Raw genomic sequence first — 117,451 nt, 5'->3', positions numbered from 1 at the left:
GGGAAGAGGGGGGGTACAGAGTGGCGCCAGGGCAGGGCAGGAGGTGGGTGGAGAGTGACGCCCCTTATAGGCACTCAGGGGAACCTGTAGGGGCCTCCAGACTCCCTAGGCTGACTCTTCTTCACCACTTCCAGCCTGGCCATGCCCACGGTTCACATTGGACTCAAGAGCCTGCTCACCTCAGCCTTGACTTGTGAGACAAGAGACAGATTCCCCAGGGGGACTCAGAGGAGCTGCTGCCCATCCCTCTATCTCCCTCCCCTCCCTCAACACTTCACTCACCGTAGAGGGCTTTGACTATTTCTGCAGCAGTCTGCCTTTCCCAGGGAGTCACAGGACCTCAGTTTCCCCTTCTGTAAAATTCTCTAATTGGAGGGAGGGAGCTGCAAAGGATACTGGGCTTTGGAGTCAGGGGACCCCAGGTTTGAATGCCAATCCTAGGTCTTCTCTGAGACTCAGTTAAACTCATCCGTGAAATTAAGGTGTGTGTTCCTCCTTCATTGCCAAAGAAGACCATGCCATCAGAGAAATAATGACATGACTTTCACTTGACTTTGTTTTTGATCGAGAGAGGGCTGTGCAGGTCACCAGCCTCAATTCTCCTCCAGAGCCATCTGAATCCAGTGACCAGATATTCAACAGGATGGCTGGCGATGACTCAGGATGAGGCAGCTGGGGTGAAGTGACTTGCCCAAGGTCACACAGTTAGTGAGTGTCAAGTGTGTGAGGTGATATTTGAACTCAGGTCCTCCTGACTCCTGCACTGGTGCTTTATCCACTGCACCACCTAGCTGCCCCATCCCGACTCTGATATACTTTATTCCATGGTACCCCCTGGCCTTGACCTTCTATGCTCTAACACCGACATTTGATGTTCTTAAGGTCTCTCACCTCTCTGACATTCTGTCAGGTATGTCTGTCCAGCCTTCTAGTGCCCTGTCTTGTAGCAAATGCGTCAAAGGACAAGGGTTCAAATTCTGCCTCTCATGTTACTCTGTGTGAACTTGGGTAAGTCACTTACCCCTTCTGGACCTCAATTTCTGCATCTGTAAAGTGGGAAGGGCAGAGCTCATTAGATGACTTCTATAGTCTTTTACAGTATTAGATCTGCTATGATTCTATGTGATCAGCAAAGGAGTTCACATTCCCCTTTCAAGGTAACAATCTGCAATTAACAAGGATCATTGGTTGTGGTACTCACACAATCCTTCAGAAGACCTGTGTTCAAATTCAGCTTCAGCCACTACTTAGCTATGCGACCCTGCGAGAGTCACTTAACCTCTGCCTGTCTCAGTTTCCTTATCTATAAAATGGGGATAATAATAGCATCTGTCTCCCAGGGTTATTTCTGAGATGTGATGTTTAAAAAGCTCATGACACATCATTTTATTAATCATGTTAGCAAGTAATTAATAAAAGGGATTAGTGACACTCTTGAATGCCAAAGATTATTTATGGAACCCACTCAATGCTTATATGCCCTTGGAAGAGTAGGTGTTCCTGAGGGTGGCAATTAATTCTGATTGGTTAACAAGCAATGAGAGAGGATGAATATTATGATGAAAGTAGGACCTATTCTTTTGAGGGGTTGGAGGACGTGACTTTGATCATGTCATTTACTTCCAAACCACCCCAAGATTTGGGCAATCTAATCAAAGAATTTACCCCCACCCAAACCTGAGTAGAACATAGTGGGCTGCCTCCCCAACTAGGGAGTCTGAACAAGACTGAGGAGGAAGTTAATCCAGTGTCATTATTAGCAAAGTCTTTGAGATGCTGGCTTAGCCTAGTAGAAAATGTTTGAGAGGAATAAATCTTGTGTCTCCTCAATATTAACAATTAGTTATTTAAAAATCATTTCTCTCAGAGGATCAAATAATACAATATTTATAAAGTGCTATGTAAAAATCTAGGGAAGCTAGGTGGTGCAGTTGATAGAGAGTCAGGAAGACCTGAGTTCAAATCCAGCCTCAGACACTTCCTAGCTGTGTGACAATGGGCAAGTGAATTCACCCTGTTTACCTCAGTTTCCTCATCTGTAAAATAAGCTGGAAAAGGAAATGGCAAACCACTTCAGCATATTTGCCAAGAAAACCCCAAATAAGATTATGAAGACATGACTGAAAAACCACAAAAATGCAAATTCTATCCTTCTCCTCATCATTGTTATCTAGAGAGTGTTCAGAGGAGAATAACTGGGATGAAGGAAAGGGGAATCTTTAGTCCGAAGAGAAGACATTTTTGTAGGGGAATGACAAAGAACATAACTTTTCAGATATTTGGAGGGATCTTTCCATTTGGAGGAAGGATTCTATTTGTTCTGTTTACACCCAGAGGTCAAAACCAAGAGTAAAAAGAGATTACAAAGAAACAAATTTTGGTTTGATATCAGGAGATGTTTCCTTGTAAAACTAACCCAGAGAGGAAAGCCCTGCCTGGGGAGAGAATAAGTTTCAGCAAAGGCTGGATGATCTCTGATTGGGAATATTGTACAGATGGTCCTTGCTAAGTTCTGTGTTGGACATGGGGGCCCTTCACCTCTAGATCTGTGGTCCTATGAATATTTATAACAGCATTGTTTGTGGTAGCAAAGAATTGGGGTGAGGGAGAGCAGAAATAGGTGCCCATCGATTGGGGGATGGTGAAACCAATTGCTGTATATGCATCTAATGGAATATTAGTTTACTGTAAGGAAATGACAAATGCGAAGATTCAGAGAAGCACAGGAAGATTTAAATGAACTGATACAAAATGAAATGAGCAGGAGTAGGAAAACAATATGTATAATGACACTTAGTAGGTGCTTAATGTGGATGGATGGGTTGATAATTACTCTAACAATACAAACAGAAAGAGCAAAATAAATTGAAATTGAATTCTAGGTAATTATAAAGATTAAACTTAGTAAGGAAGAGAGAAAAGAATTGAAGAAGTATATGCCTCTCCCTTCCTTGCAGAAATGGGCAGGGAGGGGGATTATTGCGTAGACTGGCGGACATGGTTGATGTATTGCTTGGCTTGGTTTGACCATTCTTTTTTCTCTTTTCATTAGACTGTGAGTTCCTTGAGAGCGGAGGCTGTCTTTTGCCTTTCTTTGTATCAGCAGCTCAGTACCTGGCACATAGTGGGTGCTTAATAAATGCATGTTGACTTTACTCTTCAAATCTTTGCCGGAAGGGGTGATTTTGAAATATTTTGAAATGAATGAGATATGGATACAAAAAGAATTATAAACAAAATAATGCTAATAACTCACATTTCTAACGAGCCCTTTAAATTCTACAAAGCTCATTTCCTACTAATAATAGCTGGAATTAAAAACACTTTAAGGTTTGCAAAGCACTTTACAAAAATGGATCCTTACAACAGTCCTGGAAGGGAGGTTATGTTAATTCCATTGTACAGATGAAGAAACTGACACAGGCAGAAATGAAGTGACTTGTTAAGTAAGTGTCAGAAGCTGGATTTGAGTTCAGGTCTATCTGACTCCAGATCTACCTGTCCATGTCCTTCAGTGCAGGAAGTACAAACTCCATTTTACTGAGGAGAACAGTAATGAAAATGATATGGTGGAGTTTGTCTTTTGATTCCACATCTAACTGTCTTACTACTGTATCACACAATGAAGTAATTTTTTTTTTTTTTGAATCTTGAAATGTGACCCATTCCTGACACATGGTTAGGGTAGGTACTGGAATCCCTGGCTTCCCTTGATATCTCTTTGGCTCCTCTAAGGGGAGGAGTCCATGAAGCAGATATCAGTCTGCCCTGTCGGTAGAGCTCCCATGACTCAGACTGTTCCCTGGATCTCAGCATAAAAGGCAACATTGTGAAGGCTATGTTTGCTGGAGGAGAGTCTGGAAAAGAGGGATGTGTGCTGGAGGAAATGATTTCACATTCTCAGGATGGCACACATAATGGTCTGCATGGGCCATCAGATTTAAAGCTGGGAAGGTCCTTAGAGGGCATCTAGCCCAGCATTCCCTTTCCATAGAGGAAGCAATTTGGGCCCAGAGAAAGGAAGGATCGAAAGAGGAACCATAGCAGAGAGGGCTGTACTTAACAAATAGGATTAATTCCATCTCAGGCTCTAACAAGCTGTATGACCCTGGGCAAGTCACTTAATCTAGCCTTGCTTCAGTCTTCTGTAAATGCGGATAAAAGTAGAAGACAATTCTCTAAGACTAGAATTTGCAGGGCAGGTAGTAGTCTGTATTGGGTAGGGGAGAGAGGTGCATTTTCTCATCTCTTTGTTACAAGGGATGATGAGTGCATTGGTTTATAAGGATGACCCAATGGGTAGGGAAGAGGTTTGGATTTGTTTGGAAAGGTAGTTGATGTAAAAACAAAAGATACCAATAATGTTTTAAAAAATCATATGGAAATGGGGGAATAAAAAAATTCCTATCTCCCTTCAAGACCCATTTCAAATGCTACTTGCTATAGGAAGCCTCTTCTGATTTCCCCTTTTTGAGGTTTATCCCCCCCAAAAATTACTTTGTATTTGGATAATGAGTAGAAAGTTTCTTGCAGTCAAGAAAACCTGAGTTCAAATCTTTATTCTGATACATTTGGCTGTGTGACCTTGGACAAGTCACTTTAGCTGTAAGTGCCACCAGGCAGCTTTCTACAATTGTAACTTGTAGAGAAGGTGTTGAGCAGCATTGGTGGAGAAATTGTCCCTCTCTGGCAGGTACCTTTAACAAGGAAATCACAGGCCTAGTCCATGTACCTCTATACTGTCCCCTCCATATTTCCTCCTAAGCAAATTTCATAAAGCATTTTGCAAACCTCAAAGTACAGAAATGTTATTGACTATTGTTATTATGGGATAGGGACCAGACTTAGTTTAGGGAAATCCCAGGTGAGGAAACTCCCTCTACTAATGCAGATTGCCATCTTCACCACAAAGTATAGTCTTAGGGGTCCTCAATTTTTTTTGTGTGCCATGAACCATCTTTTGAAATTTGAGAAAACCTATGGAACCTTTTCAGACTAACATTCTTAAATGTGTGAAATACATAGAATTACAAAGGAAAACCAATTGTCTTGAAATTTTTTGTTACTGAGTTTTTTCAGCCAGATCCAACTCTTTGTGACCTCATTTGGGGTTTTCTTGACAAAGATATTGGAGTGGTTTGCCATTTTTTTCTCCATCTCATTTTACAAATGAGGAAACTGAGGCAAATAGGGTGCCCAGAGTCACACAGCTACTAGATGTCTGCTGCTGGATTTGAACACAGTTCTTCCTGATTCCTGGTCTGGTGCTCTATCCCCTGTGCCACCTAGCTGCCACCAACTATATTGAAATATTATTAGCAAAAACAATTTTTTTTTGGTTTGAATACCCCAGGTTAAGAACCTGGTCTTAGAGTTTCCTAGACCATTGAGAAGGTAAATGACTTGCCTAAGGTCACAGAGTCAGTATGTTTCAATTGTGGGGCTTGAATTCAGATCTACTCTGGTTCCAGGGTTGGCTCTCTAGTAGAATGTGAACTTCCTCAGGGCAGGGATTGTTTCATTTTTGTGTCCTGGATACTTAGCATGGCACCTGACACATAGTAGGGACTTAATAAATACTTATTGATTATGATGCCAACGGCTGCTTCTGTATATAAGATAACCCTCCCTGTCTTTGCCCCACCCCAACCAGTACACATAATCTAGAGAACCCTAGTTTTAGAAGTTCTAGAGAGAAGATGCAGACCAGCCTGAAATCAAGATTCCATAGTCTCAAGAACATCCCTATGGACAGCAGAACATAGACACAATTTGTAAAATTTCCCCACCCATTGGGGTGATGTCAGAGGCTTCCCCTTCCAAGAGAGCTGCCTAGGGAAAGGAGTTTCTACCTTAATGAGTTTTCTACCTTGATATTCCACCTTCTTTTCACTTCTTCCTTCCCTTCATTTCCCAGTAGTAGAGGAGATGACTCAAGGCTTCAAACATTTGGTCCACACACCCTAAACCACATGTTAAAGGGCCATTCTTTTCTATACGTGCAGTGCCTCTCCTGTCCTATGGCCCAGTCCCAGGGCTCCATCCCAAGGTGGAAAAAGAACTTGTTCTGTCACATCTGACTCTTCATACCCCCAATGAGGTTTTCTTGGCAAAGACACTCTAAGGGGTTTGCCATTTCCTTCTCCAGCTCATTTAAATGATGAGGAAACTGAGGCAAATAGGATTAAGTGACTTGCCCAAGGTCACATGTCTAGTCTTTGAGGTCAGAGTTGAACTCAGGAAGATGAGTCTTCCTGGTTCCCAACCCACTGTCCTATCCATGGCAGCGCCACCTAGCTACCCCTGGAGATAAAGCAGCTTTGATTTGGGGGAATTTTTTCCTTCTATCAAATCAAAATAGATTCTTGGGCAACTTCTCCCCATGGCTCCTGGTTCTGCCCTCTGGGACAAAGCAGAACAAGACTGATCCGTCTTCAATGAGACAGACCTTCAAACACTTGGAGATAGTTACCATCCTAAAAATCAAAGTCCTACTAAGTGTCAGACATCATGCTAAGCATTGGTGATTCAAAAATGAAACAGTCCCCGCCCTGAAGGCACTCATATTCTATTATTATTATTTTTAGCATTATTATAATCTTCTCCAGGTTAAAAATATGCCCAGGTCCTGCTTTTGGATAGAATTCAAATCCTTTACCATCCTGCTCATCCTGCTGTGTACACTCTCCAGCTTATCAATCAATCATTCAACATTTATTAAGAGCCTATTATGTGAAAACCAAATTATCACTACCAAAAATGAAAAGATTAAATCTACCACCAGTAAAGATGAAATTAAAGAAATTATTAGGACCTATTTTGTCCAATTATATGCCAACAAATCTGACAATCTAAGTGAAATGAATGAATATTTACCAAAAAATATAAAGTACTCAGATTAATAGAATAGAAATAGAACATTTAAATGATCCTATCTTGAAAAAAGAAATAGAATAAGCCATAAATGAGCTTTCTAAGAAAAAAAATCCCAGGACCAGATGGATTTACAAATGAATTCTACTAAACATTTAAAGAACAATTAATCCCAATAGTATAGAAACTACTTGGGAAAATAAGCAAAGAAGGAGTCCTGCCAAATTCTTTTTGTGACACAAATATGGTGCTGATACCTAAACCAGGAAGAGCAGAAACAGGAAAAGAAAACTATAGACTAATTCCCTCATGAACACTGATGCAAAAATTTAAATTAAATACCAACAAGGGGATTACAGCAATATATCACAAAGATCATACACTATGACCTGATTGGATTTATACCAGGAATGCAGGGCTGGTTCAATATTAGGAAAACTATCTGCCTAATTGACCATATCAATAACAAAAACAACAAAAAAAATAATAGGTGCAGAAAAGACTTTTTGACAAAATATAACATTCATTCCTTTTAAAAACATTAGAGAGCATAGGAATACATGGTGTTCTCCTTAAAATGACAAGTAGCTTCTATCTAAAACCATCAGCAAGTGTCATCTGTAACAGAAATGAACTAGAAGCCTTCCCAATAAGATCAGAGCTGAAGCAAGGATGTCCATTATCACTACTATTATTCAATATACTATTAGAAATGCTAGCTACAGCAAAAAGAGAAGAAAAATAAATTGAAGGAATTAGACTAGACAATGAGGAAACAAAAGTATCACTCTTTGCAGATGATATGATGGTATAGTTGAAATAATTAACAGCTTCAGCAAAATTTCAGGATATAAAATGAATCCATATAAATCACCAGCATTTCTATATATCACCAACAAAATCCAGCAGCAAGAGATAGAGAAATTCCATTTTAAATCATTGTAGACAATATAAAATACTTGGGAGTCTACCTGCCAAGATACCAGGAACTATATGGACACAATCACAAAACACTTCACACAAATAAAGTCAGATCTAAACAACTGGAGAAATATTAATTTCTCATGAGTAGGCTGAGCCAATATAACAAAAATGCCAATTCTACTTAAATTAATTTATTTATTCAGTGCCATACCAATCAAATTATTGAAAAATTATGTTGTAGAGCTAGAAAAAATAATTTAAAAAATCATCTGAAAGAACAAAAGGTCAAGTATATTAAAGTAATTAATGAAAAAAAATGCTAAACAAAGAGGCCTAGCTATACCAAATCTCAAACTGTATTACAAAGCAGTAATCATCAAAACAGTCTTCTACTAGCTAAAAATTATAGAGGTAAACCAGTGGAATAGATTAAATACAGGATACACAGTAGTAAATGAACATAGTAATCTAGTGTTTGATAAGTACAAAGGTCCAAGCTTTAGAACAAGAACTCACTTTTTGACAAAAACTGCTGAGAAAACTGGAATGCAGTTTGGCAGAAACCAGGTATAGATTAACAGCTCACACAATTTACCAAGACAAGGTCAAAATGCGTTCGTGATTTAGACATAAAGGGTGATACCATAAGCAAATTAGGGGAGTGTAGAAAATTTTAACTTTCAGATCCATGGATAAGGGAAGAATTTTTGACCAAGCAAGAGATAGAGAGCATTACAGGATGTAAAATGGATGATTTTGATTACTATAAATTAAAACTTTTTTTGCACAAACAAAATCAATGCAGCCAGGAATAGAAGGAAAGCAGGAAACTGGGGGGAAGATACAGCAAGTTTCTCTGATAAAACTCTCATTTCTCCAATTATAGAGAACTGAGTCAAACTTATAAGAATAAAAGTCATTCTCCAATTGATAAATGGTCAGAGGATATGAACAGGTGGTTTTTGGAAGAAGATATCAAAGCTATCTATAGTCATATAAATTCTAATTACTATTGTTTAGAGAAATTCAAATTAAAACAACTCTGAGGTACCACCTCATACCTATCAGATTGGTGTAATTAGTATATATGGTATAAATGGTGTTATATTGGTAATATAACCAAAAATAAAAAAGGAAAATGACAAATATTAAAAGGGATGAGGAAAAATAGGGATATTCATGGAGTTGTGAACTGAAGAACAATTTGGAACTGTGGCCAAAGGGCTATAAAACTGTGAATACCTTTTGACCCAGTAATGTCACTACTAGTTCTGCATCCCAAAGAGATCAAATTTTTAAAAAGGACTTATATATTCAAAAATATTTACAGCAGCTCCTTTTGTGATAGCAAAGAATTAGAAATTGAGGGAGTGCCCATCAACTGGGAACTGGAAGAGCAAGTTGTGGTATCTGATAACGATGGAATACTATTGTGCTATAAGAAATGACAATCAGGATGCTTTCAGAAAAACCTAGGAAGACTTACATGAACTGATGCAGAATGAAGTGAGCAGAACCAGGAGAACATTTTACATTGTAACAGCAATATGACGATCAACTGTGAATGACTTAGCTCTTCTCAGTAATACAATGATTCAAGGCAATTCCAAAGGATTCGGGATGAAAACTGCTATCTACGTCCAGAGAAAGGACAGGTGGAGTCTGAATGCAGATTGAAACATATTTTCTTTATTATTCTTGGGGGTTTTTTTTGGCCTGTGTTTACTTTTGCAACATGGCTAATATGAAAATATGTTTTCCATGAGTGCACATGTATAACTATATCAAATTGTTTGCCTTCTGAAGGAGGGGGAGTGGAGGAGAAGGGAAAGAATTTGGAACTCAATATTTAGAAAAAACATGTTAAAAATTTACATGTAATTGAGAAAAAAATAAAAATGTTTATGTGCATATCTAGAAACATATTTTGGGGGGAAAGAGCCTACTGTGTGCCAGGAACTGTGCTAAGCACTGGGGATCCAAAAAGAAGTAGAAGGCACTCCCTGCCCTTATAGATCTTACAGTTTAATGTGGAGGAGGGGAGAGAGACAATATGCAAACAAACACATACGTAGCAAGCTCTATATATAAAAGGGAGAAGGCACTGGGGAAGGCTTCCTGTAGAAGGTGAGATTTTATTTGGGATTTAAGCCAGGAAGGTTAAGAAAGTAGGAGGGAGAACATTCCAGATGTAGGGGAGGGGCAGCCAAAGAGAATGCCCAGAGCTGAGAAATGGAGGGTCTTGTTGGTGGAACACCAAGGAGGCTAGTGGCAGCCTATCAGTTTCTTTTCAAAACTGTGGCCCCAGAACTGAACACAAGATTCCAGATGTGGCCTAACTGGGGCAGAGGACGGTGAGACTTAGTTCTGGACACTGCATCTCTTAATGTGTATTAAAATTATAAGGACCTTTGAAATGAGTGAGATCTGAGGTACGTTGCCTACTAGTCAGTAGATTGATTTGGAATTTAATGATGGAAATTGTAGAGGTGATATAGTCCAATATCCTCTTTTTACAGATGTGGAAACTGAGGCACAGGGAGGTTATGTGACTTGCCCAGGGTCACACAGCTAGTAAGTAACACAGTCAGAATTCAAATACAGATCTTTTGACTCCAATTCCAGCATTCCTTCACCTACAACTCATAACCTGTTTATTTTACAAAAGCAGAAATGGAGGCCTAGTAAGGCAAGGGATCTTGCTCAGGATCACGCAGCTTTGAAACCTGACCTACTGTTCAAGAACAGATCATAAATCTAGAGGTCAACTAGTCCAAGTCTCTCATTGTACTGGTGAGCAAACTGAGACTCTGAGAGCTTTGACTTGCCTAAGTTCAAAGAGGGAGTGATAACATCAGGATTTGAACCTATGACTGCATCCAGTGTTGCTTCCATGGTGCCATGGTTTGTCAAGGGGTAAGGAGTTGGAGGGGAAGGAGGAGGAAGGGGAGGAGGAAGAGAGAGAATTCTGTTGTCTGGTGGAGCCTTTGGACCCCTGTTCAGAATCATGTTCTTAATTGCACAAAATACATAGGAAACCAATTATGTTGAAATACAATTATGAAGCTGAGTAGGATGGTCCATGTCCTCAATTCCTGCTGCTAGGGGAGGCTAAGGTTATCAGATTACTCGAGCTTAGGGGTTCTGAACTGAAGTGAACCAAGGCTGATCCCAAGTCAAGCACCTTGGAGAGTGAGGAGCCACCCCACTGCCTCAGGAGGGGCAAACTGACCTAGGCTGAAAGCTGAGCAGGTCAAGATATCTGTGACAGTACACAGCAGGAGTTATATCCTGCACTTCCAGCCTTAGTGAGTCTCAAAACAACAACAAAAAAATTCAGTTATCACAAAGAACTTTCCTTAAAGTTCACCGACCCTAGGTTAAGAAGCCCTGGTAGACTACCCCTCTTATTTTACAAATGAGGAAGAGGGGACCAGGGATGTAAGTGGTTCAGCTCAGTCTAGCTCATCAAATTCTTCTCCAAAATCCCAGTAAATGGAACTGATGGACAATTTAATCCAAATCCCCTTTTTACAAAGTAGGAGCAAACTCATGTCCTGGGCAGTAGGTAGTGCAGTGCATAGAGTGCTAGGCCTGAAGTCAGGAAGACCTGAGTTCAAATGTGGCCCCAGACACTAGCTGTGTGACCCTGGGCAAGTCACTTAACCTTGTTTGCCTCAGTTTCCTCATGTATAAAATGGGCTAGAGAAGGAAATAGCAAACCATTGCAGTATCTTTGTCAACAAAATCCCCAATGGGATCATGAAGAGCTGGACATGATTGAAAAAGGACTGAATAACAAAAAACTTATGTCCAGAAAAGGGAAGTGACTGATAAGGCCCTAGTGGCAAAGCTGGGATTTGACCCTTGTTCTTTGAACGCTAAAGCCAATATTATGTCCATGCCTCCTTTGGTCCTGGTTAGAACTGTAAGCTTGTCAGAAGATGAGGAGAGGGTTAGATCTGGGCCTCTCAGGACAGAGCATCTCAAAACCAGCATGGCCACTTGGTGAAATTCAGTACAGAGAATGCAAAGAGGACTCCCAGCTCTTGTAAAGGCGGCTTTGCGAAGGAAGCTGTGAGACCATGCTAGTCTCTGACCGCATGTCTAATACCACAGTCCCTGACCCCCATTATCTCAACATTAGGTGGGGCTCAGTGTCCTCATCTGTAAAATGGGATGAGAAATGTCAACCAGTACCAATCTCCCTCTCCCACGTTAACATGCCACCTTTTCACAGAGGCGTTCTGGTAGAATGGAATGAGCTGCGGGTTTCGATTCAGAGGTTCTGGTTCTCCAGCTATCTGAAGTCCTTGGGAGAGTCATTTCACTTTGTGACTGTCACAATATGTGTTTAGGAGAAAGTACCATCTGACTCCCAGCTGGGACCAAACAGCATCCTTGGCAGTGACTCCTAGAGACAGCAAGATGGAACATCAGGGAATTGGCTTGGATGGTCTCCAGCTTGAAAGCTTATGAACTCATCCTGCTAGATTAGGGCAGTCCCATTTGTGACACTTCCTGGCTGACTTTGGGCATGTCACAGAAGTGTATGAAGATGCTGGAACCTTGGCAAAAAGAGTCTCAAGTCAGGAAGACCTGAGTTCAAATCTGGCCTCAAATTTAGTAGTGTGACCCTGGGCAAGTCACTTAACTTCTTTATTATTATAGCTAATATTATTACTACAGCTAACATTTATATAGCTCTTACGGTGCACTAAGCACTTTACAATGATAATTCCATTTGATTCTTAAACAATCCTGGGAGGTAGGTGCTACTATTATCCCCATTTTACAGATGAGGAGACTGAGGCAAACAGAAGTTAAGGGTCACACAGCTTGTCAGTGTGTGAGACTGGATTTGAACTCAGGACCTCCTGACTCTAGAGCTGCCGCTCTATCCACTGAGCCACCTAATTTCCTCAGTGAAGATGACAGTAGCACCTACCTTGTAGGGTGGTTGTGAGGATCAGTGAGTAAATATTTGTTAAAAGCCCTGAGCACTCATTTCTTTCCTTCCTCCTGGCACAGAGAATCCTGGAAACAGAAATTTAGAGATGAAAAGGTATTTGGAGCCCGTCTAGTCTAGCTGGTTTGGTTTACAGAGAAGGAAAGTGATGCCGAAACTAAGAGACTTGTCTAAGGTTCTACAGGTAACAAATGGCAGAGGTGAGACTTGAACCCAAGACCTCTGACTTCCAAATCTCCCTTACCCTCCCTCCCTCAGAAGGCTGCATGGAGATTACAATAGGGTTGTGTACTTTGCACACTGAAAAGTACCCCATCCATGTCAACAACTCTTCTTCTTCCCAGGTAGGGCCAGGACTTTCCACACTGGGGGCAGCCAAGGATGGGGACCAAGGACTTGTTTGGTATTAAAAGCCTTTGATGTTCAGTGTGGGACCAGAAACACCCGGGACCAGGCCTATAAATATCCTCAGTGCCACTCGTCCAGATGTTGTTAGTCTCTGCCATGGCAACCGCATAACAGGATGTGACTTCTGCTCCTAACAGGGAACAGTGAATGCGCTCCCTGACAGAAGTAACGTGGTGTTCCCTGCTGTGGGTTTGTCCCAAAGGGGCCACCCTATCCTCAAGCCTGACATCAAGTTATTTCCTTGGTGGGGAGGGGGTTGAGAAGTTGGGAGTTCAGTTTGGCCTCAGACATTTGCCCTGGGTTACTATTGTACCAGCTCACTGGGACCTGCCTTTTCTCTGCGGTCAGAACAGTGGCAGGGTTGGAGAGGGGGTGGGCATAGGGTATGTGTGTTGTGTGTGTATGTATGTATGTGTATATGTGTGTGTCTTCATGTGTATGTATGTGTGTGTTTGTGCATGTGTGCATGTATCTATGTATATGCCTTTGTGTATGTGTTTATGTGTGTTTATATATGAAATCCAGCTTCCCTTGTGTCATTGGGCAAATCATGGGACCTCTCCGAGGCAGCAATGATACACCAGAAACAACAGGAAGAAATACAGCCCCAGCTGAAAGACTTTAGAGTCAGAGGGTCTGGGTTCAAATCCTGAGTCTGCTGCCTGCTCTCCATGTGTCTTTGGCGAAGTCATTGAACTTTCCTGGGCCTTAGTTTCTTCATCTATAAAATGAAGGAGGAGGTCAGGGATAGACTTGGAGGCCTCTGAGATTATGAGACCATAGATTTAGAGCTGGAAGAGACTTTAGAGTCCATTAAGTTCAACCCTATCATTTATTTTACAGATGAGGAAACTGAGGTCTGGAGAGATGAAGTGACTTGGCTGGGGTCACATAACTGGTAAGTGTGAGAGTCAGGACATGAGTATGTACATTAGTGGAGGGAGTTTCCTTACTGGGAATTTTTTATAGCAATGAAAGTGGTCCAAAAGGTGGCAGTAATGTCCTTACCATCTGTGGTCCAGGATTGTGACAAGGAAAGAGATGTGGTGCTCCACATACTGCAAACCATCTAGCTCATGGTATTTATAACCAAAAAAGACCTTAGAGGTTGTCCAATCCAGCCCCTTGAATTCTTCAGACAAGGCAACTGAGGCACAGAGAGGCAGAGTAATTTACCTAAAGTCACATGGCAGAGTAGTGGGGTACTTGCATCACTCACTGAGGACCACAGAGATTGGAAAATCTTCTAGTGTTTGCTTAAAAAAACATGATGAAAGTCACCATCATAAGGAAAGATGGGCTGGTCCCATAAGCAGAGCAGGGGAGCATTGACAGGGGAGGCATGTTCTCTGCTTTAATCCATATCATGTTAAAAGAACTCAAAGACCCGCCCCGCCCTCATCCCTTCACACAGCACTCATGGAAGGAAGTGGACAAGATGTGGACACATTAGTCAGGCCATGAGTCTACTGTGACCTGCATAGTTCATGGGAGCAGCCCCACTGAGAAGATCAGAGATCTGAGGGTCAAGGTGCCATCATCTAGAGCCCCCTTTGATGTCTGGTCGTTCTGAAAGTAGCAATACTGACATCAATAAAGGAATCTCTTCTCTCCTTCAGGCGCATGAAGTGGACCTTGAAAGAAAAAATGATTTTAATGAAGGACTTTACTTTTCTCTTGGTGCTCAGTTGTTTTAGTCATAACCAACTCTCCTTGACACCATTTGGGGTTTTCTTAGCAAAGATCCTAGAGCACTTTCCCATTTCCTTCTCCAGTTTATTTTACAGATGAGGAAATTGAGACAAACAGGGTGAAGTGATTTGCCCAGGGCCTTACAGTTAGTAAGTGTCTGAGGCTGGATTTGAACTCAGGAAGATGAGTGTTCCTGACTCCATGCCCAGCGCATCTAGCTACTAGTGTTCATTCCCTTTGATTGGGAAGTACTGGAGCTTCTGCCCCAAATTTAGAGAATTAAAAGGGGCTCCTTTGGAAAATTTGCTTCCCTTTTTGAGGTTGCAGTTTTCTCCTCTCTAAAATTAGTGGAGTGAGCTGGATGGTCTCTCCTGGATATGACATTTTCAATTGTAAGTCCCCTCCCAGTTCTGTCATCCCCTGTCCTAAGGTTCCTCTCAGTTCTGACATCCCTTGCTCTAAGGTCCCTCCCAGCTCTGACATCCCCTGTCCTAAGGTCCCCCCCAGCTCTGACATTCCCTTTTCTAAGATCTCTTTCATGCCTTTATTTCTAAGTCCTAAGGTCCCTACAAAAGTTGGATGTGTTGGTCTGTCAGGGATCATCCATCTGAGCAGGCTACTCCAAACCTACAAGCCTCCCACAGGCCATTTTTTAGGTGCCAAATCTCCAAGCGCCCTCAGACAGAGCCTGCCCTTTGCCAGTGTAAACACAGCCACTGTCTTTACTTCAGCAGTTTACAGAAAGAACCATTTCAAGGCCCAAACTGGCCTCTTTACAAGGCCTGGAGAAGACATCCGAATGGTTTGCCTTTAAAGGCAGAATGCAGGGCCCAGGATGAAGGGGCCAATGCACATCGCAAAGGACTCAGGATATGGCCAGGCTTCAGGGCTTCACTGGTTCCTCCCATCTCCTTTTCTCTCCTCTTCCTGAGGGTGGGGTTGGGACCTTAGGACTCCAATCATTCTTTTTGAAGCAGGTGATAATGGTGGAGCCACCTCTGACCCTATCTCCTTCCTCTCAAACAGGCCTGGAAATGGGAGCAGGAACAAATGGGTAACTCCTGGGTTCAAGCAGTAGAGAAGGTAGCCCACCTTTCTGGAGGGGGCAACGAGTACGGAAAAGCAAGGAGGGTGAGAAAGCTGAGACACTATTCATCTATACTTCTAGCCCTAGAGCACAGGATGTCAGAGGTGGGAGGGAGCTTAGAACATGGAATGTCAGAGCTGGCAGGGAGCTTAGAACATGGAATGTCAGAGCTGGGAGGGGGCTTAGAACAGAGGATGTTGGATCTGGGAGGGGCCTTCAAACAGGGAATGTCAGGGCTGGAAGGGGCCTTAGAAAGGGGGATGTCAGAGCTGGGAAGCAGAGGTGAAAAGCAAGCAAATAAACTTGATGGCTGTAGAAACTTCCTACCAAAGAGAGTCGTCCCCCAATGGAATGTGCTCCTGTCTTAGGAGGCAGTGGAGGCCCCTGCCTGGAGGACTTTGAGAAGAGGCTGGATGACCATTTGTTGGAGTTATTTGGGGGGGGGGGCAATGAGATGAACTAGATCATCACTGATAATAAGTTTAGAGGTGGCAGAGTTGAGGGCAAGGAAAATCCCTTTAGTGGCTAAATGGAGCATGGATGGGATGGGATGGGAGGCAGGTAGACCCATCTTGGAGCTAGGGTCCCTTCCCCAGTCTCAACTCCCCAGTCATTATCCATTAGAGCATCCTTTGTAGATTTGGGGACCTGCCTCTGGATCGTGCTACAGCCCTCCTCCCCTCTGCCCCTCCAGCTACTGAAGCTAGGGGAAAGCAAGTTCTCATCTCCAAAGTCCTCAAGCTCCATCCAGTGGCTCAATAGATAAGGTTTCATCCATGGAAAGGGTACTAAGCATGACATCACCATCTGCTTTGCCACTGTACCCTAAGCACCATGGAAACTTTCCAACTGCTCTTCAGCCAAACCTTCCTCTATGAGTTGTTGTCTCTTCCTATTGGAATGGGAGCTGCCCATTCAGATCTCCAATTCAGCATCTCCAAAACTGTACTCACCCCTTTCTCCCCAAACCCTCCCCTCTTCCTAACTTCTGTATTACTATGGAGGGCATCCCTCCCTTTTCAGGTCCCTAGGCTGCAAACCTAGGGTCATCCTTGATGCCAACCCCTCCTCCTTTCTCACCTCCCAAAGACAATCATTGGTCAGGTCCTATCTTCACAACATCTTTTGAATTTGTCCACTTCTCTCCTCTGACAGTCAGTCAATAAACTTTTATTATTTATTAGGTGCTAGGCAGAATCCCTGGGGTTTATAAATGTTCTGCATTTCCTGAAGGGGACCAGTGGCATTGTGGGGCTATATCTTGACTGTGCCTTAATTGGATTTCAGTGAGGCAGGGCTGCACAAAGTCATCAGCCTCACCCTCTTCCTGAGTCATCAAAGTTCAGTGGCAGGACAAAAGTCTGAATGCCTGGTGATGGCCTGGGATGCAGTGAATGGCCTTGGTGTCTTTGATGTCTGACCAAACTCTAAGCACCCCAGCTTCATGGCTGGTGGAACAAATTCTTTTTATCTGCCCAGGAAATCATCACATTATTAGGGTAGACTTACCTCTGAATCACCAGTGGGTTTGAGGACTATCAGTTACCTTCAGCCTGGTTTAGTCCATCTACAGAGAAGGTTCTACTGGGGTGTGGTGACTGTCCATGCCACAGCTTCTTGGAATCACAGGTGAGAGTTGGGTGACAGGTGGCCACCAAAGGTAGATAAATGGCCTTCACACCAGAAGTGCTTATCCTCCCACAACACCCCATACCCCTGGGGGATACCAATACAAGTCGAACACAGATGCTCCCTACCTCAAGGAGCTGACAGTCTTAAGGGGAAGATAACCCATAAAGGCAGTTAATAAGGAATAAGGGGAAGGGCAAGGAGAAGGTGCCAAGTTGGTGTAATGGTAATTATGAGAGTTAAAGATCTTCCCCACCCATTAAGAAAAGTTTGATAAGGGGAGATTTGTTTTGTAGGAAGGCCCACATCTTTTGTTAATTTCTAACGAGGCACTGGGTCTTAAGGGTTGTGATGCCCTCTGGCTCTGAAAAGTGTATACTCTGAGGTGAGGTTTTACTTTGAGACTTACTCACTGGAAGTGTTTGTTTGGCCAGACACTCTGGGCAGTACTAAGGAGTCCCCCAGCTTTGAAAATCCAGATGTTGGTGCTTCTCTGTCTTTGGTAACTATGTATATATGTATGTATGTAATGGTCAGACAGTTGGATCTGTTGATCTGCAATGTATGTATTGCTTACGGTCAGATAGTTGGAAGCTTTGTCTGTTGGTCTTTCTTTGTATTTTCTCTGAAGTTCAGGGTGCTTTTTCCCCTGAACTACATGAATGATATATGTGCTTGATTAAAGTAGAAGGCTGACTCCTCAAAAGTTGCTTTCTTTTTAGAAAAGTAGATGTAAGAACCTATAGAGCAGGCCCTCCTGTGTATACCAGGGTCCTTGCTGTTTCACTTGGGAGCCAGATGGAGGGTTCCAAAGAAGTCCAGAAATGGTGTAGCTGGTGGGAAAAAGGGAGGACTCTGAATGACACCAAGTCTGGGATACAACTCTGTTACTTCCTGCCTGGATATAGCAAAAGCCATTGTGGACTACTATACCCAAACTGTGGGAGAAAATCATGAGCTCAGACACACTGGGCCTTGGCTGCAACATAGGGATGTCATTTTGGTCCTTTTTGAATAAAGGATAACCACCAACTGTTGCAGTAACCTTCTAGTTGGTCTCCCTGCCATGAATCTTTTCCCACTCTAGTTCATCCTCCACTCAGTCTGCAGAGTGATCTTCCTAATGTGCAGGTATACAGATGGTTAGGTGGTGCAGTGGATAGAGCTCAGACTCTGGAGGCAGGAGGATCGGAATTCAAATATGACCACACACACTTGATACTTACTAGTTGTATGACCCTGAGTAAGTCACTTAACTCCAGTTGCCTCATGCTCCCCCCCCAGAATAGAAAAAATCCTAATGTTAGGTCTCACCATATCATTATCCCCCTACTTAGTAATGACCAGTGGTTCTCTCATCTCCAGTATAAAATACAAAGTCCTTTGGTTTCCAAGACCCTTTGCAACGTGGCCTTCTCCTACCTGTCCCATCTTCTGGACCTTCCTCTGTTCCATATACTCTGTAGTCCAGTGATACTGGCCTCCTGGCTATTTATTCCTCAACTAAGACATTCCATTACCTACCTCTGCATTGTTCTCCATGTCTGAAATGTTCTCTCTCCTTCTCTTTCCCTCCTCCTCTCTCCCTTCTCCTGTTTCCTTCCCTCTGCCCCTCTCCCTTCTCTCTCCCTCTTCCTCTCTCCCTCCCTCTTTCTCCTCTTTTCTCCTTCCCTCCTCCCTCCTCTTCCTTTCCCTCCAAGCTTCCTTGGCTTCCACCCAGTCTCATCTCCAACCCCACCTTCTATAACAAGACTTTACCAGGCTCCTCCCACACTACCACTACCCTTCCCTCTGAGATTATCTACATTTTACCCATGTGTATTTTGTGTAATAGCTGGCTGCCTGTTCTCACCCTGATCAGACTGTTAGTTCCTGGAGGGGAGAACTGTAACCCCTTGATGATGCCTGGCACACAGAAAGGGCCTAATGCTTGTTGCCTTTATCTGACTTGCCTCTCGGGTCCTACATGGCACATTCTGGGTCAGCTGGATGCTTTTCCACTGACCACCTTAGCTCTCTACAGATTCTCTTCAAATGAAACAACGTCCTCCTGAGTTCCAGGTCCGGATGAAAATATCCCTGCCAGGCAGCTCTGTCTCATCTCTGAACACTCATAACATTTATATCTTACTGAGCTAAATGCAAAGTTATAAAAATGAAAAACAATTAGTACCTGCCCTTGTGGAGGAGGGAGTACCCAGAGAAGGAAGTCGAAAGGATAGAGTGAAGGGGACGAGATTCTTTAGAAAATTTTGAGAAGGAAGCTAGATCAAGCATTTATTAATAACTACTATGTGGTAGGGATTGTGCTAAGCATTCTGGGGATGCAAATCCAAGTAGAAAGGCAATCCTGCCCTCAAAGAGCTTGCCTTCCAAAGAGGAACAATGCTACTTACAGGAGAGAGATCATGATGTGGAGTAGGTTGGGAAGCTGCATGGTGGTCTGGTTCTGCTCCAGATAACGCAAAAGTTAACTTATCAGACCCTAGAGTCTCAGAGGCAGACAGAGCTGAAGTCCAAGGTCCTAGGTGGGAGAAAACTACCGTCTGAGAGTTGGGAGTTGGTGTGCAATGTGGAAGGCTGAAGAAGGCAAACCAAGACGTGATTCTTGGTTTCCCTTGATTCTAGGGATTCCGCACCCAGAGAAGACTCACGAATGGGCATAACAACTGTTTCCATTTAAAGGGTTAGCTTGAGAAAGAATTCTGCTTGGCCCCAGAGAGCATTGCTGGAAGCAATGGTGGGAACTGCTAAGTGGTAGATTTAGACTTCTCATAAGGAAATTGGACGGTAAGGTGGCGCCATAGTGCAGAGTGCCAGGTCCAGAGTCAGGAGGACCCGAATTCAAATCCAGCCTCAGACTCTTACTGGCTGTGTGACTCTGGGTGAGTCCCTTAACCCTGTCTGCCTCAGTTTCCTCATTTGTAAAATGAACTGAAGAAGGAAATGGCAAACCTCTCCAGTATCACTTCCAAAAAAACACCAAATGGAGTCATGAAGAATTGGACAGAACTGAACAACAACAAAGAAAATTTCCTAAGAATTACAAATATTCAAAAGAAGCATGAGAGCCTTGGGAGGTAGTGAGCATTACCTCACTGGACATCATCTTTAAGCTGAGGCTTTTTAGGGAGATATATTGCAGAAGGACACATTCACATTAGAGTAGATGGTCTCTGAGGTCACAGTCAGTTCCAACCACAAGAATCAACAACAATCAAACCTGGTGGTTTAGGGGCAAGAGTGCATGTAGGAGGAGAAGATGATGGTATACATCATGATGACTACATCTTAGACTTTCCTACTAGACTTAGGGCTCCCCAAGCAGCTCCCACAGACTGCATACCACACAGAGCACATTGTAGGCAGCTAAGTAAAAATTTGTTGAATGACTGCTGGTTGTGGCAGGAGCTTGAGAGGGTCTGGGCTCCCTGCTAGCAAAGATATAATTAGCAGTTCTGGTGCTTAGGGGTGAACGGCACTTAACATGTCCTCTAATTAACTTAAGCCAAATTTCGTTGGGCAGGTATGTGTTGTGGGGGAGGGGAGAGTCCTAAGACTTCAGGGACCCTTTGTGAGGAAAAGACACTGGATGTTGTCTTAATGGCAGGGGGAAGCGCATGCCAGGAAGACATTTGCTGGGGTGGGGATGGGGGAGACACTCGGGGGGAAGGGTACGGTTAGATTGGGAAGAGTTCCTCTGGGATATGGCCACCAGCTGGAGAAATCATCCTCTATCTAGCAGCTATTCATTTTAACAAATTATTCTTGCTTACTTTAGTGGCAAAGTTCAGCATGAAGTCCCTCCTAATAGTCCCTCATCTATGCAGTGCTTTCTGGAAATGTTGAATTCTCCAACATTCAGAGATGGAAATTTGGTATTACCAACTTATGACTATAAATACTCATATATAAATATCATATCAATATTTAATTATATAATATTAACATATAGCATATCATATAATATTAAAATATATTAATATTATAATATAATATTAATATATATAAATATTAATAAATACTCACATATAAACAACTCATGTATGTAATACAAAACATGCACAAATACACAGACCTTATGTTAATTTTTACCCAGTGAAGTATAAAAAGTGTTAGTATAACTCAAATTTTAGCACTCGGGGCAAAGATCCTGTTTACCCTACCCTAGTTACTGCACTGTCTACCAACTAATGGGTAGATAACCCAAGTTGCTAATAAGATGAGGAAGGGGACTTCATTCACAAGCTTCAATTTTGGTTCTGGTGCTGGGCTTGTGGTATTTTACCTCTCATCTTTCCTGGCACTTAAATGGAATTTATCAGTAACCCAGGGTAAAGAGTATTGCTAATAGCTGTTATTGGCAAGGGCTGGGGACCAGAGCATTGGTTTCCTGTCAGTCAGAGACTCCCTGCTGCCTGTGGGTGCTCACCCACACCACAGAGCACACAATTTGAAACACGTTGTCAAGTCATTTGTACAGGAAAAAAAGTTTATTTTCCTTATGAGAAGCACACACATTAGATACAATACGCACGAACCAAAAAAAAGTGCATTATTCATCTTCTACCATAAATTCACAGTACAAAAGATACTGCCTCTTAAATATATATGTAAAAAAAAAAAGATCAGAAGGAAATTGATGAATATTGATACCATAATAAGAGCAATGCTTGGTGACAGCTTTTGGTTACTCACTTACCCCTTTGGAAAAGTCAGATGGTAACTAGCCTAGCCTTGGGTGGAAATGGAGGTGGTTGGTGGTAGACAGGTTGACCTTTCTTGACACATTCCCAAAGACCAAGAGAAAGGGAAATAAAGACTGGCTCAGATAATAACAAAGGAAGAATAAAGATGGTACATGTGTGAGTTGGAGGATGGTGGGCTGGGCACAGTACTGTGCTATAGTCATGATGCCCTGCAGAGCTCCATCACCCTCCACTCATCCAATGACCTCCAGGGACCATAGAAGGAGCTCTAGACTAGAACTCTCAGGGCTAAAGTTCTAGCTTTGACAGAGCAAGTATTGGTGGTATGATCTTGGCTGAGCCATTCAAGAGAAGTGTAGACCCTGAATTGAGGACCTCAGCGGGTCATAAATAGTCCAACCTCTACTCAAACAAGAATTACCACCCATACCTCTGCCCAAACTAGAAGGTTGGACAAGATGGCTTCCAAGGATCCAAAGGACCCTATTTGAGGAATCTAGAAATGAAATGCTAAGTCTCTCACCACCTATTCTGAGTACATTTCACTAGCAGTGAGTACCAGTGCTTTCTGGAAATGCAATTTTGAATCTTCTGAGATCCAGAGACAGGACTTTGGAATTTCTAACCCATACAGACATGCACACATGAACTTATATCCCTAATTCAATGGAGGAAGAGAAGAAATGCCATAACAGTCCCAATGTCAAAGCAGTAGGCTGCCTCCAGAAACCAAAAAAGCCATCACCTATAGGATCAGTGCAGTGGAAGAGCTTAGCATAAATACACAGTATTTGTAAAGTATCATTAAGGCACTCAATTGTAAAAACTAATTACAGTACAAGGAAGGAGGGAGGGAGGGAGGGAGGGGAGACAGCTCTTCTCATGCAGTGAGGCTAAGAAATCACCAAGCAGGGGAGGGGGAGAGCAGCAGGGACTCTAGTTAGGGACACTCCTTTTTAAGATGCCATGTCAGAGGCTGGACCTGATGACTCTACAAAAAGCTAAAATGAAAACCCTACAAAATCCCCTATTTCTAAAGGACAGAGTCACAACATGGTATCACTAGAGATCTTTCAGGATGACAGCATGTGGGAGAGATTTGCATGTGGGTGAAGTAGGTGTGAAAAATTATTGGTTTCAAGTGATCTCTATATTCATATATATAGATATACATAAATGTATTTCTACACATCTGTGGGATAAACCTACACCCACTCGTGCACACACACATACATATTCACCAGAAGGACAGATGACCAAAAAACACAGTTGGACATTAGGGATCAAGCAGCATCATTTGGCATGCAATGGATGCGATGGACCGTCAAAGCATCCATGGTGGGATGAGGAGACCATGTAACTTTATCTTGGCTGGCAAGAGCCCACCAGTGGTTTGGATCTGTGTCTGTTTCTCTAGGGACAGTTCAGTGTCTCCAGGCTGAGGTGCAGGAGTCAAGAGGGGGATCTGACATGTGGCTGGCCCAAGGGAGTCAGAGGCACTGCTGTATTTTCTATCACAAAGGGCATGTCTAAGGTGATGGTCCTTGTGTTTGTACTGATTACAACAAACGCACAACATCACACTTGGGAACAACCAGAGCAATTTGTGCTGTGGCCAAGACGGTCAGTGCTTGTTCTACAATGAGACGCAAGCAGGGTGGGAGGTGATTTCAAACATTTTTTTCAGGGAGTTGGGGAATGTGTCCTATTGCTTTGTCTGCAGGAAAAGTTGAGAGGACTGAAGCTGAGAACAAGGCCTGGAGGTTGCAGGGATGATGGAGAAAGCCTTCAGAGAGTCCAAGTATTGGAACGTGATTTCACTAATAAACTGTGCTCTTGTGGAGCTGAGAAGTATCTCCAGAGCTCCTTCCCAATCACCACCACCTCATCTGCATGCTGTCCCATGATTCTGTGCTGAGAACCAGGGGCTGCTGCTGGAGGTCAGGGAGGAGGAAACTGACTCATCCTTGAAAAGGAATACAACTGGGGAAACCGAGGCAAGTGAGTGGCCTTGTAGGGAACATCAGAATGAAGAAATGAAAACCTACATCTGCCAAAGGAAGACAAAGTTGGTCTCCAATATCCAATGTGGTTTCTTCCTCATCCCCAGAGCTCTCCAAAGCTTTACAGAGAAGGTTCCCAGAGAAGGGAACCCCAAATATATTTGCATAGGCTCACAGATTTATGTCTGGGTGGAAACATACAAAATCTCCTAGTCCCACCCCCTCATTTTACAGATGAGGAACTGACGCTGAGGGAAGTGACTTATTCAAGGTTATACACCAAGTGAATACAGGCAGGATTTGAACCCAAGTCCTGACTCCAAAACCAGTGCTCTCGAATTTTACCAATGGTTATCAAGAGATTTGAACAATGGTAACCCTAAGAAAAGATGGAGGGAGCTCTAGGGATGAGGCTGAACTCACCATGTTTCCAGCCCATTCAGTGTTTTGGTTTTTTTTTTTGGACACAGGTCTGTCCAAAGGAGGCCTTGGTGATGGTTTTGTCCAGGTCAATGGCTAATCTCTGCCAACTGCTGTCTGCCCTATTAATGTTAAACAGGCTCCCCCTCCCCAGTCTACTCCTTCCTTTGGATGGTGAGAAACTTTCAAGTCTCCCACCGGGAAGACTCAGAGGAAGTAGCACTGGTTTCATCTCTAGTGCCAAGGTCAGTCTCCTTGAGGTGTTGTCTCAGAATGGGCAGCGATGTCTGCCTGAAGTAAGAGGACACAGCTTTCTCCCTCTAAGAGCAGAGCAGCTGTGGAGTTCTCCCAATGAACCTCTTTAGAAAATCGCTCACTTTCATGCATAGGGCCGCAGATGGAAAGCAAGTTTCCCATCACCCCCTTTTTCTAAAGACTGTTTTAATCTGAAAATCATTGTATCATGAGAAGTAATTTGGCAAAAAGGTGATAATCCTCTGAGAACAGGCTAATTTTTTTTTGGCTGATGGAGAAAAAAAACATCCATACAGGTTTCAAGAGAGCATGGGATAGATTTGGAGTCGGGACGATGTAGATTCGAGTCCTGACGTTGACATCTACTAGCCCTGTGACCATGGGCCAGTCACTTCTCTCAATCTCAAGGCAACTCTTTTGAAAGCTGGAATTTGCATAGCTGCCAGTGGGAGGGGCTTCTGTGGGTGGAGTAACCTGAACTGATAAAATCACTAGCTGGGACCAAACATAAGGGAAAGATGGTGGATTTCAGTGAGGAAAGTGGAAATTTGGAGAGGGGGGAATGGATGTTTTAAAAATAAGATGGATGGGAAGATCCTACAGGTCATAGCTCAAGTCAAGTTGAAGAATTGACTATCCCTGCCATGGCTCACCCGAGCCCACAATGCTTTCTGTCTAGATCAGACACTTTCTTGTAGATTTTGTGCCTTTCTAAAAGAGGATAGTAAAAGAATAATTAATAGAAGTAAAACAAAAACAGAAAATTGGGGCAGCTAGGTGGCATAGTGCATAGAGTGCCAGGCTAGAATCAGGAAGACCTGAGTTCGAATCCAGCCTGACACTTATCTGCTGTGTGACCCTGGGCAAACCACTTTTATCCTGTTTGCCTTAGTTTTCTCATCTGTAAAATGAGCTAGAGAAGGACATGGCAAACCACTACAAGAAAACCCCAAATGGGGTCACAAAGAGTCAGACATGACTGAAAGAAGAAACAGAATAATTGGAAGAATTGGCGTAAGGGATAGAAAGGACTTTGGAAAACATCTTCATTCTGCAGCTAAGAGGGGAGTGACTTGTTCAAGGTCATACATGGAGTAAGCTGGGCCATCTCTAGTCATCCTGATTGACATCTGGCCACTGGACCTAGATGGCTCTGGAGGAGAAATTGAGGTTAGTGACTTTGCACAACCCTCCCTCCTTCAAATCCAATGCAAGTCATGTAATCATCTTCCTGATGTCACGGACCCCTCACCCCAAGATTCAGTGTTTCTTTCACTCTCCTAAGATCATCTAGTTCAGGGTTTCTTAACTGCGGGGGTGAACTTGTCTTTAAAACTATTTTAATAACCATACTGAAATAAAGTTGGCATCTTTTGTAAACCTATGCACTGCAGGGTTGGGTGGAGAAGCTGGGAGTGGCAGGCTCCTAAACCACAGCAGGTGCCTTTGGGATGAAGGCTCCCTCAGCCCACTCTTTCCATTTCCTCGACTATCCATTCTCTTCAGTTTCATGAAAGCTTCCAGATTCTTGGCCTAGGGCAAAAATGTCATTATGGAAAAACTCCAAAGCATCTCCCTTCATCCACCCCGGGGCCTGTTCAACACAAAGACAAGATGATGGGTGAAAAGTATGCCGAGGGGGAGGCCTCAGGCAGGGGGAACAGGAAAAGGGCCCAGGTTTTCTTTCTTCAGTGAGGTGTTTTCTTAAGAGGGAGGTGGGCAGGGCTGGACGATTTAAGTTCCATGACCCACTGCGCAAGCCCTTCCTTGAGGTCTCTTAATAGGTTGCTTCTCTGAGCATTACTTGGCCACCTTCCTTCCTCAGGCCTAAGCCCAGAGCCTGCTTTCCTCATGAGATTTAGTTGTTAAAGAGTTCTCCTGCTCTGCCCATAATCCCTTGGACCTTGGGCCTGAAGTCACTTCATTTTAATCTGTGCTCCTGCCCCCAGTGCCCATCCTGAGTCAGATTCCAGCATCTCAAAAATGATCCTTCCTCCATTTTCAGTGGGATGAGGTAGAGAGAAAAAGAAGAAGCACAGTGCTAGAACAGAGGGGTGGAGGAGAACTTAGAATCACAGAACGTAGAAAGTTGGAGCTAGAAAGGCATTAGAGAATGTCAGGGCTGAGAGGGGCCTCAACAGGGGATGTCAGAGCTTGGAGGGGTCTTAGAACAGGGAATGTCAGAGTTGGGAGGGACCTTAGAACAGGGAATGTCAGGGCTGGGAGGGGCTTTACATTTAGAGTTCTGGAATGCCGGACCAAGCTTCAGTGGGACAGTGAATTAGTCTGAGGACCTGGTTTCTGACCCCAAACCTGCCCCTCTACCACTTTGGGTAAGTCATTTGATCCAAGTATTACCATCCATTCCCTATGGCCCTCATTATCAGGGGCCTTGGGGTCACAGGAACATAGATTTGGGGCCAGCGGAGCATAGAACCCTGGATGTCAGAGCCCAAGGGACCTCAGAACCAGAGGTTCTGATTCTACAAGGAGTTCTTTTGTGATTGAGAAGGAACATGTGCAAACATCTCTGAGGTACTTCAAGGAACTAGTTATTTGTCTCAGAGAATCTGTCCCCAGATGACCCTGGAGGAGACCATAGGAAATTAAAAAATGACCCACCTAAAAACAAATAAAACAAATAAAGGCCCCATAATTACCTCCATCTCCTCCTGATATGAGAAATCAGTGTGAACTGCTGACCCTGAGCTGTTGGCTGTCAGTAAAGAAATGGCCCAAGACAAACAGAAGGGAATTCTGGGTGCCCCCAAGAACCTGGTGATATCAAGACAGATTAGGAGATAATATTTGAAAGCACTTAGCCCAGTGCCTGGTACAGAGTAGGTAGGTGCTTAATAAATGGTTGTCCCCTTCCCTCTTCTCTTACTACCCTTGCAGATCTATTAGGAAGGATGGAAACCCTCATGGAGGGTGTATGGGATACAGTAGAGAGGGCTGGCCCCTTTCCTGAGGGTGTTATTTCCTTAAGGTCTCTATGAAGAAACCACAGCAGGAAGACTGAGGAAGCCTAGGATTCACCTGTCCACAGACCCTCTGATCCAGAGACACCATAGTTTTCAAAACATGAAATTCCAAGACATTCAGATCAGCATAAGGATAGAATTCAGGAGAGTCCAGATGGAGAGATCCTTCACCTCCAAGTCCTCCATGATGAAGCTCAAGCCTGGGCAGTCAGCATTGACAGTGTTAGAAGGTGGCACCCATCCCCCAGCCTACTACCCTTCCAAAAACACAACCAACATCCAGATGCTGCTCCTCAAAGGGATCAAATCCTGACCAATCAACTTGGGCAATGCCCAGGGACTCTAGCACCCCCACATCTTCCCTTGACTTTCATCATCACTACTCTGAAACACTGTTAGAAGTTTTGGGGTACCAGAAAAACCATACTTTTTGTTTGTTTGTTTTGGAAAAGTCCCTTCTGATGTGATCATTCTCAGGAACGAGCCTTGGGGGATTACCAGAATTTTGTTTTTGTTTTTTAAATAAGAATGAAAACCCCAAATGAAACAGAAAACAAAATAACAAAACCCTGCCAGAACAGAGGTAGAATTGATATTGTCCTAGAAGAGTTTTCCCACATGAGCCCAAATGAGGTGGAGCTTGTGTGGCTGCCATGATGGGATCACCATGATGGGATCACCATGATTACTCTGCGTTTCAGCAGGCTCTGGAACCCAGTGGGGTACTGACAAGGGATTTGCTTCGGCAATACCATTATTCTGGAAATGGACAACCTGGGTATTTCAGTCATGTGACCTGTAGGAAATTCCTGGTTCTTTCGGACCATTCAGTGTCTACTAGATTTCTTGTGCTATGTATTTTGCTATTGATTTCCCACCCATGAACCCTTTCAGCTATGGCCTGAGAGAGGGGGAGGAAATCTTAAAATAATTTCAGTTTTAGATGATAAGCCAAGATGTCAGGAGTTGACCACAAGAAATGGGGATAACATGTGAAAATATGAGTTGGGGGATAGTGGGAAGGGAGGCCAATGAAAGTCTGGGTCAACTTCTGCCCATCCACAGGGCACTTGTCAAGTTTCCTGGGGAAGATTTCCCTGACAATTTCAAGGTCATGGGTGGGTTCCTAGGGGCTGAATGGGGCTCCTGTGACAAGGAAGACTCGCTTGGCTTGGCATCCTGGGAGTCTACAACGGTTGACACGTCTGCCTCGCTGGACAGATCCTCTGAGGAGAAATTGAGGCTCCCGAGCTTGGCCAGAGAATGGGAGCGCTTCAGTGGGGAGGAGACGGTCAAGCCAGCCAGCCGGAGGCGAGTTTCAATCTCTTGGGTTCGTTGCTTCACCAGGCCCGGCTTCCCACGTACGCTGTGGATGCTGTCGCTGCTGGAACTTCGGGTCAGATTAGAGCTCATGGAAGAGGAAGTGGGAGTGTAGCAGATGGTCTTGAGGAAGTCTTTTGAGAAACTGCTGGTGTGGTCCAGCCGGCAGAGGAAGGAGGGCCCAGAGCTCTTCTGGGAAGCCCCTTCCAGAGGGAGGGCAGCCTCCAATTTCTTGGAGTCACCCCCAGTTTCGCCAGGGGAAGGAAGGGATGCTAAGGGGCATGCCCCGCCTTGGGGGGGAACCAGCTCCTGGCATTCCTCAGGGATGCTGGCTTCCAGCCTGCTGCTGGGGGGATTATCTCGGAGTGGGGATGCCTCAGTGGGGATCCCCTTCAGGCGCTCCAACTCTTTGGTGTGCTTCCGGACCAAGCCTGCTTTCTGTAGCTGGATGATGGATTCCTGGTGCTGCATCAGGTAGCTGTTGGCTGTGGGCTTGGCCAACTCTTTACTGAACAAGAGAAGTCTCAGGTCCTTAGTGGCCTTGGCATCCTTCTTGGAGGCTGGGTCTTCTTTGATTGCCTCTAGGCTAGGGAGGCTCTTTTCACAGTGAGAGTTCTTCAGGAGGCCTAGTGACTTTGCCAGGACTTTCTGAGATTCCTTGGAAGGGTCCGAGAGGTCGCTTGGGGGCTCCTCAGCAGATCTGCTGCTGCTGGCATCCAGCCTGCTGAAGGAGGCTGAGAGCAGGGCTGGGGAGCTCTCTCCAGGACCTGGGGAAGTTCTCTCCAGAAGCCGGGACTTGCTGGTTCCTGGGTCCACTAGGGAATGTGTCAGATGGGGCAGAAGGGAGGGCTGGGTACAGATGGCAGGGGAGTTGAGTTTCTCGCACTGTTCCCCGAATGTCTCTGGTGCTGCCCTTGGGGTTGAGTACATACAGTCAGTGCAGGACTGGTAAGAAGGCTTCACTTTGTTCAGTATTCCAAATATGGCATCATGCTAGAAGGAAATAAAGCAAAGTGAGATGGGAACATCTGAATGGAAAACAAACCTGTTCATTCTTCTACAGAGAAGGCAAAAATTGACCTTAATTCCTAGGCAAGGAAAGGTAGGAAATTCTCATGTCAGACAGGCAACCTGGCCAGTGGACTGGACTGGAGCCTGCAAGACCTGAGTTCAAATTCTGCCTCCTGATCTTTACTAATTTGTGTGACCCTGAGTCTTTGCTTTACCATCTGTAAAATGGGGACAATAATATCTGTGGTCCTCCCCTCACCAGGTTGTTACAAGGCCCAAATCAGTATGAAATGGTGAAAAGAAAGTGGGATGGATTTGGAGTCAAAGGAGCCAGGTTTGAAACCCATCTTTGCTACTTATTAGCTGAATAACCCTGGGCAAATCACTTACTATCCTTAGACCTTGGTTTCCCCAAATGGGAACAGGAGATCTGCACTTGATAATTTTGAAGATTCTCTCCAAGACCTGATGTATCCCAGAATAGTAGTTTTGAAGTTGAAAGAGATCTTAGAGATCATCTAGTTCAACTTCATTTTGCAGATAAAAGAAACTGAGTCAAAAAGGGATGATGTTGCATGCCCAAAGTTATATGGGCATAAGGTACAAAGCCAGGATATAAACTGAGACTCCCTGGCTCCAAATCCAGCAGACTTTCCACTGCTCAATCCCAAATGCTTTATTTTATTTTCTAAAGAGGGAACCAGGTCCAGTGGATAGAGAATTGAACTTAAAGGTAGCCTGCTCCAGAGGAAGGGCCACCTCAGATATGTACTAACTAGGTGACCCCGGGGTAAGTCAGATAACCACTCTGTGCCTCAGTTTTCTCAAATGTAAAAAGAGGATGACTTAGATGTTCTTAGAAGTTTCTTTAAACTCTGGATCCAGGATCACATGGCTTCTTTGCCTCAGCTGACAGCCTCAGAGGTTCTTTCCAGCTCCAAGTCTATGAGCCTATGAAACCTGGGTTCAAATCTTGCTCCAGGCACTTACCAGCTCTATGACTCTAGGCTAGTCATCCAACTTATATGACCCTAGTTTTGACATTCTGTAAAATGGGGATAATATCACTACCTGCCTCACAGGTTGCAGAAAGGTATCCAGGTAGTACAGTGATTAGCCTTGAATTAAGACAGGGTGGGGATCTTCCTGTAGAAGGTGAGGTTTTAGTTGGGAAGCTGGGAGGTAGAGATGAGAAGAGAGTGCATCATGGGCTTGGGGGACAGACAGAGAAAATGACCACAGCTGAGGGAGGCATGGGTGGTCTTGTTTAAGAAACAACTAGGAGGTCAGTGTCAATGGACGGAGAGCACATGCTGGGGAGTGGGGAGGTTTAGAGGACTGGAAAGGTTTTGAAGGTCAAACATTCTGGAGGCGATGGAGAATCACTAGAGTTTATGGAGTTGGGGGTGTGGTGAGCCTTAGGAAAATCACTTTAATGGCTGAATGGAGGATGGACTGGTGTGGGGAGAGACCTGAGGCAGGCAGACTCACCAGTAGGCTACAGCAGTAGTCCAGCTGGGAGAGGATGAAGGTCTGCATTGGAAAGGGGCCAATTTAGAAGACAGGAGGGGGCATATTCAGGAGATGTTATGAAGACAGAATCAATGAGACTTGAGCAGTGATTGGCTATGGGGAGGAGGTGAAAGAGTGAGGAATCAAGGATGACCCTTAGATTTTGAGCCTGAAGCACATGGAGGATGGTGTTATCTTTAACAGTCATAAGGAAGGTTGGAGGATGGGACGGTTTAGGGGGAAGGATAATAAGTTCTTCTTGGGACTTGTTGAGTTTAAGATGTCCATGGGGCGGTGAAGCCAGGCACATGGTGCTAGAAGTAAGAATCTAGGAGCTTTTGTACCCCTCTTTCCCCCATACCTCGACTCATGTGTAGGTGAAAAAAAGATCTGATAGATCAGAATAGATCATATTCTATGGAGTCTGGAAGGCCTGAGTTCAAATCCACCTTCAGTTATTAGCTGTGTGACCTTGGGCAAGTCACTTAACTTTTGCCTGCCTCAGTTTCCTCATCTGTAAAATGGTGATGATAATAATAGCGCCTACCTCCCAGGGACAACTCAAATGAGATAATTATTTGTAAAGCACTTTGTGAACCTTAAAGTAGTGTCTAAGTGCTAGCTATTAATATTCCTGTTTTAACTTTGCACAGGACAGCCAAATGCAGCAAAGAATGCAAGAACTGTAATCCCAGAAAAGTTGTCATTTACTCAGGGTCACACAGCTAATTAGTCACGGAGCTGGGCTTTGAACCTAATTCCTTTCCAAATGTAGTGCTTAACACCATGCCTGGAACACAGCACGCACTTCATGAATCCTAGGTGATTCACAGACTCCTTTTGTGATACCTTGGGTGAGGGCACTTGGCAAAACCTTCAGTTGCTTCAGAAATGGGACCTACTAGGGGAATGAAGGACAAAAGGCCCCCGGAGATCACCAAAGGCCAATCCTCTCTTTCTACTGAGGAGGAAACTGAGGCCAGGAGCATAGGATCATAGATTTAGGGCTGAAAAAGCTCCGAGAAGGTCTCATTTTACAAAGAAGGAGATGTGAAGTGACTAACCCAGGGTCACACAGCTACTAAGTGTCTGAGGGAAGATTTGAACCCAGGGCTTCATGATTCCAGTTCCAATGCCATCTCCCACACCATGCTACCTCCCCAGTGGAGATGTGATTTGGCCAAGGTCACACCAAATGTCAGAGTTAGAGAGGCAGAGGAGGGGAAGGCAGCACTGCCCCCCCCTTTCCTAGTGTACCTCAAAATCTTCGGGGCACGCTCTTTTACTGTTGTTATTATTGACATTCTCTTTGAAGTGGAGACGGCTTTCCGGAGGCTGGCTCAAGGGCCGAGGCCGCCTCGCAGCCCCTGGGCTCTCATCCCGCTCCATCTCCTCCACCTGGGCCAGGGAGCCGCTCAATGCCCTGGGGACCCCAAACTCCAGCCTCTTCCTGACCTCCTTGTCACACAAGCTGGAGCCTTTCTGGGGATGTCTGGCTGGCTCTGGTGCTGCCTCTCCGCCCAGCAGAGCATCTCTCTCCAAGTCCTCCAGCTGGATGAAGTCGCTCCCATTTCCTGAAGAATTTGGGAGGGGGTCTGAGAGCTGGCGAAAGCAGTAAGGAAAAGCTGGGCCCCCAGGGGCCTGGGTGTCCAGGAGCCCAGGCTGCTTGGGGCTGTCCAGCGGGGTCTCCAGGTCAGCATCCAAGCTCTCCATGAGAAAGGCCCCAGGGCCGGGGGAGTCGTCAGCCCCCTGTGGGAGGCTATGTTCTGTCTGCTGTTTCCATAGCTTGTTATGGCGCTGTTTGCTGTGGGGAGAAAAGGCAGAGGGTGGTCAGCCTGGAACCATGGCCCTAGTGCGCAGAGACAAGTTCTCATCTCCTCCTTACTTCCTGGGCTGCTATCGCCCCCTGTACCTCCTGCTTAAAAGGAGGGGATTGGCCTAGATAATCCTTAAGGTCCCATCTACCTTCAGCTTTCTCTTCTAAGGACCTTCTTAGACCTGACAATTGACTATCTGGAGTCTCTCTAAGCTCTGATGTTCTAAGTTCTAAGACCCTTACCTGATTCTAAATTTCCTTCCCGATCTGACATTCCCTGTTTTAAGGCCCCTCCCAGCCCTGACATTCCCTGTTCTAAGGTCCTTCCCAACCCTGACATCCTCTGTTCTAAGGGCCCTCCTAGTCATGATGTCCCCTGTTCTAAGGCCCCTCTCAGCCCTGACATCCCCTGTTCTGAGGCTAGCTCTAGTTCTAACATGTTTTCTAAGGCTTCTCCCAGTACTGAAACATTACAAAAAGTCTACACTGCCAAGTAGCTCCATTGGGGATAAGAGTCAGGAATGGGTTGCTGACAGATCCTAAGAGTCCTCAGAATTGGGGGCCAGGCTCTCCAGTTAGGCAGGAGTCAAGTTCTTCCTTCAGAGCTTAGGCTCTGGATGGTGAAATCATCAGAGAACCAACCACTCATCAGGACAGGCATAGGAAGGTGGGACTCTAGTCGTGCCACTAACCACTGGACTTCAGTCGAGTCTCATTTATTTAAAGTAAATGATAAATCTGTGGGTGGCTCCTTCTACCTACAGTGAAAGGTGATGCGAGCTAAGGAAGGGTTCAAAATCCAGACCCAGGACGAGAATGAGGAGCAGGCAACAGCCCAAAACGTGCCCAGTCCTCACCCATCTTTGCCTCAGTGTGAATTATTTATAGCTTGGTAATAAATATCTTTTCTGCATTTTTTTGGTAAAAAGAATAAAAATGCTAGAGGTCATGATAACAATGAAAGGTTCAGTGCCAGTCATAGGTTGCCCAAGATGTAACGGGTCCATGGAAAGAGCCTCACATTTGAAGTCCCAGCTATCTGGATTCAAATCCTAGGTCGGGCATTTATTACGTATGTAGTAGGCCTGGGCAAGTGCCCTCCCCTCCTTGGGCCTTAGTTCCTCAATCTTCAGTTCAATTCAGTAAACATTTACGAAGCGCCTACCAGGTACCAGGCATTGTGCTAAATCCTATGGATACCAATAAGAAAGACAGTCTTCCCTCAAGGAACTTATAATCTAATGAGCAAAGACAACATGTTTAGTAGAAAGGGGAGGGACCAGATGACCTACAATGTCTGCTCCAGTTTTAAATCTACAATCCCTCATCTGTAAACCAAGGGACAGAAGAGATGCCCTTGAATAAATGCCCTATCTGACCCTAAATCTCTGGACCCAGAGGACCATGCCCTAGAGTTTGGTTTCCCAGTGGTGTTCCTCTGAACCTGGCTTCTAAAACAATGGGCCATGGGGATTCTGAGCAGGAAAAGGCTGCCTAGAGTCTAATCCACCTCCACATCCCATTTTACAGATAGGAAAACTGAGGCCCCCAAAAGGGAGCTAAGTTGTCCAAAGTTACCCCTGCTAGGGCTTTATAAAGAGCATGACCGTAGTAAGAGGGAATGTGTCCCATGCACGGAACTGAGTCATGGCAGTTCCATTACCCAATAGGTGATCACTAAGCCTTCCCTTTGGTGACTATCCCCAGGGTGGCCCTTCTATTCCTGGAGTGCACAGAGCTGTTTGCATGTTGTCAACCTCGTCAGTCTGTAAGCTCCTGGAAGGCAGGGCTTAGCGCCTTCCTTCTTCATGTCACCAGCATTTATAAAGGCATGCACACACTGGACTGGTCCCCTCAACAAGCATTTATTAAGCATCCAACTATATGCCAGACACCGTCCTAGGCACTGGGGATATAAAAGGAAAACATTCCAAGTGATGGTCAGAGATAGTCCCTGGTTCAGATCTGCCAGAGCCTCCCTCATCTCCCAGGAGCACAAGGAACATGGGACTGGGCATAGGGTCAGTGCCCCATAGGACATCATCTATAACTCCTCACTTTTCTCTGCTGCTTTTAAGCAGGTGAGGATAGAGGAGGGGTAGGATCTTACAGAGAAGGATCCTGAGGGTCAGAGAAGGGTGGTACAGAGACTCAAATCGAGGGCTGTTAATGAATTCCTTCCAAATTAGTTCCCAGAGGAGGGGGCCAGCCAGGGGTAAAGGGCTCTGGAGAGGGATGTTAAATTTTCTAGTCATCCTAGAATTGTCCTCCCCTGGCTAGTGAGGCAGGTAGGATACAGAGCTGGGCCTGGAGACAGAAAGACCTGAATTCAAAAGCTGCCTGAGAGGCTTACTAACTGTGTAAGTGACCCTGGGCAGATCACCTCACCACTATCTGCCTCAGTTTCCTCACCTGTAAAATGGGGACAATCTTACCTGTAACACTGGCTATTGGGATAATATCCTTGAATCTCTGCAAACCTTGAAGTGTTCTATAAATATCAGTAATGAATGAATGTTAGAGGTAGTCTCAAATGGCAATGATGAAGAGCCAGTATGGTTCTGGAGTTAGAGGTCTTAAGTTCAAAACCTCACTCTGCTACTTAACCCCACTGTGGTCTTGTGGGAGTCCTCTCTGGGCCTCAGTTTCTCCACCTCTAGATTAGGCTAGAAGCCTCTGAAGGTCCCTTCTAGTTCTAAGCCTATGATCCTTCTAGTGTGACCTTGGGTCTCAATGTCCCCAACTATAAAATGTGAAAGGTAGACCTGATGACCCAAGGTCCCCTCCAGCTCCAGAGTTAAGATACTGTGTCTGTAGAGTAGGAAATATAACTAGAAGGACCTCAAAGATCATCAAATCCAGTCCATCTCCAGCTGACCTTTCTGTAGAGCTTTTTTTCCAGCTTTGCCAAGCACATTCTCTCATGAGATCCTCACAACCACCCTAGGAGACAGTTCTAGGTAGAGTGACCCCCATTTCACTGACGAGGCAGCTAAGGCTCGGAAAGCCTGCTAGTGAGTGCTGGCTGTGGATTCCAGCTCCCCCTCCCCTCGCTGCTGCTCATCTCCACGGGGTTATACCTTTACCTGGCATCCAGGATGCCTTCATATTCAGACAGCTGCCGCATGAAGCCCGCGTTGGGCCTGGCGATGCTTCGTTTTTGTTTCACATAGTTGAAGGCCTTCTCCAGGGGCCAGCCAAATTCCTTCATGGCGTAGGCGATGACTGTGGAGGCGGAGCGGCTGACGCCCATCTTACAGTGCACCAGGCATTTGGAATGGTTCTTCCTGGGGGAAAGGGGAGGCCGGGGGCAGGTGAGCCAAAGAAAGAAGTGAGGCTAAAAGCTTTTGAAAAACACTGAGGTTTTCTTTTCATCAGCCACCAAATCCCCCTGCCCACCCCCACTGTCTTCACCCTCCCACCTCACCCTGCCTGCCCTGGGTGTTTACAGAACACGTACGAACACACCCATGAAAGGAAATCCCCCAAACTGAAAAATACATCAATTAGACTGAGTCAGGCCCTGCCCAGGGACCAGGTTTTTGGCTCTGCCAGGGCAAGAGCAGGTCTAAGATGGGTGTATCTGGGATGGAGCCATCAAGCAGTTTCCAAATCACACTGTCCAAAGACAAGCTCCCAATAAGGCAAGTCCCAGCCTCAAAGAAGATCCTATGGGGGAGTCTGTGATGTGAGGGATGGAAGGGGCAGGGGAGAAAAGCAGGTGAGAAACAGGCAAGGAGGGGCAGGGAACAGCAGCCTCCCAGCAGAGAAAAGGGACCATACAGGAACTGAGGCCAAGAGATCCAGCCCAAACCTGCCTCTGCTAATTCAATTCAGTTCATAGCACTATAGCTTTATAGAGATTAAAGAGACCTTAAAAGCCATACAGTTGATCCTCCTCATTTTGTACAGATGGGGAAACTGAGGTTCATAGAGGTAAACTGACTTGTCCAGGTTCACACAGCTCTTAAGTGTCTGGGGCAGGATTTGACTCTAGTTCTTCCCAATTCCAATTCCTATGTCCTGTCCACTACACCACGAGTGAATGGATTTGAATAGGTTTCAACCTGGGTTCAAATCTTGGCGGATATTTACTACCAGTACGACCTTGGGTGAGTCAAACTCTCCAGTCTCCTTTGCTTTCTCTGTGAAGGTGGACATGGTGAAGGCCCTTTCAGCCTGAGATCTGGGACCTGTGTCACTGACCCTTGACCTTCAGCTTCCTCCACAGTAAAACCAGGAGGTTGGACCAGTGGGCCTGTGAAGTCTCTTGCTGTTCTAGACCTCTAGTGTTTCTATATTCTAGAAATGGATCTTTTTCTCGAAGGTCAAACAGTCTTTGAGCTCCACAACACACAACCTGGGACGAAATGAAGACTTTTCACTATCCTTGGAAATCTGGGGAAAGGGCTGATCTTAATGGCAGATGTGCCAGGTAGAACAGAGGGGAAGGAGATCTTCCAGAATCAATGATCCTCCCAGCTTGGCTTGCTCGGTTAAAGGAAGGGAGGGCAGCATGTGGAATAAGGAACGGGCAAAATTTTATTTGGGTTGAAGGTAATGATCCGGCAGCCAGACTATTTATGCTACCCACAGCTGCTCTGCTGGCCAGCCAGCTGGGGAGGAGGGGGCTGTCAGATGTGCCTGCAACCTCTCTTCAAATTCCATGTCCCAAATCAATGCTCTTTGGAGCCCACAAGTCTTTAAGAGTCTCTCTTACGGGATTTCTGGACCTCCCCAATGGTATGGTATGGTCAATCAGTCAGTCCACAAACATTTATTAAGTACCTATGCTGTGCCAGGCCCTGGAATAAGAAGGGATCAGTATATCTTGGTCCTTGGAAGGAAAGAACCCATCAGCTCCTATTTCCAAAATGCTTTAAGGTTTATACAAGTTTTCCCCACAGTTGATCTGGGAGGGAGGTAGCACAAATATTATACCCATTTTACAGGTGAGAAAATGGAGGCCCAGGGAAGTTGTGTAAACTGCTAAGGGTCACATCTCCATGAAGTAGAAGAGTTAGGATTTACATAGATTGAAAGGGACCTTAGAGGTCACAGAGTCTAACAACCTCAACCCCTTTTTTTAATAGAAAAAATTGGGGAGCAGAGAGGATGATTTTCTTAAGGTCAAACAGAAAAGTGTCAGAGCCAGGGCCAAGATGCTGAAGGGACATATGGGAAAATGGGCCAGACCTGTATGTGAATCCAAGCTCTGTCTTTGAGTAGTATATGGTTGCTTCCTCCCTGAATCTTTCTAGAACTCTCTGCCCCTAACACACTCTATCAGGCATCTCCCTTACCTGTGTAGACACCACACACCACCAATCCTGCATCCCCCTGTTGGAGACTGTAAGCAAATTGAGGGCAGGGACTGTTTGTATCATGGAGGCAGTGTGGCAAAGTACACAGAGCCCTGGACTTGGGAGTCAGGAAGGCCTGATTTCAAATTGACGTTGCTGTATGACTCTGAGCAAGTCACTTAACCGCTGTCTGCCTCAGTTTCCTCATCTGTAAAAATGGGGATGATAACAATAGTACCTCCCTCTGCCAGGGCTGTGGTAAGGACAAAATGAGGTAATATTTTTAAAGTGTTTTGCAGGACTTAAAGCATTCTATGTTTGCTAGCTGTTATTATCATTTTCTAACATTATAGGCCTGTTTTCGAGAGACTAAGTATAGAGAAAACAATGAAGAGTGGTTTTGTATCTTGGGGAAAGGGTTTCAAAATAAGGAAGACTTGAGTTCAAGTCCCTGGGGCTCATACTGGCTGCGAGGTTCTGGTCAAGTGACTTAATTTCTCAGTGGTAAGTCATTTTTTTCAGCCCTGTCCAACTCTTTGTAACCCCACTTGGGGTTTTCTTAGCAAAGATAATGGAGTTTTGTCATTTCTTTCTCCAGTTCATTTTACAGATGAGGAAACTGAGGCAAACAGGGAGAAGTGACTTGTCCAGGGTCACATAGCTAGTAAGTGCCCAAGACTGGATTTGAACTCAGGAAAATGAATCTTCCTGACTCCAGGCCCAGCAGGAGTTCCCAGAACCAGGGAAATGGCTGGTGGAGCCCCCAACCCTAAAACAGGGATAAATGAAGACTTTTCAGCATCCTTGGGAATCTAGAGGAAGGGCTGATCTTATGGCAGATGTGCTGGGTGGGACGGAGGGGTCAATACAGGAAAGGGGGGCAGCATGTGGAATAAGGAATGGGCAAAACTTTATTTGGGTTGAAGGTAATGATCTGGCAACTAGACGTCCCCAGCCCTCCTTGCAGGAGTGCCTCATTGATCAATTCATGAACCAGGGGCCTGTCTCTGGGTGAGATTATTTTATCTCTTGATGTTAAATGGAAAGGCCTGAATTCTCTCTGCTCTTGCACATCTAAACAGACAAACTGAAAATGAAGAATCCATGACTGTCTCAGCATTCTGTGCCCAGTCTCTGGGGCTGCTCAGACCCTCCCCCTCTGACCTGTCCCCATCATTTCCAATGAGTGAGGACGGCCCAGCAAGCCAACAACAAGTTACGATTTCAGCAGGCATTGGGAACTCCAGGAGGAAAATCCCTTCATTAAACAGATCTGTACTGGCTCTGAAATGTGAGAGCAGAGCTGCCTGGGGCATGAAAGATTGGCCAGACTCACAAAGGGCGTCAGTGACCAAGACTTGAATTAAGTTTCAAGGTCTGCCCTTTGGGCCACACTGCCTCTTAATGAATAATAATAACTCGGATTCATAAAGTGCTTTAAAGTTTGCAAAGCCTCCTTTTTATCTTCTTGAGAACCCTAGGAAATAGGTGCAACAGTCATGACCTTGATTGATGGAATGTAAGCTTAAGGGCAGAGACCATTTGGGGTGTTTTTGGCCTCCTGGACCCTGAGCTGAGGTGGACATGGATGAGATCCCTGCTAAACACTTGCCACGGTGTTTTCTCTCCCTGGATCTGTGCCCCAGCACAGCCCACAATCTTTGAAGTACCTGGCACACAGTAGATACTTAACAAATATTGAATGATTGATCCATTCAGGGACAAGCCCAAGCGGGGGATTCCCTACAATGGCGTGTCTCCTCTCACTCACTTGGCTTTGTTTATGAAATGATATGCCTCGTTCCAGTGGGCGAGGAGGTCCGTCGTCTCCTCGTCATAGACCCTGATGTTATGGTAAGCAAAGAGGCCGGGGAAGAAGTTATCTATTTCTCTGGTGACGTTTAAGATGTAGTCAACGCTGCAATATAAACAAATGAGAGACAAGGGGAGGCATTAGAATGAGGCCTGAACCCACTCTCTCCTCCCCTCTAGAAGGCCCCACATCCATCCCACCCCAACCCTGTACCCCACCCACTGTCCACCAGGTGGAAGGAACAGAAGGACCTGGGCAGCAGGAGCCGTGGGCTCCAGGTCTGGTTCTGTCTCTTCCAGTCTCTCATGCAAGTCATTTCTCTCTGGGGCTCAGTTTCTGACACTGTAAATTTGGAGCATGGACTAGACTGCCTTAAAGGTCCCTTACAGCACTTACATTTTGCACCCAAGTTCTAAAGGTCCCCTTTAAGTCTATCATTCCCTATTCTAAGGCTCCTTTTTCTCCCAGCCCTGACATTCCCTGTTCTAAGGTCCCTCCCAGCTCGGACATTCCATGTTCTAAGGTCCCTCCCAGCTTGGACATTCCATGTTCTAAGGTCCCTCCCAGCTCTTATATGTCAAGTTCTAAGGCCCCTCCCAGCTCTGACATTCCGTGTTCTAAAGGCTCTCAAAACTCTGACATTCCTTGTTCTAAGTCCCCTCCCAGCTCTGACATCCCCTGTTCTAAGGGCCCTCCCAGCACTGGCATTCTATGATTCTACCCACACAGAGTTCAGAAATACTTTAGAACAATGACAAAAAACCCACTTAAAGTATTTGTTTTTTTAAAGTAGGGCCCATTTGTCTGCTGGTTCCTTGGGTATATTTATTGGCATCAGTTCCGCGATTCTCTCTCAGCTGATGCCTCTTGCTTCAGGAGCTCTATAAAGTCACTGCATTTACAGAGAAAGGAAGGGAAAGGGCCGAATGAATTTCTCATCTGGAGTGGAGAGGCCTGAGAGCCCAGAGCCCTGGGAATTCTAGTCCACTGTGTGTGCCAACATGCTGAGTGCCATTCAGCCAGTGACCTCACCTTTCCGGGACCCTGACTAGCCTCACCTGTAAAAAATGGATAATGACTCCTATCCTTCCTCCTATCCAAGATTTCTGGAAGGTTCCAATGAGCTAATGTCTATAAAACCCTGTCAGGTGTTGTAGCAATGTAAGCTATTATTACTATAAGACAGCATCTTCTGGGCATGGGGGCTTGAGTCCACAGCTTATCGCCACCCTCACTTCTCAAACAGACTTTCCAGAGAAAGAAAACATCCCAGTAGCCCAGAAATGTATTTTAGGATTTGTTTAGTCTTGACTTTTAAATGTGGTCATTCGTGGATGCCATGAGGGTGGACCAGCCGAAGGGTGATCTGGTCTCTCTGAGCTGCTTGTGTTTTTTTCTTCTCCCCCCCTTTAAAAAGAATAATAGCAATGCTCAGACATCTGTTCCCTGGAATCCAGATTGGAACATTTGTCTCCCATCCTGCTGTGGAGTCAGGGCTTCTGGGCTCCCCACACTGTTCCTGGCAGGCAGGAGGCCAGTATTTATTCAGAAAAATCCCAGCAACTGTGGGCACATGATGAGACATCTATTTTTTGGACACAGCCAATGTGGGAATGTGTTTTGTTTGACTATACATATTGGTTACAAGGACTTTATTTTTCTTTCTTAGGTTTTTTTTTTTAATGGTGGGGCGTAGGAAGGAAGATAGATTTTTGTTCACTGAAACAAAATTATTATTTTTAGAAAGGCAAACATCAACATTTTCTAATGCTTGAAAACTGATGGGAGGACTTCTGGTGAAGGCAAAGAATTGCAAACAAAGTAGATGCCCATCGATTGGGGCTGGTAAATGTCCTGGACTCTTAACCGCAATCTAAGAAATGATACATGTGATGGATACAGAGAAGCATAGAAAGAAATACATGAACTGATACAGAATGAAGGAAGAAGGGCCAAGAAAACAACATAAACGTAGACTGCAACAGGAGAAATGGGAAGAACCAAAAATTGTCTTTACATATGGTTGGGAAAAAATGCTATTAGAAAAAAAGAAAAAAAAACCTAGAAGGGAATGCTATAAAATTATAAAAATCAAATGGGACTCAACAAAGAAGACACTCTCACTCCATCCTTTGGCAGAGATGAGTCCCATGAGTGCTGTACATTTTACATGTCGTGCATGTTTTATATGAATATTTCCAAACTTTTTAATGTATTGATCAGTTATACTGATTTCCTCTTTCTTTCTCTCTTTTATTGTTTCTTAAAATACTTTTTGTTATATGGGTTGGCTCTCTAGGAGAGGAAGGAGGAGAGATGCAGGGAGAAATTATGATGATGTAAAAAAAACCTTATTTAAAAAAAAAAACCAGTGGAATTGAGCGAATAGTAATTAGAGATTCCAGATTTCTCCCCTGGGTGTCAATCCTGGCAAACCCAACTCACATCTCAAACTCAATATGGCCTGGACTTGACCTCATGATCTTCCCCCACAAAACTGGTCTCTCTGGAGGTCCAACTTAGCTGTTTTGGTGGAGGGCAGTGCCTTTCTCTTGGTCACTCAGGTGTGTGGCCTCAGAGTCTATCCTTGACTCCTCTTTCTCTCTCATATTCAACCAGCTGCTAAGACTTAGTGGTTCTATCTTTCTACCTGTCAAGACCGTCTTCTTCCTCTCCCCCCATTCCCACATCACTTTGACATCAAGCCCTCATATGCATCATCTGAACAGTTATGCCAGCGTCCTAAATGATCTCCCTGACTCAGGTCTCTCCCGAATCCAATCCATCCTTAATTCCATCACTGCTGTTTGATTTTACAGGTATTTAAGTCTTTCTCAAGGGAACCCAGAGACACATACATAGTGGGGGAGAAAAGGCCCAGTTTTATACCTTGGTCCCAAAAAGAAAAAAAACAGATCAGCAGCAAAATACAGTATCTGGCACATTAGAAAGTACTTAATAAAGGCTTGCTGAATGACTGATTTCAGAGGCTCATGGTGACCCTGTTACTGCCTTACTCAAAAATCTTCTGGAGCTCCCTACTGCCTCTAGGAGAAAGTATCATACCTTCTGATATTCCCTGTTCTATGGCCTTTCTCAAACACCCCATGTTCAAAGGCCTTTCCCATCCCATGTCCTAAGGCCCCTCCCAACCCTGACATCTTCTGTTCTAAGGTCCCTCCCAGCTCTGACATCCTCTGTTCTAAGACCCCTCCCAGAGACAGCCCTTGCAGTCTCAACACTGGTCTGTAGCATTTGGATTTTCTTTAAAAAAAACATTTCCCTACCAAAAAAATAGAAAGCCTGACCATTTGAGTCTCATGAATTATTCAGAAGATGACATTTTGAAACGCATTTGTCAGAGCCATTAATTGCTTCTGCCAGCTGCCAGGGATGACGGGCGGAATGCGACAACAGCCTGTCCCTAGCCCACTGCTGGAGGCCTCTACTCCTAGGGTTGAAGGTCAATGGCAACCTTCCCCAGACTTGGATGAGGAAGGGTCGGATTAAATGAAGCCTTCCTGATAATGGGCCCCGAAGTACTCACCCTGAGCCCTGCAGCTCCTCCAGATTGGAAGCATTCCACTCAGAGCCCTGGGAAACAGAACACATAGAAATCCCAACACATTCTGATGGATATAGCCTCAGGAAGCACCCAGAGTTACCTCTGGGAAAGGGTTTGGTCAAGGCCAAGTTACCAAGTGGAAAGGCTGGATGGAAAGAAATTTCCCTTGTAATTCACCACTCTGTCCTCGATGCTAAGGACCAAGGATCTGGCCAGGGGTGGGGTGAGGGTGGGGTTGGAGGGAGCAATGGTGGCAGGAGATTTGGGCTCAGTTTTCTTAATAGTAAAATGAAATAGATAGAATGGTCCTTAAGCCTTTCTAGCCCTGACATTCCCTGTTCTCAGGCCCCTCCCAGCTCTGACAAAACCATTGGTCCAAACTCTAATATTCTTCCTAGGTCTAATAAAAATTTATTCTAAGCCCTCTTCCAGCCCTGAACCAAGCAGACCCTTTTTCTCCATCATATAATTGTTGCCTTGGCCCATTAACTTTATGGAAACCGAGTCAGGAGCAGCTCACTCCTTCCTCATCCTTATTTTTGTTCCGACACATGAAGCATCCTTTAAAAACTCCCTTGGAAGAACATTCCTAAGGGCAGCAAGAAAATTTCTGGGGAGACCAGGAAGAGCATAACTTTGTTCTTGGCTTCCACGTTCATCCTCAGTGACCTCGTGGAGCCCTTTGAGGTCTGTAAGAGCCCTGGGGCCTCTCCATAGCAGAGAGGTGCAAGTACACACACACACACACACACACACACACACACACAGATGTGGCTCTGGAGTTCATGGAGCCCTAAGAAGCCTTAGATCACAATGTGGAGTGATGAGCAGAAGAAAAACGTGATTAATTATCTTCAAATCCCAGCTCTGGCCATTACTACCCTTACCTTGTCCATGCTTTGGGCTTCACATCTGTAAAATGTGGGGTGTGTGTGTGTGTGTGTGTGTGTGTGTGTGTGTGTGTGTGTGTGTGTGTGTGTAGATAAGGGAGGGTCTAGGTGAGCTCTATGACCCCTCCTGGCACTCAGGACAAACAGACAGTCCTCTGACCTGGAATCTTAGAGTTGCAAGGGCTTTCAAAGACATGAGTCAGGGATGTCAGGGAGGGAATTTCTTTCATGTCTGGGTTGGACCAGATGGCAAATGGGTTCCAGTCAACGCTCCAATTCTGTGATTCATTTTACAGAAAAGGAAATGGAGGTTGAGAGAAGGGAAAGGACTTATCCAAGGCCATAAGGCATTGGCAGAACTGGGACAATTCAATCAGTTGCTGAGCAAACTTTCATGAAATGCCCTTGATGAACAAGTCCTGTGTAAGGTACCCGGGACAAAGACAAATAAATAATAGTGCCCCTCAGTAATAATGCAAACATACTTTCCTAGGGCTGTCCTCATGACAACAGTGCCCAGCATACAGCAGGTACTTAATAAGTATTAGCTGAATTGTACCACCATGTGAATCAGGTAGGGCAAGCACTATTATCTCCATTTTACAAATGAGGAAACTGAGTCTTAAGAAAGTGAAGTGATTCTCTTTGGGAGGCACAGAGAGTATGGGTGGATCTTAAACGAGATGCTCTGAATCCAACGTCAGTAGTTATAAAAGTAAAAATGGATTGATGCCTTTTGTTTTCATATTATCATATTTCCAGTTAGAACAACCCCAGACGCTGAACTCTGCCTTGTAAGGATTAATAAGCAAGCAGTCCTGTGCTGTGACCCTGCCTGAGAGTATATGCAGCTCCCTGTCCCTGTATGCAGCTCCCTGTCCCTGTATGCAGCGCTCTCTCCCTGTATACAGCGCCCTGTCCCTGTATGCAGTGCTCTGTTCTTGTATGCAGCGCCCTGTCCCTGTATGCAGAGCCCTGTCCCTGTATGCAGCTCCCTGTCCCTGTACGCAGCTCCCTGTCCCTGCATGCAGTGCCCTGTCCCTATACGCAGCTCCCTGTCCCTGTACGCAGCTCCCTGTCCCTGTACGCAGCTCCCTGTCCCTGTATGCAGTGCTCTGTCCCTGTAACCCCCCACCTCGGAGAAGAGAGAATTTTCATCATCTGTTTTCATTAAGGTCAAAGTGGGTTTTTCCAAGTAACCAGGGCCTTCTGTCCTTTATCAAACTTCTGCTTTTGTCTTTTGCTTTCCCTGCTCGGCTACTCTGACCCAGAATTCACTTCAGCGAACGGGAAGGGTGGGGGAAAAGAATGACTCAAATCCTGAAATTCCTTTAGGAGAGATCATGGAAAAAGTGATACAGAGCGAAGCCCTGCTAACGAGGTAATTAAATCCCGGTTAAGGCTACTACCTTCCTGCAGCCTGAAGCACCACCTAGTGGAGGAATTGACAACCAGCAGGAGGATTTCTCTAGAAGCAGAGAAATAAGATCGGGGACATACCCCTGAGCCCTGCTGCCTAATTCTGTGGCAAATTATCTGACCCTTCTGGACCTGCTTACTGTACTATTAAAACAGGATGATGAAGAAGGCCCCTTCCAGCCCTGACATCCCTTGTTCTAAGCCCCCTCCCAGCTCTGACATCCCCTGTTCCAAGCCCACTCCCAGCTCTGACATCCCTTGTTCTAAGCCCCCTCCCAGCTCTGACATCCCCTGTTCCAAGCCCCCTATCAGCTCTGACATCCCCTGTTCTAAGCCCACTCCCAGCACTGACACTTCCTGTTCTAAGCCTTCTTCCCAGCTCTGACATGTTCTGTTCTAAAGTCCCCTCTAGTTCTGACATTCCATGTTCTAAGGTCTCCCCTAGTTCTGCTATTCTGCTGTCCTAAGGTTCCGCCCAGCTCTTGTACTCTAAGGTCCCTCCTTGGCCCAATTCTTTAATCTCTTTGGGCTTCAATTTCCTGGGACTACAGACCAGGGGGTATAATAGAAAGAGCACTGTATTTGGATCCAGATTGGGGTTCAAATCCTGGCTCGGACAATCCCCTTGTTTTTGGGTGTTAGGTCATCTTTTTGAGCCTCAGTTTTTTTCATCTGTAAAATAGGGATTAAATACATATTGTACTGTTATCACAGGGGGACAGGGAGAAGAGTGCTTGGCAAACCTTAGGGCACTTGTTCCATTCTATTCAGTATTATTTTGATCTATGAAAGTGTTTTATCAGTCCTTACTAGATCACATGATTTCTGATGAAAGGTAGCATATTTTCTTCATCTCTGACTCTCCCACAACAGAAAGCTCAGGGTGCAAAACATAGTGGTCACTTAATGTTTGCTGAAAGCTCCTCAGCATTCTAGAGGGCACTCAAAGGAGTCCATATATTACTAGGTGTGAGAGAGAACCTGAGGACCAGCTTAAGAGTTGGGATTCACAAACCACATTTCAAACAGCTACCTTGAGAACAGACCAATAGACTGCTCTCCAGAAATAAAATTTTACTGAGGATTCTCCCTGACAAGAAAAAACTTGTTTCTCAAGTCACTGATCGCCTTAGCCTATTGTTTTCTCATTGACTTGCCATAAACCCTTGGGCCCTCAGGAACGGATTCATATTCCTGAAAAAAGATCCCACACATATAACTTGGGCCTCAGCCTCTTACCAGATAGAGGTGATCAAAGATGAGGGAGGGCTTGTCCATCTGGCCTAGGATGAGAAGCATCTCATTGTCAATGAACTCTTTGAATTCCTTCAGGTTACAATTCATCTGCTTCTCTAATTCATTGCGTATCTGTGGAGTGGGGAAATGTCAGAAAGAATAATTATTAAGAGATAATTTTCTTCCCAAAAGAAAAAAAAACAGCATAAACCGTAGCTCATTAAAAAAAAAGTGACATCTCCCTCTTTCCTCTCAGAGAGGATGCTGAATGTTGCATATACTATCACAAGTTATAACTGAGTTTTGTGTTGTTTTGGGTTTGGGTCTAGACCAGAGATTTACCAGAGCAAGGAATCCCTAGTGGGGAAATTTCTTCCATGTACACAGAATGGCAATTCTTACAATTTGTAGTCTAATGCCCGGGTCATTGAGAAGTTAAATAACTTTACTTGAACCTAGTTTGTTACCTAGAGACAGACCTGGATACACTACGACACATTGCATCTAGTTTATTTAACTGTATCTCACTCAGGCTGAAAGTTCAGAAGCCACTCATAGGTTTGACCTCACTACCAATTGGCACAAAAACTTTGATCTACTCTTTTCCATCTGAGCTGGTTCTCCCTTCCTAGGGCAGTCTAGTGGTACCCAGCTCCAAGGAGTTCATCATTCCAGTGCCAGACAGAAGGACCATCTGACTAGCTTAACCCATTACAGCTTAAGTGATCCATCAGTCTCAGTCTCCCCCAGGTGCAGTGCTTACAGGCACGGATCATGACAGCCTGCTCACTACAACTTTAAAACAAAATAAAAAACTCAAGGTAGCTCCATTAAATACATCAGCAGCAGAAAAAAGTTATCTATTAAAATATGTATAACATTGTATGTATTATATGTATTCATATTTTAATATATGTATAGTATGAAGTTGCAAAGAACTAGAAGCAATCTAAATGTACCCAAATGGTTTAGTAAATTATGGGACACTGAGGCAGCCAAATACAGAGGAAAGGACCTGAGATTTGAAATAAAAAAGGTAGCATAATGTGAGAGGAAAATAAAAGTGGATTTTTCAGTAAATGCAGGAGTAAGACAAGGATGTCTCCCTTTCCCACTGTTATTTGACACAGTTCTAGAAATGGAAGCCATAGCAATAAGACAAAGGAAAGAAATGAAAGGATAAAGATAGGCAAAGAGACAAAATTATACTTATGTGCTGATGGCATGATGCTTCACACTTAGAAAACCCCAAAGAATCAGCAAAGTAACAGAGAGAAATGTATAATTCCAGTAAAGTAAAATAATGCCTCCTTCCCTCCCAAAAAATCAGCAGCATTTCTGTGTACCAGTAGGAAGACCCAGGAAGAAAAACAGAGAAATATCCTTTAAAATAGCTACAAAATGGAAATATACGGGAATCAGTCTATCAAGGCACATTTAAGACTTGTACAGATTCAATCACAAAACCCTCTTTAAAGAAATTGAAGCCAAGACTTGACTCTAATATTATTAGCCCTGTGACTCTGGGCAAGTCACTTCACTTCTGTCTGTCTCAGTTTCCTCCTCTGTAAAATGGGTATAAAACAGTATCTACCTCAAATGAGAGAATATTTGTAAAGTGCTTTGCACTTAAGGAGATCTAGGAATTTCAGCTCTTATTATGATATCACTATCATGCATAAATGCTAAATCACAAATGAATTATCAAAAAGCATTTAGATACCTACTATGCCAACTATGATGCCAGGCTTTGAAAGGCTACAGAGACAATGAATGAAACAATTCCTGCTCTTAAGAGGCTTATATCAGGGGATTCAAGTACAAATATGAGGTATAAATATATACATATATAAACATATAGAATAAACATAAAGAAAATATATGATAAATTCAAGGCCATTAAAATGTGAGGTAATTAGAGAAGGAGGGTCCTAGGTTTAGAGTGAAAAAATGAATGAGAGAGAAGAGAGAGAGAGAGGGAGATAGAGAAAGGAGAGAAAGGGAGAGAGGGAGAGGAAGGAAGAAGAGAAGAGAGAGAGAAAGACAGGAAAAGAGGGAAAGGGAGAGGGAGAGAGAAAGACAGGAAGAGAGGCATGTATATATGCATGTGTATGTATGTGTGAATACGTATGTGTATATATATCTGTATATATGCATGTATATCTACCTGTGAGTGATCTGCACCAATATTAATTAAGTCATGAAAGCTGATGAAAGGAGCAGTTTGTAGCTCTAGAGGTCATTTTATTCAATCCTCTCATTTCACAGAGGGTCACACATTTACAGGTTGACAGCAGGGCTCAGTTTCCTCATCTATAAAATGAGAGGGCTTCCAGAAGATAAGTGACCCAAAGCATGTTGTCACAGTATGATTTAAAGTTTGAAAATTATTCTCAAGCCCATAAATGACCATCCATGGGAACCAAAGACATGAGATGCAGTCTAAGTCAAGAGGAGATATAAAAATTTGAAGGAAATTAAACCCATTTTCACACAGGAAAAAATATTTGTAGGCTATGTTATTTTTGGATCCTATGTGATGTTTTTTTTTAATTTTAGAGGGGAAAATAACACCAGGATAAAAATTTTCTCAAGGCTCCTGTGGTAAGAGAGCTTGGTAAATTCTTTTTCTTCTTTTTTTAAAGCTCAGCAATTTCTTGACCAGACTGGTCATAGGTCTTTTCCAAGACAGGATTTCAGAGCCTCAGTGGCACTTTCTCCAAAACAGACCCCCAAAGAATCTCCATGACAACATCCTGGAAAAGTGGTCATTCAGCCTTTGTGAGATGCCTTAAGTGATGAGCAGCTCACTACTTCCAGAGGCAGTCTGTCCTACTGGCTAGCTCTCACTGCAAGGTAGTTCTTCCTTCAGTTAATTCAAATCTACTCTTGTGCAGGTCCCACCAAAATACAGCTTGTTTGTGGCAGAAGGAGAAGTTAGGTGGTGCAGTGGATAGAGCACCAGACCTTGAGTCAGGAAGACTTCTAGAGCTCAAATACAGTCTCAGACACTTAACTTGCTGTATGACCCTGGGCAAGTCACTTCACCCTGTTTGCCTCAGTTTCCTCATCTATAAAATGAGCTGGTGAAGGAAATGACAAACCCTCAAGAAATGGGGTCACAAAAAGTTGCACTGAAAACAAATGAACCACAACAAAACACATTTATTTGTTGTTTCCCCTTTAGACTGTAATACTGAGAAGGCAGGGATTGTTTTCTGCCTCTTTTTTGTATTCTCAATGGTTAGCACAGTGCCAGGCACACAATAGGAGACTGATAAGTGTTTAGTGATTGACGGACTGATACAAGATGAGTAAAATATAAGATAGGGGAGGTATGATTGGATTGTGCAGAAAAAAAATTGGAGGAATTCTATCGGACTGCAGGCTCGATACAAGTTGTCACTATACTTCTCTTCCTCAATTTCCTCATCTACAAAATGAAAGCACTAGCTGCTTAGCTGAGCGGCCCTTAACCCTTTCAGTTACAAATCATTCTGGTGTTCTGGTGAAAGCTATGGACCTCTGCTCAGTTTCATGTTTTTAAGTGTATAAAATAAAATCCATAGGATTACTAAGAAAACCAATAATGTGGAAATACAATTATGAGAATGTTTTAAAAAGAATTTCACAGATCCCAAGTTTTAGATTTTAAGAAGCTTAAATTTGCACCAAAATTTTGGGACACACTGTATATCCTGTATGTACAGTACATAGCTGTAGACTGTCCTCGAGAGCTGGAATGTCTTTTGCAATTCTTTGTATCCCTGGCATTTAGTGCAAGGCCTGGTATACAAAAGATGCTTAATAAATACATGTTGAGTGACTAAAGTAAAAAAGAAGCACATCGAGGATATCAGGAGATATCAGGAGAAACTTCCTGACCACTAAAACTGTCCAAAAGGGGAAAGGGCCACTGGCTGCTTGGATGAAGCATGACCACTAGTCAAGTCCATGTTCTAGAGGGGTGATTTCTTCAGGCATGGTTTGGATGGCCTTTAGGATGCTCCCCAACTCTGGGATTCGGGCATCTGGGCTTCCACAAACCAAACTCTCATATTTTTTAGTCCTGTGATACCAAGCTAGTCACAGTCTGTCTCTGAGCCTCAGTTTCTCCATAAAATGTAAAATGGAGATGGCACACTTTCTGATGAAGGTGCTTTTATAAACTGTAAAGAGAGCTGTGAACTGTGGGGCACCAGGGAGCCCCAAGCTCATTCTCTTACTTCTTTGGAGGTCACATTTTCCAGATCCTGACTCATCATGATGCTTCGGAGCTTGGCTTTGATGAGGCGCTCTGTTCTTTCCCCTTCTGTTGGCCTAGGGGAGAAAGGACACTGAGGAAATCCTAGGAAATCCTGGGGGAGAGGGCTGGGGGGGAGAGACTGCGGAAGCAAGTATCGGACAAAAGCCTCTTGGGAGTGCTTATGGGCCCTGCTTGTGACACATTGGTCAGAGGTGCCGGGACTTTTAAGAGGAAGGGAGTAGGGCAGAGGTCAGAACACAGGCTATGCCTCTGGAAAGCCCCTCAAAGACATTAGGAACAATTGAGGGGCCCTGAATGGGAAAACAAAGAAATGGGAGAAACCTGGGATTCCTATCAGAGATGTCAGCCACTCTCAGGTCAGGTCAGGGATGGAATCATAGAAGAAAAGAGATTCTTCTAGAAAAGAAGGTGGGGCAGCTGAGACATGCAGGGTTGAGAGAGGGCAGCTGCCAGATAGGGCTGAGAGGGTGAGGAGCCTGGGAGGCAGAAGACTTAGGCTCTGGACTCAGCTCTGCCACTAACCACTTGTGTGACCCTGGGCAAATCACTGCCCTTCACTTTTTCCCAGCTGTTGCCTCTAAGTGGGAGAACAGGACTAGATGACCTCTAAAAACCCTCCCAGCTAATATCCCCTGCTCTAAGGCCCCTCCCAGCCTTGACATCCTCTATTCTAAGGCTCCTTCCAGGACTAATATCTTATTCTATTTCTGGGCTCCTTTCCAGGACTGATATTCTTAAAGATTTAATAAATCCCAAGGTCCAGTGTGGATCTAGGACTCTACATTTCCCATTCTAGCTAAAGAGTGGATTCCTCTTCTGAGAAAGGAGGGATGTGGGATGTGGTGGGAACATTTGGTTAGCCTGGAGAGGGGCGGAAGGAAAGACCTTGGTACCTACTTGTCCACAAAGAGGGCAGGGGAGTCAGGCCTGGTGGACTCCAGGTCCTGCATGGCATTCCATTCGTTGATGCAACTCTGATCGGAACCGATACAGCTCTCATAATAAGTGGCCCACACCAGAGCCATTCCTCCAGGGAAGTAGTTGTATCTCCGGGCCACCTCACAGGCCTTGTGCAGAATCTGGAGAGCAGACCTGAAGATGGGGAAAGACAGAGGATGAGCCCTGGCCATGGGCAAGGGCTTCTGGGTGGGTCCTCCTCAGTGGGGTTTCTGGTTTCACCAGGGCAGGAGAGATGGAGATTTGGCTTCTTTCAATTTAATTCTGCCCAAGAAGTGTTTCTTAAGAACCAATTATGTCAGGGCAGGTAGGTGGCGCAGTGGATAGAGCACTGGCACTGGAGGGAGAAGGACTTGAGTTCAAATTCAGCCTCAGACGCTTGACATCTATTAAGTCACCTAAACTCTAAAAAAAAACCCTAAAACCTAAAAAAATAAAAAGAACCAATTATGTACAGTGCTCTGGGGATGCAAAGATAAACATGATGCCCTCCCTCCCTTCATGGAGCTTTAGTTTTTGTGGGTCAGTCCTTGTCCAGTCGTGTCCAGCTCTTTATGAACCCATTTGGGGGGCAAAGAGACTGGCATGGTTTGCCGTTTCCTTCTTCAGCTCATTTTACAGAGGAGGAAACTGAGACCCAGAGGGTTCACAGTGACTTAAGATTAGAGGATCTGACATTCCCTGTTCTAAGGTTCCTCTCAGCTCATTTCTGGTAGGATGCCACTGAGTACATGATAAAGAAAACCAGAGTGAAGTCTAGCTTGCTGGACTGATCTCTGTCCTGCTGATGTCCACCCAGGAGAGCTAAGCCAGTCTATGGTAAATGACACTTCCTCCCCCGTCTCAGCCAACAGCCCACGAGAATGTGTTGACACTTACCACATGGCCTGGACAGACACCGGCTTAAAGACATGCATTCTTCCTGCTGTACTCACGCTGAAGCCACTGAGAAAAAGAAGCCACCGAAAATCAACTCGCTGTATGGGAGAAATCACACTCTCTACACAAATGAGGCTGGGCTGGGCTGGCTCACACCTGTGTGAAGCTGTGCTGGGGCACCTGAGGCGTGGCCACAAGGGACGGCCCTCTAACACTGTGGGAATGGACAGAACTGCAGAGAAACAGAAGCATGCTGGGGAACTGGGGAGTTCCCTTGGAGCCTGGGACATGGAAGACCTGGCTTCCAGGGGCAGCTCTGCTACTGATTAGGACATGGAAATCAGGCAAGACTCTGGGGGAGGGGTGCTCTTATGAGACAGAGGAATTCTGGATAAACACAAAGGCCCCAGCTCTGACCTCCCCTGTTCCAAGGTCCTCCCAGCTCTGACCTCCCCTGTTCTAAGGCCCCTCCTGGCCCTGACCTTCCCTGTTCTAAGGCCCTCCCAGCTCTGACTTCCCTGTTCTAAGGCCCCTCCTGGCCCTGACATCTCCTGTTCTAAGGCCCCTCTGGGCTCTGATGTTCTATGCCAGCCCTTCCAAGGTTCCTTTAAGTCCTAACATGCTGTGATACTGCTCACCCTCTTTCCCTTTCTATCTTTTGTTCCTCCCTTTAAAATTGGCCTCATTCTGAAAACCCATTTTGGGCTCCATTTCCTAACTGAACCCCCTCCAGAAGGGCCTCACTCCCCACAACACATTTCTGCCCAGTGAATGATGGTCACATTATCATCCCTTGCCTTGGTCTGTGGTGGACCACTCCAAGCTGGAGGTCTTTATGCAGAGTTAGAACAGCCATCTGTGGGATACCTTGTCCAGAGGTGTCTGAGGTCCTACCCACTGTGGGGTCTAGAATTCCCACACCACAAGGGGCTTTGTGAGTGACACCCCATGCAGGGCCTCTGGCCCCCTCCTTAAAAGAGTCATCTTCAGCCCCACTCACCCATCTCCATCGAGGTGTATCTTGGTATCACTCCACAGACGAAGGACCATCCCGATGGTGCAGCTTGTGCTGTTGGGCAGAGGAGAAAGACCAGAGCTTACAGAGAGTCTCATGCCTTTGCACCCCAACCCGCAACCAGCCCTCCACTCTCATACTGGAAAAAGAATAAAACACCCGATGGTCCCAAGGACTCAAGATGGAACCACCAAGGGAAAGGCCAAAAACCAGGCCTAGACAGGACCTCAGGGGCCATTTAGTATCCCCCCTCCCCATTTTACATCAGAGGAAACTGAGGCCCAGAGAAGATATACGATCACAGACATAGAACTGACAGGGACTTTAGAGGTCCATTTTACAGGAGAGGAAACTGAGGCCCAGAGAAGTCATAAGATCACAGATTTAGAATGGAAACGGACCTTGGAGGTCATCTGATCCAACCCCTTCATTTTCTAGAAAATAAAACAGAAACCCAGAGAGTTAAGGTGACTTACCCTAAAACACACAGACAGTATGGGGCACAGCTAGGGATTGGCTCTGGAGTTTGAAGACCTGACCTCTGATACTTACCACCTGTGTGACCTTGGAAAAGTCATTGGACTTCTCTGTGCCTCAGTTTCCTCCCCTATACAGTGACTCAGATTCCTAGGTCCTTTCCAGTTCTAGACCGGCAATCCTGAGACTTTCAATCCTGCCTTTTTTCTACAGGACGAAGCTCTCCCTTGGATGTGAAGGGCTATCCCAGGAAGAGGGGTTCAGCCCCAGGAGGAGCGCCAAGGAGTCAGACATTTTCTGTTGTAAGGTCCCTTAGATGTTACGGTGGCACAGTTGCTACAGCAGTAGACCTGGGAGTCAGGAAGGTCTGAGTTGAAATCTAACCTCAGACATGCAGTAGCACGGTGACCTTGGGCAAATCATTTAACCTCTGTTTGCCTGTTTCTGCAACTATAAAATCAGGATTACAACAGAACCTCCTTCCCAGGATTGTTAGGAGGATACAAGGAGATAATATCTGTAAAATATGCTTAGCACAATTCCTAGTACCCGCATAAATGCATGTTTCTTTTCCTTCCCTTCAAGCTCAGAGACCTTGAACAGAGATGACTGTTCTGTGCCCAAAGCCTGGCGCTCTGAAAACCCTGGACAGAGGCGGCTCAGACCATGCCAACCGTGTCCTCAGGCTCCAGTTTCAGGACGTGTCCTACATTGGGTTAAGTACCACAGGGTTTAGCACCAGAGCAGGGCCCCTTGGCACACAGCCCTAGCCCTGCTCAGGAGCCTGGTGCCCTATTGGGACACTCCAGCTCTCCTAGCTTCCAGGCATTCCAGCCCAGCCTGGTCTTGTTCTGCTGTTCTACACGGAGTCTCCTGACCTATGGGGAAATGATGCCCAGCTGTGGCAGAGCCCCACACCCCTGGGTGGTTTTTTGTTAATTTTGTTCACCAACCCTCCTCTGATGAGGATGAAAATTGTTTGGGTGTGGAAAACCTAGACTTCTAAGGGAGCTCTGTGGCCATGTCAGGGAGTGGCACTACCATCCCATGGGTCTCTGGGTCTTCCATTCTGGGCACCTTTTAATGGGCTCCCCAGAGAATCACTTTCCACCAGCATAGAGAAGGTGCTCCTCCACCAAGTGAAACTGAAATCTGGCTCCCAGGTACCTGCCAAGAAGCTTGGCCTCCCATGGACTCCATAGCCCAAATCTACCCGAATCACGCTCTTGGCTGGGAGATGACATTTCAGCCTCGACATCCCAAAGGATCAGGAGATCAATAGAAGCACAGCCAAAAAAGCCAAGCTAGAAGGCACTTAGGAGAGGTCCAACTCCTCTCCTTCTACAAGTGAGGAAACAGCCCCGGAGAGTGGCCTGCCCAAGGTCACACGGTGGCCAAGCTGGGGTTCAAACCCAGGTGGGTCAGAGATGCAGAGTTCAGAGGGGGCCTTAGAAAGCTGACTTTCTTTCCAGCTTTATCATTCCAAACTCATTTTACAGAGGAGAAACTGAGGCTGGAGAGAAACTAAGAGACGTGCCCTTTCCAGTTCTAAATCCTGTAATCTTCATGGTCAAACTCAAAGCATCTTGCACCCATGTGATCTTTACAACAGTCCTAGTGGAGAGTTATTATGTTATTAATTTATAATACATTATTATGGATTATTATTAATATTATTATCCTATTTTACAGATGAGGAAACTGAGGAGGGATATATCAATCAAGGCCAGACAGGCAGTAAGTGGCAGATGAGATCTGAACTCAGGTCTTGTGATTTCAACTTCATGTCTCCCTCCACTGTACCTACACTGCCTCCCCAAAAAGGCGAGAGGATTAGAATCCAAGCCATCCAAAGACCAGCCAAAGGAATGGACCATTTAGGGGAGAGAAATAAGAGAGGAATAAGGAATCATGGATCTGGAGGGAGAAGGGACCCACAACTAGTAAGGTTGGATCTGAACTCAGGTCTCCTGATGCTAGAGCTAGAGGGCAGTATGGCGCCCTCTAGCTGCTTCATTTACTATTACTCCACTTTACCTGTTCTATGGTCCAACCAACCTGACCTTCTTGTCCTCACATCCCACATTCTATTTCCTGTCTCTGAACAGGGCAAACCCTGCTTGCCTCAGTTTCCCCATCTGTAAAATGACCTGGAGGAGGAAATGGAAAGAAGGGGTTAGTAAATCCAACTCTCGTTTTAGAGTTGAGGAAGCCAAGGCACCATGATTTATTCAAAGGGATAACAGGGTTAGGATTCGAATCCACAATCTCTGACTCCAAATGCAGTTTTTAAAGAGATGCTTAGAGGGATTAGCTAGGTGGTGTAGTATATAGTGCACTGGGCCTGAAGTAGAAAGACTCTTCTTCCTGGGTTCAAATCTGTCCTCAGACACTTACAAGCTGTATGACCCTGGGCAAGTCACTTCACTCTCTTTGCCTCAGTTTCCTCATCTGTAAAATGGCCTGGAGAAGGAAAGGGCAAACCACCTCAAATGACCCACAATGGGATCCTCAAGAGTCAGACACTGAACAGCAAAATGTAAGAGGGATGAGCTTTGTCCTGTCTGACTGGGTGGAAGTTATGAGACAGAGCTGGGTGTGATGTAAGGGAACATTTACTAGCATCCCAGAGGGCTCCTGCCAGCTACTATGATGACGTTGCTCTGACATATATTGGATGTTGTCACCGTCCTGCTCAGTAAACCCCGGAGGTGCCTTATTACCAGACACTCTTCCAGGGGGCATTTCAAGCCTTTCATCATTTGGCTGGCACTTACCTTTGCGTCCTCACTAGCTAATGAAAATAATAACGGTAACAGTAACAACAGTAATAGCTAACATTTACATCTGGGCCGCTAGGTGCTGCCATAGCGCACAGAGCACTGGGCTTGGAACCAGGAGGAGGCTCATCTTTGTGAGTTCAAATCCAGCCTCAGACACTTACCAGCTGAGCAACTCCGGGCAAGTCACTGTACCCTGTTTGCCTCAGTTTCCCTCTCTGTAAATTAACCTGGAAGAGGAAATGGCAAACCACTCCAGTGTCTTTGCCAAGAAAACCCCAAATGGGGTCATGAAGAGTCAGACAGAACTGAAAAATGACTGAACCACATTTACATGGCATTTACTAGGCACCTTATCATTACTAGCTCATTTGATCCTCAGTGACCAGGGGAGGTAGAAGCTCTAATGATCCCCATTTTACAGATGGGGAAACTGAGGCAAGCAGAGGTTAAATGACTTGCCCAGGGTCACATAGCTAGTAAGTGTCTAAGGTTGCATCTGAACTCAGGTCTTCCTGACTCTAGACCCAGTACTCTGTGCACTATGGTGCCCTCTAGCTGCCTCATTTGCCATTACTCCACTTCACCTATTCTATGGTCCAACCAACCTGACCTTCTTGTCCTCACACCTCACATTCTATTTTCTGTCTCTGAATGCACCTCATGCCACAAATAAATGTCCTCCTTGTTTCCCCTGGGGTCTGTGTCAAAGCTCAGTTCCTAAGTTATCTCACCCATGAGACCTTTCCAGATTGCTCCAAAATTACCTTGCATTTACTTTGCATGGACTGGCCTGGATTTCCTCATGTGTAAAATGAGAGGGATGGGAAACCTGTGGCCTTGAGGTCACATATGGACCTCTAGGTCCTCAAGTGCAGCCTCCCTTACCTCTTCAACGCTCCCACATCAGTGATCTAGCCACACATTTTTTGGGGTATTTTCTGAATCCCTTGGCCAGTGCTGGATGAAGCCTATGGATCCCTTCTCCATGATATTTAAAGTACATATTTTATAATGCGTAATTATAAAAGCAAACCAATTCTATTGAAATGTAGTTGTCAAAACATTTTTAAAAAGAAACCAAAATTCATGAACTTCCTGGAAGCTCTCTATGGAATCCTTGGGGTTTAGAGTATCTGCCAAAAATACTCAAACAAACCTTGCTCTAGTGTTCTCCCCAATCCATCTGTTCCACCCCCAAACAAACACACCTCTCCTTGCTGGAGAAGTCCACTCCCAGTAGGACATTCTCTTCTGTGTCCTGGCGCCCGCTGCTGTACACCACCACCATGTACCTGACACGGTCCGTCCATGCACTCTCTAGGCGAACTGCCTGCAGAGAAGCAACGATGTGGTCAGGTACCATTTACTAAGTCAAGCACTCTGACGGAAACTGGACGTACATGGACAAAAGGAAGAAAACCCTTGCCCTGTGGGGGCTTATGTTTACTAGGGTCTACAACATACAACATTCAATTTAATTAGAATTTATTAAAGATGTAAACAAAGCATTGCCTGCCCTTGAGAAATTTATACGCTAGGAAGGCATAAAATGAGTAAGATAAGAAAGGGAACAATATGGTTTGCTGGGAAAAGCCACTGCTTCTAACCAGGGTTCAAATCATGACTTTTACATCTATTAACTGTATGACTAACTCATTTAATGTCCCTAGGCCTCAGTTTCCCTCATCTGCAAAATGCGAGATTTGTACTACATAATCTCTGAGTTCCTGTCTAGCTCTAGGTCTTCCATCCTATAAATATGGACACAATTATTTGAGGAACAAGTAATCTCTAACAACTAGGGGAAGTCATTTTCTTCTGTAAAATGTTGTCATATGGAATGAAGAAAATTCTTTTCCTCATTTTCCTATCTATATATCCATCTACCCATCCATACATCTTTCTATCCATCCATTTATCCATCCTTTCATCCACCCATCTATTCATCTAACCCACTTACCCACCCACGATTATTAAGCTTTCCAGAAAAAGCAAAGTTCCTTGCTAGGCCCTTGGGGAAAATGAACAAACTTGGTTTTGTTTCTCTCCTTTTTCCCTTTCACAGATTTGTGAACAGGAAATTCATATGAAATTCAAGGAGTGGAGATTATGATTGAATACAGTCTAAAAATTAAAAAGAAGTAAACAGGGAGTCAGGTGTCCTAGGATGCAGACTTGGCTCTGCTATTAGCAGTTTATCTAAACTTGGGTAATTTACTTTTCCCTCTTTGGGCCTCAGTTTACTTGCCTACAAAATAAAGAGATTTGGATCAGAGCAATGCTTCACAGAATAATTTGGTTACCAAAAACGCTTTTTCTTGAAATAAACTGATGGAAGCCATTAAGTACTATGCTAAGTACTTAATAAAGATTATCTCATTTGATCTTCACAATAACACTGGGAGGTAGGTGCTATTATTATTATCCCTATTATACAGATGAGAAAACCAAGGCAGACAGAAGTTAAATGAATTGTGCAGGGTCATATAACTAGTAAGTATCTGAGGTGGGATTTGAACTCAGGTCTTCCTGATCCCAGGACCAGTGTTTTATCCAGTGAGCTATCTAGCAATCTATGGATCCCATAAACAGTGGTCTAGAGTGTGTTGAAAGCATAAAAATAAAGGGGTTAAGGAGGTTTGAGACCAAAAAATTGCTAGCTAAGTATATTTTATAGCATTTCATTAATGAGACTACAACCTGACCTAGTTAAGTTACTGGTGACAAAAAAATGGGAAATGGATAAAGGAAAGGACACTGACACACTATCTAACAAAAATTTAACAGAAGTAAACAATGAAGCAAATAAAAGAGCATAAAAAAACCACCTTACTCTGTCAACATTTGATCTATTTGCTAAGGGGAGAAATATGGCAACAATGCTGAATGGTACAGATATAATTTCAAATTTAGCATTTTAGTTAGGAAAATAACACTAATGTCTAAATTTCTTCACAAAGCAAAACACCTGGGTTCCAAGGAAAACAATTTGGAAAATTCTGGAGTACATAATTTCTAAGATTCCTTTCAACCACAAAATTCTCTGCCTCCTAGTTCCCAGTTCTGGGGTCCTTTCCAGCCCTGACATCCTCTGTTCTAAGGCCCCTTCCAGCTCTGACATTCCTTGTTCTAAGGCCCCTCCCATTTCTTAGATTCTATGATCTTAGGTCCAGTTTATTCTACATCATTCTCAGTAGTGCCAACATATTCTTTCAACTGCTCCTTCTGGGTCTTCATGTTAAAGAGCTCAGGATGACATCATTATTTGAGGTTCCCTTCCTCTTTCCCTGCCCCAAGCTATTCTAGCTCTCATTCTGGAAGGCCGCAATTAGAGTATAGCAGCACTGTCCTTTCACTTCCCCAGGTCTCCAAGACCCCATCTCAAAACTTTGTCAGAAGGACACCAGAATCTTTGCTCCACTCCAAATCTTGGGCCCACACTCTCCCTTTCCCAAGATGGCAGGTCAATCTCCTCCAGGCTCCCTATTCACAGGGCAGAAATCTTAACATATATAAAGAACACCTGGGTCCTGCCATTCACCTCATGGATGCTTAATCAGAGCATTGGCACCTTATCATCTTTCTTCCTTCAGATCTCCCCTTAGGTATTAGTCTGTCTCAATTAGAGTTTGTGCACCTTGAGAACAGGGAATGTTTGGGAGGTTTCTTCCTGTTTGAAATCATAGAGTTAACAATGTGCTTAATACATAAGTCATTAATAAATACTATCTCAACCATCCACCCCCCCAGTCAGAAAGCCAGCCATTTTATCCATCTTATTTGTCCATCTGTCTATCCATTCATCCAGCTCATCCATCCATCTTATCCATTCATGCATCCATCCAACCATCTGCTTATCCACTCATCTTATCTATCCATTTAGTCATTCATTTAGCTTATCCATCTATCTTATCCATCCATTTATTTCAGCTCCTTTCCCATCAAAATGTATAAATTCCCACTTTGATCAACTTTTAATTTAATTTTTTATTGGATATCTTTTTGTTTTCATTTCAGCCATTTGTGGACAACCCTCCTTCCACTCCTTCAGCGAGACTTTCCTTATAGCAAAGAAGAAAAGAAAATACTTTAGCAGCAGTAATGGACCCAAATGACAAGTGATCAGTTTTTGTGAAGGGAAATCACTCTATAGGCTCAGGCTTGTGTCCCTCAGTGGCTCAGACCAACATTCCCAAGGACTTAGCTGCAGGGACCTGGCTCAAGCCCTGTCAATCCAGGACCTCTGTTCATCACTCAATTATGTCTTCTTACCAGTTTGATTCTATCTTCACAGCGAAGAAGGTTGATCATTACTTGAAGATGCTGGGGCAAGTCACCTGTGGGACCCATAGAAAGAGGGTTTAGAAAGACAGAAAGTTATGGGCCCCAGATGAGAGAACGATCTCATGGCCATCCCCTACACCTGGAATGCCAACCCATCCTCTCCTCCCTTCACCATCTCCACCTGTTACTCTGATTCTAATTAACTTACATTTTAACAAAGCACTTTTCACAACGCTGGGAGATAGGGTATAGATGGTGTTACTATCCTTCTTTTACAGATGAGGAAGCTGGGCCTCACAATGGAGCCAGTAAGGGGCAGAGCTGGGATTCATACCTAGGTTTCCTGACTTCAAATTCAGCATTCTTTCCACTACACCACTGAGGTGTCACCTGTTTAAATCTTTCCTATACTTCAAGGCTCACCTTAGGTACTATTTTCCTCCCTGAAGTTTTCCTTAATGTCTAAACACTGGGCCCCCAAACTTATCACATCTTTCCAGAGAGAAGTCAATATACCCTTCTGGAATTTTCATTGGATTACAGAATTGCAGTGTGGAGTGAGGAGAGACTCAGGGCAGGCAGACCTCCTAGCAGCTGTTAAAATAATCCAGATGTGAGGTGATGAAGGCCTGCGTCAGAGAAGGGGTTATGTTTGAGAGATGCTCCCCAGGTAAAACTTATCAGAGATGTTGCACAGGTGAAACTGATAAGAGATGCTGCAAAGGTGAAATTGATGAGAGAAACTGTACAAGTGAAATCTATGAGATACAGCAGAGGTGAAATTGATGAGAGATGCTGATTGATGAGAGATGATGCACAGGTGAAATCTACAAGAGATACACAAGAGGTGAAATTGATGAGAGGTGCTGATTGACCACAGATGCTGCACAGGTGAAATTGGTGAGAGATGCTGCACAGGTGAAATCTACAAGAGATACACAAGAGGTGAAATTAACGAGATGCTGATTAACCAGAGATGCTACACAGGTGAAATTGATGAGATACTGTAGAGATGAAATTGACAGGGAGATGCTACAAAGGGAAATGGACAGGCCTTGGCAAAAGACTGCATATGGGGGTAAAAGATGAGATGAGGAATCCAGGATTTCTCCTAGATTGGGAGCCTGAGGGATTGAAAGGATGGTGGTACCCTCGATAGTAATAGGGAAGGTAGGAGAGGAGAGTATTTAGCGGGGAAGATAAGTTCTGTTTTGGATATGTCAAGTTTAAGGTATCTACTGGAATCCAGTCTAAGACATCTGAAAGGCTATGGGACATGCAAGATTAAAGGTCAGCAGAAAGACTGGGACAGAAAAGAGATTTGAGAATCACCATCACAGAGATAGTTATTAAATTCATGGGAGCTGATGAAATCACCAAGTGAAGTAGTATAGAGGGAGATGATAAGAGGGTCCAGGACAGACCCCTGAAGGACACTTATGGTTAGAGGGTATGATCTGATGGAGGATCCAGCAAAGGAGACTGAGAAGGAGTGGTCAGAGAGGTAGGAGGAAAACAAGGAGAAAGAAGGGTATCCTGAAAATTTGAGAGAAGAGAATGATTAAAAGTGTCAAAGGCTTCAGAGGTGAAGAAGAATGAGGATTGAGAAAAGGCCATTGCATGTAGCAACTAAAAGATCATTGGTAACTTTGGAGAGAGCAGTTTCAGTAGAAATATGAGATCTGAAGCCAGACTATAAGGGGTTAAGGAGAGGGGGAGAAAGGGAGAAGAGAGTGAGACAGAGAGAGAGACAGAGACAGAGAGAGACAGAGACAGAGAGAGAGACAGAGAGAGACAGAGAGACAGGGAGAGAGAGAGAGAGAGAAGGAGAGAAAGTGGAGGCTCTTATTGCAGACAGCCTTTTTGAGGAGTTTAGCCATAGAGGATAAAAGAGATCTACAGAACAATAGTTATCAGGGATGGAAGGATCAAGTGAGGGTTTTTTGAGGATGGGGGAGACATGGGCATGTATATAGGCAGGAGAGAAGGAACTAGCAGACAGGAGGAGATTGAAAGTAAGTGAAGGAGTGGAGATGACAAAAAGGGAAATCTGTTGGAGAAGACAGGATGGAAAGGAGTCACTTAAATGAGTAGAAGAGTTGGCCATGTTAAAGAGTAAGGTCATCTCATCATGTGATATGGGAATGGAAGGGGAGATGGTGGCAGATAATTGATAGATTGATGAGGAAGAGGGGAGAAGAGGGAGGCTCATGGCAAATAGACTTTTTTTTTCTGGTAAAATAAGAGGCATCAGGTACTCAGCTGAGAGGGTGGAGGGAGGGGGACTCATGGGAGGTTTGGAAGGTCCAGTATAGAGAGTGGAAGAGTGAGATGATAAGAAGGGTAGAGTACTAGGATTGCCTAGCAGCTGTGAGGGCCCAGTTGAGGTTGTGTAACATAAATTTGGACCCAGTCGAAATGGTTGTATGATTAGTTGTGTGTGTGTGTGTGTGTGTGTGTGTGTGTGTGTGTGTGTGTGTGAGAGAGAGAGAAGGTGGTGAATGGTGGGAATGATTCAAGGTTGGCACTCATGAGAGGACAGTAGAGAGCTGAATTTGTTCACCAAGGGTTCAAGAAGTGTAGTGCCATTATTGATGTACATATCTCATCTCCCATTCTAGACTATAAGTTCCTAGAGAAGGACTGTCTCTTATCCAACTTCATCTTTGCCAGGATGCTTTGCCCAGGGCCTTGCATGTAAGGAGACCCTCAGAAAGAAAGAACAAGAAGAAAGGTGAACTATTTACTGATCATTCCCTGAAGATGCTCATTCCCATCACCACCATGCATCAAACTGCCTACTGATACTGCTTCACTCATCTTGATAACAGCAGCCTGCCATGCATCCCCTCCTGGGACACTCTCCCTCCAAGAATCTCCCCAGCTTCCTCCAAGGCTTGGCACACATGAGTTGCCTCCTATGGGGAATCCTCCTTGATAGCTTTGTTGCTTTCTCCTTTCTCTTTAGAGCAGGACCTCAGCTGAAATCTTGACTTTTGTGACCTTGGGCATGTCATTCAAGTCTTTGGACCTCAGTTTCTCCCCCAAAAAGGGGAGACTGGACTTGATGGTCCTAAGTTCCTTGCTAACTGTAAATCTATGATTCTATCCTCTGTTTATAGACTGTGTCCCTCCAGAAGAAAGTCAGCTCATTCAAGGCTGGGGTCATTTTTAGCTTTGTCTTTGTATCTCTAATGGGAAGCTAAGGGGGCACTATAGTGCACAGAGAACTTGGAGTCAGGAAGACTCATCTTCCTGAGTTCAAATCCAGCCTCAGACATTTACTAGCTGTGTGACCCTGGGCAAGTCACTTCACTCTGTTTACCTCAGTTTCCTCAACTCTAAAATGGAGATAATAATGGCATCGACCTCCCAGGGTTGTTGTGAGGATCAAATGAGATAATAATTGTAAAGCATTTAGCACAGTACCTGGCACACAGTACGTGATATATAAATGTTAGCTATTATTATTAATTAAGAATTAAAGCTCTGTTTTGCCTTTGGGGCTAGCCTGTACACAAAGGCACCCCCTGTTCACTTGTGAAAGCATATATATGTATGATATGTGTTCCAAAAATCTTAATACCATTTATATGTACATACATATACACATATGCGTATACACGCAATACATAGATGTATGTGTAAATGTATACATGAGTGATGGCACAAACATTTATATGTAGATGATGTAAATGTCAGGGCAAGAAGGCACACATAATAATTTTCACGCTCCGATATATATTATAAGTAGAAAGAGGTTCAAGGAAAGTACTGTGAAGTATTCAAGAATGGGAATCATAGGATCATGGACTTAGAGCTAGAAGGGACCTTACAGACCACCAAATTCCTCTTCCATTTTGCAGACAAGCAAACTGAGGCCCAGACATCTAAGTGATATGTCCAGGCTTGTAAGTGGCTGCAGCAGGATTGGAACCCCGGTCCTCCTCGTGTCCTCTACTCACTCTGCCATGTTACCTCTCAAGTTCATACGGGATACTCAAGTGTCATTTCTTGCTTCAAAGGAAACACGTAGAAACTGAACACTACAAGACCTCACACTGCGATGATGTCATCTTGTAATGATATCTCCCAGAATCAAAAGGTAAAGGATCACAGATTAAGAAGGCCGGAAGGGGCCTTTCAAGGGTCATAAAATCCTTCCTTTTCATTTTATGGATGAGGAAACTGAGGTCCATAAAAGTGAAGCAACTTGTGCATGATGACCGTTGTGTCTTGGGTAGGAGTTAAACCCAGGCCTTCCTGACTGTAAATGCAGCTGTCTTGATACTATATCAATGCTGTGAAGCTCCTGGCTCTCCTCTAACTACCCCTAAAAGATCACAAGCAAGTGGCCTTACCTATTCCTTATTCAGTCAGACTTCAGCCTCACCTCTACCTTATAAACTTTAAATTCAGTGGAAGTAACTAAAAATTAAATATGAACTGCCCATTTCTGTCCAGCCCCCTGCTTGACAAGTGGTTTCATGCAAGGGATATTTTCCGTATGGATAAAATTCTTTCAGTGGGTTGTTGGCTGATTTATAGAAGTGCTGACAGATGAAAATCCCAGCCCAAGTTTGGTCCCCACGCTTGGTCCTGTTACTTTGAGGTGTTTACTAAGGACCAGGCATACAGAGTTCTGAACTGTGCCCCCACCATGGAATTTGTTGGATGCCCTCAAGGTCTCTGACCCTCTTTCTTTTTTTTTTTTTTTTTTTTTTTTTTTATTAATTTTTTTATTTTTTTTAATGTTTAACAATCACTGCCATACAATTGCGATTTTATCCCTCCCCACCCACCCCCCACTACCTCCCTCCCTCCCCACGACTGCATACAATTCTGTATAGATTCTACATATACTTTCCTATTGAGTATATTTTCACTATCGTCATGCTATGTAGTCAGACTAAGATAAATGAAAGAATCCGTATAACAAATCAGAACATGATACACAAACAGATACACATACACAAACATGATCTGCTACATTATGTGAGTGACTTCCATATTTCTCTCTCTGAGTGTGGAAGGCTTTTTGCCTTGAGGTCCACCATTGGGATTTTTTTTTTTTTTCAGAAGTTCTTGTGTTATTACAAAAATCTAAGTCTACCAGAAAAAACTCTCACACACTGTGGTTGTTGCTGTGCATAAAGTTCTCCTGGTTCTGCTCCTTTCACTCAGCATCAGGTCATATAAGTCCTTCCAGGCCTCTCTGAAGTCTTCTTGTTCATCATTTCTTATGGCACAATAGTACTCCATTACATTCATATACCATAATTTATTCAGCCATTCCCCAATTGATGGACATCCCCTTGACTTCCAGTTTTTGGCAACTACATAGAGTGCTGCTATAAATATTTTTGTACATGTGGGACCCTTTCCCATTTTTATGATCTCTTGGGGATATAGTCCTAGAAGCGATATTGCTGGGTCAAAGGGTATGCACATTTTTGTAGCCCTTTGGGCATAGTTCCAAATTGCTCTCCAGAATGGTTGGATGCGCTCACAGCTCCACCAACAATGAATTAGTGTTCCAACTCTCCCACATCCTCTCCAGCATTTATCATTTTCTTGTTCTGTCATGTTTGCCAATCTTATAGGTGTGATGTGGTACCTCAGAGTTGTTTTGATTTGCATCTCTCTAACCAATAGTGATTTAGAGCATTTTTTCATATGATTATAGATAGCTTTAATTTCTTCCTCTGAAAATTGCCTGTTCATATCCTTTGACCATTTATCAATTGGGGAATGACTTGTATGATTATACATTTGGGTCTGACCCTCTTTCTACCAAGTGAGATGACCTTGGTTCCTTAAGTCAAAGGGAGAAAAGGAAATGGACTATGGGCCTATGGATTCCAGGCTTCTGGTCTTTCTCAGTTGACTAGGCTTTGGTCACAAAGGAGGAAAGGACCTCACAGACTACTTGTACCCCAAGACAAATCCTCACTGCCCCCCAAGGGAGGCTGGTGCACTTGGGGACAACAGCTCTGTTAGGAAGTTTTTCCTGATGTCAAGACTAAATAATAATAAATGGCATTTTTTTAGCCTTTAAGGTTTACAAAATACTTTACAAATGCTGACTCTCATAAAAATCCTGAGAGGGTAGTACTATCATTATCCCCATTTTACAGATGAGGAACAGAAGGCAGGTGAAGGCGAAGTGACTTGCCCAAGGTGACACAGTTGGTAGAAGTCTGAGGCTGGATTTGAACTCAGAACTTCCTGACCCTAATACGAATGGAATGAAATACTATTATTTCATAGGAAATAGTGAGCATTTCCTGGAAAGACTTGCATGAACAGATGCTGAGTGAAGTGGGCAGAACTAGGAGAAGCACATAGTAACCATCACATTGTGGGTTGATCAACTTTGATGAGTAACTCTTCTCAGCAATGCAAGGACCTAAGACAACTCCAAAAGACTCATGATGGAAAATGCCATCCATATCCAGAGAAAGAACCGTGGAGTCTGAATGCAGATGGAAGCAGGCTATTCTGTCTTCCTTTTGTTGTTTTCTGTTTTTTTCTTTCTTATGGTTCTTGTCTTTTGCTTTGATTCCTCTTTCATAACATGACTAATATGGAAGTATGTTTAATATGATCATACATGTGTAGCCTATATCAGATGGCATGCCATCTTGGAGGGGGGAGAATTTAGAACTCAAAATCTTATAAAAGCAAATTCTGAAAACCCAAAATCAATCAATTAATTAATTAAAAAAAAAGAACTTCCCGACTCTAGGTCCTGCACTCTACCCAGTGGGCCACTTGAATCCTCTCCTGGCTATTTTGCGATGCAGTGAAAAGAAGCAGATTAAAAATCAATGAGCTTGTGTGACCTTGGGGAAACCATAGGTTCATTGTATCATGTGATTGTCATCTAAGTCAATTCCATCATTTTATGAGGAAACTGAGGCTAGGCAGTGGAGAGAGAAATGGAGCTGGCATCTGGAAGACCCGAGTTCAGATCTGGCCTGGAACACTTCTCAGGTGACCCTGGACAAGAGACCAGGGCTGGCTTGTGGGGGCTCTGTGAGGTCCCTCCTACATAAAAAGAGGTTTTCGGACCAGATGGTCTCTGAGCTATGGGATCATGTGAGTGACTGACATCCTCTTCACGTCTGGGGAGGCAGAAGAATGATGAGGATACAGGGGGCCGAGCAATTACCTGCGTGCTTGTGGGGCTGCTGGAGGCTCCTAGGTCCTTGGGGGCTGTTTCCTTGCTGCAGGAAGAGAGCAGCACCTTTCACCATGAAAAAACTCTCACTGAGGCTGGAAGACAGAAAAAAACCACTCTAATTAGTCATTCTGTCCCAAGACAGGGGACTGTCTACTAAGGAAGTATCCGGGTCTGAAATGTAAACCAGTGGCCCCTATCCACAGCCCAGGCCCAGTCTTCCAGGACAACGTCCCTTCCTTCTCTCCCACCCAATAACAGCCCAAGTTTAGAGAGTACCTAAACATCTTTTCCATCTATTAACTGCATATGAGTCTCGGAACTGCCTGTGTGGTCCAGAACACATCTTTAGCATCCTCATGTAACTGGTGAGGAAACTGAGACTCAGAAATGGGTAACAACTTGCCCAAGGTCATCTAGTCAGTAAGTCAGAAGAATAGTTGGGATTTGAACTTAGGCCTCCTGACCTAAACTCAGCTCTTTCCCTGCTGCACTGTAAGGCTAAAGGTTTCATGGAATGGTGAAAGAGCTAAGAGCTGAGCTGCTTGGTTCTAGATGTTCTAGATTGTAGTCTCATGTCACTGAGAAGAAGTGAGATATGAGTGATGCAGCCATTTTGGAGTCAGAGGACCTGGGTTCAAGTCTGGATGACCTTGGGGAATTGTTGATGCTGTTGTGGGAAATTAATAAATTAGTCATTTAACCAATGTTTATTATGGAGTGAGATGATACTGTGGATAGAGGGCAAGACTGAGATGACTGAAGACACTTACAAGCTGTGTGACCCTGGGTAAGTCATTTCACTGCTGTCTGCCTCAGTTTGCTCAACTGCAGATGGAGCTATCCAATGGAGATAATAGCATTTACCTCCCAGGGTGGATTAAATGAGATAATCTTTGTCAAGTGCCTAGCACATGGTAGTGGCTATATAAATGTGCATTCCCTTCTCCTTTCTGCACCTACTATGTGCCAGGCACTACCGATACAAATACAACAAATGAAACCATTCCTATTGGAAATGGGATGTCCCATCTAATTTATGGAACTCAGGACCAGGCGCTGACAAGGTCACAGACACAAAACATGTAGGGCAGGATGTACACAGGAAAGAGGAGTCAAGGGACCCGAGTTCAAATCTCATGTGGGATGCTTGACAACCTCTCAGGTAAACTCCAATCTCTCTGGGTCTCAGTTTCCCCATTTGTAAAATGAAGGGGTTTGATTAAATGGCAGTTCCAGACCTATGATACTGCAACCTCCTGACCCTATGATCCTCGTCCCCCAAATCTGAGCCCTTCTGAAGACGAGTTCCCAAACATACCATGGGACTGGAAGTTGCCTGCAAGCTTTGGGAGAAAAACTAGCTCATCTCCCTGATTAGGTCGTTTTGGAACTGCAAGGGACTTGAGATGCCACACAGTGCACATCTATAGCTCGCTGTTTGGGAGGCTCAAAAGAAAAGTTTGGAAGAGAAGAAGAATTAGACTGCCTATCAAACTGAAGGACTACAGGGCCGTTGTGCTGACCTCATTGTTGTATGCCTGTGAAACATGGACAGTCTACCAGTGCCATACCAGGAAACTGAATCACTTCCATTTGAACTGTCTTAGGAAGATTCTAAGGATCACCTGGCAGGATAAGGTACCAGACACTGAAGTCCTTGCTCGAGCTGAACTACCAAGTATTGAAATTATGCTTCAGAGAGCGCAACTCTGACGGGGCTGGCCATGTTGTTCGAACGCAAAATGTACACTTGCCAAAAACTATTTTATGGAGAACTTGCATGGGGCAGGCGATCACATGGTGGTCAGAAGAAGCGATACAAGGACACTCTCAAGGTCTCTCTCAAGAACTTTGGATTTGACTGTGCAACATGGGAGACACTGGCACAGGAGTGCTCTGCATGGCATGCCCACATCAGAAAGGGTGCTGTGCTATTTGAACAAAGCAGAATTGAAATAGCACAAAGGAAATGTAGGATGCATGAATTTGGAGTAACCACCCCAAATGTTCACACAGACTCTCTGTGCCCAATCTGTGGTAGAACATTCCAAGCTTATTTTGATCTGATCAGCCACAGTGGGACACGCTGAAACTTCATTTTATCATGGTGATGTCATTTTGGTCCTCTTCAAAAATGAAGGACAACCAACCAATATTACAGATGGAGAAACTGAGGAAAAGGGAAGAAAAATATCTATGGAAGTCAGGAACAGAGTTGGAAGAAAATGATTGTGGACAACCTGGGCACCTTCCGGGAAGGACCTTCGAGGGGCAGAGGCATCTCCAGGGTGAGGAGGCTGCCGTGTCAGACATGAAAAGGTCCGGGGAGTCAGGAGCAAGGCAGAGTCATACTGGACGACTTTGGATCTAGTTGTATTGATTCGCTCTACACTGACACTGTATGTATTTCTTTTTTGGGGGGAAGGTTGGTTTTTCGTTTTTGCAAAGCTTTGGGGGTTAAGTGACTTGCTCAGGGTCACACAGCTAGTAAGTGTCAAGTGTCTGAGGCTGGATTTGAACTCGGGTCCTCCTGACTCCTGGGCCGGTGCTCTACCCATTGAGACACCTAGCTGTCCTATGTATTTCTACATGTCCCTGTTGTCATCCCTGTTAAAATGTAAGCTTCTTGCTTTCATGAGCCCGAGAGAGGACTGTACTGAAACTAGGGTCCCTATTGACACAAATCAATTAACAAGCATTGATCAAGTGCCTGCTAGCTACCAATAATTATGCTGGACACCAACGACAGATGTACAAAAATGAGGCAGCTCCAGCCCTTGGGCAGCTCACAATTCTGGGGGGAGCCAGTAAGTCCAGAGCTGGGCATGCTCCCTGGCATACAGTAGGTTCTTAATGTTTATTGCTTAACTGTACACAGATAAAGATGTACAAGAAGCTAAATTCAATGTAATTTGGTGGGGGGGAGGGGAACCTCATTAGCTTGGGGGATGGGAAAGGCCTCATGCAGGGATGAACCATGAACTTAGCTTGACACTTTCCTCACCAGGCGCGTGCCTTGAAGCTAAATTTCAGCTGAGTCTTAGATTATACATCAGACCAATCTATATACAGCTTCAGGTGAAGAATTTAGAGAGAATTTGAATTTCAGTAGACATAAAGATACCCATGTACAAAGAGAGTTTGAAAAGAATCCCTAGCCCTGTGCTTCAGTGCCTGTTTTATGTTCTGTCTTAGGTTCTTATGTACCACCTCGGCAAGCCCCTGTTCTAAGCCCCTCTTCCCAGCCCTGACATCCCCTGTTCTCAGGCCCCTCCCAGCCCTGACTTCCCCTGTTCTCAGGCCCCTCCCAGCCCTGACATCCCCTGTTCTCAGGCCCCTCCCAGCCCTGACACCCCCTGTTCTCAGGCCCCTCCCAGCCCTGACATCCCCTGTTCTCAGGCCCCTCCCATTTCATTACACGATTCTACAAAATGGGGAAGAGAGGTGTTGGCTGCAGCTGGCCCCAGCATAGTACCAATAATTTGCCACACAGAAGATCTTACTGCTGGAGATGAACAGTCTCCCCTTCCACCCCTGTATCTTCCCTGACATTCCAGCAGCTTCCCTAAGGATGGGCTTTATCTTGGATTGCTTAAGTAGGGAAATCTTGCAAGAGGAGTCCTATGCCTCTTTGTGGGCCGATCTGCCTCTCCAGGGAAGAGATGAAGAAAGCTCCAGCCATTTAAAAAGGACAAGGAGTTCTTTCCATCCCAGGGAAAGACAGACACCTTAAAAAAAAAAGACCCGGATTCTAAGAATAAACAGAAGCTGTGAGGTCGAGGGAAAAGAGCATGGGGCTTGAAGCCAGGAACACCCAGATCCAAATGCCACTTTTGACCAGATCTGTCAGACTTTGGACAGGTTCTGCCTCATCTGTAAAACAGGAATAAAAACACTCAAACTACATTAAATTCCAGGGGGTTCGGTTTTTCTTCTTTTTCCCTAAAGCACTTTGTAAGCCGTCAGGGGCTAGAGAGGAGGCTACCAGTAGCTAAGCCTCCAGAAGCTTATATTTTTTCCCTGTTTGCCCTGTAAAGCCCTTTACCATCTGCTCCAAGTTGATCAAAGCTTATTGCATATTCACAGACAGAATGCAGGGCCAGGAGTCAGGAAGACTCAGCCTTTGGGGTTCAAATCTGGCCTCAGATACTTACTAGCTGTGTGACCTTGGTCAGTCACTTCATTGCTGCCTGCCTCAGTTTCCTCACCTGTAAAATGGGAATGCTAATAGCGCTTACATTCCAGAACTGTTGTGAGGATCAAATGAGGTAATTATAAATTATCTTTCTATGTGCCTGGCACATAGTAAGCACTGCATAAATGCTGGCTATCACCATTATTACTAATATTCACAGACTCTCTGGTTGAGCCAAACCAGCTTCCTTACTGTTCTGCCTCCCCATGCCTGGAATGCTCTCCCTCCTCACCTCCATTTCAGAATCCCTGGCTCCCTTTAAGCTCAGCTCCAGCATCACCTCTAGAAGAGGCCTTGGGGGATTCCCTCACTTGTTGGTACTTCACCTATCCTGAAATTACTTGGATTTATTTTCTATAGATTTTCTATATAGGTGGTACAATGGTTACAGTGCCAGGCCTAGAGTGAAGAAGACTCATCTTCCTGAGTTCAAATCTGGCCTCAGATACTTACTATCTGGGTGACCCTGGGTAAGTCACTTACTTAACCCTGTTTGCCTCAGTTTCCTCATCTGTAAAATGAGTCAGAGAAGGAAATGGCAAACTGCTCCAGTATCTCTGCAAGAAAAACCCAAATAGGGTCACAAAGAGTCAGACATGACTGAAGAACAACATATATGTGTGGACTCCCCATTCCATCCCGCCCTCCACAATAGACTATAAACTCCTGAGGGGCAAGAGCTGTTTGGATGGCTGAGGGCGGGGACCAGGGGAAGGAAATTCATTCTCCATCATTGGAAGTCATCAAGATGAGGCTCAATCATGACTCATCATGGATGCTCTTAAGGGAAGACATACCTCAGGGCCAGGTTAGATGAGACTTGAGATCCCTTTCATCTCTTGCCCTAAGGCACTAACCTCCAAAGTTGTAAGTGTTTGTCCTTCGTTGCCAAAGAAGACCACGCCATCAGAGAAGTGATGACATGACTTGCACTTGACTTTGTTTTGAGTGAGGGAGGGCTGTGAAGGTCACCAGCCTCACTTCTCCTCCAGAGCCATCTGAATCCAGTGACCAGATATTCATCAGGATGACTGGAGATGACCCAGGATGAGACAACTGGGGTAAGTGCCTTGCCCAAGGTCACACAGCTGGTGAGTGTCAAGTGTCTGAGGTGAGATTTGAACTCAGGTCCTCCTGATTCCTGCAGTGGTACTCTATCCACTGGACCACCTAGCTGCTGACCTCCAAAGTTAGATCTAAACTGAACTCCCTGAAATTGTTGAGATCAAACTTATTATGGATATAACCAGTAAGAGTAATACCAAAATGGCGCAGGCTAGGAGATTAGTGGCCAGTTCTGGAGTTAGGAAGCCCTACCTCTGATACATCCAGCCCAGGTGATCCCAGGCCAATAAATCGTTTAGGAATGCATTTCTACACTAGGATAAAAAAGCAAGTCTGGATTAAACAATCAAACAAACAGATTGGTTTCATCTCCATTCAAGAAACACTGAATTATTTTAGGTAACTGGTATCATTCTAGGTGCAAAAATAACTGAGAAGTAGAATGCAGGGAAACCAGAGTTTAAGACTTCATGAGGCAAGCCACTAACCTTACCCAGCCTCAGTTTCCTTAAGGGAGTTGGATGTGATGGCTTACCAGGCCCCACCCAGCTCTGAATCTACTGTCCTATGAAATCCCACTTCTGACACTATGTGACCACAGGCCAAGTCATTGAGCCTTGGTTTCCTCCCCTCAAAAATGAAGAAGCTGAAGTAGGTTGCCTCTAGAAAGAAGGCTCCTTCCACCAAATCTGCCACCAAATTTGATGAGGCCATGGTCCATCGTAACACCTTCCCCCATTAGTCCAAACACTCACAGGAATCACAGTCAGCATAGGTCATGGGTTTATTGATCTAGGGAAGTGATAAGAATGAGCATTTATTAAGCTTCCACTATGTACATTATCAATATTATCTCTTTTGATTTGGGGCTGGAAGGGACCTTGGAGGCCATATCTAGTCCAACCCCTCACTTGACACATGAGGAAACTGGGACCCAGGGAAGTCCAATTTGAGGGTGAACATTGAAAAGTGAGAACCAGAAGGGAGACTTCCCCAAGGCCACACAATGAAGCCAGTGATAAAAATAAGACTAGAACCCATACCTTCTATCTCAACTCATCACTCTTTTACTTGGACCTTTTCTCTCTGTTAGTGCCAAGTTATCCAAAGAATTCAAACAGGAATGAGCAACTGAAAATCCCTCCCTGTTCTGCAGCCTCACACTTACCTACAAGCGAGAAAGAAGTCTCCAAGCCCCGATCTGGGATGACTAATATTCAGAGTGGCTCAGGTCCACATTGTCGGACCTCCCCACCAGCCTCTCCCCTTCTCTCTCCCTAATCGCCTACCATTTCTCTTTGGGATTAGACGGTCAAGCTCATCAGAATTAGTCTTCTTCAGGTCTCTGACTACACTAGGCACTCAGGATCCCTGCCACAAGGCTTCCAGAGCCCTGAGGAGAAAAAACAGTATCCTTCCATGCCTGTCCCTAGTACATCAAAGTCCAGGCGGAAGGAAGGGGACAGGGGAGGGGAGAGGAAGACTTTCCAATCCAACACCCAGCTCTTTTGTTTGGGACTTTCAAAAACAACAAAAAAATCCTAGCTCATGGGGAATGGCCAACCCTATAACCATTCTCAGTGACCTCTGCTTTATGAATCATGGACAAAAATTAGCCTGGTCTCCTTTCCTTTCCCCATCCCCCCAAGGAAATATTACAACACAAAAGGAATCAGCTCATTCTGTCCCATGATCATAGCTCTAGAGCCAGAAATGACCTCAGAGGTCATCTTCATTTAACAGATATGGAAACTGAGGCCCAGGGAGGTTAAGCAAATTGCCCTAAGATCACACAGTCAGCGGCAGAGATGGCATGTGAACCTCTGTTCTTTGACTAAAAATACAGGGCTCTTTCTATTGTGTCTCAGTGCCAAAGCCAATGGTCCCTCTGTGCTCCTCAAGCCCAGTAAGTACAGGAAGCTCCCCTCCCTTTGGTGGGAGAGAAACTAGACTTCATTGATCACTGCCTTTTAACCAACTGCCTCTATTCTCCTGGACAATCAATGCGAGCCACTTACTGTAAGAACATTTCACAGGGCAAGGCAGTCAGAGTAGCACATTAGTAAGGGCTGTGAGGTCAGTCTCCATCTTGAGAGCTCAGGGGGATGGACCAACCACACAAAAGCAAAGAACAGTCAGCCACAGGATTCTGAGACAACAAGACACCCAACCTCACTGATGTCCTATTTCCCGGATTTCAGCAATGAGCTCACCAAGAGGACCAGCTTCTTAAGTGGCTGCACCAACCCAACCATGATGGACACTTGGATCCTCACGGAATTCTCCTTACCAGTGAAGAACAGTAATTTAATTCATCAGGATTTCAAAGCACCCTTTTATGGAGTCTCTTAAGAAAAATGCATTCTTTTGATAGCCCACACTCCCCTAGCTCTGTAATACATAAAATTCTCTCTCTTGCTCTCTGCAATATATATAATTCATTCTCTCTCCCCTTTCCTCTTCTCTCTCTCTCATATATGTACCTCTCTCTTTTCCTCTTCTTTCTCTGTAATGTATATAGTTCATTCTCTCTCTCTCTCCCCCCATTTCTGTCTCTCTCTCCCTCTCCCATCATCTGTCTCACGTACACTACAAAGGGAGAAAACTGAGTCTGTGTACACATACACCAAGCGAGATGACACAGAAGGGGCAGTGCTAGAGGACACACCCACGATTTCAAAGCAGATGAAATCCAAGAAAAGAATGAGTAATTCCAAGTACGTATAGAAAGTCAGGGGGACCAGAGCCCCTGGGTGTAAGGAGATGAACTTGACCTTGGAAGTGACTGACAGTATTCTGAGAACTGGTGAATTTAAGGGATTGGAGAAGGAATCAGACCTGCTCAGCTTGGCCCTGGAGGCTGAGCCAGAAGTCATGGGAGAAAATTGCAGAGAAATGAGTTTAGGTTTCCTGGGTAGGAAAGAGCTTCTTGACAATGAGACAGGTCCCAAAGCACATGGGGCTTCCCCTCCCTGGAAGTCTACATATCTAGACTGGATGAATGACTGCTTGTGGGAGACGAGTTGAGAGGATTCTGGTTAGAGGAGACAGGTGACCACTGAGATCCCAGCCATGTCAGACACTGGGACTATTCAAATCTAACATACTCACAGACCAGTTATATTCTAGAGTAGGTGCTGAACTTGGAGGCTGGTACGAAGACCTGAGTTCAAATCCTGCCTCAGATACTTACTAGTTGAGTAATTCTAGACAAGTCACTTAACCTCTTTGGGCCTAAGTTTCCTCATCTGTAAAATGAGGGGCCTGGGCTTCTGAGATGCCTTTCTATTTAAGATCTATGTTCTCATCAAGCGCCCACTGTGTGCCAGGCACCATTCTAAACACTAAGGATACAAGAAGAGATAAGAGACAGTCTCTGTCCTGGAAAACCTTACAATCTAATGGAGAGAACATGCAAACAAATAGATACAGACATGATAAATAAGAAATAATGAACAGAGAGGGAAGTGGGGAAGGCTTCCTGTAGTGGTGGGATTGTGGAACTTAGAGGAAGCCAGGGAGGTCAGCAGTCAGAGCAGTAATGATCTTCATCTGGGACTGGCTGTGTGTGTGTGTGTGTGTGTGTGTGTGTGTGTGTGTGTGTGTGTGTGTGAGAGAGAGAGAGAGAGAGAGAGAGAGAGAGAGAGAGAGAGAGAGAGAGAGAGAGAGAGAGAGAGAGAGACAGAGACAGAGACAGAGACAGACAGAGAGAGAGAGACAGAGAGAGAGAAGTAGGGGTTAGGGGGTTTGGAGATAAGCAAAGGCTGGACCTTAAAGGAAGAAGACTCCAACTGCCATAAATACATAGACATAAAAGAACTTTAAAAAAAAGACATTCAGAGAGTGGATCTGAGTCTCAGTTTCTTTCTCTGTAAAATGCAGGCACTGGATTAGAAGATCTCTTTCAGATATAAAGCATCATTCTATTCTGATGCAGGATATAGAGCTCAAAGAGACCTATCTTCTTAGTCCAATCCCTTCATTTTTACAAATGAGGAAACTGAGGCCCAGAAAGGGACAAGGCATTTGCTCCACTCAAGTCATCAGGAACCACTAAACCCTACCCTGGGTTTCTTTCTCCAAATCTCTCTCCCAACACCGCCATGCCTCATGGGGGTGTGGAGCTGGCAGGGACCTTGGGATCTATCTAGTTTAACTTTCCTTATTTTACAGTTAGGGAAACCAAGGCCCAGAGAGGCCTTTTTCATGGAGTAAGGATAACAATTACATCTTCTGATTCTAAATCTTTCCTCTACACACACTGCCTAAAGATGAAAGATGAAAGAAGTTGGAAAGGACCTCAGAGGTTCCTTGTTGGAACTCCTCATTTTACAGCTGGGGAAAGTGAGGACTTGATATGGTTTTATGTTGTCACCTTAGCTTCTCCATTTGAGTGTGAGTGTGCATGCAGGCAAACGCACACACACGTGTAAAATTTTGGTCTGTCTAAAGAAACAGACTCATTGACTCAACTCTTAAACACCTTTTCTCTAGATCTCCCATGAAAGGGCTTTGTCTGCCCCCATCAATGCTCTAAAACAACCTATCAGACTCAGGGAAATTCATCTAGAACACTCACTCTTCACTGCATATTAAAAACTTGGTGGGGGGAGCATCCAGCAATGGTCTCCTATGCTTTGCTGCTCCAAGACACGTCACATTGGTACAGGATCATAGATTCTGAGCTGGGAAGGATCCATGAATTTGTCCTGTTCAACTCCCACATTTTACTGATGAGGACACTGAGGTCCAAGAAGGTGACTACTACACAGGTGGTAGGTGGCAGAGCAGAGATTTGAACCTGAGACCTCTGGGTCTAGAGTCAGTCTGGTTCCACTGCTCCACACTGTCGCCTGACCACTCACAGCCCTCATCCTGAGTCTAACAATAATAATCACTAACTGTGCTAAACACTTTACAATTTTTTATCTCATTTGATCCTCAATATAGCTGCTGTATCATTGCCTTTTACGGATGAGGAAACTGAGGCAAACTGGGTTTTTTTTTTGGCATCCCAACCTCGCATCTAAGAAACTGATCTAAGAAACACATGAAACTCAAGTTTCAGCAAAAAGCTGTAGAAAAAGGAAGGAAAAACTCAACAGCTATCCTTCCCTAAACTCCAACCCTCAGGATGTCAGTAACAACGGCCCAGTCTTCTGGGGAAGCCAGTCCCAGTCCTCCAGGGAAGCCAGTCCCAGTCCAGAAATAGGGTTGAGGGGTGGGTGCATACATACAGATGGGGCCTGGGAAGCTCCCGGCAGCAGAGGTGCGGCGCTGGCTGCAGAGAGAGGCAGAAGTCAGCCAGGTTCAAGGGGCTCATTCCGGAGGGCCCGCACATTCTCACATCCTTCCAGATGGACTCTCCTTCCCACCCCCCTCGACAAAGCAGCTCCAAGATCAGGACAGAAATCAGCTCAGTTGGTTCCTCAGCCAAGAGCCAAGATGACCCGGGTCTGGAGACCCTCCCTGCTGAGAGGCAAATGGCTCTTTGGGGACGGCAGCTTGGCCTGTTATCTGGGATTGAAAATGCACTTGTCTTGACATTTTCTAATGAAAGAGGGCCATTCAGAGAGGGGCAGGCAGCTGGAGCTCCTCAAATCACTTTCCTCCTACAGACTTTTTTTTTTTGTTGGCCTTAAAAGCAGCTCAGTGGATATTGGGGGGTGGGGAGTGGAGAGAAACAGCTGGAACTCAAAGAGCAAATCCCCCAACAATTTGGACCCTTTTAGATAAAAAGGCCTCAGGTGATCATTAAAGTCCCTCCCAATTCTAAGAGTCTGCGCTCTAATGTTCCATGCGCTAAGGTTCCTTCCAATAGTCTGATTTCTAACATCCTTTGGTCTAACCTTTGTTCATTCTAGAATTCTACGTTTCAAGTTCATTTCAACTTGGTCCCATCCAACACCAAGAAACTGAATTATGACTTTCTATGGTCTAACACTCTGTTCTAAGGTTCCTCACCTCTGACCTAGGTTCTAGCACTCTGTGGCCTAATATTCTATGTTCTAAGGTCCCTTCTAACTTTGATAGACTGAGTTCTAACATTTTGTGATCTAATATCCTGTGTTCCAACGCCCCTTCCAGCTGGAATGGCAGGGGTTCTAGTATTCTACATTCTAAGGTCCATTTCGGTTCTAACAGCCTGCATTCTGACATTCTGTGGTCCAATATTCTTAGTCCTGACATTCTACATTCTGAGACTGCTTCCAATTCTAACATTCAAAGACCTAAGTTGACTTAGTCCTTGTTCGGACATCCGATGTTCTGAGTTATAAATCACAATCCATTCACATTATGTTGCCAGTGAGTCTATTACCTCGTATTTCTAAAGCACTTTGTGTCTATAAAACGCTTTTCCATCATATTTGTTCAGTATCGGAGGAAACCAAGATGAGCAGACTTGGCGGAACACTGGCCAACAAAATGATCTGAGGTCCTTGTGGGGCAGAGATTCTTAGCTCAGAGTCCCACAAAGTGACTCACAGGCAGCAGGGAAGTTATTGAAGAATGGCCCTTTATTAGGGAAAAAACCCCTAAAAGTCCAAAGCTCCAAACCAAACCCCTGTGCCACTAACAGCTGCTGCCTGGATGTGATGGCCTCCCCGGGCTGGGCTCTTCAAAGCACTCTGACTAACGGAGTTCAAACTTGGTCAAGGGACACAAAGAGCATAGGCTTGAGCCAGCATCACAGCTCATGACTAAGAATTAGGAAAGAGAAGCCAGAAAGTCAGGAGACCTGGGTTCTAATCCTGCCTGGCCACCATTTCTCCATATGACCTCTAGCAATCTAACCTCTTTGGAAAATGAGAAGACTAGACCAGGAAGGTCTGTGCCACTTTCTAGGTTACATGTTGGTTGAACTAAACAGAGCTGAATGAGGAAATCAATTAACTTCCCTGAGCATCAGCTTCTACTTGCATTGAGATAAGTGGAACTAAAAGGACAAGAAAGAGATAGGAAATGGAACATTCTGTGCTCTGGAATAATAAGAACTGGCACTTGAAAGTGATTTTAAGTGTGCGGACACATTAGGCAAATTAGTTTAATTGAATACACAATAACAACACAGCTCAAAACAACTGAGTGGGTAGGAGGGAAATAAACATTTATTAAACAACCTACTATGCACCAAGCATTGTGCTAAGTGCTACCAAACCTGGGAGGTAGGTGCTGTTATTATCCCTATTTTACAGGTGAGGAAACTGAGGCAAACAGGGGTAAAGTGACTTGCCTAGGTCAGACAGCTAGTAAGTGCCTGAGGTTACATTTGAACTCAGATCTCCTTGACTCTAAACCTAAGAATCTATCTACTGCATTACCTAACTGCCTGAGACTGGAGCCTCAGCAGTAGTCTCTAAGGGGAAAAATTGGTGTCATTGCTTTCCTGATAGTCTAACTTCCCTCCTTCCCTCTTTCCTTCCTTCCTCCTCTTCCTTCCTCCCTCTCCTTCCCTTCCTTTCCCTTCCCTTCCCTTCCTTCCTTTCCAATTCAGTTCACTTTTGTCATGATGACACTCTCTAACCAGAGGCTCCTGGTATCTTTGTGGTTCAGTTCAATCAAGTCACTCACTGGCTTAGGAAATCAAAACATTCCATGGTAATTGAGCAGCACCAGATAATGGAGTATCCCCAGTGGAGCTCCAGAGGGCGAGTCACGGTGCCTTCCCTCATCCCGCAGCGGGCCTCCTGGTACATTCTGCGGAATGATGCCTTCAACTCCATTACAGTCTGGGTCATTAAAAGCCCAGAAGAAAGACTAATCACAGAGCTGGTAGTCCCAACATTCTCATCCATTATTTATGGAAAGCAAACAAAGGAAAGTGATGATTCAGGAGAATAGGACTTCTCAGTAAGAGAAAACTCTGGGGCCTCAGGTTTTCCTCCAGCCAAGAGGATAATTAGAAGGGTTGGGAGCCGAGCCCTGCCAGGAAGGGGGATATATCAGTCAGTCCTTCTGGGGCAGGACTGAGATCCTGAGAAGGCAGTCAGAGCTGGGAGGGGCCTTAGAAAGGGGATGTCAGAGTTGGGAGGGGCCCTAGAACAGGGGATGTCAGAGCTTAAAGAGGCTGTAGCATATTATAATAACTCAAATTTACATTACGCTTTATGGTTGGCAAAGTTTTCTGCAATATAATCCTCAATCCTCACAAAATCCCTCTGCATATCCCTGCTTTACAGGTTAAGTGAGTTGTCTGGGATCATATAACTAAAAGTATCTAAGGGAGGATTTGAACTTAGGTCTTTTAGACTCCTAAGCCCAGGCCACTGTACCACCTCAAACAGAATTTTAGGGTAGGAAAAGACACTGGGGCCCCTCTAATCTAATCTAAGCCCTTCACGTTTTAAGGACAGAGGGCACTGAGGCGGCTGGGTCAGATGGCCCCTGGCATTCCTTTCAGCTGATACTCTTTGAGCCTATATTGTTATTAATCAGATGTTTCAATTGTCTGACTCTCTGTGACTCCATTTGGGGTTTTCTTGGCAGAGATACGGGAGGGGTTTGCCATTCTCTTCTCCAGCTCATTTTACAGATGAGGAAACTGAGGCAGACAGGGAGAAGTGATATGCCCAGGGTCACACAGCTAAGTGTCTAAGGCTGGATTTGAAAATAACTCTTCCTGCCTCTAGGCCTGGCGCTCTATTCTTTGCACCACCCAGCTGCTCAATTTGAGCCGATGACTTGATGACAAGATTGCTAAAAATGCCATCCTTCCACTGAGGACTGAAGGATACCCTCCTCCTCATAGGTGTGTAGCAAGTGCTTGTGGGTGACAATGAGGGATGAGGAAACACCCACAAAAATAGCTGAACTCCTGGGGAAAAGGGGCTCCATGAACCTTCCCCATCCACCCAGGGAGCCCAAGCTGGGATGTGATATCATGGGTTGGGGAGAGTGGGCCAAGCTGAGCCAAGAAACCAAGCACCCCTTGGGGAACACTCAAACACACTTCGTCCCTCATTCAATTCAATCCAATATATATTTAAAGGTCTTCTCTTTGCAGGATGCTGGGCAGATCAAGGCAAAACCAAATAAAGTACTCCATGCCCTAAACATGCTTTCGTTTCTGCCCAGGACAGAGGACTCCTACACACTTAATGCAAAGTAATTTGGTGGGGGAGCATTGGCAAGAGGGAAAGGCCTCAGGTTCTAGGAAGGGTGCTTAAGCTGGGCTCTAACAGAAAAAGAGAAGGAGGGAGTGTTTCAGGTCACTTCCATAGTCACCTGCAGGAAGCAGGGGACAGGCCAGTCTGACTGTAAGGGAGAGGGGGAGAAAAGAAACTATGGGAAAGGTGGGAAAGGAGGATGGAAGGCAGACTGAGCTCAACCCAGAAACTCCAGGGAGAGGATTTTGTACTTGAACGAAGGGATGAAAGGACAGACTGGAGATTTGTAAGTAGTAGTGACATGGTTGGCACCATATTTTAGGAGAATTCATTTCAAAGAGGTTTTCCTATCTAAAGATGGGAAGAACCTTAGAAGCCATTCTGAGGTTTACAGATAAGAAAAATCAAGTCAACAAGCATTTATTAAGTGCCTACTGTGTGCCAGACCCTGGGCTAAGTGCTGGGGATACAAAGGAGATCCTGGTCTAATGGGGGAGACAAAACAAATATGTATGAACAAAGTAAGCTCTAAACAGGAAGGAAGCCAGGGAAGGCAGAGGTGGAGATGAGAGAAGTCCAGGCATGGGGCACAGTTAGGAAAAAGATGAGGGTTGGGAGATGGGGGGATCTTGTTCCCAGAAATTGAGGCCAATTTCACTAGACAGAAGAGTATAGAGGGAATGGGGGTGGGGGTCAGCGTAAGACACCTGGAAAGGTAGGAAGGGGCCAGGTTGAGTAGGTTTTTAAAAGCCAGAATGAGGATTTTATATTTGATCCTGGAGATAAGAGGGGGCCTTGGAGCTGATGGAATGTGTGTGAGTAAGCACGTGTGTGCGTGTGTGTGTGTGTCTGTGTGTGTGTGTCTGTGTGTGTGCATGTGATCACTTTAGTGGCTGAATGGAGGACAGAATCGGGGGAGACCTGAGGCAGGCTATGGCAATGGTCCAGGTTTGAGGGGATGAGAGTCTGCACCAGGGTGAGGGCAGGGGCAGGGGAGAGAAAGTGCTGCCTAAGGAAAGTCCCATAAGGAGCAAGCATCAGGGATAAGATCCAACACCAGAGCCTGCCTCTGTTGGCTTGCCTCAATGGATAACTGTACCCCCAAATTTCTGCCTTGGTCCTTTTCTCTTCTTCCTCTATAAGATCTTGCTCAGTGATCTCCTCCCCTCCCAAGGGTTCAACTCCTATTACCTCTGTACAAATGATTCTCAGATCTACTTATCCAGAGCTAATCTCTCTCTTAACTTGCAGTCTCCCAACACCTCATCTGGACATCTCAAACTGGATGTCACATAGGAATCTCAAACTCAACATTTCCCAAACAGAATTCATTTTCTCCCCAAATTCTCCCCTCTTTCCAGCATCTCTAACTGCCAAGGTTGGCACCACTTTCCCACTCACCCCACCACATTCACAACCTAGGAATCACCCTCACCTTCTCCCTCTCTCTCAATCCCCCCCCCCCCATACGGTCAATTCTGTCTTCAATACATCTGTATCATACGTTCCCTTTTCCACACTCACACAGTTGCTACTGTGGTGCAAGTCCTCATCACCAAACGCTTGGACTGCAGCGTAGCTAAACTGACTTCTCAACGTACCTTACTCATAGTATTCCAATCTCCTACCCATTTATACAGGCTATCCCTCCCATGCCTGAGATACCCTCCCTCCTGACCTTTCTCTTTGTAAAACACTAGTTTCCTCTGAAGTTCTGCTCAAAGGCTAGCCTTTCCTGATGCCTCCAGCTGTGGTGTGACCCTGGATAAGTCACTTCACTGTTGTCTGCCTCAGTTTACTCATCTGTAAAATCCCCTAAATTACTATTTATTTTACATAGATTTGATGTAGGTTTGGCACCTTTGAGAGAATGTAAGACCCTGAAGGCAGGGAACATTTCACTTTTGTCTTTATAGTCTTAGTGTCTAAGTGCCTGGTACCTAATAAAAGCTTATTAACATCTATGTATTTTATAGGTACTTAGATGCACATGCTCTCTCTCTTTAGGGCAGGACCCATTTCATTCTTTCTCTTTGTATCCTCTGGACTTAGCACAATATCTGGCACACAGTAGGTACTTAATAAATGCTGATCTGATTGACATTTGATAACCCAAAAGCCTTAGTGTAGTAAGCTTTAATAATTTCAAAAAAAGGAGCAGCTAGGTGGTACAGTGGAAAGAGCATTAGCCCTGGAGTGAGAGAGGACCTGAGTTCAAATCCTGCCTTGGACACTTTTTAGTCATGTGACCCTGGGTAAGTCACTTAACTCCAATTGCCTCAAAAAAAAATTTTTTTTTTCAAAAACAGTTTTAACAGCTTAAGCCTTTTGGGACACCTTGTATATACCCATATATGTTCATATCCTGTCTTCTCTGATAGAATGTAAGGTCTCTGAGGGCAGGACCCTCCCCACACCAAGCCCAGGGCCTGGCACATAGTAAATGCTTAATACAATGTCTGCTGAGTGACTGTCTGATTGTATGGTTTATCTGTATCCTTCGCCAACCACCTTCTGTCCTACCACTCAGGATGGTCACATAATACCAGGGTGGGCATTTTTATCTGTTTGTCTGGACTGGGTTTGTGATTTCACTCCTTTGCCCCATAATAATTAAGAACTATTCCCCTTGGGGCCTTAGAGAATGGCTGGGGGGGGAGGGGGCGGCTCTCACAAGGCAGATGCCTTGCCCACGGTCACACAGCGAGGATTGTTAAACCAAGGCCTTCCTGACTTGGAGACCAGTTTTCTATTGGCTTGCCCAGTGACAACATGAGCAGAGGTGGATTAGAAACCAGGCCCTTCCAGTGCCAGCTTTCCTTTAGGGGGATAGAAGACAGAGTCAGAGACACATGACTCTTCCAGCTCTCAATGCCCCACCTGGCTGGGCTCCAGAACTCTGACCCTGGCGAGGAGCCTATGTGGCCCCGGAGGGTGGGGAATCAGCCTCTGGGAGATAGGGGTCAGGAGCTGGAGATGTTGGCAGGCTGCAGGACAAATGTTTTTGCGTGCTAGCCTGTATTGTTTGGCGGGCAGGCGTGGGCTGTTCTCAGGCTGAAGGAATGTCCAGAAACATCTCAGACACTGCAGGACATTCACAGTGAGGGCCTGCCAGAGACCTCGACTTCGCGCTGAGGGGGAGGGGCAGCAGGGGTCACAGATAGGCCCACTGTGGCACAAACAAGGCTTCAAGGCTTGCAGGCACAGGAGTCAAGAGGCCCTGGGTTCGAATCCCGATTCTGCCACTTAGAACTTGAATACCTGGGGGCAAGTCACTGCCAAAGGATCTGGACTAAAGGGCCTCTAATGTCATCCCTCGATGGCAGCTAGGTAGCCTAGAGGACAGAGCTGGAGGCAGGAATACTGGGCAAGTCACTACTCTCTCTGGGCCTCAATCTCCTTATCTCTAAAATCTGGGTAATAACTAGACCCACCTCATTTTAGAGACAGCTAGATTGACCCAGGAAATAGAAGCACTGCGCCACAAATCAGAAAGAGACCCAAGTTCAAATCCAACCTCAGACACTCACTAGCTGTGTGACCCTGGGCAAGTCATTTCATCTGTTTGTCTCAGTTTCCTCATCTGTAAAGTGGGGATAATAACAGCACTTGCCTCTTGGGATTGTTGTGAGGACCAAGGGAGATTATATTTGCAAAGCACACCCTGGCACATAGTAGGTACTTAATAAATGCTCATTTTCCTCCCTTCACAAAGCTTTTGTGAGAATCAGATGTCCTTATGTAAATGCCCCTCTCGTTAGTATTTTTCGGATTATTCCCTATTATTATTGTTATATATGTAAAACTCAGTGTTATGTAAATGCCAGCAATTATTATAATTTCTTCTGGCTCTAAATCATTTTTTTTCTGGGGGGAAGGCAATTGGTGTTAAGTGACTTGCCCAGGGTTATACAGTTAGTAAGTGTCAAGTGTCTGAAGCTGGATTTGAACTCAGGTACTCCTGACTCCAGGGCCAGTGCTCTATCCACTGCGTCACCTAGTGGCCCTAAATCATTCTTCCTATGACATACTGTGGCTCCCAGGGGCACTCAGAGAACAGGCCTGGATGGGGAAACAGGAGCACTCATTAAAAAACACTTGACAAGCATTAATTAAAGGCCTACTGTTTACCACGTGCCAGAGACACAAAAACAACAACAAAAAAGCAGCCCCTTTCCTCAGGAACTTACATTCTATTGTTGTGGGGGAGGGGGAGGGTGGGACCAGTGGGACCAGATGGCATAGATAAGTCAGTGCCACACAGATGGTATGTATTTTTTGTTGTTTAGTTATTTCAGTCCTGTCCGACTCTTCACGACCCCATTTGGGGTTTGCTTGGCAAAGATAGCGGAGCAGTTTGCCATTCTCTTCTCCAGCTCATTTTACAGATGGGGAAACTGAGGCAAGCAGGGTGAAGTGACTCGTCCAGGGTCACACAGCTAGTAAGTGTCTGAGCTGAATTGAACTCAGGAAGATGAGTCTCCTTGACCCTAGACCTGGAGTCTGTGAATTGTGGAGCCACCTAGCTGCTCCAGCATTTATATCTGCCATAGAAATGGGCATCGTGCTAAGCCCTTCACAAATACTACCTCATTTGATCCTCAAAACAATCCTGGGAGGTTGGTGCTCTTATTGTCCCAATTTACAGCTGAGAAACTGAAGGAGTAGAAAGTGACTTGCCCAAGGTCACATAGCTAGTGAGGCTAGATTTTTAACTCAAGTCTTCCTGACTCCAACCCCAAGGCTCTGTCCACTGTGTTACCTAGCTGCCCCTAAGCAGAAGTCCTGGGTTCAAATTCTGCTTCGACCCCTTCTTATCCATCTGATTTTGAGCAGTCATCTCTCTGGCCTTCACTTCCCCCAAATCTGTAATAATGTTATCACCCCCTTACCCCACGGGACCATTGGGAGGAAAGTGCTTTGTACACTGGAAAATATGGGAGTAATGAGAGAGGGTGATGTGAGAACCATGACTTCTATCACACAGAGAGTGCTGACCAGCCAGTCCATCCGCCAGAAACAACAGACCCCAAAGGGAAATGCTTTTGGAAGAACAAAATCATTCCAAAGACAGATTCTCCCAACTGTGTTCCTCTGGGCTTCTGAGAAGTCGAGCCCAGACAGAGAAAAGTTCAAGGGTCCCAGGTTCCAGTCTGGGCTCTGCCAGGAAGTGGGGACATATCTATGAGTCGCTATTTCTATTTCTGTCTCTAAATAATGAGTCACCCCAACAAAACAGTCACAACTTTCTAGAAATCTAATTCTATCCAGCCTTCTTTAAAATGTCACTAGCATTTATGGTGGGGAGGAGACCATGGGAGGGTCTTGGACACCATCTTGGGAATCTTCATTTTAAGACTGAACTCCAGAGACGGGAGACCACACAAGGCCAAGACTGGAAAGAGGATTGCTTAGACAAATGGCGGAGGCAGGGAGGAGGGTGAGCAATTACTTGGGGGAGGGGGCAGGAGAGCTGCCTTCAAGGATCTGAAAGGCGGGCCTACAGAGAAAGGCTCTGATTGTTTTCCAGGCTTCTGACAGTGAGAGGGCCTTTCTCCTTGTCAAGGTTAACCCCCCTGCCTTGGTACGGCATCCCTTCCCCTCCTTTTGTTTGCCCAGAACTTTACCCACCTCCTACTAATCTCCAGCCTCACTCGATCTACTACCAATTCATTCTCTGCTTTTAAACACGCCTCTGTCTCTCCTCCACTCAAACAAACCCTTCCATATTCTCTACCATTTTGGCGAGTTATTGATTGTCCTAGCTTGCTTGAAAAAGCCATCTACACTTGCTGCCTCCATTTCTTGCCTGTGAAATCCCTCTTCTTCACTCCCTGAAATCTGGCTTCCCACCGAATCATTCAACTGAGACTGTTCTCTGCAAAGGTAGCGAGGCTCTCTTGATGGCCACATCTGATGGTCTCCTCTTGGCTTCTCAGCCTTCTCCAGTTCTCTGCTGACTGGACGCTGCCCGTCCCCCTCTCCTCCTGGCCACCGCTGGCTCCTGGCTCTCCTCCCACCTGGCCGACCCCTCCTGCCCTGTCTCCTTTGTTAGTTCATCGTTTACATCACACTCCCTAAATGTGGTGGCTCCCCCAAGCTCTCCTCTCTTCACCCTTTCTCTTGGGGCTCCCACAATGGATGATTCCTTCATAACCAGGTCCCCTTCTCCTTTTCTAGGCTTTTTATACCGTATTCCCCCAGACATACTCTTAGATCCGGTGACAGTGGCCTCTTCCCTGGGCCAGGAACAAGATTCTCCATTTCCTGGATCTATTTTCAGAGCAATTATTCCATTCTTTGACCTTTCACACCCAGTATAAGGCCAGGTACAGAGAAGGTGATTAATACATGCTTGTGATTTCTGGGCCTCAGAGGATAGACCACGGGGTGATGGCTGGAGGGAAGAAGATTTAGGCTTGAAGTCAAGAAAAGCTTTCTAACACTTAGTACACAGTACCACAGTGAGGAAGTGCGTGTTGTCAGCCTTGACACCCCCTGTTCTAAGGCCCCTCCTAGCTCTGTCATCCCCTCTTCTGAGGCCCCTCCTAGCTCTGCCATTCCCTGTTCTAAGGTCCTTCCAGCTCTGACACTCCATGAATCCATGATCCTGTGGCCTTGTCACAGGCTACCTCCACTCCCACAGATTGATGAGCCCTGAGGCATCACAATCCAAAACAAGGTGGCATTCCTGTCACCAGAATGGGGGAGAGGGAGGGCAGCCTGCAGGACTCTATCATGTCTTCATAGACCCTGTGTGACCCCCCAGAGGACCAAGAGGGATTATAGGGTGGTTGTCTCCAGGGTGGTTATAGGAGGCAGGGGGCACCCAAGACCCTGCATGATGCCTGGGATAACTGTGGCACTCCTTGGAGCTCAAGGGAGCAGAGAAGACCACCTTGGGAGTGAGCAGAACCAGGCTCCCCACTCACACCCTCCCCATGCTGGGCACAAGAAGCCAGGATACCGCTGCCCAGCCAAGCCGTGAGTCAGTGTCCTGCTCTTAATGCTGTAGGGGGAGAGTGGTCAGCACTTCTCTAGCAGCTCCACTGGGGAGCAGGACCAGTGCTCACTGGTCACTGCCCTCCTCCAGCCCCGGGGCTCTATCTTCTGACTGGATAGGGGCAGGGACTTCCAAACTTAGAGCTGGAAATAGAGTCTAAGCACTTCATTTTACAGATTTGGAAAATGAGGCCCAAGAGAGGAAGGGGAAGGAAGATCAACCAGTAAGCATCCTGACTCGAGTCCTCTTCTCACTGCCCTACACTACTTCCAAACACCTCCACAAAGGAGGCCTTTGTTGGATGAATAGGAAAAGCTAGAAGACAGTAGTATGCCGATGAAGGCACATACATGCGCACACACAGACACATGCACACATGCGTGCACGCACACCCCCCCCCAACTCTAAAGAAAGTGAAGTTATTTAATTTATTCAAAGGCATACAGTAATAAAGAGGCAGAGTGTTCAGCCCCTCTTTTTTTACAGATGAGGAAACTGAGGCTTTGGGAAGTAAAGTAAACAGAGATTAACTGACTTGCTAGGGTTGAAAAGTTAGTAGGAGAGGTGAAGTCATTTGGTGGTGGAATTTGAACTCAGGTCTTCCTGACTCCAGGCCCAGAGTTTTACTCACTAGATTCCACAAGTGGCAGGGCTAGAAGACAGCTCAGAGGTTAACGAGTCCCTCACTCCTCCCACTCATTTTACAGATGAGGAAACTGAGGCTCAGAGGGGTTAAGTCACGTCAGGCCAATGAAAATTTACTGAGGGCTTACTCTGTGCCAGGCACTGTGCTCAAGGCTAGTCCTGTCTTATGTCATGACCTCCTGCATCTCTTTATTTCAGGGAGGAGGAGGACAAATTGGGGTCAAGGGATCTGAGGGGGTCCACACAGCTGGTCAGAAGGATGCTTATAACAGTTATCAGATCTAAGGCATGCACTCTGACCCAAGAGAATGGAAGGCTCAGTTTCTTCTGCTGGCTTGCCCCTTCTTCTGCTGGCAGAGGGTTGTAGGGGACCGAAGGTAGTGGTCAGAGCTGGCCTTCAGAACGAGCCAGCAAGGAAGGGGCAAGGGCTGGACCAGGCTTCATTCCGATGTCCCAAACAGCCTCTCAGGCACAGCTGGCCACTGCAGCTGCCAGTCTGGATTAATTATTCATGGAACAGAACATATTCACTCCCGACACACTCTGATCAGACAACAGGAGCCCTTAAAAAAAACCAACCCAACCACCCAAACCCACAAACCATTCCCAAAATAGCACTGCTTAAAAAAATGTAAACAAATTGTGATATTTCCCAGGGATAGGCTCTGTTCTCTCCACTCCAGTCCTTAGCCTGGGCCTCGCTCAAGACAACAGGACTTGGGATATGTCAGCAGGGAAGGGGGGAGTGATGCGGTGAAGGGCTCAGAGTTCATGCCACAAAAGGAGAAGGGCAAGGGCAAGGGGAAGAAAGCACCGGGACAGTCAGCCTGGGGACAAGAAGAGCCTGGCAGGACATGGGAAATAATGAGGAGGATAAGAACAAGCCTTCAGGACTGTTTTAAGGTTTGCAAAGTGCTTCCCAAATAGGACCTCATTTGATCCTTACATCAACACTTTGGATCTCAGATCACTTAGCAAATGATTCTAGAATTCTATATTTCTTAGATTCTAAGTCATTCTAGAGTCCAGGATTCGACATTTCTTGGATTCCAAAGCATTATTATTATCCCCATTTAACAGTTGAGGAAACTGAGGCAGACAAAAAAGAAGTAACTTGTCTAGGGTCACATAGCTAGTAGATATCTAAGAAAAGATTTGAACTCAAGTCTTCCAGGGTCAAAGCTAAGAATGCAAAGCAGTGAGTAGAAAGGCAAAGAGGCCCATTTGGGCCCTTTGTCAGAAAAAGCTTCAGTTCTGATCCAGTCTAAATGGCATGGCAATGATAGTAAAGGGTAAGCCTTTGTGGAGTGTCTTAGAATTAGCAAAGTACATAGGTGGGCTCTCCCAAATGTCTCCTACAAATAGGAGATAATCAACAGAGGGAAGTGACTTACCCAGGGTCACACAGCTTAGTGAGTGTCACACGTAGGCTATGAACTAAGGACTTTAAGATAGCAAGTTCAGCATATTTCTTGCACCACGTGGCATTGGGTGTTTAAAAATACAAAGACAAGGGGCAACAAGGTGGCACAGTGGGTAGAGTGCTGGCCCTGGAATCAGAAGGACCTGAGTTCAAACATGACCTCAGACACTTACTGGCTGTGTGACCCGGGGCAAGTCTCTTAATATTGATCGTGTCCAAAAACAAATAAACAAACACCATGCAAAGACAAGGACAAATAACAGTCTCTGCTCTAAGGAGCTCAAAGTCTACTGGGGGGAGGAGGGAGAGAGGCAGGAGTCGGAGCAGAGAGAGTTGGGGAGGGGTGGATAACAGCACACATCCAGAGAGGGGGCAGAAAGAACACTGGCTCTGGAGTCAAAGGACCTGGATTCAAATTCTGATTGCAGTTTACATTATCTCCTGTGACCCTGAGTGAGTCCCTTTCCCTCTGTGGGGCTCAGTTTTCTTATCTATGAAATGAGGGGACTGGACTCAGCCTCTGCGGTTCCTTCTAGCTTGAAATCGATTGTCCTGTGTTCCTAAGTCATTCAATATCCCTGGACCTCAGTTTCCTTATCTGTAAAATGGCAATCCTAACAGCACCTACCTTGAAGGACAGTGAGGATTACGTGAGATAATACTTGTAAAGGGCTTAGCCAGTGCCTGACACCCAGTAGGTGCTTCAGTATTCTTCTTTTCCTTAGCCCCAGGCTCTTTCTATTGTAGGGGTGCTCTGTGCGATTTCACAGATGTGATCATGAAGGTAAAGAGTTGAAGACCTTATCTACATGGACACACATGCAAACACACAGGGATGTGCACACACAAACACACAAACCTCTCTTTGCATTCCTGGGCACAGTACGTCCTAATCAGTGTCCACGCATGAGGGTAATTTAATGAATTCTGCTGAACCTCAGACAGAATTTTCTCCTCCCTTGGCTTTCTCTGCTCACATACACCACATTTCCAGCTGATCCTCAGAACTGAGTTTAAATTCCAATGAGGTCAACTTAAAAATTAACTTTTCACTCATGCTTCTTCTCCTCTGGCCCCAGCTACAGGTTGAAGGATAACAGTCTGTTGACCAGTGAGGTTTTGTTGAATTGGGGATTCTTTCTGTTTTTCCTTTAAATATGTCACATAAAGAAAGCAGATTTTAAATTCAAATCTCCTACCCTGCTAAAAACTGCCAGGATTAGAGCCTAGTTTTAAAATGAAAATGGGTAGCCAACGATAAGATTCTCTCCCCCCACACACACCTTGTTCCCCCAAATTAGAGTTAAGAGTCATGGAAATAAGGCTGCTTACCCATAAAGCAAAGAGACTCCTGCAAACATCTGGAGAAGGATGGGCACGCCCAGGGCCAAATTCTTGGAGTCTTATTCAAAGAACCAGAAAAGTCCTTAAAACTGACCAGCAAAGAGAACAGGAGTATTGCTTAGACCATTTCCAATGCATTGTTTCATAAAACCCTCAAGTCTTAGAATCCAAGAATTTAGAATCTTAGACTGCTTCGGAACATTGGATCTTGAGAGAGTAGGAATCTTAGTACCTTAGAATCCTAACCTCCCACCCCTTCCCTCCCTTAAATCTACAGATTAGATTTAAGGCTATATCCTTAAAAACAAGGACTTTTGATCTCAGAATCTTAGAACTTAGAATGATAGATTTGAAGAAATGTAGAATTATAGAATCATCTGATACGTGCTTTGGAATCCAAGAAATGAAGAATCCTAGACTCTAGAATGATGCCTGGTGTCTGGGAATTAAAGAAATGTAGAATCCTAGAATCTAGATTGGAAGCAGCAAGATGGTGCAGTGGATCAGATCTGGAGTCAGGAAAATCTGAGTTCAAATCCAGCTTCAAACACTTCCTAGCTATTGGACCCTAGGCAAATTCCTTAACCCTGTTTGTCTCAGTTTCCTCATTTGTAAAATGAGCTGGAGAAGGAAATGGCAAACCACTCCAGTATTTTTGCCAAGAAAACCAGAGTTGGACACATAGAGTCAGATAGAACTGTATAACAATAAAAACCTGGAATTGGTAGATGCTTTGGAATGAATTCTGGAATTCTGAAATTCTCCGTAGAATTCTGGAATCTAGAATGACAAGTACTTTGCAATTCAAGATGCAGAGAATCCCAGAGTCTAAATTATCATTCACCTTCCACACCCAGCAACTTTGACACAAAAAACTTATCACCTTAGAATCCCAGAACCTAGAATTTTAGCTGTATCTAATCTAGAACTATTGACACAAAAACCCTCACCATCTCAGAATCCCAGAATTTAAATTATTATATATTACCCCCAATCTAGAACTGTTGACACCAAAAACCAAAAAAAACCCTCACCACACTAGGATCCTAAAAGGGCTGAATCTCAAACCTAGAACCCTCTTTCCCCTAATAACCTAGAACCATTTAAAAAATCCACAAGGACTTCAATTCTTGAAATCCTACAAACATAGAATCCTGGAATCTAGAATTCTAAGCATCTGAAATCTAAGAAATAAAGATAAGAGCCTGTAAATTTTCTTTTTTTATTCTAAAATCTAAAACCTCTAGCCCCTAAAAATCTAAGAACCAGACTTAGGAGTGTTAGAATCACAGAAAGAGCCCTGAAATACAGTCTTAGAATCCAGGAATCTAGAACTGTAGGTCCCTAGAACTTAAGAAACTAAGACCTGGAGTCTAGAATTCTGAAAAACATTGTGTAATGCTGGATTGTAGAAGTCTGAAAATGAACAAAATATGGCAAGAGAGATTCTTGGAACTCTAGAAGAGAGAATCTTGGGAACAGAGATGGTTAAGTAGTTTTCTTAGGAACATCAAATTCTTAGGCACCATCTGGCCTAACTCACCCTTCCCTGGACCATGAATTTTATCTATAACATCCCCCCCCGCATAATCATCCAGGCTCCAGGGACAGTATTTGAGGGGAGAAGGGAGAAGTTTACTGGGAATCCCAACCTGGTTCCTGCTCCTTTAATACTAGAGGATATAAATGGGAATAATTCCCACTTAGGACTGACTAAATGCTTAGGATCTGTGTGAAAATAGTAGAGCGAGTACAGAATCACAGCTCAGAAGATCTGAGTTCAGATACTGGACCTGCAATTTACTCTTTGTATGTAGAAAACAACAATAATGCTTTTAATAATTTTAATGATTAATGATTAATATAATTTATAATAATACTTTAAAGTTTTCAAAGTCCCTTACATATAATGTCTCATTTGAGTATCACGGTAACTGGGTGAAGCAGGTGCTATTATCATCCCCCTTTAACAGAGAAGGAAACTGAGGCAAACAAAGGTTAAGTGACTTGCTCAGGGTCTCACAGCAGTGTGGGATTCAACCTCAGATCCAACTGATTTTAAGACCAGGACTTCTAACCATTGTACCAAACTGCCTCTCAATATATTCAACTCCCTGGGCCTCAGTCTCTTCCTCTGTAAAATGAAGGGATTCATCTCATTGGCCCCAAATTCCCTTCTAGTTGTGATCCATAATTTTAAGTCACTTACCCTCTCTGGACCTCAGTGTTTTTATCTGTAAAATAGGTGGATGGCCCAGTTTTAAATGTAGGATCCTAATTCCTTTAAAGAGGTTTTAGGGCCAAAAGTTTTCTGGCCCAGGTTTCAAAAAGAAAAGGGGGAAATGTGGTCCATTAATAGCCTTTTTAAAGTTCATATGACCTAGAAGTAACAAGAGAAGAACCAAGCCCAGTCCTAGTACCACTCTCCTCCTGTGGCCCTGTACTTGACTTGACTTCCCAGTGCCCTGACTATATTAGAACATTTCCCACCAAGCCCTGACTAGTCTCCTGATGGGAAGGAAGTCAGAGCCCAACTGCCAGCAACACCATCTGCTTCCCAACACCTGTGGGTAGTGTGGATGCCAACCACTTGAAAGATAGATTCAGGAGCAGGTAGCACCACAGAGAAGGAAGGAATGGGAAGGAAAGGAGTAGGAGGGAGGAGGAAGAAGGAGAGAGAAGAAAGTTTCTCTATCAACACTCAGTTGATCTCTAGGCAGAGCTGTTCCTCAAACAGCTAGTGATTAAAGAAATTGCTTAAACTCTAAATTATTCCACCAGAATTTTCATTCTATCAGACTGGGAGATATTCTTCTTAGTCCAGCATTAAATATCCCTCCACTTGTTACTCAGGAGGCAGGTTCTTCCCTGGTGAAGGGGTATCCCTACAACTATTCCCCAACCCTCAGCCCCAATTCAGCATTTATTAAACACCTACTATATTCTAAGCATTGTAACAGGGGCCAGGAAGATGAACCAAAAAGTTGACCAAGTCAAGAAACTTACATCCTACTGGGGAACCAGTAGGATGGAACTGGAACAAAGGTTAACAAATACAGAATGTAGAAAAAAATAACACCAAGTTATTTTAAGAGGTCAAGAATCAGGAAAGGCTTTGTGTGAGAAGTGGAAATTTGAGATGGGCAAAAGGCAGAGGGAGAAGAGAGAGCCTTCTGGGCATGGGAGACCAAGTGGGCAAAAGTTTGCAGGTGGGCAACGGCTGGCTGACATGGGTATATTCTGGCTGTGAGACCTGCACCATGCTCTCTCCAGACCTCCTCAGTAAAATGAGGGAGCAGATGGCCCAGCTCGAAATCGATGATCCCAGAAAGCCAGCTGCACCACAAAGGAGGACTGTGTTCCAGGAAGTAACAGGAAATAAGATGGGCAGTGTATTGTAACCAATCAACTTGCGTAGATTAAGTGCTTTCTATATGCCAAGCTCTGTGCTAAGATCCAGGGGTACAAAGAGGGCAAAAACACAGCCCCTGCCCTCAAGGACCTCACATTCTAATGCAGGAGACAACATGGGAACAACCACGCACATTATACACACATACACACATACACATACACACACACACACACACACACACACACACACACACAGTGCAAATGGAAGGTGATCTCAGTAGGAAGACTACAGGGAGGACAGAGAACATAGACTCCCTGAAGGTGACAGTTGAGCTGAGTCAGAAGCCAGGAAGAGCCACTAAGGGGCACCACAGTGCACAGAGCACTAGGGCTGAAATTGGTAAGACTCATCTTCCTGAGTTCAAATCCATCCTCAGACACTTACTAGCTGTGTGACCCTGGGCAAGTGACTTAACCGTGTTTGCCTTAATTTCCTCATCTGTAAAATGAGCTGAAGAAGGAAATAGCAAACCACTTCCGTATCTTTGCCAAGAAAATCCTAAATGGGGTCATGAAGAGTTGGACACAATTGAAATGAATGAACGGTAACATTTACCAGGCACTCTCCTAACTAGGAGTACAAAGAAAGGCAAGACAGTCCCTGCCCCAAAAGGTGGTCAATCTATTTCCCTATGGAAAATATCCACCCCTGACCACCACTTCCCAACAGATGTGGTCTTGTCCAGTAGACGGGATTGTCTCTGAGGGCAGGGACATTGGGACGTTGTTCATTCATTCATTCATTCATTCATTCATTCATTCATTCATTCAGGAAATAACTGGTCCAATGTTGTACAAGGTGTAGACTCTAGAACCCAAGTCCTAGGCTGAAAATAGAGCATCTCATCCATGTTTTATTCGTAGTATTTTTCAACATGAAGATCTGAGACCTAAGAAGTTTACAAGACGTGTTCAAAGTCCCAGAGAGTAAGGAGCCTCGCCCCAGGCATCTGGGAAGCAAGGGGAGAAGGGGACGGGAGGGGATGGTCTGGTCATCTTTTGCTTTGGGGAGCTGGGGGAGGGAGTGTTTCCCTTTCTGACTCTCAGCTTTTTCTTTGGAAAGATGAGGGGATTTCTAGCTCTAAACTGGGAGCTCAGAGAACAAGGCCACCATCATTGTAGCGCAGGGCTCAGCTCACAAGTCACTACTCGGTGTCCCTTCTTCCTTTTTCTCCTTTTGTTTATAAATTAAACTAATTAGTGAAGTCATTTAAAGGCAAAAATAATGCTCTGAAATGGTGAGGATTCCTTCAGCCTATGGGTCAAGATGGTCACTGAGGTCCTTTCCAGCTCCCCAGTTCTGTGACTTTGGGGTATTTCTGATGAGGCGATTAAAGAGGCAGTACAAGGAGGGACAGCTGAAGACTACCCAGGGGATCCCAATCCCTGATCAATTGCAGGGGAAATTAAAAGACACCAAAGCCAGACTCTTGATGAGTGTTAGGACAGAGAATATCAGAGCCTGGGAGGGTAGGAAGGGGGCCATAGAACATGGAATGTCAAAGCTTAGAGGGACCTAAGGACTTTCAGAGTGAACAGACTCTAGAATGTCAGAGTTGGGAGGAGCCTTAGAACAGGGGATGTAAGACTTGGAAGGGGCCTCAGAATAGAGAATGTCAGGGATGGGAGGGACCCTAGAAGTCACAGAGTCCATCCCCTCACTTTACAGATGAAGAAACTGAGACTTCTGAGTCACTTAGAGAGTAAGATGGTCAAGTTGGGCTGAAAAATCTCCTTTCTTCAACTTTCCAGCTCCAGATTTTTCTACAAAATCCCAATTCCCAATTCCTCTTTCTCTATAAAGATCAGGGGATTCCCAAACAGATCTCTGCTTTTCTATGCTCCACCCTCCACCCTCATTCCCATACACTAAGTCATCAAGGAAGTTTCTCAGGCCATCCCTACTGTGGTCCATTACTGCCCTCCCTTGGAAATCTCAATGTCCAGAGACTCCTGTTTCCACACCATCTCTGAGCCACCAGGGGAGCTCCAGGGTGGAACTAATTGCTGGGACCAGAGTCCTTTCATAACCTGAAAATACAGAACCGCAGTAAAGGAAAACAGACTTTGGTGACGTCCTAGCCTCTCCCTATTCAGGAGAGCCAAAGATATTTTCCGTGCAAAGTGGTCAACAAAGATAATTTTTTCCCACCCCTGCGCGCGCACACACACACACACACACACACTCACTCACTCTCTCTCTGTCTCTTTCTCTCTCTCCCTCTTCAGGCAGGCCAGGCTGAATTCCATAAGGTCACACTGGCCCCTTCCATGTACTGCCAACCTCAGAGCTCTAAACACATATAGTCTGGGTTCAAATTCCACCTCCTTTATTTTGTAAATGACTCTCTAAATGATACATATGGTCACTTCTGGCTCAAAATATGTAATTCTCACAGAATGAAACCTATTCTTCCTCTAAGAGACCACTGCTGATACTTCAGTCTCTGGCAGTTAGGGGGTGTAGTGGGTAGACTGACATTTTTTGGTTATAGTCACTCAACTACTGTTTACCTCAGTTTCTCAACTGTAAAATGGGGATTAACATAGCCCCTACCTGGAAAGGCTGCTGTGAGGCCCAAATGAAATGTTTGTAAAAAGAGCTTAGCATAGTGCCCAGCAAACAGTAGGCACTATATAAAGGCCTATTCCCTTCTCCTTCCCAACACTATGGGATCCTACAGCTAGATGAGATTTTGTGGTTGTTCAGTGGTTTTCAGTTGCATGCAACATTTTGTGACCTCATTTGGGGTTTTCTTGGCAGAGATCCTGGACTGGTTTGCCATTTCCTTCTCTAGCTCATTTCACAGACAAGAAAACTGAGGCAAAACTGAGGGTGGCAGGACGTGCCCAGGGTCACACAGCTAGGAAGTGTGTGGGGCCACATTTGAACTTAGGTCTTCCTGACTCTGTGCACTATGGCGCCCCTTAGCTACCTGGATTTTAGGGGCTAATTAGTCTAATTCTTTTATTTTACAGCATCCAGCACATAAGCACACTTACTTGTTGACTGGTCACCTAGTCCAATTCTCACATTTTATGGACGGGGAAACTGAGGTCCAGAAGTTAAGGGATTTGTCCAAGGTGGCTTGAACACAGGTAGAAGTACAGCATCACTGATTTGGAGGAAGAAGGGGCCTGGGAGATCTTGTAGTCTGACTCCCTCATTTTACAAATAAAGAGACTAAGGTCCAGAGAGGAGAGAAGGAGCTTCTTTTTAGCCCTCCTTCCTTTGCACCACCCTGAATCTCTATTTTCCCTTTGGTTCCCAGGGCCCAGATCATAATGAAGTTTGAGACCTGTAGAAAACAAACCAACACCCAAACCACAGGACAGGTCTCACTGCCCAAAGGAACACATACTTGTGTCCTTGTGTTAGTAAATACGATAATTAGAGGTTACATCTTGATTTTTTTGGTTTGCTTGTTTTGATAAAAAGAAGAGCAAAATCTGAGTTCTCCTAAATCCAGGAAAATGCTAGAGCCAGGAAGTTGGATGGCTGCAGTTTTAGAGACTTTCACATGAAGAAGAGACCCTGGTGACCAAATGTGGACGTCCGTAGCAGGCCTACCTCAAGTTTCGCCTTGGAATCCTGCAATTCTGGACACACGTAAGGCATGAACAAGGGGATGATGTCATTTTGACTTACCTGAGATTTAATTTTCGGTCTTCATCACTGCCAGCCTCCTGAAAAGAAAGAGAGAGAGAGAGAATGAGTGAGAGAGAAAGAGTCACGGCTGGGCAGTAATCACAGGTGGCAGATGTCACCTTCAGCCTCCAAATTCTCACTTGGTGATAAGGAGGAAAAATCTCAGGTGTTGGTTACAGAGAATGGTGAGGGGCACATGATACTGGGGAGATGGGAATGCTACACTAGGGAGTCAGGAAGACCAGGTTCAAATTCTGTCGCAGGCACCTCTCTCAGCCTGGGTATGCTCACCTGGAAAATGAAGGGGCTGAACTCTGACCTCTAAGGTCTCCTATAAGAATCTTCTGCCGGCATTCAAGGCCTTCCCCAAGCTGGCACCCCTCCCACACCCCTTTCTAGCCTTCTCCTGCTTACAGACTGACTGACATTCTGGAAGGAACACTTGGTTCTTTTGTGTTCAACACTAACAGCTGCTCCCCTAACATAGTGCCCTCAGAACCTCTCAAGAGCATCCAAGGTACAACATCAGGCTGTAGTAGAATGGTTTTATATTTTATTTCCCAATTAAGTAATTTCCTTGAGTGTAGGAACCATGTTTTATTTTATCTCTGTAGTGGCTAAATCCAGGGCTCTGCACAGTCGATGTTTAATCAGTTCTTATATTTGGAAAGAATTACGGAGGCTGAGATTGAGAAGGGCCCTTGGAACAGAGAACTTCAAGGCTGGGAGGGGCCTCAGAACAGGGGATGTCAGAGCTGGAAGGGACCTCAGAACAGGGGATGTCAGGGCTGGGAGGGGCCCTAGAGATTGTACAGACCAGAGATTCCCAAACTATCCAAATGTTTCAGACTTCCCTCTCTCCCTATGACAGTACCTATCACCTCAGAAGTATTAAATGAGAAAATACAAGAAGATCTGTACTAGAGAATTCAGTAACTCTTTAAAATGAAACTCTACTTTATTCAGCATAAAAGTATTTCTACTGCTTTGAAAAATGACGTGTGTGGATGTGTGTGTGTGTGTGTGTGTGTGTGTGTGTGTGTGTGTGTGTGTGTGTGTGTGTGTAAAACAAGATTATTTATTCCGTCTACACTAATTAATCCTGGGTCACTTGATGGTCTGCCCAGGTCATGTACTCAATAATGCTGTAATAACTCTAGTACACCCATCCCTATCCCCACCCTCCCCAACTCTAGTCCCAGAGCTCAGGGCCCATAGAGTAGGAACCAATAGCCTAGTCCAACGATCACCTTTAATGATAGGGAAACTGGGGCCCAAACTGAGGTAGCAGTTGATCAGCCAGGTTTCTGTTCCCTGAGACCAGGAGTTCCTGTCCCACTATCCCACAATAACTACCTGTATTTCTAAGGAGCTGTTCATTTCTCATTCTAATACTGGTCTACTGACTATCTGAGTAACCCCTAACGATTATTGATCAGGTGCTGGGCTTGGGGGCATCTAGGTGGCATCATAGTGCATAGAACACCAGACCTGCAGTCAGGAAGATTTGAATTTGAATCTGGCCTCATACACTTACCAACTGTCTAACCCTGGACAAGTCACTTAACCTCTATTCGCCTCAGTTCCTCATCTGTAAAATGGGGACAAACTAGAGAAGGAAATAGCAAACCCTCTACTATCTTTGCTAAGAAAACCCCACAGACAAGTGCATGAGATTATGAAGAGTCCACCACAACTGAATAACAACCTGGGCTTGGAGTCAGGAAGATCCAAGTTCAAATCCTGCCTCAGACTCTCATTAGCTCTGTGACCCTGGATCACTTAAATTCTTTGGGCCTCCCTTTCCTCATTTTTTAAATGAAGGTCATGGATTCAATCATTTGTAATGTCACTTCCAGCTTTAAATCCAGGATCTGATGGTCTCTTTAAAACTACACCCTTGCCTCAAAACGACACAGTGGATTAATTCCTGGAACTTGTGAACATTACCTATTTGGCACCGTCTATAAGTAAATAGTATATCAGGTCTCTACCTGCCAAAGTCATTTGGCTTCTTCTAATTCTTCTTTTGGTCGTGTTCCAATGAAACTCACAGCTGTTCATCAGAAGACCACCTAAGAGGGTTAAAGGGTTGTAAGTTCAATGACTGTCCATAGCGGCAGCTGAGGACCTGACTTGACCTCCAAATGCATCAGGGAGAGAGGCGTGATGTCTAGCACCAGAGAGGTGAGAGTCCCACCATTCCATGAACTGATCAGATGACGTATTGATTAATGGGTTCTGTTCTGGAAACCACAGTTTATGATCAGATCCATAGCATCTACAAGAAGGTAACCAGCATGCCTAAGGGCCTTGATCTCATATCATGGGAAGTGGTTGGAGGAACTGGGTAAATTAAAAAAGCCTGTAGTCTTGGGGGGGCCATGCGAACTATGTGAAAAATATTTGCTTGATTTTTTTTTTAGTAGAATTAGTATTCAAATGCAAGGCCATTTACTCTAAATGCAGTGAATTTTCCACTGTATGTGATGCTTTGCCCCATAAGCAAAATTTGGATTGGCTTTTCTGGGAAGGGGCAATCATATCTGCAATAAAAGTAAAAGAAATGGGCATATTCCCATGTGCTAATTATACTCTCCTCCCGTCCCAATGTCAAGCCTTTGGTGAATCAGTTCAATTTGACATCATCTTCTATTTTCAAATTATTTGCTATGGTGTCCCATCACCAGTCAGGCCTAGTCAAAGGCCAATCCTGTACTACTGCTTCAAAAAGCCAGAAGCAACTGCCCTATAACTTTCTTCTCTTTCATGGCTAAACTCCTTAGGAAGGCCATCTACACTTAGTATCTGCCTCCTTTCCTCTACTCTGGCTTTATTCCAATGAAATTGTTCTGTGCTAAGTTGCCAGTGATCTCTCTCTCTTTTTTCAAAAACCAGATTTATTATTTATTTTTAGTATTCTTTTTTTAAATTTTGAGTTCCAATTCTCTCCCTCCTGCTTGCTCTATCCCCACCTTTTGAGAAGGCAAGAAATATGCTATCAACTATATATGTGAGTTAATGTAAAATATATTTTCATATTAGCAATATGACCAAAAAAAGCAAGAAAAATGAATAAAATGAAAAAATAGTGCTCCAATCTGTACTCAGACTCCAACAAATGTCTCTCTGAAGGTGAATAGCATTTTTCATCATAAGTCTTTCAGAATTGTCCTGAATCACTGTGTTGCTGAAAATAGCAAAGTCATTCACAGGTGATTATCAATAGAATATTTTTGTTAGTGTGTACAATGTTCTCCTGGTTTTGCTCACTTCACTTTCTATCAGTAAATATAAATCTTCCCAGGTTTTTTCTGAAACCATCATGCTTGTCATTTCTTTTAGTACAATATTACTCCATCACAACTTATTCAGCCATTCCCCAATTGATCCCCTCAATTTCCAATTCTTTGCCACCACAAAAAAAAAGTTGCTATAATTATTTTTATATATGTGGGTCCTTTTTTCCTTTATTTTTCTCTTTGGGATACAGACCTAGTCATAGTTATGCTGGGTCAAAGGGTATGTGCAGTTTGCCTTTTGGGCACAGTTCCAAATTGTTCTCCAGAACCACCGGATCAGTTCACAACTCTACCAACAGTTGCGTTAGTGTCCCAATTTTCCCACATCCCTCATTTGTCATTTTCCTTTTATGTCATGTTAGCCAATCTGATAGGTGAAGTATCACCTCACAGTTGTTTTAATTTGCATTTCTCTAACCAATAGTGTTTTAGAGCATTTTTTCATATTACCATAAATAACTTTGATTTCTTCTGAAAACTGCCTGTTCATGTCCTTTGACCATTTATCAATGGGGAAAGATCCCAATGATCTCTTAATAGCCAAATCTAATACCATCTTTTCTGAATCCTCATTCTTCTTGACCTCTCACTATTGATCACCTTCTTTTCCTTGGTACTTTCCTCTCTCTGTTTTTTGGGACACCAATCTGTCCTGGTTCTCCTCTAACCTATCTGATTACTCTTCCTCTGTCTCCTTTGCTGAATTCGTCTCCAGACCCTGGCCCATAGTCATAGGTATCCCACAGGGCTCTGAGCTGGACCCTCTTCTTGTTTGTCTTTATATTATTTTACTTGGTGATTTCATCATCTCATAGATTCAATTATCATCTCTATGTTCAAGACTCTCAGATCAACTTATCCAGCCCTAATCCGTCTCCTGATCTAATCTTGCATCTCCAATTGCTTATTGAACATCTTGAACTGGATGTTCCAAAGACACCTGAAATTCAACATAGCCAAAACGGAAATTATCTTTTCCCCTAGATCCTCCCCCTGCCTCCATCTACCATATTACTGTCAAGGGTACTACCATTTTCCCAGTTCCTGAGGTTCACACCTAGGAGACATCCTGAACTCCTCACTATTTCTCATCCCCCAGATCCAATATGGTGTCAAGGCATGTCAAATTCACCTGTAGCACCTCTTCATCAATTTCACCTTTTGGGAATCTCTTGTCCATTTCACTTTTGTAACATCTCTGGTCCATTTCACCCCTATAGCATCTCTTGTCCATTTCACCTTTGTCACATCTCTGATCAATTTCTCCCCTGCAGCATCTCTCAAATATACCCCCTTCTCTCCTCTGGTACTGCTATCACCCTAGTGCAGGCCCTCATCACCTCACACCTGGACTATTGCAATAGTCAACCTGACTCAAGTCTCCCACCCTTTGCTTCCTTCTCACATAAAGACAACAGACCTGGAGGAAGTTATAAACTTTCCCAATTGGGTCCACCACAAATCGTTATTATTTCATCTCAACCCAGCTGTCACTTTTCTGCAAGTACTTGAAGGGTTGTCACTTGTAAGAGAGAACAGACTTGTTCTTCTTGGGCCCAGAAGACAGAAGTATAAATACTGAAAGAGCCAGTATTTATATAGTGTTTTAAGGTTTACAAAGCACTTTACAAATATGATTTCATTTTAACCTTACTCTCTGGGTGGGTGCTATTATTATGCCCATGGAATACAACTTTCTCCAGAAAGACATGGATCCCAATTCCATCAGTTTACAGAAAGGAGAACAAAAGCCTGAAGAACAAAGTCTCTTGAAAGTGCTTTAAGCCATAGAGGAGTACTAGGAGGCTGGTTCTAGCAGGACCTCAGAGGCCAGCTCATCCAACTTCCTCATTCTATAGAAACTGAGGGCAGGAGTGGGGAGTGACTTGCTCAAGCTTACGCAAGGAGAAAGCATCTATACAAGCTCCTTTAGAGGAAGTATTATTTTATTCTTTCCCTTTGCATCACCAGCACCTAGCATGGTGCCTGGCATACAGTAGGCACTTAATAAATACTTCGTCATTGACTGACTGATATATAAAGAGAAGCTAATATTATCAACCTCATTATCATGACTTTAAAAGGTGATGATCACCTGGTCACTCCTGGAATTGAAGGAGAAAAATGAATCATCCTTAGACTTAACTCTTCTTAGCAAAGCAAGCATCTAAGACAATTCCAATAGACTCATGATGGAAAATGCTATCCACATCCAGAGAAAGAACTCTGGAGTCAGAATGTAGACAGCAGCATACCATTTGCTCTTTTTCTTTTTTTGTTTTATTTTATTTCTTTTTTCTCATGGTTCCACCCATTAGTTCTAATTCTTCTTTACATCATGACTAATGTGAAAATATGTTTAATATGATTATATAAATAGAGCCTATATCAGATTACATGTGTCTTGTGGAGGAGGGAGGATAGGGAGGGAGAGAAAAATTTAAAATTATGGAAGTAAATGTTGAAAACTAAAAAATTAATTATAAAAAATTTTAACCACAAAAAAGAAAAAAGAAAATGAATCACTTTTCACAGAATCTCAACTCACATGTATCTGCCCCCAAACCTTCTATACATCTCTGACAAACGGTCATTTAGCCTCTCCTTGAAGACCTCCAGTGAGAACTTACCCATCACCTCTTGAGGCATTCCATGACCCTCTGATTCAGCTCTGGTTGTGAGGAATTTATTGCTGACATCAGGCTCAAATTAGCCACTTTGCAACTTCTATCCACTAGGCGGTTGGGTGGCAATAGTAGACAGGCCACTCTCCCCCAAAATCTGGAGTCAGGAAGACCTGAGTTCAAATCTTGCCTCAGGCACTTGCTGATTGTGGGCTTCTGGCCATGCCAAGGGGCTCCTTTGTAACCTAGAGCAAGTCCCTGCCCCCTCTTGCCCTCAAAGGTCCTGCCAAGCTCTAGAACCAGGATTCTAGGACCCACTAAGGCTTACAAAACAAAAAGTAAAGGAGACTTTATTTCTGTAAACTGAGGGAATTGGGCTCCATGTCTTTCCGGCCATAGCACTGCATGAACAAAGGATTAAGAGCTACAAGGAGTACTGCATCCAGTCTACTTAGATCACTGTATATGTGAGTAATTTAAGTCAGTAACAAACATTTATTAAGCAAATACTGTGTGCCTGCCACTCTGCTAAGTGCTGAGCTTGGTCATTGTCCCACAGGAATCCAGGTACGGAGCCAAGACTGGAGCTCCAGATTCCAAATCCAGGCATTTCCCATAATAGGTTTGAAGGCCCTTTCCAATGCTAAAAAGTTCATGACTTCTACAACTATCTCCTTTCATCCTCACTAAATAGTTCATGGAATGTACGATCAACCCCATTTTACAGATGAGCATTCTGAGACAAAAAAGGAAAGTCAAAAGTCACTTGGACAGAGTCACATAGCTAATGAATGGTGAAGCCAAGACTTGAACCCAGGGCTTGTGGATTTCAAGACCAGGTTTCCTTCTCCTATTCTAAGCATCATTTGAAAAGACATCCAGAGGTTGGGGGGTAGGGAAGGTGACAGATGCATATACTGTCAGACTGAGTTGATCCATTGGTTAGTTTGGCTGAATTGTATTTGCTCTCTTTCTCTCCTCCTCCTTTCCCCCTCTCTCCCTTCCCCCTCTCCCCATCCCTCTCTTTGTTCTCTCCTCTCCTCTCTTCTCTTCTCCTCTCCTCTCCTCTCTCTCTCTTTCTCCCTTTCTCCTCTACCCCTTTTTCTTTCCCTCTTCTCTCTCTTCCCTTTGTATTCTTTGTCATAAATAGATGGCTCTCTGTAGTGAGTAGGGGAGGAGATATATTTAGAAAGGTGATATAAAAATGAGACAAAATTTTTTTTTAAAGAAAAAAGGACCCCTCCTTCCTCACCATGGTCTCTAAGATATACACAACATGAGGGTTGCCTGAAAGGAGAGAGTGTATCTAAAAACACTTTGCCAACTTTAAAAATACAAGGAAATGTCAGTATTGTTATCTAAAAAGAATGACAATCAATTCATCAAAGCAAGCATTTATTAAATAACTGTGATGTGCCAGGCATTGACACTAAGGACTGGAGATCCAGAGAATGGCAAAATCCAGTCCCTGCCCACAGGGAGCTCATAGTCAAGTGAGGAGACAACAAGTAAACAGTTCTGGACAAATAAGCTAGAGAGGAGAGAACTTGGGGGTAGAGTCAGAAGGAAGGACAGCTTCCCATTTCCTGGGGCATTTAGATTTACAAAGCCCTTCAGACCCAACAACCCAGTCAGAGAGCCAGAAAAAGGGTTATCACATTCTGACTTTGCAGATGAAGAAACTGAGGCATTAGTGTGCAAGGGAAGTGACTTGCCTGTGTCTACACACCTAGTAAAAGGTAGAGTTGAGCCTTTAACTCCAGTCATAAGGCTCACAGATCTAGAACTAAAAGGGACCTCAGAGGGTTCTCAAGATCAACCTTCTCATTTTACAGATGAGGAAACTAAGGCAGAGAGTGGGGAAGAGATTTGCCCAAGTAAGTGGTTCAAATCTTAGTAAGAACAGATTCAAATTCAGGTCCTTTGACTCTAAACCCAAGGTTTTTTCCATTAAAAAAAAAAGACTTAAAATTGCCTGTAAAATCACCAAGATGTGAACTATGAAACATTTTAGGTGGTTGCTTTATTGACGTAAAACTAGAACAAGCAATATTGAGTATGTCTTAAAGGATTTCTGAAAGGTCATGAGTTATTGCTTCTTGTGCCCTTGAGTTATTTTTCTTCATTTTTATACCTGTACACAGAAAACCGGAAAGAAAAAAAATCCCCAACAAACTCAGGGTTTGGCATATTCTGGCTGCCACACAGAGGTGCCCATTGAGAGGGGAAAGAGAAACCTGGAAAGCATCGATGGCTGGGAGAGATGGGAGGCTGAACTGAGAGGAAAGCTGGCCATGGTCACCACTGAGAGAAGGAACAGGACACCCAGTCAGGGAGAGGCCAAGCTGCCCAGGGAGTCAGCTGAGGATTTTATTCCAACGGAGAACATTGGAAGGCCCAGCCAGGATGGGAGTCACCCAATCTTGGCACCTACTGCCCAGCCTGCCACACCCAGAGAAATGGGAAAACCTTGTCGGACAAGGAGAGCTGGACTTGGCACCACAGGAACTGTGCCATTCACTGACCTGTGGGACACTGGGAAAGTCCTTTCCCCTCTATGGAGCTCTGTGAAATGACAGGGTTGGATGAGGCCATCTCTAAACTCCCTTTGGGTTCAAAAATGATGGATTCTCTGATTAGTGCAGTCCTTTGCACACAGTAGACACTTAATAAATGCTTGTTGAATTGGTGTCATTTTGAACTTGAGCTTATTCCTCTGTAAGATGAGGCAATGTATGGTACAGGGGGAAAGACCCTTGGATTTGAAGTCAGAGGAACTGGGTTCAGATCCAGTAACTGTTTTGTTCTATCTGTGCAACCTTGAGCAAGTTACATCCCCTCTCTGTGGGCCTCAGTTTTCTCCTCTAAAAAATGGGGGTGGGGGTTGGACTAGGTCATTTCTAAGGTTCCTTCAAGCTTGGACATGAGAGTAAATTTCAGATTTCCCCCTACAATTACATGATTCCCATTAACACCCTTAGATGTCTGCTGCAACAATAAACGCCAGCGTCTCTGTAGAAATTCTTATTTTTAAGAATTAGTTCAGTTCAAACTTGACCTTCTTCCGTTGCCACCTTTACTTTCGTCCAGACCTCTGCTTTGCCTTTTTTTTTTTCTTTTTTTTGTTATCCCTGGTACTTAGCACAGTTCTTGCCACAATAGCAGATACTTTAAAAATCTGACAAGGTAGGGAAGCTTTGGTGAGAAAACTCCCTTAACCAACAGATCAGTTCTTACTTTGGGACCCTGAAAACATTACAGTTAGTTATGTGTCAGAGGAAAGACTTGAACCCAGGTCTTCCAGACAGACAAGAAGTTCACACCTCTAGCCACTAATCATTCCATGTTGCCTCACTTCAGATCCAGCCCCAGGCAGAGGAGAACATCCATGACTTGTCTCTCTCCCCAATGCCCCATGCTAGGTGATATCAGTCACTCACTCACACAGGATAAAAGAGGCTAGAGGAGAGAGGGAGAGGAAGGAGGGAGAGAGAGAGAAAGAAAGAGAGGAAGAAGGGAGAGAAAGAAAGAGAGAAGAGGAGAAAAAATGGAGAGAAGAAGAGAAAAGAGAAGAGGGGGGGGAGGGGAGGGGGAGGGATGCTGCCAAGAAGGAGGAAGGCTCAGAGCTGCTGTGTGTGAGGCCTGAGTCTGCTCTGTCTCATCCAGAAAGCAGCTGCATTTCAGGGCTGCATGAAGTTAGTTTTGTGTGGGGATGGGGAGGTGTGTCAGTAGTTAGGGACCCTTTGAAGTCCCTGGGGGAGAAACACTGAGAGATCATGGCAGTCCCTCGTGTAGAAAGAGGGTTAAAGTGGAGTTACATGATGGAATCAAATGGTGTCAGAGCTGGGAAAGCCTCAAGGAGAGGGAATATAGAATATCAGAGCTGGGAGGAGCCTTAGAACAGGGAATGTCAGAGCTGGGATGGGCCTCAGAACATGGAATATCAGGGCTGGGAGGGGCCTTAGAACAGGGGATGCCAGGGTTGGGAGGAGCTTTAGAACAAGGAATGTCAGAACTTTGAAGATCATCTAATCCAACCTTCTCATTTCTTAGAAGATGAAGCCCCCCAGGCCTCCCCCAGCTGCCAAGAGTTCAGGGCAGGGGAGCCTGAAGTCCAGGTCTCTCACTTCTGAGGCCAGTTCTCCTTTCCTTGGTGTGCTCAGAACAACATCCTCTTGACCAAAGGAAGGATCAAGTATCTCCTTTTCTTTGCTCAAACAGCACCTATGTCTCCTTTCATTCTATAAACACTCAGGGAGCATGGGTAAGTTAATGGCTCTTGCAGGAAAGGGTAACATGAAAAGATTGTATAAAGCCCCACCCTCTCCTTTCCAGGAGATGACAGTACCGGAGGAGAGGGAACAGCACAGTCCAAAAGAGATTCTGATAAACCGCCCAGAGCTGGGAGTGTTCACCATCATTTAGTAATATTCATTCTTTACCTCAATCTGGGGTGCCCCATCCTTTTTCTCAGAGCCCGAGCCCAGGACATGTCATCTTCTGTCTTGGAGCCCAGACACCCTAACCTCTCTCTCAAAGCCAGGGACATGCCATCTTCTGTCTTGGAGCCCAGTCACCCTAACCTCTCTCTCAAAGCCAGGGACGTGCCATCTTCTGTCTTGCAGCCCAGATACCCTAACCTCTGTCTCAAAGCCCAGGACATGCCATCCTCTCTCTCTCAGAGCCCAGGGCACCCCATCCTCTCTGAGGCCTGTTGTTTCATCAGAATTCCAATCAAAGCAGCAGGACAGAAATCTAACTGTACCTTCATCATGGGGTCCACTGAGTTGTTGGAACCTAATAAAAGTAATCTGCCAATAGTAATTTTAAGAATATTAACCTAAGATAGGCCCAGAGGCCAGCCAGCAGGGGGTGGAAGCAGGGCACTGAGCTGAGAATTTTAACAGGTTTCAGGAAAGCCTTTCCTTGGAGGGAGTGGGGAGAAGGTATCACAGACTGATGATCACTTTAGGCCATCTCACCATCACAGCTTCAGCTGGGGCCGCTAAAGCTGCTCCCTCTTCTAAGGCCCATAGGTGCAGAGTTATGACAGATGAGGACACTAAGGCTCTAATGGCTTAAGTGACTTGCCCAGGTTCATGAAGGTAGTTCAGTGGTAAAGCTGGGATTTGAATTCAGGTGTTCCTGCCTCCAAGTTCAGGTTTCTACCCACTACTCCTCCCTATTGCTTCCCTTTTGAGGTCTTGAAGACAGCCAAGTTGAGCCCTAGCTTCTTCTAACGAAGAATAACAATAATTAATTATAATTAGTTGACATTTATATAATCCTTCAAATGATTTACACATGTTCTCTCACACGCAGGCATCATGTCATAGTGGATTAAAAGCTGGCCAGGGAACTGGGAAGAGCTGGGTTCAGAAGTCACCTCTGTCCTGGATAACTCTCAGAACAAGTCCTAAGCTGCAGAGGAGGAGGCAACCTGCATAGGTAGAGGGACTTTCCTTATCTGGGAGTACCTTAGGAATGCCCAGGTCCAGTCTCACTTAACTCTCACAGCAACCCTTTGTAGCAGGTGTTATTATTCTCCCCATTTTAGAGATAGAGAAATAAACCTCAGAGAAGTTTATCAGAGTTTGGATTTGAACCCAAGCCTCCTCATATAGGCATACCCATATAGCCTGGGAAAGCTGAGGCTGGAAGCCAGGATACTGAGGCAGACTTTCCAAATATACAGTCTCTTAAGTCCTCAGGCAACACCTCCCCTTCTACGCTCCCCAAAGCAAGTGATCTCCAAAAGTCACCAGGCAATTTCCTAGCCTGGTCAGGTCTTCTAAGCCCCCTGCCTCCTTGGGACAGTACAGTCCTTGTACCCTGCTTCAGACCTATGAATGCCTACAGGGTAAGCATTCTGGCTTGAGGACAGCCTGGATAGAGGCTCCCAGGGCCAGGAAGACAGTGATGGATACTTGGGGGAGACCTTAGGGGCCCCAGGGCTGGCTCTTCACTGGCCCACTACAACTAGGTGTCCCCTCACTCAGTTCCACCTAGTCCCAGGATAAGGAGGCTCTGACCTGTGGTCCTGCTCTCCCTGACCAATCCTTCCCCAGGAAAGAAAGGGCAGAGAAAGAATCAGGATCATAGGTGGGATTGATCTCTCTCTCCCCCTCCCCTTTCCTTTCACTTCCTCTCCTTTCTCTCTCTCTCTCTCTCTCTCTCTCTCTCTCTCTCTCTCTCTCTCTCTCTCTCTCTCTCTCTCTCTCACACACACACACACACACACACACACACACACTCCGATATGTAGATACAGATTAAAAAATCAATTTCCCAGAATGACCCAGTCACACAGATACAATCAGAGAGCTTAAGACACAGAAAGCAGGAGAGAGCCAAATGATGATCCAAAAACATACACATGGAGACCTAGAGAGAGACACACTGAGACCTGGAGGGAGATCCAGAGCAATCCAGAAAAATACAGAGGAATAAGAGTGACCCAAACATAGAGACTCAGAAAGAAATCCAGAGTGATCCAGAGACATACAGAGAAAGATTGAGAGACATACAAAGATACCTGTGAGAACCAGGCACAAAGAGATATACAGAAATAGAGACTTAAGAGACCACACTGACATGACTCACACAAAGGGAGATCCAGCAGGAAACTGAGGGACCCAGGCACACAGTGAGACTGAGACATGCAGAGATGATCCAGAAAGCCCCAGGGTTAGAGACCACAGATCACCCAGAGGCACTCAAACACACAAGAGACTCAGAAGGTGACCCAGAGAGAGGAAGGGAAGGATCCAGGTAGACTCGAAGTCAGACACACAGAGAAAGATTCAACAAGGAACCCAGAGGAACCCAGGCACACAGAGACTCAGAAAAGAGACTCCGAAAAACTGGGAGATAGAAGCCATCCACTCAAAGCAAGAGACTCAGTAAGGAACCCGAAGGGACGCAGGCACACAGAGACTCACAAAGAGACATTTAGAAGCCAAGGGATGCAGTCCTACGGACACAGTAAAGAGCCCAGAGAGACCCGGGCACACGCTTCAAGAGAGAAAGCTACACAGAAGCTAGCAGAGAGAAACCCTCAGCAAGGACCCCGGAGGCACCCACAGAGACTCAGGAAGACCCTCCGAGCGATACCCAGAAACTAAGGGAGAGACGCAGGGATACAGACATACCGAGCCACAGAGCCCGAGATCGGAGAGCCTGAGATCGAGACCCAGAGGGATCCAGAGGGTCTCAGGCCCCCCAAGCCTCAGGAAGGGCCCCCCCCACCCTCCCCCCGCCCGGGGCCAGGGCGGCGCTGCCGGGCCCGGGGAGGGGGGCTGGCCGGCCTGCCCGCAGCAGGGCCTGGCTGTCCCGGGAGCCCCGGGCTCTGCCCCTCACTCACCTCGCTAGTGCTGGCGGACGAGGAGGCGGCGCTGGGCGTGGGCGAGCGCTGCAGGGTCACCAAGGCCATGGCCACGGGCGCACGCGGCGGGGGGCCGCCGGGCTAGAGCCGCCGGTGCTGCCGCTGCTGCCGCTGCCTGCGCCGCCGCCGCCGTGGCCGCAGCTGCTGCGGCTCCGGGGCCGCCATCGCGCCGCGGGCAGCGGGGGCTGCAGCCGCCGGCTCGTCCTCCCCTCCGGCTCCGCCTCTCTCCTCCCTCCTCCGGCCGCTCTCGCTCTTCCTCTTCCTCCGCCCGGGGGCGGGCAGGCGGCCTAGCACGGCGAGTGCCCAGGGCCGGCGGGAGGGCCCCGGGAAGGGGGCGGTGCGACCGGCCGCACAGCGGCCCCGCGGGCGCAGCTACGGCCGCTCCTCCTCCCCAGGCCGGGCTCCGCCAGGCAGGGCTCCTCCTGCCCGGGGCTCCGCCTGCCCGGGGCTCCGCCAGGCAGGGCTCCGTCTGCCCGGGCTCCGTCTGCCAGGGGCTCCGTCTGCCCGGGGCTCCGCCGGCCCGGGCTCCGCCAGGCAGGGCTCCGTCTGCCAGGGGCTCCGTCTGCCCGGGGCTCCGCCGGCCCGGGCTCCGCCAGGCAGGGCTCCGTCTGCCAGGGGCTCCGTCTGCCCGGGGCTCCGCCGGCCCGGGCTCTGCCTGCCGGGCCGCCTCCTCACCTACGTCTGCGCATCCTCGCGCCGAGGCCCCGGGCTCGGGAGCTCTCCATGACCCAGACGCGCACCCAAACAGACAGACAGACACATCAAGTCCCCCGCCCTCGCCCCACGCCCTTCCTCCTCCTCTCCCTCCCTCCCAGTCGGAGAGCTCCCGGTGCTACCTAGAGATTACCCGGGGAAAGATGAGCTTAGCTTTAAGTAGATGCCCGCCTTTCTTTGGCACAGATCCTATCACACAGTAGGTGCTTAAAAAACGCTGACACCAAATAATCAACAAATATGGAATACGCACCTACTGTGTGCCAGCTACTGCGCTCAGGAGGGAGGATACAACACAGAAAAACATGATCTCTGCTTTCAAGGAGCTCGCTGTGTGACAGGGAAGTCCTGGCCTGGGGAAGGGAGGGTGGGCTAAGATTGCCCCAAGCCCCAAGAAGGTGCCTGAAGTTAGCAAGGAAACGATCACTTTAGTCTGGGCTCTGTCATGTGATCTTGAAGACATTAATTTTCTTGTGTAAGCCAAGGTTTCCTTTTCTGGGCAATCAATCAACAAGGATTTATTAAACACCGTCTATATGCCAGGTCCGGTGCTGGGAGCTGAGGGTACGGTGTGGGGGTGGGGACAATAACTGAAACGAAAGATCTCTAAGATCCTCTCTAACTTTTACTGGTCTCAGGTCATTTCCGGCAAGTTACTTAGACCTCTCCGGACCTGTATGCATAAATAAGGGGATTGAACTTCAGGGGGCAGCTAGGTGGCTCATTGGATAGAGCCTCCCCTCCCCCCCCAAAACCTGGAGTCAAGAAGACTCATCTTCTTGAGTTCAGACACTTCTAGTTATGCGACCCTGGGCAAGTCACTTAATGCTGTTTGCCTCAGTTTCCTCATCTGTCAAATGAGCTGGAAAAGGAAATGGCAAACCACTCCAGTTGCTTTGCCAAGAAAACTCAAAATGGATCATAAAGGGTCAGACATGACTCAAAAAAAAAAAATGAATTCTACAGGATGATTCTTAGTCTGACTCTAGCTCTAAATCTGTGGACTAGGAATCTTTTCCAGCTCCACAATCTATATGCTAAGGTCTGTCCCAGCTCTGACATTCCCTGTTCTAAGGCCCCCTCCCAGTCCTGACACTCATGTTCTAAGGCCCTACCCAGGATCTCACAACTGCTCCTGGCCCAATCCCAGGAAGATCATGGACAACAACTGAACAGGAAAGGAAGGTGTCCAAGGGTGCACCAGTGGAAAGAGGACCCACCTGGATGAGACCATAGATTCAATTTGATTCAACTCATAAATTCTACAGTCAACTCTAAGATTGCAGAGAAGGTGCCCACCCTCTCAGGGTCACACACACACACACACACACACACACACACACACACTCTCACATTTTACTGGGGGGTAGGTAGACAATCTCCCTGTATAAGTGTAGTCTAAGGAATTCTAAAGGAAAGCTTCCCAGAGAAGGCAGGGCCAGATCCAATGACATCTGGAAACAAAATTAACCACCACCCCCAAAGGCCAATGGGAACTCATGGTGGGTATAAATAGGCTGCAGCATATGCCAATGGCCACAGCACACCAAAGGATGATATCATCAAGGGGCATATGAGTGAAGAGGAGGCCACAGGTCATGTAGTGAGAGGGAGGGCTATCAGATGGCTAGCCCATGTGCAGCCCTGGCCTTCGTGTAATTCTAGGAGAGTTAGAGGAAGGCCTTCCCCTATCCCAACCCCCCACCATGTTGGGAGCAGCCACAGTGGCAGATTTAAGGGAGGACCTGGACAAGAGTGTGTGTGGTTTATGTTCTGGGATGCCTTAGGAGGTAGTGAGTTCCCCATCAATGGAGTTCCTTAGACAGAGTTGGGAGGATGTCCACTAATCAGAAATGCCAGAAGAGTTTCTCGTTAGGGCACATATTGAGCTAGACA

General features: G+C 45.1%; 1 protein-coding gene across 7 annotated transcripts; it reads right to left on the bottom strand.

Annotated features, from left to right (window-relative positions):
- Positions 1-22,053: 22,053 nt before the first annotated feature.
- SSH1 (slingshot protein phosphatase 1) lies at positions 22,054-115,829 on the bottom strand. Of its 7 annotated transcripts, none has more exons than XM_072600200.1 (15): positions 115,809-115,829; positions 101,532-101,569; positions 69,675-69,778; positions 62,489-62,553; positions 59,425-59,546; positions 54,942-55,010; positions 53,942-54,007; positions 53,003-53,197; positions 52,065-52,158; positions 47,842-47,970; positions 44,276-44,322; positions 40,687-40,833; positions 36,699-36,899; positions 33,054-33,600; positions 22,054-30,266 (listed from the first exon to the last, which is right to left on the bottom strand). In XM_072600200.1, exons 3-15 carry the CDS (start codon positions 69,757-69,759, stop codon positions 28,998-29,000), a joined length of 3,036 nt encoding a protein of 1,011 aa, XP_072456301.1. In that variant the 5' UTR covers positions 69,760-69,778; positions 101,532-101,569; positions 115,809-115,829; the 3' UTR covers positions 22,054-28,997. The 7 variants fall into 7 exon arrangements, with proteins under 7 accessions (XP_072456301.1, XP_072456297.1, XP_072456300.1 ...); XM_072600196.1 differs by lacking the exon at positions 115,809-115,829 and adding an exon at positions 114,821-114,963; XM_072600199.1 differs by lacking the exon at positions 115,809-115,829 and adding an exon at positions 103,526-108,448.
- Positions 115,830-117,451: the final 1,622 nt, after the last annotated feature.

This window comes from Notamacropus eugenii, chromosome 4, assembly GCF_028372415.1.
Source record: "Notamacropus eugenii isolate mMacEug1 chromosome 4, mMacEug1.pri_v2, whole genome shotgun sequence".
NCBI classification, from domain to species: domain Eukaryota; kingdom Metazoa; phylum Chordata; class Mammalia; order Diprotodontia; family Macropodidae; genus Notamacropus; species Notamacropus eugenii.
This window is presented reverse-complemented; position numbering and strand designations above follow the sequence as displayed.

Excerpts from the sequence above, each read along its gene's own strand:
- SSH1 (XM_072600195.1), bottom strand. The coding sequence starts at position 89,836 with ATGGCTTTTTCAAGCAAGCTAGGACAATCAATAACTCGCCAAAATGGT. Across the intron at positions 47,971-52,064 it reads AAAATGTGACCTCCAAAGAA|ATACGCAATGAATTAGAGAA; the intron begins GTAAGAGAATGA and ends CCCACTCCACAG. Across the intron at positions 36,900-40,686 it reads CATTTCATAAACAAAGCCAA|GAAGAACCATTCCAAATGCC; the intron begins GTGAGTGAGAGG and ends CCTTTCCCCCAG.